Source organism: Antennarius striatus, chromosome 18, assembly GCF_040054535.1.
Source record: "Antennarius striatus isolate MH-2024 chromosome 18, ASM4005453v1, whole genome shotgun sequence".
NCBI classification, from domain to species: domain Eukaryota; kingdom Metazoa; phylum Chordata; class Actinopteri; order Lophiiformes; family Antennariidae; genus Antennarius; species Antennarius striatus.
In genome coordinates, this window is record NC_090793.1 from 13,691,353 (window position 1) to 13,832,364 (window position 141,012).

General features: G+C 39.4%; 1 protein-coding gene across 1 annotated transcript; it reads left to right on the forward strand.

Annotated features, from left to right (window-relative positions):
- Nucleotides 1-375: 375 nt before the first annotated feature.
- Nucleotides 376-62,969, forward strand: cdh2 (cadherin 2, type 1, N-cadherin (neuronal)). Its single transcript, XM_068339898.1, has 16 exons — nt 376-627; nt 2,260-2,368; nt 35,380-35,600; nt 39,848-40,009; nt 41,452-41,607; nt 42,074-42,218; nt 42,558-42,730; nt 46,701-46,838; nt 47,320-47,505; nt 50,128-50,381; nt 51,023-51,165; nt 52,227-52,460; nt 53,218-53,451; nt 53,675-53,814; nt 58,666-58,830; nt 61,334-62,969. Exons 1-16 carry the CDS (start codon nt 568-570, stop codon nt 61,538-61,540), a joined length of 2,727 nt encoding a protein of 908 aa, XP_068195999.1. The 5' UTR covers nt 376-567; the 3' UTR covers nt 61,541-62,969.
- Nucleotides 62,970-141,012: the final 78,043 nt, after the last annotated feature.

Below are 141,012 nucleotides of genomic sequence, written 5' to 3' on the forward strand. Positions count from 1 at the left end.
GCTTTATGAAGCTTCGTAAAGGAATTTATTTTATTTTTTTTTAACTTTACATTTCCTTTCTCCTCCGTAGTGGAAAGAAGTATTTTTTCCAACACTGATGGACTAAAAGTAGAAAACATGAACAAAAGACCGTCATGAACTTGGCACCATTAATCCAACGTCCAAGTGAACCAGGGATGGTGCAGGACGTCTAAAAACTGCGGGTTGTTGTCCTGGTGGTGAAGTTGTTAGTGCGACCAGTAGGGAGAGACAGTGAGATGGTCGGCTTATAGACAAGCGGCTGGGGCTGCTTTTGTTTTTGAGTTGGACTGGATGGGAGGGAGCAGCAGCCTCAGTACCAGGCACCGCTCTCCCTCTGAACTGACTGGTTAGACAGAGGAGGAGGCTGCTGCAAGCTGCCGCCGCCACCGCCGCTCCTGTCATTGTGTGAACGGATTTTTTTTATATTTTTTTTTTCCTCCACCGCGGCCGCACTTCAGCCATACGGATATTCTTTCTTATTTATTTTATTTTATTTTTTTTTACACGGATTCCGAACGGGAGCATTAAGTGTTTGCTGGCGTACCAATGTACTCACTACACGAGGGCAGCGGGTTGTTCCTGCTGGCGGTCTTTGCTGGATTGCAGGTAAAGGCAGTTCCCCGGTGGTTTTCTCGCTGAGTTACAACCGGACAGTTTTGGTGCTTGTTGCCCGGTAGCGATGATGTTTTGTTGAGTTACGAGTCCGATCGAGCTGCCAAGCAGCATAACCGGAACTACACATGGCATCCAGTTCGGGTAATAGTCCCCTGAACGCACCTCAAATTCATCACGAAGTGGGTCTGAAACGCGTAGCTAGCTGTTCATTTTATTGTGTCCTTACTTGTAAAAACTACTCAGTCAAGTTTAATTTAATTCTTGAAAAGAATTTGAAATTGCACTCTCGCAGCAAAATATAAAATATTCAAATATCTGGGTCTTTTTATTGTCTGGAAGTTGGGTAGTACTGACCCACATAAACCTATTTCTCATCTGATAGCGTTTAGTTTAGCGTTCGTGGTTTTTAAATTGCTGCGGCTTGTGTTTGTTTAACTCCGGTAAGAAGAAGAAAAAAAATGTTTCTTGCAGCAATTTAAGAGTAAAATCTGTCAGTACAGACAATGTGTATTCCAGTTAGGGGTTAATGATTGTTATCCGACCAACCGATGATATAAAAAAATGTGTTTATATGGGAATTAATGTCTTGATTGTGGTCAACATGTTGCTAACATTACATAAATGACAATAGAATGACAGCCACGCAGTCGGAATAATGGAGTTTAACAGAGGATAATTGCGTTCAAGGACCGGCGGACGTGTTAACACTCATTTGTGGAAACGTCCGTCCGGGTGGGTTTGCAGTAACGGACGAGAATTCCTGCTCTCCCCCCCCCATCCCCACCCCCACCACCACCACTGTCTGCAAGCATTTCCCATTTAAATTCCTCTGATTAAGAATGGCAAGTGGCACGGATACCCCACAATGCTCTTTTTCAGCGGGGCTCCTCTCGTTTTACATTCTTTTCAGAGTGCATGCGGTAAATAGGGCTGCTCGGTCCCAGGAGCTCAGTCAAAGCTGGGGGGGGGGGTTGTGTGTTATCTATTTTTTGATAGAGCATTTTCAATAGTTTGCTTTGTTAATTCTAATTGTTGATTGTCAAGTTTTTATTTATTTATTTATTTATTTTATTATTTATATGTGCATGTCTCCATCCTTAAGCCCATAATCTTTCATGCTGCCACACTAAAGACACAGTTTTCATTTTCAGAATGAGGGTGGAAAGCACCGTATTGATCGCTGTTGTAGCTGTGTGGTGTCTGTAGACAGCAGTAGTAGTTATATTTTTTTTCTAGACATTTACAAGTAAACGTTTATTCCCACTGCAATGATTTGTTAGCATTTATTTTTTTAATATTTCCTTGTTCCTCTACTTCAAAAGCAGAGTGTTTGCACAGAGTAGTCTGTTGATCACAGGGGCCAACTGAGAGAGTTGGTAGTAACCCTTCGCTGTGCCTGGGCCCCTCTGGGGGACAAATGGAGCTTGTTCTTGCCTAGCCATGCTTTCTGGCTAATGCTTAACCCTTTTGGCCTCATTATCCTAATTGCGGTCCCTGCTATAAAAACAACAGATGCTTTTGTACAACTGTAGGGGCTGCAGAACGTGACCAAGAGGTTTTTGCAGGCAACAAAGTGTAATTTGAAGGTTGATTTATGACTCATTGCCCCCCCCCCCCTCACAGATTGCAACAGAGGGCAGGGGCATCCTACCATGCAAGCCAGGCTTCTCTGAAGATGCATACAAGGTTGTGGTGCCAGATATCATAGAGGAAGGACAGCCTCTCTTCAGCGGTGAGTGTTGAAATTTTTCTAGTTCTAGTTCGGGCTGGATGCTTGTTATGTCTGCGTTGGTGTGTGTGTGTGTGTGTGTGTGTGTGTGTGTGTGTGTGTGTGTGTGTCTGTGTGTGTGTGTGTTGGCATGCCTATCAGTTGTGCGAGCTTGCCTCAATGTGTGACATATTTAAACAATTAGCTCCAGTGTTGTGCGGTATTGCAAGTCTTGTAGTTTGCCTTGTAAAAGCACAGAAATGTGGTTCAACTTTATATAGCTCCTACTCATTCTGCTTCCACGCTGTCTTTTCCAACAAAGCAGAGACAGACATTAGCAGATTCAACACCTGAACATACTGTATGTTGTGGCTCAACAATTAATGATATACACTTAAGTAAAGGCAGATTAAAAGTAGGGAGACTTTTGATTGCACTAGGCTGCTTTTAAATGCAGTGGATGAAAATCAATTAATGGAGATTTGAATACATATGTAAGCTTAATCACCAGATAGCTTAGCTACTAAACATTCAATGTATATTGCTACTGGTGCATTTACTCATTTCCAAATTAATTATTTCATGTGCCCTGGGTCTCACCCTTCACTGCAGATGTAAACCAACGCACGACTGCTTTCTCTGTTGTTTACTTTTGCTAAAAGGTTCCCACTGGAATAATAATAATGCAGTTTTTCATCCAATTGCAGTGTTCCAGTGCTTAGCCTACTCAATGGCAGGAATGACAGCTATTTAAGAATATTTCAAAATGTTTGCTACAGGAATTGTCCCTCTGTGTAAAACCCAATAATAGTATGCTTGTATTTTTTTCCTAATCTGTAACCTGCTGCAAACAAGAAAATGAAAAATAATGATTTTTTTTTTTCCTTAGAAGTCCATTACATTGCAATAGGAATGACCAATGCTCTCTTGTTGGAGTTAATATACTCGTAAAATGATGCACCTACTGCGAAACTGTGCACAGTCCTTTGGATGGTAATAAAAGCTGGAATATATCACCCATGTGCCATCAGACATGATAGAGCCTTGAGGTCATTCGGACCGGTAAACACTGTTGCTTGTGTTGGATTTCACAGTGTGTGCCTAAAACTTACACACTGCCGTTGGTGTGAGTCAGGGTGGGGTGGGGATAGCAATGACGAAAAACAAGGGAGAGGGAAAAGAGTGTTAAGTTGGGTGAATATGGCTTTCACTGAACTTTACCTCATGCACTAGTTTCCCTTTGATCCTGCAGTTGATGGATTTCTCTCTGTTGGCTTGTGGATGAGCCATGACCAAGGGTGGGGGGTAATCAGGTTCCCTTTTGTATGGCTCCTCCTTTTTACTACCCCCTCTCTTCTTTTCTCTACCAACCCCTCCCCCAGTGAGCTGTTGTTCTGTTGAGATTTCCTTGACCAAGAGGGGCACTCCACTGTCATTGTAATGCAGCAGGGCTCAACAGCATGGGCTGATGTTAATGAAATGACATTCTTTAATGAAAAACTCCTGGGGTTTGTTTGGACCGATGAATCCCTCCCAAATGTGGAAACGAAAGTCTTCAACTTTAACCACGGATTTCTGGTATATTTTTGTCACTTAAAGATTTTTCTTTTTTTCCGAGTTGGTGCATTTAGAACTACAGTGTGCATTTGCGCATCAATGCTCGCGACCTAACCTCATCATGGATTTTTGGTAGGCAGTCACGTTCTACCGTACGCACATTATATTGGCTGATGGCATCCGGAAGTATGCTATGTTCCATAAGACACAAAAGTGCTTTAAACAGTCGATAAGTGTGTGGGAAAATGTAATACAGGTAGAAGGTAGTTTAATATCAGTATGGGAAGGATTCATAAACGTTTAAATTACCGTAAATAATAAGATAAATAATTTGTCGTCCGATCGCGGAATTCGTTAATCGCATGTGGCTCCTGGAATGCATTAACCACGAGGAACGAGGGCACACTGTACATTTAGGACTACTGAAAATGTAATTTCGCAAATTTCATTAAGTTTTCTCTATAATTTTCTATGTAAAACATCTGTATCTCTTGTAATTGACTCTGATAATGCTAATGCTGCCATTACAATGGAAATGTCCCCACTGTGGAACTAATAAAAGAATATCTTATCTTACATGTTCCAAGCAAAGGAACTTATAACGTGAGTTAAGTTACTGAAACCTGTTCTGATGATGGCAATATGCAAAAAGTTAACATTTTATGTTTTTTTTTACATTTTTTAAATTTATTTGTTTGTAGGCAGGTCATCACGAGTAACATTTGAATATAGGTCAATGTTACACTACCAGTTCTTTGAGTGAGGTGTTAATGACATTGAGGTGTCGGTGATAGCAGCTCTCTGCTCGTATTGTGTTACTTTAGACTCAAGTGTGTGCAAAAAAAGCACACATGTGGTGAGCTGATACCTTTGTCCCAACAGTCTCCTTTTTGTTAGTGTGTTAAAGAATACACAACCTGATGTAAATCCTGGAAATGGCAGTTCGCATGGAAATGGTTTTGTAACTTCTGAATTGAGGACTTCCTGTGGATTTGTTGATGGCCAAACAGTTGTTTATTTATTGGGTTCAGTCACATACCTAGGCATTAACTAGTCTTCAACAGTTAGATGGCCGGGTTGATGCCCCATTGATTTTCAATAGATTTTGTGAAATTGCATTAATTTAAATTTGTTTGGCAGGAAGGACAAGTTTTGTTCTTCAAGAACTCCTCTCCAATGATCCATTAAAGGTGTGGGGGTTATGCTCATTGTTTGCAGATTTCAAACCAAATTAAACTTGGCAGGCTAACGAACACAAACTCCTGCAGCCTGTGTGACTTAAAATATTTGGTTTAGCAGCCTAAACCTGGAAATTAATCATGAAACCATACATACACGAGCAGACACAGCCTTTAAACATTGCTCTGTTTTGTCTTATCTTGTTAAGATGCTTGATGAAATGACTTGCTTTATGAAATTCCATTTAATTTTAGGTAGACTGCAGGTGGTTTGCCCCTGGGTGTCTAATGCAGTTCTGGCAGCCTTGGAGAGCTAACAAATATTGTACATGTTTTTTCCCAAATGAGACTTTTAAAGCAGCCTCACAAAATGACTCATTCGAAATATTATTCAGCAGAGGTTTCCCTCCCTAAAAACTGGGTTAATGAAAAGCCCAAAAGCCTAATTGAGTTTAATACAACCTCTTACACTTGGGCGCTGCCATCTCTACCCCTAACCATCTATTCAGCTTTCATTTCCTTTCTTGCTACGGCACAACCCTGTGTTTTTCTACCTTTCCTTGACAATTATGTAAGTTCTAAATGAAAGAGAAGTGCGGCTGTAGTCTACTTTATCCTCAGTTCAAGTGCTTGGAAATTGTGAGCCTGTCCAGAGGGTTCAGTGAGGCAGATGCAAAAATGAGTACAAGTGATTGAACCAATTAATGCCATCATTAGTAATGAGTGCGTGAGTTGTTCATATATACATCATGGGGTTTTCAGTTAAGAAGTCATTAAGTATAATTACCTGTCTTTGCTGTGTTTGCTTGAAACATACCCTTTAACCAAAATTTCACCCTTTTGACAAGAAAAACAATGTATTAACAAAATCCTGAACATTGCAATGTTGTTCCAGATCTCTGAGCCCAATCCAGATACTGGTGGCCTTGGATACAGCTGGGATTGCTCAGATGTATTTAATGGGCCCCAGTGTTTGGCGAGACGTGACCCCATTCGCCCACTCCTGTAAACATGGCCAAGTGCTCAGCAACATGTTTTTTTTCCCATCCGAAAATTTGAGTTGGGGGGGGGGGGTGTTCCCCGGTGATTTATAGATGAATGAAAGAACAGCCTAAGAGGTCATGACCCATCACCTGGGAGGCTGCTAATATACTGCACCCCTACCTGATGTTATTATAACCTATGGAGTTACTGGGAGAAGCATATTTGAAAAAGGTTTTAGGATGTCTGCCTAAAAAAACTGTGTTTTTCATCCCACAGTATGATAGAGAATATGGAATTATAAAGGCCTTTGTGGTTTGGTTCAAATAGTGTTGTGTTGTTCTATTGTTTATTTAAATATTCACTATAGGTTGATGACTGCTTTGAAGAACACCCTGGATCAGAATACCAGCTGAAGCCCACAGTGTCTGAAAGAGCATTTGCTGTTTAGATCATACTTTTGAGGTGTATGGGGTCTGAATTTATGTCTGCAGCAGTTCTGAATAATTCAACAGCCAAAAAAGACTTTCTTAATATTCAGAACTCTGTTCAGGATTGGCTCCTTGAGTAGAGAGGAGCCATCACACAGCAAATGAGAAAAATGAAAAGCCACATGAGACCCTGTGAAGCTCTCCCTTTCTAATTGTACAGCACTGCTGCTTGTTTCACACGTCTTTGTCATTCTGGTGCTTCAAAAACAACTGCTCCTCTGGAGTTTCAAACTCCAGCTTTGTTCATGTTTAGAGGCTGTAGCAGCAGTTTCACAGTTTGTTTGGAAGAGTATCTGACTGCCCCCACTTTTTTTTCTGGAAGGGTGGATCATTAAGTCCAGGGTCTTTGGTCATAGTGATCAATATGATGTAATGGAGGCTGTGTTCCAAAGTCCCAGCTAAAAGATCACTGTCTTGTTGGGGTTGAATTCGTGAGAATCGTTTTTGTTATCAGCCTGCATACATTTGCATCTCGCATCGCTGTCCCTACTTACTTTTGGATGCCATGCTCTAGATAAATCATAAAATATTGTAAAAATCACCTTACACTGTTAGTGTATTAAAGCAAATGCCCCCATCTACAGCTAATTTGTTTGTGCTCTGCTGACCTGCTGGGTGGCAAGACAGGATAGAGCATATTTTATTTATACCTGACCTTTTTAGGCTACACATTCTTGACCGAGCCAGTCAGGCAGTCTGAAAATAATTTCCTACGTACTTGAAGGTGGGCAGGTACTTGAAAAATGCCTAAATGTAGATAAAAACATTTTGTAGAGGCTGACACTATCCATGTGGCTTCTCATCGCCCTGTTCATATCATCCTGATCAACTGCAGACCCTGGCCTTTGCTATTGGCACCTAACTGCATGTGACATTGGGCAGTAGGTAAGGTGTCGCTGTCTTGTGCATACGGCTATGGGGAATTTGTCCTTGCCTTGTAATTAACTTTGTGTGGAGGCAGCTCCTGGTAGCATAGATTTCCAGAACTAGCTGTTGGTGAATGGTAATTCACCTAGCTGACCGCTGTCAATGACAGATTTGACCAGGAATGAGCAGTCACATGTTGTGCAAGCTGATTGTGTTGAATGGACTTTCATTTGTTTACTTCAAGGTTGCATCTAAGGACTTTTGCTAAATAAAAATGCCATGTCTGTCATGATCTACCAGCAATGGATACATATCTGAATGGCAAACCCTTTACTGTGTCACTTCCTTGCAGTCATGTGAAGGTTAAAAGGCTTTTATGTTATGTTGTACCAGATCACACCTGGGTCCCTCCATCTGTGATGCCGTATAACAAAGGTTCAAAATCAATACGAGTGCTTCCATTTAAGAAGCTCTCAAAAGCAAAAAGATTTACTTGCACTTTTAAACAACCCTCTGCTGTTGGCATTGAATGTGAGAGAGCTGGGATCAAGTTAAGTGATTGCATAGCTGACACACTAGTTGTGATGTTTTATCTAATGTGAAGAACACAGAGTGCATAAGTTGACCCCACTGTTTAATGAGGCCATGTATAAATAGCTGTATTGACCTGACTTTCTGCATATATTCCTCCTTATATCTAGGCTCGTGTTGTTTTTCACAAGTGAAATGCTAGCAGCAGTGTGGAAGAGAACATGCCAGCTTGCACCTAGAAGACAATATATCAGCACTATAGAGTCAGTCGTTTACTTTTCCAGGGAGTGATTTGTTTCCTCTTTTTGCTGGTAGCACACAACTCCATAACTCTTTCACAACTCCTGTCTCTACAAAGAAACTTTTGTTTGCAGCGTTGCTCCAGCTTTTAACTTTGTAACAGCACTGTTTTTTTCCCCTCAGTTTTTCTTTCTGCCTTGCTTATTTGGTGGACCTAATAACGAATGAATGGACGAACACACAAACACTGACAATTACCATACATCACTGTTTTTAAGCGAGATGTAACGATAGAGAAATCTGAAGCAGAGACATAGGCTGATGCTTCCCCTTTTATCCATCTTTCTGTCATTCATTACTCCCTTCCCTCGATCAGATGGAAGCCGCAAGTTGGAGTACAGTGTGCCCTCGTACTTTGCGGTTAATGCGTTCCAGGAAGCACACACGAATCAGCACTTGAGATTGCGATCTATTCATCTTATTATTTACGGTTATTTAAACGTTTATGAACCCTCCCCATACTGATATTAAACCACCTTCTATCTGTATTACCTTTTCCCACACTCTTATCAACTGTTTAAAGCACTTTTTTGTCTCACGAAAGTCCGAGACTGACGGAACAGAGTGCACATCCAGATGCACATACGGAATCATGTGACTGCCTACCAAAAATCTGTGACGAAGTGGAGTCGCAAGCGTTGATGCGCGAATGCAGGAAGGCGCACTGTACTTCGATTCCATGAGGTTCATTGAGTGATATTGACTTAATTGAATACCACAAAGAGATAACAGCAGCATCTAGTCCTTGACTGTACAGCTGACTTTGTTTCTTGGCAGTGACCTTTTTTTACTTCATAATTTATATTGTGGATGATCTGTACATTTATTTCTTTAATTTTCTCTGTGCTTTTACTTGGTGTGTCAGTGGAGAGATGGGATATAAAAACTGTCCAATTCTCTATCGATTGTAGCCTGCCTCATGATTGGTTGCTGGGAAGTCTTCCCCCTCTGCACCACAGATTGTTGGCTCACCAAAAGAGCATATGTAGCGCACCATATTGCTTGTCTCAAGTGATCTACGTCACCAGGCTGTGCTGACACCAGGGCCTGCGATCACCATACAGATACTATGATTGACCTGCAGCATTTTCTTGCCTCCATTTGAACTCGCCTTACAGCGGTGAGAAACGTATCGTTCCGCAGCCTGCACTGTCTGAGTTTATATTATCTGTCGATTTTTACTGAGGCATTAAAGAGCATGCAGCATGTTGCCATTTTATTTCCTGTAGCACTGCCTGCTCAGCAGGACTGGTGCTGGAGGGAGTTAGTCTTACTAAAGGGTGTAGCTGCTGCTACAAGATAACTTTCTGCTAATTTCTCTGAGCAAATTAAGTGTAGCTTGCATAAAGTAACATCGTGTGTATGGTGGAAATAAGCAGCAGTGTGTTGACTGAGGCAAATTCATATTACACAAGTTTGGATTTGATTAGAATTTTTTGTGGTGTGAATTGCTTTCTTCTTAAAGTTGCAAACTCAGTGAATAAATTACTATTCTATTAATTCTAAATTAAACTAAATTCTTAATCTACATCCACGTTGTCTATTTCAAGCATCAGCAAGTCTCCAAACTTTGCAACAGGCTCTATGCTATGCTATATCAGTGTACGTTTTCATTTATCCAAATCATGGTTATCCAAAGCTGTATAAACAGCTTTTGATATGCTAAGCTATGCTCTACTCTACTCTACTATACTATACTATACTCTGCTGTAATATACAGTATTCCCTCGCTTATTTGCGCTTCAAGATGTGCAGCCTCACTACATAACAGATTTTTAAATTGATATATGGAGTGGTATGAAAAAGTCTGAGCACCCCTGATAATTTTCCTTTATAAATCACTGGTGGTTTGGATCAACAATTTCAGTTAAATATATCATATAGCAGATGAACACAGTGGTGTTTGAGAAGTGAGTTTATAGGATTTACAAAAACAGTGCAATAATTATTTAAACAAAAGTAGGCAGGTGCATTGATTTGGACACCCCAACACAGAAATTACTGTACAGTATTTAGTAGAGCCTGTTTTTGCAAAACTAACAGCCTCTAAATAGTTTTATAGCTTCCACTGAGGGTCTGGATTTTGGTTGGTTATTTTTGACTATTTGTCTTCACAACACCTCTCCAGTTCGGTTGCTAGCATGGTCAGCCAATTGTCATGGACAATGAGAGATTGTGGATAACACGGGAGCTAAGCTGACGCAAACTAATGAAACATGGGATTTTACCAGTAAGAATAAGTTTTTCTTGTTCTTACCGGTCATTGCCACACACTGCTTGCGTAGCAGGACCACGACCCCCCCCCCCCCACACACACACACACACGCAGACACACCTGACTGGAGCGGGCCTAACTAGTTATCCAAATGCTAGCTGACTTTAACAGTTTGTGAGGAACTTTCAGTGTGTAGCTCTGAGCCAAATAAGCTAAATGCTCACCTTCATCCCACCTACCTTCCATCTGATTCCAGCAGAGAGATACACAATCTTTAATCGGTGTGGTGTTATCCCTTCACTCTCCCACTAAGTATTCTGAGCATGGTGACCTTTGTAGAAGATAAGCTTCCTTAGATTGACTTGAAGAGTTAGGAATAACTGCCCCAACCATTAATTTATGGTGTTGCTAACCATACGACGGCTATGAGCCAAGGTTATTGACCTTTCACGCCAGTCAGTCGTGATAAAGGGAGCTGTACCCATGAGGAAAAAGGATGGGCTTATTAAAAAGCTCTCCTTTGAATCAAACCTAGGGGCAACTTAATCCTCCAGTTTTCCCTTTCATTTAAATCATTACTTCTTTACACTCTTTGACCAATTGTCTTCTGCCTAGCTAGAAATTGAGAATATGGCAGACATGCAGCGGAACTTAAAAAAATTATCATAAAGCTTCCTTCAATGCGTCTGGGAGAAGATGCGGTGCGTGAAAGACTAACACTTCGTGTACAAAACCCATTATAAAAGCATATCTTGAACTGAACTGAATTCATTATTGTCAACTGAAAAATTCTGTAAAATCAACCAATTTCTTGACGAAGTTAATTTCAACTTATGACACAATGTTAAATTCATTCACAATTTTTTTTCATTTTGAGTGTGCAATTGTGATTTACATATTCTTTTGTAAATTTAAGAGAAGCAGAAAAGCTAGACAAGAAGGAACCCACTGTAATAAAGTGAAACACACAAAGAATTGTTGTCTGGGCTGCACAGAAACAGAGCTGTGGACCGAGAAGATTGAGCACGTGTTATTTTTGTCCAGTTCTCTCCAGTCTGCAAAACCTGTTGGGAGGCAAGGGAGGCATGCATTTGGATTGGATTAACATGTCTTGATTTTATTTTTCCAACCCCACTACCTGCGTTTATAATCAGACCTGGATCCTTATGGAGTACAACTAAAACCATTTTTATTGACTCGGGAGGAGCATATCTCTGTCTGATGTGTTGTTTGTTCATAGGACCGAAATCTCATCCTGCTGGAAATGAGCAATATATGAAAACAGAGACTTGCACCACAAATGTTTTTTTGTTATTAGAGGGCATCACAGTCGAAGTCTAACTTTTTAATATTGTACATTTGTTTTGTTCATATGTACACCTCAAATACTTCAGGTTGGCTTCACTCCGAAATCAATAAGACAGCAAGAACTATGACAAAAACAAGGCTGATCTCATTGATAATTCTAATTTATAGGAACCTGTCTCAAGTGTTTGTTTCTATGTAATGAGTCAATAAAAGAAGAACAGAAAACTGAAGTATTTTCTTTGAAATTGTGAAGACATTCTCTAGTCACATGGCATCAAAACAATCTTCGTACTCTTTGATCCGCAGAAACGATGTTGTGCACATGCTGAAGGGCTAGCTGGTGGAGTAACTTGTGCAAAGTTGTGGCTGCGTTGTCATCCTTCAAGTAGATTTCCCATTGCCTGTTAAGGCGACATTTAAGCGACTTTTCATCGACATTTCATCAGTTTATCATTCTCATGTAAACTGATTGCCAAAACACACCAAAAGGGTTCTTATTTGGGGCAATGGCACTTTATAGACTCCTTGTTTTAATGACCTTTATTTTATTAAAAACTTTGTTGCATACTTTGGACACACAGATGAGACCTATACTTCCAGATGCTGGTTTTGCGCTGGTTTTGCTCCCATTACAGGTCGTTTTGTGGACGTGGACAAAATGCTGCACTTAAGAACCGAGTGCTTTCCTTCATGGTACTAAAGATGATGGACAAAACGACACCTTTGGTTGTTTTACCAATCAAAGCAAGCTGAAAAGGCCCTTTATGAAGCTAGTGACGGCTCCATTTCTGGTCTGCGCAAGTGTTAATGTGGTGATAGATGTTATTAATGGATAATGGCATGGATTCCATTTAATCTGTTTATACTCGTCTTGCTTTGATGCAGTGCATAACTCAAAATCCCTGTCAGCTGTTGATAAATCTGTCAAACAAAATTTTTAGTGTGAACAACATGGAGGCTCCATGTCGTCCGTTAATCATTAGAGCGTTAGAATTCTTTCTTCTGTATGAAGGAAGAGCTTTTCTACATTAATCCCAGAACATGCTGAAACGTTTTTAGTGACAGAAATGTGAGGGAAAACATTTTGACAGATTTTTCATTTAACTCGGCTAATAAATATATGAAGGAATCCTCACACCCTTCAATAAAGAATGTCAGTCCTAAATAAAGTATGGGCTGCCGAGAACATAAACCATCAGGTTATCCTATTATTGCGTCTGTATTTATTTGTTTGTTTAGAGCGACCTCTTCCACCACACAGACACGCACACAAACACACAGTTGGACTCCAAAGTTATTGGACAAATAACTTAAAAAAACGACTGCAATGAACTTGTTTCCTTTCTGTTTTACCAAGAATGTGTTGTCCGGGTGAGCAGAGGTCAAAAGACACAAACTGTGCATTGTTTTGCACTTAGACTTTAACTTTGCAGAGTCCCTATTGTGGTTCACAATGTTTTTGGGTTGGTTTTTTTTTACACTTTGAACGATTGGTTTTAGGTAATAGAAAGATATTTATTCAAGAGCTGTAATGCTTTTTTTTTTTACCTCTCAACTGCAAAAGTAGTTGCACCTTCTTGTCTAAAGAATAAACTAAAGTTGCATTTGTGTCTTTTCCTTGACATGAAACAATCTAAAGATGAATGATTCATGACACCCAGGAGGTTAAATGTGTGGAACTGATCTGCGGCTTTCCTTTAATGGATATTTCATAATACAAGATGAAATACAATAAAATCCACTTTTCTTTTTGAAACTTGAAACCTTAGATATAGTGCATGCGAACATGCTACGCTGCATTTTTATGACGTAAGACTTGAATATTACTGGTTATTCATAGCACTGAATCCTTGGCCCAGGAACTAAAGAACAATGACTGGATTTGATATCCTGAGCTTTCCGTTATATTTGTGGTTCTTAACATATTTTATGTCAACTGACAAGTCCCTTTCATATGATTTTACCCCAGGGCCCCACTTCTAATAAGACCTTTGCAGTTGGATTATTTATTAAAGAAAGTGTACAGAACCAATGACATACATTCTGCATTTGTCATACTTATGGATTGAATTATAGCCAAACTAAACAATTCCATTTGCTTCCTGTGTCCCCTCTTGAACCCACTCCTTGGGCACCCTGGACGCTTGGAATAATACTGCCTCAGACAAATCATCCCATTACGAAGATGAGGGGAGTTATCCACATTTTTCTGCCACTTACGGCACAATTGTGGCTATTGTTTCTTTTAGCGGTAGACAAACTAACAATCAGAGCACAATCACACTGAGCACCTCTGTAGCAGCAGTAGGTGTTAGATCCTGCTGACACCTGGAACTGCATTTTAACAACCAATGTGGTGTCAAGCATCTTCTCCGCCTCGAATCCCCAGCCTTCATACTTTGCTCCATCCTAAGTGTGCTTTGAAAATGCAATTTCACTACCATTGATTTGCATCTGTTAGAAATAAGGTGATCCAGATACAGAAACCATGTACAAGTGGGTGTTTTTTTTCTTCTCCCCCTCTTCTTTTCATGCTTTTATCCTGTCTTCCTTGTTCATACATCTCTCCCTTTCCTCCTCCTCTTGTAAATCCATTCTCAGCACGAAGTGAGATGGTGTTTCCTTAGCTGCTTATCATGCCTTCCACCAGACCACCAAGAGGACTAAGCATGTGCACACAGGCAGCTGTGCACCACTGTTGAACTCTATTTTGTGCAGGATAAGTGGGGTTTAGCATGTTCTCTGCCCATCAGCGTGGTTTTCATCTACTGAAAAATATGACAGCTGTATAAAGCTTTTTTTCTCTCCTCCTACACAACAACGCCAGAGATGAGATGTAGACAGAACTACAGGAGGGACAAAGAGAGTGTGGGGGGTGCCACACCTTAATGACTGCTGCTTAGAGCGGAGCAAATGTTAGCACACATGTTACGAGTTAGTGCCGACATGGCTGTTTTTAAGAGCGGCCTAACACATTAAAGATGTGTGGCTGACTCCTACCTTCCTTCGTTACTATTTATGCCATAAACACTGAGTGGTAATGGGAGGAAGGGCAGAAGAAGAGTAATTTATGTGCGGAGGAGAAGCCCGAGATGAGCCCTCCCTCTGGGATTAATGGGAGTCTCTGTCTCTGTTCACAGGAAATATGAAAGGCCCTTTGTTGGTAAAGGGCTTGGTACTGCCAGCAAATAACTACCCCCTGTCATATCGAAAATCCCCCAACCTCTAAATTCATTGCCTCCTCTGCTGCTCATCCTTCAACCCCCCACCCCCACCCCCCCATAAGCCGATGTGTTTTCTGTCAAAGTCACTCATTTGTGATTCTACCCCTTGCCTGCTGTACAGAAACCCATGAGACACAGGCTCGTGTTGTTAGTATTCACTGTTCACTTCTGGCCATTGAGTTGGCAGAAGGAGTGGAGGAAATGGTACAGTGCAGGTTGTGATTCATACTTTGATGCCATGTTCGCTTGTCTTTCGTCTTTCCTTCTTGATGTGCTTAAGACTCCATCACATATTAGGCAGGGAATGACTCGTTTTCTGTGGTTAATGTGTGACCAGCGGACTGTGCTGGTGGTGATGATTTATTTTTAGTGTTGTACCGGTGTGTACATCTGTGTGTCAGCTAAGCATACCTCCTTAGGCTATGCTAAATAAAGAATGGCCTATCAGTGAGGGGAAATGGCTGTTTGGCACTAAGCTGGCAGTATGTCTCTCATCTGGTCACACCATCGGCTCAGAACAGGAGGGTGAAAAACTGTTGCTAGGTGCTAATTGCGAAACAAAAAAAAGGCTGTAGAAAAAAAAAAAAGATATTACATTTCTGCAGCATTTTTTTTTTGCTCTCTCAGATGACATTTCAGGCAGCTATTTTTGCACCCAAACCAGGATGGGAAAGAATAAAGTGTTTCACGGCTAATTGTTGAAGTCGTTATCTGCCTTGTATTTTTTAATTTTCCCTTAGCTCAAGTGCTTCAATAAAGCACACACAATTAATGTATTTCTGCAAAAACAGTCTGTTTTTCTGTGCCATTAAGTTTACCAAAAGAATGACCTTCTTTTCTCCCACACGTCTAGCTTTTCATTTCATGATGGGAGCTTTAAAATCTTACTGGAGCACATCTGCCACACCTTGATAAATCTTGACTAAATAAATGCAGGAGAAAATAGCATTATAAAAAACTGTCTATAAACAACTTCTCCCCTAAAAATATCTTCTTGCCCTGCTTTTTTTTTTTTTTTTAACATTGGTATAGTTGCTTTGAGCTGTTGCCACCCCCGCTTCAGAAGCGGCAAGATGGAAGCAAAGAATCTATTGGCTCCGTATTGACTACCTTGAGTTGGTCTCCAATGGATTTGTCAAGAATAACATGGTTGTGTTTGCAACAACATGGGGAAGAGACTTAATAACAGGAGACCCCGTCTGAAAAAAAAGAGGGAAGGAGAATGAAGTGGAAAGGAAGTTAAAGAAGAGAGGTCAACATGGCCAATGCTATGAGTTGTCAGGAGCAACGAAAAGTCCAGTGTGTAACCTGCCTCCCTTTCACCCATTCTTGAAGAACCCTCAGACGCTGGAATATAGCAGGGGTGAATGTGAGCCTAACATTGAAAGGGTGAAACAAAATACACACATTGAATGTCTGCCTTATAAATGATTTATAATTGAGTTTCTCCTGGTTTGGCATAGAGTGTAAATGGAGTAGACCTTTAATGAGCTTCATAGTTTGATGTTATTCTAAGTTCTAATTTTAATACTGAGGATGCCATTCATTTGTTTAATTTACTAGACTTGGAGCTGATGGCTGAGCCGGCATGGTGGGGGGGAGTTTAATGGCCATCCTCTGGAAGGGATAAGGCTTATTAGGTCTGATGGGCCTCCTGTCTCATATAACCTAATGTGGCCATGATAGGCAGAGGATTCTGGGTTTGGATACATTGGAACTATAAATTGAAGCATATTCCCAGACCCCTGGACTTAGTAATTGCCCATTAGGGGCCATGTTTGAAGATGACGGGGCCAGATGTCCACGATGTGACTGAGGGTCCAAAATGGACTTTGAGTCACGATGCACTTCAAATGAGGAGGAGCATGGGTTGGATTTGCCGTTCATTAATATGACTTGCTCTCATCTCACAGACCTATAAAGCCCCTTTAATGTTCTTACCAGAGAAGCCGCACAGTTTGCTCACAATTCTATTGCTGTAAGAGAAAGGAATTGAATTAATATGAATTCTTTGCTCATGACACCAGCTGTCTGTCCATGTTCAAGTCTAACCCTTGGGCGCCACTCCCTCTGTTTGCTGTGTTCCATATGTTACATTGATCTTTGATGCTTGGCTCCCACTGGTCTATTTGAGCAGAAGACCTTAGCATGATTGAGTGGGACATATGCAAGGACAACATCAAACATTTGAGTGGTTGGTGTAAGATGAACCCGGTGATGTTATTCTGATTGATTTATGATACAAATGGATTATCTCTTATAACCACACGCCTCATTTCTCATTGTTCTACCCTCTTAGAAAATGTGGTCTGCATTTCAAGGAATTGGGTTGTCATGATATGGTTTCACCATGCTTAATGTCAGAAATAGTTCTGTTGCAATGGTTTGCACTCACTCTTCTATGAACACCCTATCTCTTGTTTGTTTTTGGACTCTAAAGTCCCATGAACAGCTGTCACCACGCCGTGTCTGAGGTTTCTGTAATGCCGATGACCTCCTAATGTGGATTCCAGTGAGGCAGAAAGGCAAATGTTGGTGCTTCCAGGTCTTCCTTGTATCCTGGGTCGCTACAGCTGTCACGTTGTTCCCTTCCTGCCCGAGCTCCTCTGCTCTGAACGCAACACAATATCTGCTAGCATCCCAGCTGCAGACACTTAAGATATATGCAGTTTCTTTTTTTGACAGACGGCTGCATGCGTAATTATTAGGGCCTCTGGCACAGTACCCCTCATTGAGACTCAAGTCCCAGCCGGAAAATAACTATGGTTTGCAAGGAATGGAATCTGATTTAATGTCCTCATGATGCCATGCTCTCCTGCTAATGCTGAAAGAACTATACATGAGCTGCAAATTTTTGTTAATGTACACTCGGGGTAGTAAACTCTGCTTAGCTACGCTTTGTGAGTGTGCAAAAATCCAGTCTCCCACCAAGTCTTTAAAGTCTTTGTTTTCTATTCCGTGGAATGTTGTGGTCTTGTTTGCATGCTGGTTATAATGAGCGCTAGTGGAAATCTTATTTACACTAGCTTGGTTTAGGAGCATTGGCCAGCACAGTGGAAAGTGTCCCCACTTTCTGCCAGTCTACATTGGGCTTTGTTTCTGATGGATGGGTCTTTAAAGTGACAGTTAAAAGAATCCCCACCGTTTCTGCCATGGACCAAGAGCCAATAAAAGAGTTAGTATAACTCTGCCTGTACCCCTCCCCCCTTTCTTTTTGTTAATATTTTTCCCCTGCCTTATTTAGTTTCCTCTCCCGTTGTCTACATCTCGTCTTACTCACGGTCGAAAACTGATATGCAAACTGCTTCAGGTTACAGTGCAGCCTGTGAACAATTGGATGTAGCAGGGATGCAGGCATGGGGATGGGGGGTATGCTGCACCATGGGAGGGGCCACTCTGCTCTGTGCTGCTAGGCTAAAAGCATTCAGCTCCTGCCCACTGTGAGACCTCACTCAAAGGGTTTGTGATGGGGCTGATCTTTGACCCCTATACGCCCACATTATGTAAATGAATGTACAAAAAGAAAGGGATACCAGTTATTTTTGGACACATTTGTTTTGTATATAACATTTGTTTTTGTTTTCTTAATATATATTTTGAACAGATAAATGGTGGGAGGTAATTTGGCACACACGCTAGCACAGCATAGGGAGAAGGACCTGTTGTCACATGACCGTGCTTTCTCCATATGTTGTTATGGTGATGCTGGGGAAGGTAACCAGATTCCCCAACATCCACCCCCCTTCTCGTCCCGAATGCTGTTATTGTCCATGTGCACAAAGGATGGGGTAGTGAAACACAAGATTGAACGGCGCAGTGAGACTTGACAACACCCTTTCCCACACGGAGTGCAATGACCGACTGGTTATAGAAGTTTTACATTTCAGTCCAAGGGAAAAAAAATCTGGAAAAATACATGTTTAAATTGACCTGATTAACATGTTTTTGACACATTTCTACACATTTTGATTGGAACAGTGGAAATATTATTTCCTCATAAAATTGCAGTGTCATGACTGAATTCACCATAAGCTACTCAAGCCTGATCATTCAACCTGATTCATTGTTAGTATACACAGGTGTGGTCTTCTTTTTTAATGTCAGCAATAAACTCACATCATGAAAAAACAGATGTGGAAAATGTGTTGAACAGGACAGGACACAACACAAAATGCTGTGTATAGTTAAGAACTGCTGTGAGACCAGATGTGACCCAAGTTCGTCTCCACTACTGGATTAGATAAGAGTTGAACTTGTGTTCAGCATCTGCTTCATGTTCTGGTATTGAGTGTGACAACACACACCAATCAGTGACTCATTATTTTTAACATGTGCTCAAGAAATGAAGATAACAATTGTCTGGCATTTTGCTGCGTTTTTAAAAACACACTGATAACAAGCCTCCTCCTGTAGGGTGAATGGGTAGAACCGTATCCGGTCTGACACTTCAGCAGTGGAAATTACACAGCTGAAATAAATGACTGGTAGTGCTCACTATTCAGTCCCCCCCCCCCACATATTCTGCATCTTTTCTGAGCTTTTATGTTGATTTTCCTCAGTAAAGCAATGTCCTTTGTAACAGAATAATGAATTTGAAAGAAAGATGACCTTCTGACTCCACAAACTGAAGATGCGTTTGAGATTTGCCGACAAGAGTGTGGTGGGAAAAGAAGAAAATGTGATTTAGTAGTTGTATTTAATTTAAGATTTGAATTTTTCTCACTTGAATATTTTTTGTAGAAGTGGAAAGTGTGTCTGGAAACCTCAGCCACTGCATAATAAAGTGGAATCTTTTTAATTTTTAAAAGCAGGAGATTGTGCTGTTACGCTGAACTTGCTGTCAAGGGCAATTTAATTTAAACAAGCTGAAGAAGTCAGCTAAATATGTAGTTATGCTTTTTAAATATCGGCTTGTCTCAGTACAAAGTTTTCTACATGACAAGTTGCTTGTCATTATGTATTTTTATTAGTCCAGCATTTGCAAATACATGACTCCAGCATTTGCAAATACTAAACATGACTCCTCAGCTTGTTTTTAAAACTCGGCATGACTGATGTTCTAGACTCAAACCACATGTTGAAGAGACTTGAAAGGGTTTCTGAGGCATCAACAGACACAGCTGGCCAGAAGTCTGTGATCTCATAGCATGCTATGTTTGCCATATTTTGCTGCACTCATCAGCCTTGCCAAAGTCCAGCCCCCCTCAAGTAATTATTTGCCCTCGGATTTCCAAACCACATGCTCAATAACCTTCAAAAATGGTCGGTGTCAAGCTGAAAATAATTAGGATGTTGTATCAAGTGGTGTCATGAGATTTAGGAATCTGCATATTTACTGTTGACATCACAGACCTGGTGACCTTCTAAATGCACCCAATGCTTCTTATTTATAGTGTGGCAATTCTTCAACGACGTACAGTTGTGTTAGCATGAGATGGGATGTTTCCATTGATGGTGAGGTGGCTGTAGATGATGAGTTAAGTCTAACTGCTCTCAGCACTGATCATTAACAGTTCTAACACACTGGGTTGTTAAAATCTGTTTTACTGCTCCCATCAACAACTATGCAGGGCTATAGACATGTGTTATTGAATTCATATAGAGGAGTTATTAGGCCCTACATCTTGCGTTCATGTATATTGCTGGATCTGTCCAGTGCGGTCCTGGAGGACATAGAGACACAGAGGGGATCAGTTATTAAGCAGCTGGGCCATTACTAACAACAGAAGTTTTTTTTTTTTTAAAAAAGGTCATTAGTTTTGTTCTTCACCCATCATTCATCATCCATGGACTGCTGGTTTAAAGCCCTGTACCACTAGGATTGTTGGAACAAGTTTAAAGAATTGAATATAATTTTTTTTTTTAAAGAAAAATCAATACTGTCAAGCTATTAGAATCAGATTTTCAGATTTTTTTTGATATATGTGCAAGCTAACATGAGCTATCCTCACCTCTCTGGCTTTCTGCCCAGCATATAATGTCCTCTGCCAGAAGGGTGCTTGTTGGGTGCTGGGATGAAGAGCTCGTTCCAAGAAAGAAAAAGATGCTGAAAGTGGACTTTCTCTAACATTTACCATGTTGCTCACTTGACACTCCCGTAACAAATAGATTGCTACAGTTAACAATTTTTAATTACCAATTTTTTTTTTGACGCCTACTTACTTACGGTCAGTTAGCGAACTTGACCACTTAAAAAAAAAAATCAGAAAATGAATTTCCTCATTTCACCATGCCCTCTAGTGGTTGAACATATACTAACAAGCATAAGCTTGTACTTTATATACAGCGTGTAGCTGTATATATCCTAACGGGATTGTAGAGGACAAAGGGTAGTACTGGTGCTGATGGACTGATGGATGTAAAAGAAAAAAAACAATCATTTTTACCTCAAGGTTTCAGCACATGAACGCAGGTCTTGCGAATCAGAGAGGCATGTGAAGTGAACAGTCGAAGACGAGGAGCCATGTAAGCAATAAAACAAACCCCAGTCCGAGTGAGAACCTCCATTATTCCTGTTGATCTGTTCATGTGCTACAAAAATGGGATCAATTCCAGTCCAGGGAATTGCCATTCTCATACCTGCAGGCCTAGCACAGGAGATTTAAAAGAAAATAGCACCCCACCTGAAAAAATTTAACCTTCCAGTTTGACCAACAAAAAAAGAAGTCTGACTCATGTGCCTGCCGGCCAGTCATTGCCGACTCAAAAAATATATAAGAAAAATCCCCCAACTTTTTAAGCTATTGAATGCTGTCGACAATCTGTTCATCTCTACTTATGTACACATGAAGGGGAAAAAGCGAGGCAAACAGGGTGGTACATCAGGAATTCAGTGGTGGATTAGGGCGCAACAGAGAGTTTTGATGTTTAATCACTCCTTAAGCGTAAGCTGTTCTAAGGGGGATAGAAAGGCTTTCCAGTAAGCCCTAGTGGTAGAGGAATGTCTTCTATACTGCCTTCTCTGGCGTAACACACTTCCCTGCTTTTTTTAAAGAGTTTGAGTGTTTCTGCTGGAACAGCTAACTCTTCGTCTCATCCACCTCTTTCTTTGACTCTTCTGGTAGAGCTCAGGTGGAGACACTAAGATCACATTTTTCTGAAAGCCTGTTTCACAACTTGGCCAATGCACTTTCGGGTCTCGCTGGAAAGCCTCTTGTAATTTAACAGCAGCTACAATGCCTGATAGATTAAACTGTCATAGGGACAGTTTAAAACAAACAAATAAACAAGTGGAAAGACAGTCTAGTTTGCTGTAAAGCTAAGTTGATGATTTGTTTTGCGACAGCCTCATTGCACCAGAAGCCGTTCGGGCCGGCAGCGACACATATTTTGCCACCTGCCCCCTTTTCATGTCGCCACCATCGATGTTGGTGTGACCCTGACGAACATTGCTATCACAGTGAGCCGCCAGACTGTTCCCACGAGTCCACCAGTTAAAAACACAAGGTCTGGAAACATTTCCGCTGGCGGCCTTTTCAAGCAGAGACAGATTTGTACATGGCCATGCTTGCGGTTTTGGTGTTATAGCTGCATACAAACTGAGGACAGATGTGTTTGGAGTCCCTTCCACCCCCCACCCCCCCACACACACTCCCTCCTCTTTCTTCGTGATCCTCCTCCATTCCCTCCCTTCTTCCAGTTCCCTAATCTGGGACTCATTGTGCCTGTAATAAAGCACAGCTGCACAGATGCTTCTCTGAACCCCCTCAGTTCAGATGATTACATGGGGGTAAGAGGGCTCTCCTGTTAGTCCGGTCACACAGCCAGGCTCCCCGCATGGTAATGCTTTAGCGGTCCCTTAACACAGATAATGGGAAAGAAGATGCTTCCTCATGCGGAGCTCATGCCTGGGCTAACTGCTCACACCTGATGCTGCATTTGCATCCTGCTACGTACAGGGAACGTCATATCCTTGAGCTATTTGTAACGTCCGGCACAGATTTTCACTCGCATAATAAAAACAAACAGTATTGTCGTTTTTAATCACGACGAATTGCTAAAAAACACGCAAAAATATTTCCAGATTGCTGAATTCTATTAGTCTTCTAAAAATATCAAATAGATTTGTATAATGAAGAAAAATATGTGTGCCTTGAATTCCGCTCACGTTGCTTTATATGAATCCAAGGGCTTGGTTTTTGTTAAAACACCCAGCAGTGAAAAAGATGTTGTATATTTAAAAAGATATATATTAAAAAAAACATTCCAAATCAATGCCACATTGAGCATCTACTACATCTAAGCCAGAAACGGTAAGATGAATCAATACCAGCTTTGACTTGTGCACAAGATGTTTGTATCACAAGACATTCCAACTTTATATCCAGCTCAGATGAGCTAATCCCGTCCTCAATCTGCTTGCAGTCAAAAATAGCTTTTAAATTGATTTTGTTGTTTGATGAAAATGTAGAGGTTTTACGCTATCACTTCATCCTTGAGACAAACATTAATTGCCTTACCTAGATGGATCTAACACTCCCATCAATCTATAGAATAACCTGCCGTGTCCCTTTGATCACATTTTATGTGTGGGGGAGGGTCAGACAGGTCAAAGAAAGGTTTTTAGGGAGCTGTTGTTGTTGTTGTTGTTGTCGCTCGATATCTGCAGGAACCAGCACGGTGCAGAAGGATAAGCTCGGCTGACAACGTTAAAACCACGCTTGTAAATTCATAAAAATGCATGCTTTCCTCTGTGTTTTCTTTCTTCAACAGTAGCAGCACAGAACAAGCTGTCATGCTCCTGAAAGCTGTGTATGTGTTGGACGTGAAAGCTTTTGAGGACAACATTGAGCTTGTCTTTAATCTTCTCTGTGTGTATTTTTCGTCTCTTTTTAAGCACGGGCTAATTGTGTTTCAAGCAGAATTTGACACGTATTGATTCAAACGTGCAATGGTAAATGCACACACCCTGTTTATTGGCAGCTGCCCTAATCTCTCTCTCTCTCTCTCTCTCTCTCTCTCTCTCTCTCTCTCTCTCTCTCTCTCTCTCTCTCTCTCTCTCTCTCTCTCTCTCTCTCTCTCTCTCTCTCTCTCTCTCTCTCTCTCTCTCTCTCTCTCTCTCTTTTAGATGCTTTTCCCTTGCTGTCATTGTTTTGAGGAAGGGGTTTCTTTTATTTTTTCTAAATGCATTTTCTTTCCTCCCCAACCATTCACAGAAGACAGGTTTCAGAACCCACCAACTCTAACTATTCAGCCTTTTGGTTTTCCAAATGATGGTTTGATCTCATGAAGGGATTTGGGGGAGAAGTAGAGGGGTTGACAGAGAGAGAGAAAGAGTGAGAGCCAGGGAGGGATGTGGTATAGGGCAAGTGAGTAAAATGAGGATAATGGTGGGTGACTGTGGCAGTAATAGTCGCCCACCATGATGACTCATTTGTTTTGTTTGGCTTGGAAAAAAATTTAAAATGTCGGCTGCTTTAGCGAAAGTGTCATTTTCTTTATTAGATGTTTTGTTGTTAAATTAAATATAAATCTGTTTTTAAATATTTCTGTGAATATTTCAACTAATTTCTTTCTTCTTGGGCTATATACAATAACAGCAGTTATTAGCAGTCAGATTGAAAATACTCTATTCCTTTTGTTTGCGACTCAGGAAATCATTTTTATTTTGAGTGCGATGCAGAAGCAGCCCTTATCTTACAGTATAATGGTTCTCTCCTGAGGCTGTCAGCTTCATCTTCCTTTGTCTGCTGCTTTGTTTCCCAACCAAAGAGGATTCACATGCCTTCTCCCCGTTTCTGCCGTCCCTGACTTCTCCAGAGGGGGGAAAAAAATCAGAACGAGGGAATCCATTAGCTTTGTTCTCCAAATCTCCACAGGAACTTGTGGCAGTGTTGCACATGACATAATGGCCTTGAAAAACCAGTCCCAGATTATCATGAATTCTCTGAAGCCTTTAATTTACATCGTGCATTGTAGACATACATCACAAATGTTCTTTTTTTTTTCTTTTTTTTTTTAAGGGAGGGGGATTAACAGACATTTTTGTTTAAAATACCTCATCAAATTGCAGCACTGTTCTGTTTCAAACAACAGAGGCATAGAGGGAAACTTTGTGCACACATTCACATGCACACTCTGAAAAGAACAGAAAGTGTGTGTGTGTGTGTGTGTGTGTGTGTGTGTGTGTGTGTGTGTGTGTGTGTGTGTGTGTGTTAGGTTTGTAATTGGATGCAGTGGACCACATCAGTCCTACCTGCGCTACTCATTTGCATGGGTCTTATTAACAACAGAGTTGCACAAAGCAGGCACAGTGAAAGTAGAGGGGATTCACAAACCTTACCTGTTTCATCAACTGTCACTTTCTTGTTAGCATTAGTTGTTATTACTTTAAAAAAATGTTTGACGTTATATTTTGCATAAATGCATGTCAAGTCAAACCAGTCACGGCGGAGTGTTGGCTTTTAATTTTGCAGATTGCATCTCGGTTTAGGTTACACATAGAGAGCCATTTCTATAAATGCGTAAAGCATCATACTTGACATTCCCACAAGGAACGTATGAGAACACGTACAAAACCATAAAAATTTCTGTATCTAGTGGTGTGTACAGAGCTATTAAACACAAAGGAAATGTCCTTCCTTGTGCTCTGCTTTTGTCTCGATATGCATCGCTTGAATGTACAGGATGTTTTCATACGTATTGACAAATGGCCTCGACTTGTACTGAATGTGTGAATATTACTCTTTAAACACGAAGCAGGAAGGTTAATTTTATTACTGCCCTCGACTAACTTGAATGTCACATTATGCCCCTGCAGTTTTGTTTGCTTAGACTGGTCATGTTCACAACCGTGTAATGAAAGTTTGAATATATTTGAATGTGGCCATCGAGTTAGTTGCATTTATTACTAGGAAGGAAGCCCTTGAAGACATCGGGATTATCATTAAACACGTGTTCCGGTATAGCAATGCACAGGATGTATCCCGCATGGAGAACGGGTGCCCACCCCTGTTGTGCATGATGGTTATTATTTACTGTGGCTGGATCCGCCTCCTTCCAGCAGTTAATTGGCTTCGCATCAACTTGTAAGCCATGACACAGAAGGTTAGGCAATTAATGGAATGTAATCACGCCCTCATATACATGTTAATTTTATCCAATTTGATAGCATACAAATAGCTTCCTGGGTGATTGATCCCTGGAGAAATGACTGAGGCTTTTGAAAATTCATTTACACAACCATTGCCTAGATATGTTTGGTTTGTTGATTTTGTCTGTCTCACAAATGACTTGGAACATATCCAGTTGGGATCTAATATTTTAAAAATGCACACTTCAGTATCTGAATTTATTCTCAAGCTCAATTGCAATGAAAAGTAGAATCTCATTCTATATAGCACATATCTAGTGCTCCAGTAGTTTTTGCGTACTGCTCTATTTTTTACGAACTTTGAACAATAATTATTTGGTCTGTAACTTTGTGTGATCTTCACCAAATTCAATGATGCTTTTACAGCTGCCCCCCCCCCCCATTTTACAGTCAAGTTTTATGAATATCCACCCACTGGTTTTTGTCTAACCATACCCTGCTGGTGAAAAGACGAACTAACCCACAATTACAGATGAAAACATAAGAAGTGAGATGTGAACTGCTCCAAATTTAAAAAAAAAAAAAAAAAGCTTCAAAATGTCCTCAGAATACTCCATAGCAATATTTTGTTTGCTGTCAGTCTGTAACTCAAATGATGTCACACCATAAGATGTGGCTAAACACAAGTTCCTATGGGTACTCATTTACCACACAAACACAAAAAAATGTGCTTTGTCAGGATTTGATTGATGCATATGTATGTTTCTCGGTTTGACTAAAAAACACTAATTTGCACAGTCTGGTGCATTTAACCTTTTCGCAGCAACCATCTTGAACCACAGAGGCACCAATTTTTTTTTTATTACGCACTACTGCTAATACTATTAATGTTTTTCTAAAATTATCTGGCTTCTTTTAATGGTTTGTTGGTACATCTAACTTCCGTAATCTTGTACCCCAGGCACGGTTAAGATGGTAGTGCTTGCAGTCCCAATACTTAACCATAGAATTGTTTCACGAATGATATTTTCCACAGGAGAGACAGTGAAGCTGGAGCTTATGTCTTTACAATGTACATTTTAGCACTTTGCTTTTCATACTTGTTGAAAGCAAAATGAGATATTCAACATTCAACAGTAACTTAACATAAATTTCTTTGCAGAGTGACATATTTCTGTTTAATTCAGGACCCATTCTTATGCTACGATTACCTAGTCTTACGAGAACCAGTGAACATGCCAATAGAGGTTACCTCATCACTGGTCACTGCCTCCTTCTTTGTCTCTGATTTTTATGATGGTGTTTTGACAGAAATGATCAAGGGAAGAACTAAATGGCTTTGAGTCTCTGCAGAGATCAAAAGGACCTAATAAAGTCACATTGCAGGTTGCACCAAGGCAGTTTTAGTGCCCGGCCTCTCATGACCAGCCTTTTTAGAAAATATCAACTCTTCTTTGAAACCAGGAGCATAAAAGCTTAATTTTAATGAAAGTTTTTTTTTCTCTTGATCCTTTAAAAAAAAGAACTCTAAATATAAATAATTGTTCGGAATTTAATCTGTGTTCTTATCTATCTATAGGCAATCTTTTAGACAGTGGTATATTACTGTTTTGTAACTGCTTTGCAAATCAAAAAGACTTTTGATTCAGTTTTATTTTCCACAGGAAAAAGCCACATTTATTGCATGATAAATTGCATTTCATATATTGTATTTTCATTCTTGCTTTAATAAGATTGTATGTTGACAATTTTCCCGGCTAACATCGGGTGACTGGATTACTACCAACATAACACCTAAGCCATCCAACAAATCAAACGAGATGCAGATGGTTTTCTTTGATGATACACATTCGGTATAGTTTATAGCGGGTTTAACTCTCAGGATCAATTTACTTGAATATGAAGTCAAGTCAACTGCAAATGTGGGTGGGAAGATAATCTTGCTGCACAGTGATTACAAAGCCACACAATATACGTAGTCCGGTCAGACTAGAGGTGAATTACTGTGATGAATAGGAATAAAAACTGCTAAAAGAAACACGAGGATCTTATGTCCAGTCTCGGTTATTAGATTAGCTGTGTAACAAATGAAAACAACCAATATTCAGTGCTAAATATTTACAGCTATTTCTCATTCGTTGTGAGGCTCAGAAATGATTTAACGTTCCATCCGGCAGAAAAAGCCCGAGGAGCTGCGGCACTGTAACAGCACCATGGCTCCGCAGAGATGGATGGTGCTGTGCACTGGAGCGTCCCCTAAAATGTGTATTGCTGTGATGTATGGTCACAACAGATTGACCTCTGTAAGTGATGTATATAGATACCTTAAATGTATTATTATTCAAAGCGCGGTTTCGAAGACATCTCACTGTTTGAGCCTGACTCGGGCTTACATCCTCACACAGATTGCTTGAACGTACAGCTCCCTGCTTTGCTTTCTACAATCTTGTCTTCGTCACGGTGTTGATCATTAAAGTCTTTAACAAAGAAACCAGTGCCAGTGGTTATAGGATTAATTAGTGTATAGAGAACAATTAAAACCTTTTGTGAGAGCACAGATAGATTTTTTTTTTTAAAAGCTGCTGTTATGACATTGAATGCCTCATGTCATAGAACTCTGCTCTAGAAGAACTTGATGTCAGAATTTGGCTTCTTAGAGGCTGTAGTTACATAATACCTTGTCGCATTTATCTAACACATCACAGTCTGCAGTAATTATAAGTTTCGTTCTGTGGTATCAATTATTCCCCTTTAAACCCGGACAAAGGAAAGTGAAATATACTGCAAAGCACACTTTCTGGTCATCTATCACGCTTTCTTGATTTTCAGTTTGATTTATCAACATATTAATATTTTTCACAATGTTCACCACCTGTAATCAGTCACAGTGGTCAAAGAGCTTAGAATAAAGATGCCATAAAGAGTTAAGAGTTTGACAATCTGCTAATGCAGTCAGTTTAATAACCCACTAAAGCCTCTGTATATCAAGCCTCTCTTCTCAATAACTCACAGGACAAAATCCCAGTAGCTATGCACCGATAACTGCAGAAGGATGTAGCTTAGTCTTATCAGCTCTTGGCTCCGGTGACACCATAATCCACACAATGCTTGGCTGTCATTGTACTGGAAAACACAGAATCATTTCATTTACCAAACAAAGCCCCAAGAAAAATTGGGATGTCTTGCCAACGCTCTCCCTTCGCAGCTAGCTGATTGAGATTACTAATTTTTCAAAGGTTAAATATTCCGCCTTTGTGTCATTTGAGGAAAAATCTGTCTTTGCAACTGCGTTAAGAGGCTCTAACTGAAAGTCATGTCATGATTGTATACGGTTGGCTTTTCAGCTCAGCAGGTATCCGCTAAAAATGTTCCGAAAATGTTACCACGGGACAGTCAGTGGACAAGGTAATGGTAGTTTCCTTAATAATAGTCAGTACTGAGAAGCTTCAGAGAACCTTTGTACCAAACAGGATCAGGAGAATCTTTGGCAGTCTGAAGGAAATAGAGGCTATGTTTAGTGGGCTTTCTTATTTTTGCTTTTTATTCTTTTAATACTTATGTTCGACTAATAGAATCGTTCTTGCTTTGGAGACCAGCAAAGCAAATAGTTTCCCCTTCCTTTGAACCCGTTTGTTTCATAAATGGAACGTAATTTTTTTTTTTTAAATTGAGCAGACGCATATGGCTACAGCTACTCAGATGTCTGTGCTACTTAAATTTCTCAGCGTGTGCATCAGTGTGAGCTTGTGTGATAAGGAAAGTAACATCAATACATTTCTTGAGGGCCTCTCCATAACTCTCTAATTGTGGCAGCAGTTTAGGGAAGGAAAAAGAGCTCCAGCAATATTCATAAACTACACAAATGAAGTGGAGGGGAATGGTCACTGCATTCAAACTGAATATGAGCCAGGTACTTGTTAAATGCGTTTATGTTCTGATGCAATTCCTCTTTAGTTTCCTTCATTGCCTGAGACACAGAACAGAGAACAAACACTGCATGTTTTTTTCATGCAAATCCCTTTCATATTTTAGGCCCAGCTATAAGCATGGAATGCTTTGCGCGTTTGAAGTGCAGTGCATTAGTAAAACGCCTTCCAGGGCTTAGTCTGGCAAAAGGCAGTATCATCAGCGCTAGATCCAAGCTTCAGCTTCAGCTAACAGTTTACTTTCTCTGAAGAATACCCTAGTTTCTGAAAACAGAAATATCTCATTTCTGTGTCTCAGCATCTATGAATGAATTAAAAATGTGTTGATTCACAATTGAAATGTAATATCACCTCAAGTCAAAGGGTTGATGGTGTTTTCACAACCCCAGATTTATTCATTTAATTTTCTAAACTCGAAATTATCCATTTAAATGTGTCTCATTTCAAAGTCTGTATAAATATATAAATGCATCTTCAGTAATTTCATCAGTTCAAAGAAAAAAAAACAGTCTTCATTGAAAGCCTTGAAAAAATAATACATTCTTATTTGGATACAGCCATAATTGTGATGAATAGAATGTAATAAGTTGTACTGCAGTGCTTGTGTACTCACCAGCCTCCAGGCTGTAGAATTCCCGTCCACAATAGCCGAATTTGGAAAAAAAAACACCCGAAAAACAGTGCAGTTAGAGAGACAAAATAACACAAGCATGCACAATTACGCTCAGCTAGCAGCCGTCTTCATGTAAAAGACATTCGCTTGTTCTGCTTTTAACATTCCGTCTAATAATTGGGGTGATTACAAATATTTGCTGTGAATGATAGTTTTGTGGTCGGGGCACGAAGTATAAATGCTGACTTCCATTCGAAATTTTTGGAGTGGATTAGAATTTCGAGTCGCAGCAGTTTGAATTGATGCATAAGAATGGAAGTTCCAGCAGGGCTTACTGCGTCTAATAAACAGTGATCCCAGCATGCATTCCTCCGCTCCATATCGTTGTCTCATCGTTTACACAGGCCACTCTACACCTGCATACATTTATATGTGAGTAATACATTTTATCAGAGGGGTTGTAGATTTTTGGAGGGCGAGGGTGGGAGTGTTGACATCGGGGACACAAAGTACGGATGAAACACCTATGCTGAGTATTTCTCAACCAGCAATGATCTCACTTCCCAGAAATGACTGATGTTGTGCTGCAGTGATCTCACATGATCATTTTTTGTTGTTGTTGTTGTTGTGTTTACAGTTCATTAGAGAAACCAGTGCTATTTGGCAGGTAGGCATAAAAAGTTCAAACTGTGCCTGCACTGGGGCCTGCCTTCCGTGGCGTGTTCCATATTAAATGTGTCTCTCTTCCTCCCTCTATCTCTCTCCAGCTATTTATGTCTATCTAACTAAAAGTTATCACATGATGGAGCAGACAATAGAGAGGCACTCTGGCGGTACAGGGAGGTTAGCTGGGTTTTTGTGTAGCTTGTCTGTGGCGGAGGTGGTAGTTGGGGTGGGGGGTAGCAGTAGCTGCTAACATGTGAATAGGATCATTGAGTTGGAGGTAATTTTGGGCCCCGGTGCAGGGCATTAATGGGACAGTCATTTTTTGCTGACACGCCTGCTCCATCCCTCCCCTTCTCTCTCAACCTTTTTTTTTTTTTCAACTCCCCCAACCCCCAGTCCCCTCTGCTGCATCAGCATTTCTGCCCAAAGCAGAGGCCCTTATTGTTGCGCCCAATGACGACACGTCTGATGGGGCAGGGCAGCCAATATCTCTTTTGGCCGTTTACCTCGGGGAGCCAATGCATCTAGATATACATAAGTCGCAGCAGCTTGGGATTAAGCAGCGCTGCGCTACACATTGCTGTGTTTTTGCAAGCCACCAGAGTGCTTCTGATAAATGAATAGACACATCGGACATTCTCATTCATTATCATTGGAAAATGGCTGTGCCTGCTGGGAGCTTGTGTAGTGATTGCCATGGGGACTGACTGTTGAATGGCCTCTCAAAAGGTTTCCTGATGGCTAAATTTCAAGAGACGCTGAAGAGCTAGAGCTTGGCTCAGCAAGAGGCTTCAGATACAATATTTGGGGGAACACTGATGTCAAGTGCCCTGCTGCATATGTTTGTAAAAATGTATCGTCTAAATTGCTGGATCGAAAAATGAAAACACAATAAACACATGTGACTTAACAGTATAAAGCTACTCTTTGGGGGTAACTAGATCTGATTGAAATTTAGAAACTATGAATTGGTCTTTTTAAGGTCTGTTTCTTCATCAATTTATCATAATACACAAGAGAGAAAAGCAGCAAATGTTCAGATTATAGACATTGAAAGGAATGTCATTGCTGCATTTCCAATGTTCTAATAGATAATTTGCATGTCTAATTCTAATAAATTACACCTCAGAATAGTGAGAGTGAGGCAGTACTCACTACAGGTAAAAATTTAAACTTGTGTGCTGCACTCTGCTGTATTTTGAGTTATTTTGACAGTCTCTTACTCTGTATTCTACCACTGTCAGAGCGTCTGCTGACTCGGGATGGCTGGTGATGAAGGCTCTGAGTTTACAGGTATCTGGCTTTAAGGCAAAACCTTCAGAGAAAGAAGGTCATCCATCTGCTGTCAGCTTTACCAGTTTCAAATAGAGAAAAAATAATAATTGGTCAAGGGTAATTTAACAAAGGCATCCACAAAGGAGATGGTCAATATCCAGTGTATTTCAGTATAGAAGAAAGATCTTGTCATCCTCCATCTTCATTATTGGGGCTGCAGTTGAGATTCTTCAGATGAAAAGCCCTATTTGAAATGCAATTTTTATTTAATTAGTGCATAAAAGCAAAGCAGCAGCTGTAATAAAATGCACGAGCACATGATTCGAGAATTTTTTTTCTTCCACGTGTTGTTTTTGATGGGTAAACACAAGCAAGATTCTCTCATCATTTAACAGTTTTAGTTTTTATTTTTAAAATAACTTTTCCTTTGCCACTGCTGTGTTACTTAAAGCCACTCTTTCGCTGACTCTGAAACACCTTTGTTAGTTGAGGGACCATGGACATCTGCCTGAAAACATCTGCCCTGTCTGCTGTTATAAGTAAGAAAATGGGTGTTAAATTCATCCCTGTCATCACAGAGGGATGTATCAGGAAACAGGCGTCTGCTAGGAGAATTGATTGCATGTTTTTGGATGACGCTATTAAATTAAGCCTTCGGGTTAAACTTATGGCTTCCTTTAGACCCTGAACTGATCCACTGCATCCTCTGCCAAAGCCCAGAGGAACTCTGTGCAACTGCAGATGATACTCCAAAGACATCAGCGGGTCCCTGTGGTAGCAGCACAAAGGAAGATTAGGCACCCTCCTTCAAGGCTTTTGTTCAGTAATTCCACATCTCCTTTAATAATTCAAAATGGCAGTAGAGCCTCCACACCAACAATATATGGTAATGCTGTGATCTCTGTGGCCAGAAGGACTTTTATTCTCTCTCTTTATGCGGTTTTGTGTGTTATAAACATAAAGGGAAGGGGGCTAGGTAACACATTCAGCAATCACACAATGAAACGACTTTTAGGTTTTGAGGTGTATGTTAGTGCAGAGCCACATGTATGTGGCCTGTGTTATATTGCCACTGGTAACATGAAGGAACTGGTGTATCATTGCCACTGAGGCATTTGTGAGACTTGCTGCCCCCATGAGTCACCTGTGGTGTCACATATACAGTAGATCGATATGAGACACACGCACACATATAACCAGCAGAGGTAGTTAGATTACTGTATTTTATTGTGTTGTTTTTACATCTTATAAGTGTTTCTGGTAAGTTTTAGGCAACAGTACTTTTGTGTTTAGGGTAGTAATGGCGATTATAGATTGAAACTTAGTAGATAGTGACTCACAAACAATTCAGCTTACAATACAACCTCTCCAAACCAATTGTGATTGCATGTTGACGCGTATCTGTACATGCATCTGAATGTTGGTGAGCCGTCTACGAACATGCTGATGAAATAAACATCACACGCACAAACACGCACGCACACACACACGCGCACACACACACACACACACACACACACACACACACACACACACACACACACACACACACACACACACACACACAGCTGATACGCAGTAGTCAACCACCATGAAAGCATCCATTTATTTATTGACACGTGAAGCTACTTAGACATAAAATGAGTTATGTAGCAGAATTTTATACTGTATATAATATGGCCTCATTTACATTCAGTTTTAAATGCAATAGTTTGGGGTCTTCAACAGCCCTAATAGAAAACACCCCCACACACACACATTTTCCCTCCCTCCAACTCTCCTCCAATGGACCTGTTTTGAGCACTACCTTTGGCGAGCAGCTTGAAGTAAATAATGTATGAGCAAGAAGAAGAATCAGAAAACCTTTGTGGACCGTCTGTTTGCATGTCTGTTTATCTGTCTGTCCTTCACCTCTCCAGTCTCCATCTGTTTTTTTCCTTGGCTCTTCCACTCAGTCTTGCTATTTTGTGTTTTTTTTTAACTCAACTTTAGAAGACCCCTGAAGGTGCATTTTAAGATTGGTGACCAATGGATCAGCCTTATTATGGCAGGTCTTTACAGATCGTACCAGCAGGCGAGGGATGACAATAGCTAATCACTAATGATAAATATTTTTGGTAGAAATGAAGAAAACATATAGCTCACAAATTGTAATTCCCTCAATGGATACATTTGGAACAACATACTTAATCAGGCACTCAAGAAATGATCACCCTGAAGAACGTATTTGATTAGCTAACTATAGCAGCCAAGCTCATGATGGAAAGAGCACAGCTTACTGTGATCTGTCATAAGAAAATAAAATGCCTACAAGTATTAACAATGAGTGCTTTTAGCTTGGCTTTATGCGTGGTAGATGGGAAAATAAATCAACTATCTCTGACCTGTAGGCGGTTCTATTGCTTTACTATTACTATTTGTGGGAGGGATATTAGTAACTTTACATTTTGAAGGGTTTTGCTGCTTTAAAGGTTTTAGATTTTTGTTTAACCAGCAAAACTGGTTAAAAAAAACAACAGTTGGATATTAGACATTGTATCATTTTCAGATTAATTTTATTTGTGCATAAAAGCTGTCCAGTAACCTGAAGGTCTTTATTTTGAACTTAGTTTGAAGATTTGTTTGAGTACAACAAGGTCCTACCTTGCTGAAGTGGTTTGGGGTTTTTTTTAACGCTGGGAACAAAAATATACATGGATTTTCAGTTAAAAAAAGTCCAAAAAATGTGTGGCTGTCAGTTGTAGCTTTGGATGTTTATGTAAAAATAAATCTTTCATCTGGTTAGACTTCATAAAAATCTTCAATTGTGCTTGGCCAGGGAAGTTACACCAATGAACATATCTTCAAATCTGACTCTTGTCTTTGTTTCAGTGAGGTTTGACACCTGCGGTGGAACTGGTCAGCTGCAGTTTGAATGCAGCAACCCATCCGACTTCTGGATAGATTCCGATGGAGTGGTCTATGCTGCCAGGAGAATTCAGCACTCCACCCCCCCATCATTACTGTTGATGATCAAGGCCAGTGACACCACCACTCAGCAGCAATGGATGACTCAAGTCAACCTGACACCCTCCACACACTCCAGCCAACAGGTGAATAAGCCTTAACCATCTCTGTAACATTTCAGACTTCTTTTTCCATTGTTTGACTACCAATATATACCAAATTAACGGAATGGTCAACTATTACCTCCCAGCAAGACTTTGCACATATCAACCATACAATTCTCTCACAGATGACTATTTCCCTAAATTGTAGCAGGTGTTCCAAGAGACTGAATGGATGCTTAGTACTTAAAATTAATGTGTCATTTAATGAGAAGGACAAACATACACTCAACACGGTCAGTGGGCATCAAACGCAGATGCAAAAACAGCTCACCATAAAAAGGATTTCACTGAACACACCTCGTGACTGTGAGGTAATTGTCTTATCATCCAAAAGGTGACATACCTCTTTCACCGCTTTGGAAGACAGAAACCATCTGCCTGAGCTTAAGAGAACTGTGTTAGCCATTCCATTAGACGTGCTGCGCAGTCATCTGTAATTAGTTAAAATGACCGTGTGCTCATATTTCAACATTGCGGTTGGCCGAGGATCAGAGAACATGCATTGAAAAAAAAAAAAAAAGCGTCTAACATGTCTCGTCTGTCTGCATTGTAACCAAAACATGAAAAGAAGTTGTAAATGATGTGTTATGCAAGTTTTAACTTCATCGCTGTCGGGTAATGTCATCCTGCTCAGTTTGATAATATCTGTTGCTTTTAATTTACAGGACTACACACACACACACACTCATGCTTGGCTCAACTCTTTGAGCTACATTCCCCACTGACCCATTACATGGGGTTACATGTTGGCCTTTTTATGCATTTTTTAATAATCACTGCTGTCAAATCTGCAGCCATCAGCCTTGTGGTGTTTTAATGAACATCCTCAAATGCAATAATGGTGTTTATGTTCCAAAGACCAGTGTACAGTCCTTTTTATGAACTGGCGCCAACACTCATGAGTGGCGATGCAAAGCTGTGCAGCTCAGCAGATAATTCCAGCAAAGTTGGCTATCGTGTTTTATGTTGGTGCAGAGTAAAATTTATTGTCGACAGTTATGTGTATGTGATTTAAATAATTCCATTAGTCACAGGTAAACTATTTTTTAGTCTTGACGTAAAGGTCAGTGGTTCACATTGGCTATGCATGTATAAAAATAATCAGCATTGCGATCGGTAGCCATATTCCGATATGTATCTGCGGAGAGCTTTTTGGTTTGCCCTGATTTGCGTTTAATGAAAGATGGGATTGAGTTTCCCTTATTGTGCACATTTATGAGTTTGTGTGTAGTTGTCTCCCCCACAGCATAATTATTGTCATGAATCATCACGCATTTATTAATCACATCAGCGGATACATTTTTTATTAGTCGATGAATGTGACAGCCTTAGGGAACTATTTTAATCAGTGACAACCAAACAATATCCTCATTAACACAAGTGGGTCTTTGACCGCTGTTCTCACCTCCATTTAAACCTCAGTTTCACCACAGATGGTGAGGAGAAAATGTTTGAGTATCTGAGAGGATCTTTCTCAAAGAGCAAATACGCCTAATCCTTCCCACACACTCCTGAACACTCACGCCATCACTCAAAAAGCACTCTCCCAGCCTCTGAAGTACAACCCTACTCTGAAGATGGAAGAGATCCGGAGACCGTGGATAGGTGTTGACCTTCAGTGCATCGAAGATGGATGCATGTAAAATAGGGCTGACGCAGATTATTTTGTTAGTCGACTAAATACCAATTATTTTTTTCGATTGACTAATCGGATCATAGGTAAATTGATTGTAAAACATACACCTTACGGCACCAGTATGAAGCTGCTCTTATGTAACCATCATTAGTTTTCAGCTTGAAGTATTTAAGGTATTTGCTAACTTAAATTACAGACAACAAGATGATAGCTCAATAAGCCTATAGCGAAATATGCCTGTAGCAACAAGTAATGTTAATGTTTGAGTAAGTAGTAAGTTGGCTCTCTTTTTTTCACAGTAATATTAGCAGCTAAATAGCCAGCGAGCTTATGAGACAGCAGTCCCTCTTCCTCGTTGTCACAAGCCACACCGTGCTTCCTTTTCAGCTGCTCGTGCATTGCACTTCTGCTGCTGTGAAAGCCATTTTCTGTCTTGCAGATATTGCATTGCTCACTTTTCTCGTGTTTTCTTAAAATGCTTCCACACATTTGAGCTCCGTTGGTAGCCATGATACCAGAGCCCGTCTGGTAGAATGTGGGGTGACATAACGGCTGACCCCGATTACCACTACTGTGTGTGTGTCAAGGACAGGTATAAGCGGCAGTGGAAGGTGCAGGAGCAATCTTGAGAGAATTTTTTTATTTATTTTTTTAAAAGACTCGTTGACAATTTTAATAGTCAACGTAATCGTGACTGGTCGACTAATCGTGGCGGCCTAATGCTAGGCTGAACAGCCCACATTTCCATTTATCATTCCAGGCATAGGTTGCAAATGATTTCACTCGTACTCATAATAGATATACAGTGCACCCTCACACATTCGCGCACCAATGCTCACGATTTCACCTCATTGCAGATTTTTGGTAGACAGTCACGTGATACCCTGTGCGCATTCTTTTGGCTGATGGCATGCGGAAGTGAGCGACGTTCCGTGAGTTTCAGACTTCCGTAAGACTCAAATGTGCTTTAAACAGTTGATAAGAGTGTGGGAAAAGGTAATACATGGGGAAGATTCATTAACGTTTAAGTAAAGATAAGATAAATACTTTGTCGCTCTATCGCAGAGTTTGTTAATCGAGTGTGGTTCCTGGAACACATTAACTGCGAGTAAGGAGGGCGCACTGTGTATATATACACTATATATATATTTCTGAAGTACGTTCCTCTGCTCTACGTCTGCTTGCCTCTGCATTTCCAGTGTGCCTCTGAATTTCCAATGTGTGAAAGCAGTACACAGGTACACAGATAACATGTTGAGTTATTACAGTTGGGTAGTTTGACATGTTATAAGGTGGAAAAGTGATATTTAATTTCCGTTTGCATTAGACACATTGTTACAGTTTACTGTGCCCAACTAACTTACAACCAATGCTCAGATGCTCACAGGCAAGTGTAAGGAAAAATACTTCAAGGACATGACCATTCCAATGAATTCCTGACTATCATTCATTGACATTGAGATTTCACATATTGTTTTTCTCCTTTCATTCCTGCCTTGTTTTGTTCAAGGTTATTTTAACTTTCTCTGGCACTGCTTCATCCTCCCCAGTCTCTGAAGCAGCATAGGCAATTTGAGCCATCTGTGTGTTTAGTGTCTGCTTGCAGGTACCATCCTCCTTTGTTTCAAATCTCATTCATTACAGACGAGGGAGGATGGCAGATCCATTATAGGAGCTGGGCTGTCTGTGTGGGTGCATTTTATCAGGACATAAGAAGAGGTCTGCCATTTAAAGCAAACCAGAGATGGTGGTATACAGCTGCTGCAGTAGCCACGTAAAGGCGTGTTCATGTGCATCATCTCTGTAGATATTTTACTCTAGGAGTGAATTTCTATGGGATTGAAAACACATTCTGAAGGGTATTAGATGGTATTTTGAAAAGCTTTTCGGGTCTTATGGAAAATGGCACCCTTTTTAGTTTTATCGCCACATCAGTTTGCTTTTTAACAACCAGACACAGTCATTGGTTAGCCCTAAAATGCTAGTCTTTACAGTAGGTGTCAATTCAGTGTGTGAGGTGGTATATGCTGCTGTTGATTGTAGCTTAGTGACTTTTAAGCCAGGTTTAATGCTTCTATCCCCATACGACAAATAGTCAGCAACCAGTTTAGTCACAGTGGTGCAGTAAGCTAAAGGATGTCACCATGTATACATTCTTACATTGCTACCATTTTGTTAATTAATTCCATGGACACCATTTTAGATTGTACGTTTGAAAAAATTAATTTAGCAAAATCATTAAAAAAAACAAAAAAAACTGGTCTATCTATAGCCATTCCTTCTCGAGGAGAAATCAGGACGGTAAATGTGTTATGTTCTTATGCATTAATTATAAAATAATAATTCAAGAGTTGTGAAGAGATTTTGCTCAAACAGACATAAAATTCATAGTTAGGACTTGCGAAGTCGTAGTACTTATCTGGGAACCATGAATTTGATTATAATTAAATGCCAATCCGTCTAAAAAGAGTAATGTTTCAATACAATCTCCTATGCTTGCTAACATGAGAAAAATGTTCATACTGAAGTCATATTTAATAGCATAGATCTGATCATTACCCAGCTCTTAAACTAAATCTTTTCTTTTTCACAGGTCCAGGAAGTCCCCCCAGTCATGTCTAAGGATTTGAAGGAAATAGCATTTCCATCACGAAACTCACACAGCCAACTGAAGCGCATGAAGAGAGACTGGGTCATCCCCCCAATCAATGTCCCAGAGAACTCACGAGGCCCCTTTCCTCAAGAGCTTGTGCGGGTAATGTAACTCATTGAAACACATACCTGCACACTTACACACATGCACAGTCACACACCTTAGTCTCACAGCTTCGAGGAAGGTGCATTTTTTTTGTTGAAATGGCAACCCTGTAGGTCCCTTCGCGTCATATGTGCATCTCAATTCTGAAGGTCTGTCTTTTAATTTATTTTTTTTTCATTTTAACCCTAAAGCAGTGATGTATTGTGATCGTCTGTGTTCATCCGTTCATCCGTTTGTTAGTCCACCAAATATCTTGGCAACCGTTGCAGATAGAAAGATGAAACGAAAAGCGCATTACTCAGGCAGCAAAGGGGATGACAATGAGATGATGACCTTGACCTTGAGAAAACAAGATCAAAATCAAATTTCAACATTTGTATTCCGAGGAACCGGATAAGATAGAAAGACGAGGGAGAAGGCCAGAGTGAGTAAGACCATAAATCAAAGCTAGTGCTTTGATCTACCTATGCACTAGCTTTGGTCTATGGTCAAAGCTAGTGCATAGCTTTGACCTACCCCGAAAGGTCAAAGCTATGCACTTGTCGGGTACTACTTTCAGGGTACCCTGACCTACCCTGGAAGTAGGTCAGGGTAAGTAACAGGATGTTACAGTCTCTGACTGCATTAGTTCTTGTTATTATTTATTTTTGTTTCAGGGATGTTTCTAACTTTGTAACCCGCCATTTTTATCTCCTTGACCAAAAAAGAAAACATGATAGGAGTTATAGCCATTGGTGTGTTTTTTAGAGGTAGAGAGTTATGCTGTGCTCACTATCTCCACTGTTCCTTGCTTTCCTGTTGAGATATTTTCCCCTCTTTTATCTTGGCCTTCAAGGACACACACAAACTAATTCATTTGCATCAATTCTCTGGTCATTGCTGAGTGTGGGTGGCTGAGGGGAGGGCAAGCAATACTTGTGACACCTGAGAAGTAGATCCTTTTTCAGCAATTTAAGCCAAATCCCTTGCCAAGATATGAATCTTGCACATGCCATTTGTATACTATATTTAATATGTCCATATTAGAAGTGATGTTTCTGGGTTTGAGTGGATGACATCAAGATGAGAAATGCTCTGTATGCTCAGCATGAATCTAATGAGTAGGCACAGAGAGTCTCGGCTTACTCAACAGCTGAGCCAAAGCAGAACTTAAATACTTCACAGACACACACTTTCTATACCAGCTGTAGTTGTTGCTGTTGTGTAGTTTATTACTAACAGTAATTGATTACTTTTGGGTTTAGATTTTTCTAGAAAATGCATGATAAACATTTTTATTTTTTACACAACACTATTTCTAATCAAGCAACAAAGTTGTACACTTATATACATAAATCACCAAATTTAAGTGATCCTTAAACAGATATGCCACTAAGTAATGATATCTATTGTCAAAGTGTAGTTGTTTTTTTCACGTACAAAATTGTTTGCACTTGTAGATCCGGTCAGACCACGACAAGAATCGATCCCTCAGATACAGTGTGACTGGCCCTGGTGCCGACCAGCCACCCACTGGAATCTTCATTATCGACCCCATCTCTGGAGAGTTGTCTGTTAACAAGCCCCTGGATCGAGAGCACATCTCCAACTTCCATGTAAGCCCAACACATTCAAAAACCAATGACAATCTGTAAATGTTTTATCCCAGCCATGTCGCCAAGTTAAATGTGTACCGTTGCGCTGTGCTGTACATTCTTTCCAGTTGGCACGTGCCCAGTGGTCAACATTAAAACATCTTCAGATGTGAAGAAGCAAAACATCTAAGAGATTTTCTTATGTCCAATTGACTTTATTTGGCAGAGATCTAGCATATGTTTGTTTTTTGCTCTGCATATGCAATGAGTTAGTTGTTAGTTCCAAAAAAAAAAAAAAAACCCCAAAAAAACAAACAACAGAATTCATCTTTTTTCTTTTTATTGTTCGACATAAAGCAAAGCCCATTTTCAGTGATGGTTACTCGAGGCAATAATCTCAGCAGTTCAAAGGGTGACATTGACTATTGTTGACAGCGATTTGCTAGTGCTCAGTTCTACAGTCCAGATGTGTTTGTGTTGCTTTCAGCTGAGAGCTCATGCAGTGGACCTGAACGGCAACCAGGTAGAAAATCCCATTGACATTGTGATCAATGTGATTGACATGAATGACAACAGACCAGAATTCAGTCATCAGATCTGGAATGGCACTGTTCCGGAAGGTTCCAAACCAGGTAATATACCACATGCACTTTATGTGCAAGCAAGCGTTTGCAATTGGAGCCTGCGGCTTCGCATGCTGGCATAATGTTAGAAGATCAAACGACATTGATGGCATTCCTCAGGCAACGGCATTACTAACTTTTTTCCAGCTAGATTAACACTGTTGGTGGTATTTTAAGATCACAAGAAAGAAAATTCTGTGACTCTATCACAGGGCTATAAATCTGCTAGTATTCAGTGTAGTGCTCTGGTCTTACTCCTAGTATCTTTTAATTGCAAATAAGAGACGAAATAAACGGGGAAATTACACAAATGTAATTATATTTTGTGTTTGTCTTTCTCTCCGGTAGGAACATTTGTTATGACAGTAACATCTGTCGACAAAGATGACCCCAAAACAGCCAATGGGATGTTGCGTTACAAGATCCTCTCTCAGACCCCTGAAAGTCCGACCACCAACATGTTCACCATCAATAACAAAACAGGAGGCATCATTACGGTGGCAGCAGGCCTGGACAGAGAGGTATTTGATCTGTTATTTCTTTCCTTGTATGTACAGTAGTTTTATTATTTTAAAGCTTTGTTGGTTTTTTTTAGTTCCTTTACCTCAATGTTGGTGACAAATCAAATATTTCCGTCATATATTCCTATTTAAGACTTTTCATTAGCAAGTCCTTCCGCTATGCTAAATAATAGCATTTGCATCGATTGCCCTTCCGTAGACGTGTAGCATCACATTAATTTTCAATGTTTATATAAATGTATTAAGTTTTTAAAATCCCAGTTTGGCTATACAGTAATCCCTCGCATATTCGCGCTTCAAGACGCCCGGCGTCACTACATCGCAGATTTTTAGTAGGTAGTCATGTGATACCGTACGCACATGCTATTGGCTGACAACATCTGGAGGTGCACTGTGTTCCAATACTCATAGAACGCAGCGCACTTCCGTATATTAAAGAAACTTAAAAGCGCTTTAAACCATCTGTAAGAATGTGGGAAAATGTAATACAGATGGAAGGTGGTTTAGTATCGGTGTGGGGAGGGTTTATACATTACATGTAATTACATGTAAACTGCTGTATATAATAAATAGTTTGGCGCTATAAGGCAGAATTTTATTTTTTTTGTGGGCGGTCCTGGAATGCATTAACCACGAGTAACGAGGGATTACTGTATTTGCGAATATTCTGGCTTCCTGAAAAACAAATGAGCTGCAGTGACTTCTGCTGATAACCAGCTAAATGACAAAAACAGAACTGGACTTTGCCATGTCAAACTTACCGTATTTACCATTATAAAGAGGCACCATGTATCACTAAGCAGATAAATCTCCCTTAATTTTCACCATCTCTCTTCCTTTTTGCTCTAAAATAGAAGCTCTACTTGCATTTCCCCATGCTTTGAACTCTTCCACTATGTTATTTAATTGGATCTCATAGCTGATGGAGAAAATAAATAAAATAATATAGAAAGCAGGAGACAGTTGGTGGAATTCTAGTGAGAGCAATCTGGCTAGGTGGCTGTTCAATCACTTCCTCCCTGGGGCTGCCATTTTATGACCGCCACTTGCCACCATGCAAGTAATTTGCCCGATTCTCATTACCTTGCAACTGGTCTGTCACCTGAGTGGCTTTTAATATGGAAAAAGTCATCTGTTAGCTTCATGGTGTTAGAAAGTTGAGGGGCAACTTTCACACAGGCATGTGTAAGCTCATGTCTCACTGATAGAATAAATCAGATTCATGTAACATATACCGTTACACATTTAATTAAGAAGATTTTATAGATGATCACACCTCTCTCATATATATACTGCTCAAAAAAATAAAGGGAACACTAAAGTAAAAAGTTGTAAATCTGAATGATTTTTTTAAATTGAATTTTTTGTTCTTTTGATAGTTGAATGTGCTGACAGCAAAACACACAAAAATTATCAATGAAAATCAAATGTATCAACCAATGGAGGTCTGGATTTGGAGTTATACTCAAAATTAAAGTGGAAAAACAAAATACAGGCTGATCCAACTTTGATTAATTTCCTTTAACAAGTCAAAATGAGGCTCAGTAGTGTGTGTGGCCTCCATGTGCCTGTATGACTTCCCCACAACGCCTGGGCATGCTCCGGATGAGGCGGCGGATGTTCTCCTGAGGGATGTCCTCCCAGAGCTGGACTAAAGCCTGCGCCAACTCCTGGACAGTCTGTGGTGTAACTTGGCGATGGTGGATGGAGCGAGACATGATGTCCCAAATGTGCTCAGTTGGATTCAGGTCCAGGGAACAGGCGGGCCAGTCCATAAAATCAATGCCTTTGTGTAGCAGGAACTGCTGACACACTACAGCCACATGAGGTCAAGTATTGTCTTGCAATAGAAAGAACCCAGCGCCAACCGCACCAGCATATGGTCTCACAAGGGGTCTGAGGATCTCATCTCGGTACCTAATGGCAGTCAGGCTACCTCTGGTGAGCAAATGGAGGGCTGTGCGGCCCTCCAAAGAAATGCCACCCCACACATTTACTGACCCACTGCCAAACGGGTTATGGTGGAGGATGTTGCAGGCAGCAGAACATTCTCCATGGCGTCTCCAGACTCTGTCACGTCCGTCACAGGTGGTCAGTGTGAACCTGCTTTCATCTGTGAAGAGCACAGTGGCGAATTTGCCAATCTTGGTGTTCTCTGGCAAATGCCAAACGTCCTGCACGGTGTTGAGCCGTAAGCACAACCCCCACCTGTGGATGTCGGGCCCTCATACCACCTTCATGGAGTCTGATTGTTTGAGCACACTTGTGGCCTGCTGGAGCTCATTTGGCAGTGCTCCTCCTGTTCCTTCTTGCACAAAGTAGGAGGTAACGGTCCTGCTGCTGGGTTGTTGCCCTCCCACGGCCTCCTCCACGTCTCCTAATGTACTGGCCTGTCTCTTGGTAGCGCCTCCATGCTTTGTATACTCAGCTAAGAGACACAGCAAACCTTCTTGCCACAGCCCACATTGATGGCACATTGATGGTACCACTAGAGCAGTAGTTCTTAACCTTGTTGGAGGTACCGAACACTGCCGGTTTCATATAGTCACTCACCGAACCCTTCTTTAGTAAAAAAATGTTTTGTTTTGTTTTCAAATTTAAGACATAAGTATATGTTTTACTGGTGTATTTAATGAATTGTGCATTAATGTCACAAAACCAAGACAGTACATGAACTCACATGAAATGACCTACCTGCAAATCAGTATGACTTCTGCCGTAGTTATTGAGAGACCAGTTCAGATATGCGTGGCTCCACCTTGGCAAGTGATACTCTTATGCCATTTTCACAGCAAAGTCTGTTTCTTTTGTTTTTCACGCAGCTTAAGGAAGTGTTCCTTTATTTTTGCCAGTGCGAGACTTGAGTTGCTCAACTTGACATTGCAAATCATGGAGAACGCTGACTCCCATCATGTTCCGTTATACAGTACATGTAAATTCATGTTGCACATATTCGTCCGACCACTTTATTTTTTTGCTCAACATAGTTACTATGAGTTACAATATTAAGAAAGCAATCAGATGAAGTACCATCATGACAGGCATAAATCGACAACTGAGTGCACAAAATCCCCTGTAGCACAGGTAGGCTAATCCGATGTAGCGTGATCACCTGCAGCCAGTGATGGCTAAGGGGGCATGTCATCATGGATTGACACAATGTGTCAAACGTACACAGTGATTTGTGTATGTTCGGCAAAAACACCCGACACGTATCAGGTGTTTTGTCTTAACCTCCGACTCCGCCGAACCCTGAGACCAACTCACCGAACCCCTAGGGTTGGGTCGAACCACTGCACTGGAGTGTTTATTAACATCAGCCAGAAAGCATCAGAACTGGGAAGTGGTCAGTGGTCACCACCTGCAGAACCACTCTTTTATTGGGTGTGTCCTGTCAATTGCCTATAATTTCCACCTGTCGTCTATTCCATTTGCACAACAGCATGTGGAATTGATTGTCAATCAGTGGTGTTTCCTACGTGGACAGTTCGATTTCACAGACGTGTGGTTTACTTGGAGTTAAATTGTGTTGTTTAAGTATTCCTCCTTTTTTTTTTGGAGCAGTGGTAATACATATAGTTCATATTACCTCAAGAAAGTAGTGCATCCCTGGGATGCGTTTTAAGAAACATTTGTGCATCCCAACATGACGTGTATGCATACATTACGTCACCACGTTAGTTTGAGCTAAGTTGGGTGCGCTTGGTTTATAATACCAATACATTTGTTTTCATATCTTTAGTATGAAGTCTGGTATTATTCTTTTATCGTGGAATTTCCACGGGTTCCTGCTAGTAATATACTGTGTATGTGTGTGTGTGTGTGTATATATATATATATATATATATATATATATATATATATATATAATATTATACTGTATATGTATTATATATTATATGTGTATTATATATAAAATGTGATGAATGACGTGATTTAATCCTGATGTTTTCTTTCTTCCCATCACCAGAAAGTACATCAGTACACGCTTATCATCCAGGCCACTGACATGGAAGGCAACCCTATGTACGGCCTCTCCAACACAGCCACTGCTATCATCAGGGTGACGGACATCAATGACAATCCACCGGAGTTTACTGCTGAGATGGTAAGAAGAAGTGTCTGAGTCATCAGCACCGCAATCTTAGTAGCAAAAAAATGCATCACACAAATCCCCATTTCACCCCATTGTGAATATATGCACTCAACCGTCTGGTCTGCTCGCTTACCAGTTGTGCTTGCACAGCATTTCCCTCGCCATACAGATATACAAGTAGTCAGCCATGTGTAAAGTGTTATATCCCCCTCCAAATGTTGACACATGCAGCTACCGTAGCGTCTGCTGAAGTGAAAGAGGCACTTGCTGTGCTGGTGAATCACTGAAATTTGTATTACTACTGCTGTGCTATCAGGAAAGGACAGGGAATAAGATGACCATGACAACATGATAAGTTACCTTAAATATCTATGTACAGAGGATTGGTCCTGCTGTGCTGTGCTGTGCAAGACAGGCCTTAGTGTATTTTCTGCTGTCACAGCAGTGTTACTAACTGCTCGCTGCTTTGTCCATTAATGGTTTATTCATGCAGTTTTTCGGCGAGGTGCCTGAAAACCGTGTGAATGTCATCGTGACCAATCTGACAGTGAATGACAAGGACCAACCCAACACACCGGCCTGGAACGCAGTCTACAAAATCACTGGGGGCGATTCTACAGGCAGATTCTCCGTGCCCACTGATCCAACCACTAACGAAGGTCTGGTGACTGTTGTCAAGGTAAGACTTCCTGCACCCTTTCAATCCCTTGGAGAAGCATAGAGGATGTGCGTGTTATACACTGCGAGGTTTATAGTTGGCATTTATAGTAATAAGTTATAACTACATTATGTTAATATGTGGACATTTAAATATGCTGACGTTTAGGTTTATGCAGTTGTTTGACTGCTCCCTCTGGGATGGATGTGAGTTGATGCCTCAAGCAAAGGAGTTCAAATATCTTGTGGTCTTGTCCACAAGTGATAGGAAAATTAATTGTAAGGTGGACAGGATGTTTGGTGCAGCATCAGCAGTAATGCACCCATTGTATCAGACCATGGTAGTGGAGAGAGAACTGAGTTTGAAGGAAAAGCACTCAATTTATCAGTCAATCTATGTTTATAGAATCAAAATAGTTAGATCAAATACAAGTGGCAAAATTGAGCTTCCACCATATTCTGGTATGGCTTGGCCAGGGGTGCCCAATACGTTGATCACAGAAGCAGTGTGGGTAAATTGCATTGCAGTTAAAAAAAAAAATCCTAGCAAATCGTCCATCCTCATTATGGCATTGTCCTGTGATGGATATACAGTGCAGCCAGTCTGAGATCTCATTTTCTCAAACATATTGTCATCACGGTTATTTCTGTTAAAGAAAGGATATGTAATGTGTGCGTGAGCTAGACCAAATAAGAAGCCAAACGCTTACCAATTCCATATGGAATGGGTTAATGTTTCTTTCGCAATGTCATATTTTGAAGTGTATTTGTCTGATCTGGCTGCCTAGCATCTTTATCCCAACATTAGATACGTGGAGCGTTGCTTTTGGACTGTTTATAAAAAGTAAAATACTGGCTTCCCTCCAAAAAACCAGCCCAGAAACAGAAACGTGAGGGTACTTAAATCACAGTTGTCCAGGCAGCAGTCATGCGGAATACAACCAACTATAGTAGCGATCAGTGGCTGCTAGACACATTTTTAACCAACCGGACCAACATATTGAATGAGCTGCTACATGTTTTAGAGCTGCAAAGAGAAGAGAAAACCGTTGTCAATATGATCAGCTCAGTCAATAATTTCAAGCTAAAAATGCAAACATCCATCCTCAAAGCTGTAGCAGTAGGATTTTGGGAACTTCCAAATCCTCAAGTCAGAGCTAAAGATACAACAGAAGGTGTTTGCGCAACTTGACAGTGCATGCTACAAAGAGCAGATTGGCAAGTGTCTGCCAGACTTTGCTTGACTTGACTCGAGCCAGTCGCCACACATATGTACTAACTATTTCGGGAAGATGTTGAGGTTGATTCAGTCGCATGAGAAATTGCCACCTGAACTCTTCTTGAGTGGAGAATGAAAACTAATTTACATAATATTTATATAATATGTGCTTTTAACGGTTTACTGGTGATTTTACTATTCCAATATTTGTGGTGGACAAACGTTAAGTCAAATAAAATAAACTTCATTTTTATATTTCCACTTATTTTTTTGAAAACTGATGTATAATCAAGAGTGACATAACTCGAAACGACCAAAGCGTAGGTATACCTGTAGCTCGCAAGCCAAAAACGTGTGGGCACCCCTAGGCTAGGCCTTAGTAATTGGTTGAAGAGTGCAGAAATCCAGAGGGAATTTGGTCAGGACACCTCCTGGGAACTTGCCTTTTGGAGGATTTTTAGCCATGTCCAACTGAGAGGAGACCCCAAGGTAGACCCACAATTTTCTGAAGGGATTATATATATTTCATTTATATTGGGAAAGCCTCCAGATCCCCCTGAAACTGTTGCTGGGGGAACGCACTGTTCAGCTCACTGCCACTGTGACCCAAGTGTGGATGAGTGGAATAAAATGTATGGGAAATAGATCTGTGCTAATTGAAGTTGTCTTAAATGTGCTGTATTTTAATGAAGAAAGTGAGTTAATAATCCCTTCTTTCAATTTAATTGACTCAAGAACGGAAGCACTTAAAATAAAGCAACTCATAGGAGACTCACAGTTTTACCATGAAGATTTTTCAATTTTTTTAATACAGTTTGTTGGGTGGGCGGCACAGTGGGTAGCACTGTCGCTGCACAGCAAGGCGATTTCCGGGTTCGAGTCCCGCTCTGTGCGGAGTTTGCATGTTCTCCCCGTGTCTGCGTGGGTTCTCTCAGGGTTCCCAGGCTTCCTCCCACCTCCAAAAACATGCACTTCAGGGTAATTGGCTGGTCCCTAATTGCCCGGAGGTGTGAGTGTGTGAATGAATGAATGAACTAGTTGGGTTTCAGAGCTTTTCTACTTAGCTTCTTAACTCAAATTATCTAAACATTAAAATTCATATTGCTAATTTGAAAAAAAGTATTTGAACTCCAGAAGATCCAAATTAAATTGGATGGTTGCTTAACTCTGATGCTGCTCTTTTGCTGTTTTGTATTTTTCAACCCATAGCGAAAGCATGCAGTCGTGTTGTCATCTCATCTTGCTGTCTATTTTGAGCTTTCACAGTAAGGTTGTTTTTTTTAGGGAAGAGGAAAAAACACTTAAATATATTTAGTTGCTCTCTCTCCAGTCTCAGATTGTGAAGACACAAAAATGTGATGTGATTTTCTTATGTTGATTTAATGAGTGACTTACTGAATATATACACCCTCTGACTGTTCCCAGCCTATCGATTATGAAGCCGGTAGGACATATGTGCTGACAGTGGAAGCCAGGAATGAGGTTCCCTTGGCCAGAGGCATCCACTCTCCACGCCAGTCCACTGCCACAGTCTCTATCAGAGTGATTGATGTCAACGAGAGTCCTTACTTTGAGCCCAACCCCAAACTCATTAAACTGGAAGAGGGAATGTTAGCTGAGTCAACGCTGACCACTTTCACTGCACAGGACCCTGATCGCTACATGCAGCAAAACATCAGGTACACCTAACAGTTGAGGTGGAGTTCTGTTTGATTTGAATGTGTAAAGCAAAAAAAAATAAAGTACTGAACAGCTATGATATTGTTTGTATCACTTACTATGTGGTACTTTGTGTCAAACAGGAGTATCATAAAAGGTGAAGGTGATTTAACACAATGGCTGCTTTTTGTATCACTTCTGCTGAAATAACACAATAAAGCCAGCATGTCTCCACCTTATTCTTGCTAAAAAGTCTTTTTTCTGTCTTTTCATCATCAAACATTTTGCTTCACAGCTGCATGACCGTGGAAGTGTTTATCTCCCGGAAAATAGTTCATATGAAATAAGCTAGCTTTGTAATTCCACGGTTTGTCCTACAAATTAGTTGGAGCTTCTGATAACAAGCCAGTTTTGGGTTCCCTTGTGAGTCCGCTCTCAAGTGTTGGAATAATTATTTAAATGCAGGATGCCTAAAATATTTATTCTGTGCAAACAAATAAAAGCAACAGTATTTATAGAAGAAAGAAACCAAAAACTTGAAATAGAGACTAAAATTTAGTTCCACACTTTTTTTTTTTTTAACCTGCTTTATACTTTCCAAACTTCAATGCAGTTGTAAGAACCTGGAATCACTATGTAAATCTCTTTTTTTCACCCACAGATACTCCAAACTCTCAGATCCAGCCAACTGGCTAAGGATTGACCCAAACACTGGCCGTATTACAACAATTGCCATTTTGGACCGGGAGTCTACCTTTGTCAAGAACAGTTTGTACAATGCAACGTTCCTGGCTTCTGACAATGGTATGTGACTATTGAAGTGGGTTTGCATGCTCCCCTCTTAAAAAGAAATGCCTTTTGAGCTGCCATAAAGTAACATGTCCATGACGGAAGAATTCTAGCCAGGCTGTTGGACAAGCACCACATTCAAGCCTTTCTTGTCAGAACATTGGGAGAACAGAGGAGATAATGCTATGCTTTCACAGATAAATCCAGTGGATGTTATATACTGTACCTCTCAAAGGTCATATTATTTTTCCATCAAGCATCACTTTGAGTCTCACTGTGATGTTTTTTTACCTGGAGCTAGTGCACAAATACGCTGCATTTGTAAGAAAAAATATACCTCAGTGACAGCCACTAACGCACACTCCATGCTTGAAGGTCAGCATTGCAGTAAGCACTTGACATGTCCGGTTGGATGACCATATTTGTTGGAGGTTAATGTGTTGGCAATCCCAGACCCATCCAATGTGTGGATATATTTACCTTTTCCTCCTACTGGCGGGATTTACCTCTGTTCAGGTTTACCCTGTCCTGTGAAGCATCGCTTAGTCCAATAAGCTTAAAAACTCCACCAATAAAGAGGTTTCTCAGCATTAATGGGTCAGGATTGGATGACTAGCTCCTTTGAGCGTGGCCTGAATTATAAAAAAGCCTCTTAGCTGAGTGAATACATAGAGAAGGCTGAGAGGAGCGACAGTGTTTGTCCGCTTTAGTATTCCTATCCTGTGTCCTTCGTCAGGAAGACATTCTCCGTGCACAGATGCAAACACATGACCAAAATATTCTAATATTTCCTTTTCTGTCCTCTTACTTACTTGAGATTAAATTTTCAGATCAGTATGCATTTTGGTTGGAACTTTTTTCTACTTGAATAAGTGGCTGTTCTGAGTGTCTTATTACTGGATGGGACCCAAAGAATAAATTCACCACTTTACTTTTGTCAGTCAACTGCATAATGACTTAAAATGAGAGGTGGCATTTCAATAATGTACATACAATGTGTATGTAAATTTGCAAATAAATAACACTGCCCATAAATATGTATGTGCTGAGTGTGTATCGTTTTATCATTCATGTAGGTGTGCCTCCAGCTAGCGGCACGGGCACGCTCCAGATCCAGCTGCTGGATATTAACGACAACGCTCCCAAGGTTTTCCCTCAAGAGGTGGAGATTTGTGAGAAGCCAGAACCAAATGCTATCAACATCACTGCGCTTGATGGCGACCTGAACCCCAACGCTGGGCCTTTTGCCTTTGAGTTATCCCACCGACCGTCTGATGTTCGGAGAAACTGGACCATCACAAGAATCAGTGGTAAAATAGATGAACAGTCATATCATAAATACACTCATGTATAGTCTGATTTATACTGTTGCAGCCTTTCAGCCAACATTTATATTTGGAGACTGACAAGGAAAGAAAAATCACACCTTTTAAATTTTACAAGTAATAGAATTCATTACTTAGAAAATGACTACAAACTATCATCTGTTGTTTGCAATTAAAGCTTGAGACTGTGATCTGTGATCCCTCTTAACAACTCATTGGGTATTTGAAAATGGCTCACTGCAGAGAGGTCAGGCAGAGACGATGTAACATCTTAACATTACTAAGCAGTGATTAATTGTTTATGCTAATCTGAGCTACAAACCTGAGTGGTAGAGCTAATTTGTTGTGTTCTTTTAATTTTATTTTTGTATTTGTATTTATTTTTTTTAGCCAATAGATGTCAGGAGTTGAAAAGCAGTGAATTTTTCTTAATAGGATAATGACACTTGGATTATTGCTACTGGGAATTTAGCCTAAGCAGTATTATCAGAAGGTATTGAGTAAATTTATGAGCTCCAAATCTAAATCCTGAACATGTTGTGGATTAGAAATGCTGATGCAACTTCAAGGTATGAATGTGTGATGCATATTTGTGATCACATGGTCTATTACAAAACAGCTACTTGGAGATTTATTTTTTTGTGAAAGGCCGTCTGCTGAAGATGACAACAATGATGGTAATTTATTTTTAAACATATTTTACTAACCTCACTTTCCATTTTTCTGTATGTTCTGCTCTCAGGTGATTATGCTCAGGTGAGCCTGAAGATCGGCTATCTTGAAAGCGGCATCTATGAGGTCCCTATCATAATTACAGACTCGGGAAATCTGCCGATGTCCAACACCTCTTATCTGCGGGTCAAAGTATGCCAGTGTGACGTCAATGGAGACTGCACTGACCAGCAGCACATCATGGCTGCTGGTTTGGGCACTGGCGCCATCATCGCCATCCTCCTCTGCATCATTATCCTCCTCAGTGAGTATCTTAATGTCTCTGTCTAGCAGCGCACTGCATGAACAGACGCAGGGATTATAAAGACAGATAAACATCATCCGAGATATTGCTAGATTACTGTTGGATTACCTGAACGATAGCCTTGATCAGGCCGCTTTCCAGGCTCTAGAACATCAGATCCGATTACACTTGTGAAAATTTTTTAGTATTTTTGTAATACGGAATATCTCTCTTTCCCTGTCAGTTCTCGTGCTGCTGTTCGTAGTGTGGATGAAGCGTCGTGATAAAGAACGCCAGGCCAAGCAGCTTCTCATCGATCCAGAGGATGACGTGAGGGACAACATTCTCAAGTATGATGAGGAAGGTGGAGGAGAAGAGGATCAGGTAAAAATGATGTGGAAAGTGCATACTATTATAGATTTTACTAGAACTACTCCCAAACGAGACACCGAACCTTGTGCTTCCTACTACCACTATTAGTTTAATATTGAATAATCAGGTTCAGTTTCTTCATAAACACTTACTACTCTCATAAATGCTCCTAAATTCTTATGAAATATGAAGTTATGTACATTTTTGATTGTGAAAAGAGAGTTCACCTCTTAGTCTTTTGGAGGGGATGAAGGTGCCAAATCAGGTGAATGAACCTAGTGTTTGATGAGCTCAGTCATTACATATTTGTGAACTGGAGCATTATTCTGACAGAAGACCACACCTCCTGTCAGCTTCTTACAGTGGATGTTCCTGATGTTTTCCTTTAGCTGTCTCAAGAGATCAGTGTAGTTTTCATCTCTGGTTGAAAATGGTGGACTCAAGTCTGATCCATGGTTTTGAACTGCTGGAGAAATCTCTCGAGATGCACCTCAACAATGGCAAAAATGATACCTTAACGCATGCTGAATTCACTTCACACCAGCTAGTCATTTAAGTCATCAGACGTTTGTTGATGATAACTGTAGGGATCCAGCTCTGTGCACCATTGTGTTCTCCATTGATGTATCCATGTAGTGGATGTGGTTTTCTGTTTCGTGGCAGTCACTGGCTTTCCACAGCAAGCCTTGTCTGCCAGTCTCTCTCTTCCATTGGTCGAATTCAGTCTCGTATTTCTTCACCACACAGTTAAAGAGGACATTCTCATTGGTGTTTTCATACCATTTATGTGGAATTGTGGGAAAATTCCACGTAAAAAGTTTGCCCTTCATGCATCACGTTTGGCTGCTGAAAAACATATGCAGGTCATTTGTACGTTCATGAATTCAAACTATCACTGTTGCACATCCAGTAAATAATTTCTTCTGAGGATGCACGTGTGCAACTTACCAATGGCAGTGCAGCGTCTATTCTCAGTTTTTTTAAGATTGTGGAATACAGATAAAAAACATGATGAATGAATTCAATCTGATTGCAATATGTAAGGAGATTGTGTTCTGCATCAAAATGAGTTTTACCAAATTTAAGAAAAGAAGGTTATTTTTCTCTGTCTGTGGGCCTCTCATTGGTTACAAGTTCACATAGGTGTGAGCATCAAACAGGATATTAAAACATTTGAATCAGAACTTCAGAACAGAATTGGAGGTGTTTGATTATCTTGGCCACAATCAAAACCTTCCAGTCTTGATGAAGCATTTCGACTCTGCATTTAGAAATAAAAATAAAAAAAACTCTTATGAACTTAACGTATATTTGAGGCCATACGGATGGTCGGAATATGAATTTGTCCTTGGACTATTTTGTTCTGATTGCTTTTAAAAACAACTTTTCCTTAAATGTATTATTATGGAGTAAATGTTGTGTTTAGAACCTCACATTCACTTAGTAATTTTTCCATCAGTAGCCTCAACGTACCGGGAAAATGAAAGCTGACTAACAGCCACATTATACAGCAGCAATCTTTGTATAACTGTGGCAATGTGAGGACAAAGAACTGCTTAAAATCTTTTTGCAAGCAGACAAACACCTACACTATCTTCTTTCTGACGATGGGTCTGTTCATTACAGTTTGCCGTCATTCACAACAAGGAGAAAGGCCATTTTTATTGCAAACTGAAAATTATGACTTCCTTTATAAGGAGATGGGAATTGAAATCTGAAATCAATAAGGCAAATTCATTCAGTCCAATTAGTTATGGGAATATTGGACGTGTTTCCTCAACTAGAACTGGTTTTGCTTCACATCTCTAAAATTAGACGCAGGCACACACATATGATACAAATGTGGTGCCTCAGGCATCAATAAAACCACATCTATTTATCCCACTGTGCTGATTATGAACACACAGACACAAATTCAATTGTCCTGATGACCCCTTGTTAGCAGATCGGAACCATTTTGTAAAAAAAAGAAAAAGGCAGCGTTATCCCAGATAGGCTGTTTTCTTGCTACTGGCTCAAATACTCCAATGGCTTGGGTACAGCAGAAACGAGCAGTAGACCCCAGCATGACCCCTTGCAGGGCCACATTATCCCCGGAGACTTGTAATTGGTAAGCTGATGTTATTTGGAGATAGACATCTTCTGTTGTACAATAATGAAGCTCTGTCTAAGGTAACAACATAACTGGAAAGCCATTACACCAGCCAGCGATTAGGCAGGGAGTGAGAGCACTCACTTGTGTATACTCTTCCTCACTTTCACAACAAAAATGCACAAACTCGCCTACCACAACCTTTTGAAAAAGAACCCTATAACGAACAGCCCTTAAAGGCAAACGAGCGACTGTGTGAAATTGGTTGAAGGAGAAATGAGTTTCTGTTTTGAGTGGCACTGAGGAGGGCTGGGCAAGAGGAGAAAATGTTCTTGTCTAGTGAATCGTCAGTATGGGGTAAAAAATGGCCCCTACTTTCCCCAGCAATGTGGTCTTTATTATACCCACCTCTGTTCTCTCTATTTCCCACTGGGAGGAAATTGAAGTGTCAAACCATTGAGCGTTCTCAGAGTATATGACTTTGGTTGCTCCTGCCATTGTCTGGTTTGTATTGGTTTCTCCTGGCTGGTGAAACATTCGTTTCATCAAAGACAAGATAACTGATCGCATCCCTGGATGTGGAAATACCATTTATAATATCAGCTTGTGAAGTTGTCTTGTTCTGGTTACTATTTAGTACGACCCATCCGCTTCTGCAAAATGGATCCAAAATAATTTGACACTTGCTCCGTTTTTGTTTGTTCTTTTCCAGAGAATGAAAGTTTTCACTCAGCACGATTACATGCCGAGTCAGTGCACCACCACCAGTGGATAGGACTTTGAACACGAATTTCAAAATTTAACTATTTTGCTTTTTGATGCTAACAGGAGGAAACAGTACAAATGAATATTGTTGGTTTTTGGGGAAATTTGTCCCGCAAAACTCAAATGATCCTAGAATATCAAGTACAGTGCGCCCTCATTACTTGCGGTTATTGCATTCCAGGAACCACACGCGAAAAACAAATTCCGCGATATAGCGATGAACTATTTATCTTATTATTTACAGTAATTTAAACATTTATGAATCCTCCCCACACCAAAATTAAGCCACCTTCTATCTGTATTACCTTTTCCCACACTCTGACTGTTTAAAGAGCTTTCTTGTCTCATGGAACTACGAACTTCCAAATGCTGTCAGCCAATAGAATGCACATACGGTATCACGTGACTACCTACCAAATATCCGCGATTAGGTGAAGTCGTGAGTGTTGATGCGCGGGAGTGAACAGTTTTGTGAAATAGAGTTTGGAGACAGACGATTGGCTCCACCCAATGTATTAAAGACACGTTAAAGTTAAACCAGATTGTGCGATAAGCTAAATGTTGAGGGAAAGCTGAACTTGGTATTTATTTCTCTGAGTTTGGGTAATATTTGGAGTCTCTAAATAAGTTAATCTACCCTGGTCTTTATTTGAAACCTGCACCATCATCTTGATTGCTTTTGCTTCTTTCCCTGCTGAATTATTTTCAGATGTTTCCAGATTCAAAAAGTAAATCAAGTTTGTACAATCTTCTTACTACCACCAGGAATTAGGCAATAATAAAAACAAAAAGTAGTTAGATTTGAAATTGTTCATTGATGTTCATTGCACCATATGTGAATGTGGGTCATGTGGAACATCGGACCGGTGTTCGTGTGAAGAGTCTATTCCCGAGAGGGAGCTGGTATGTCATTAGACCTTCCTGCTTAGTTCAGCTGTTATGCTGCTCTATTGCACCTCCTGTCATCAACTCCTAACCTGTGACCTCCGAGAAGGTCAAAGAAGAGTCAAACTCAACTGGACCGAGAATGATGAATGGCGTTATTGTATGGTTTTTGTTGGCTATCATTGTTCTCCCACTAGCTCCAGAGTTATCACCACTCTTTATGAAATCAGAATACAATGTGTAGCTTAATTTGATATTATATTTCTCAGTGTAAAATGCTTGAGTTGTGTTTGTATATATATGTGTTTGCTCCATCACCATAGGGTTTAGATTTATTCCTGTGTTTGTTTTTTTATTGGAACATCTGCAGCTGCGGTACTTTTTCTCTCAGAGTAAGCGTATATGCATCTCTGTGCGTGAGTACATATGCAACTGAGCAAAGATAATTTTGAAAGGGGGATATTAGAGATGGATGGATTACTGAAAATCTAAAGAGGGACAATCCATCATGCACGCTTATTAGACACACACCCTGATTTTCAAATGTCGGTTTTTTTTCCTATCATATCTGCTGTCACCGTGATACCATCCAGTCACTCAGCTCTGCTCTTCACCACAGAATCTTTTTTTTTTTCTTTTCTGTCTTCACTCAGTTTCCCCCTCCCTCCTTGCCCATGACTTTGCACAAACTGCGAGCCATTCAGGTTGCCTTGGTAATGTTAATAGGATTAGCAATGGCTTATGTATATCCACCATCCCATGTCTGGGCATTGATTAGAGCAAAACAGTCGCCTGCACATCCTTGCTGCAGCACACCGCACAAAAACACACAGTCTTTGCAGCCTATGATGTGGTCCTCAGCTTGGACCCCCTCAGTGCCAGCTCCTTTAATGTGTCAAATTGTCCCTGGGCTTGTGCTTCACAGACAAGAAGATTAAAGTTTCCCTTACGTTCCCCCAACTCTTCCCCGTTGCATTCTAACTTTAAAATCTCCTCCACTCAGTTGAACTTCTTTTCCTCTTTGCAGCACAGGATGTGTTTACCTATTTAAATAATCATGCCCAGCTTGCGGCCTCTTCAGCCCTGCATAGCTAACTCCCATCTGTTTATGTGTTCTGCAGGATTATGACCTGAGTCAACTCCAGCAGCCGGACACGTTAGAACCCGATGCCATCAAGCCTGTGGGAATCCGCCGTCTAGACGAGAGACCCCTCCACCCTGAGCCGCAGTACCCCATGAGGTCAGCAGCACCCCACCCTGGAGACATTGGAGACTTCATCAATGAGGTAAACGCACCATCCGGCAACAGTATGACGAGAAGTTGCCGCAAAAGGGGAAAAAAAAAAAAAAAAGGATTGTTGTGTTTCGTGATTAAATCAAGTGCTGAAGTGACGGGATCAGTGTTGGAAAAAGCGTATATTCAATTTTCAGGCTGAATGATTTTCTTAAAATCAACTTGTATCGAAATAAACAATTTCATCAGCATCACTCGAGCGGTTGTGTACTGCCTGGTAGCGAAAGAAAAATAATCTATTATTATTAGTATTGTTCTCATATTTTCCTTTCAGAAGGTTGAAATTCTTCTCATCTCACACACATCTACTCAGACTTGCATAAAGCCCCAAAAACACACGACGCTGCCTCACTTAGATGTAATTGTTTTTCTCCTCACTTTCTGCCAGTATCGACTTAGATGTGTATCCATAGAAATGGGAGATGAGAGAGGCAATATACAGGCTTTCTATCACGGTGCACTGTTCACTGCCCTCGTTTGCCTGAGGCCATCATTGACTCCAGCATGTAGGGAGAATGTAAAATGAAAAGAACAGTCATGTATTTTTCACAAGCTCCAACAGACCAGAGTTTCACAGCATTACAAATGGCGCTCTCTTCTTACTTTCTGGATGGCATCCATGTTTTTAGATTTAGAACTTGCTCTTTCAGTTCAATCTCTCAGATCCTTTAACCCGGGTGCCTCTCCTTTTCAATCTTGCAGCGTCTCATTAATACACCTTCTACATGTGTCGTAACAGCTGATATTAAGGGGGGATTTAATGTTCTACATTGCTCAGTGAAGAGTGGCTTCACATTGCGCACCATCCTTCATCAGACTTGTCATTTTAATATTCTCAGAAGACCTTTGAGGCGTTTCAACTCGGAGCATCCTGACCCAGAAAACAGTCGCTGCATCCGGGCATCGCTGATCTGTTTTCAGTTCCACATTTCTCGGTGAAGCTCATTCGTGCTCGCTGCAGCACTCACTCTGAGCTAGGAATTTGACCTAACTGATGGGACTAGCTGCCAGAGGAGCAGGGAGGCGAGGATGGGTGGGGGGAAGGGAAACAGTTTGATCTCCCTTCTGTGATGTGCACATGCCCCAGGAATGTGTGTCTCTTAATTAAATTAAGAGCGACATAAAAATGAAGTTTTACCATAAGGATTTTACCCTCATACTGGCCCAATAGGTTCTTCCCACAGAGGGATAACATTAGAAGAATAGAAACACCAGTGGGGTTGTATTATATATCCTTTGTGTGGGACAGACTGAAAACATGGGGAGACTTCACTACTTCATTGAGAGTTGTGATTGTCTCCCACAGAGAGCTGCCTCGCTTACAATTAAATGACGAGATTGAGTTCTGTGATTGACGAAATTTATGAAACCGCCGGTGGAGTTTCGTTTTTTTTTAGACGAAACCGGGGGGAGGGTGTACAACCAGCAGAGCAATTATGGTTTTAATTGTAATGAATACTCCATTTGTCATATTGCCCACCAAATTATGACCACCATGGCTTTGAGCATATACTTGATGAAAGCCAACAAGTTGAAAATAATCACTTAGTGCCTAGCCTCTCTATTCAATCCATCTTTTTTATTTTGAGAGCATTTCAGTTCTATAATGGCAGCGCAGAGGAAACTAAAAGTTACCAATGAACTGAGGTCTCATTTCTGTATGTTATGTTTCTTTACTTCTGATAATTCATTTATTATTTGTTGGGTTCTACAGAGAGGAAACCCAGGCTTTGATCCAATGTGGTTCATGGCCAAAGTACATCTCAAGTCATAGATTAGCAATCCATCAAGTCTCCCAAGTGCCGTTAGGGGCTGGACTTGGAAATAAATTACAATCCACGAGGACCATTTTGTGGCACCGTGAGGATTTCAGGGAATTTTGAAGAAAATCTAGCAAAAAGAAACACCTTTTCTCAGCAACACAAGCATCAAGACAAGAGAGAGACATGTATGTGTTCATTCTCTCTCTCTTGCCTCTCATCTCCCCCTCACTGAAGCTCAGTGCCTACCTCTAATGTATAAGCATGAGTTTGATGAATAGAAAATATTAAAGAAACTACAATCTGGATCATGGCTAACAAAGTGGCAGAGATGTACTGGCTGTCAAGGACCCTTGAAGACAGTGGGGGGCTTGCACAGAGGTCACAAGGGGAAGTGGAGATAATTCTAATCATCAGTCAGGCTGCTGGTCATGCTCCATCCTGCCTTTTGATCAAGCAGCAGATAATCCTACATCACAGAAACATCAGGATGGTTCTGGCCAAAGCACAGATCCCAGAAACACTGGAGCCTGATTAATCTTATTTCCTGAAGCCGAGATTCAAACACTGACTTGTTTCAAGATAGATTAGCCTGTTTGTGTGCAACGATGGGGAGGTAAGAGGGGAGTTTGTGTCGATATGGGCTCCGTCTTTATTGCAGTCTGTGTCTGTAGATGTACAGACGTATTTTAATCTTTTCATTTCTCATCTCTGCTTTTATTTCCTTCTGTTCAGGGACTGAAGGCAGCAGACAACGATCCCACCGCTCCTCCATACGACTCCCTGCTAGTATTCGACTACGAGGGCAGCGGCTCCACAGCTGGCTCCCTAAGCTCCCTCAACTCCTCCAGCAGCGGGGGTGACCAGGACTACGATTACCTCAACGACTGGGGCCCTCGCTTTAGAAAACTGGCAGACATGTATGGTGGAAATGATGACTAGGGCACACACTCCTTCAAGGATGAAAAGATGAAAAAAAATGAAGAAAAGGAAAGATTTCCTGATGATGGACATGGACAGCTTCTGATATTTTCTGAGATGGAACTGTGACAGCAAAGAAACAAAAAATAAACACTGATTCAGATTAAAAAAAAAAAAAAAAATCACAAACAACCAACCTAGGCTTATTGTTGTAGTCTACGCATACATATGCTTGTTGAAAGCTTAGGCATAGGTTGTGGTCCCAGAATGACGGAAGTGGGAGGGGACTGGGACACTGGTGCACTGTCACTATGTGGATTGTTGGTAATGAATGCGCTCGATTACACTTGAATTTTACAGTACAGAAGCACTGGGATATAATGTGCCTTTTTGTACATTTTTTTGGATCTAAATGATTAGTTTTATGTTCAAGGCTTTAATGGTACTGACATTTGGAGTGATTACAAACAGTATGTTACACTCTGGTATGCTTCTACATGCTTTTTTTCTTTTTGGTTACACAATGCTCCTGTTTTGTTGAAGATTATTTAAATAAATGACCAAGAAATGAAGGCTTATTTGTTAGTTTTGATGGAAAGGAAAAACAATTAAGAGCAGCACTGTACAGTATGCTAAACTTCTAGACTTTTTCACTAAAAATTCAAATTATGCAGCTGCTTGCAAATAAAGGGAGTTATGAATCATACTTTTGTAGCAGATTTATTTTCTTTTTTTCTGAAGTGATGTAGTATTTTACAAAAACAACAAAAAAATGTTTGCCTTAGACATCATCTGATATACACTATATTGCGAAAAGTATTCGCTCACCTGCCTTCACACTTGCATGCTTAGGTTGGTTTTGTTCACATGTGGCCATGGAAGGGATTTAAACACCTAAATTTGAATGGTTTATTTAGCTGAGCAAATACATTTGGCAATATAGTGTGTAAGTTTGACCACTGTAAAAAGTTTTGTGTGTACATAATGTTTCCTTTCCTTTACTCTTTCTTTTTGATGTAGTACATGAAAAATGCAAATGGTTCCAAACTTGTAAATGTATGATTTGGACAAGAAATTCAGTTTTTTGCATGTTTTTATCTTTTCATGACAACAAAAATGGTTAAAAAAATGTTGTTTCCCAAATTTATTTACGAAATAAAAAAATAAAAATCTGGGTGACTGTAAATGTGTAGAAGTTAAGAGAGTTTTTATAATAAAAAAAAAAAATTAAAAGTGGGTAAAAAAATAAAAAGTGGTGTTCTTGTCAGCACAACTGTTGAATTTGTACCAAAGGGCAGGTTTGGGTGGGCTAGGCTCTGATTACTGAAAAAGCTTTAAGACAGGAAACAGTTTTAGATTTAAGCCTTGTGGATAAATATATGTACTGGAAAACAAATTATACATCTCTGACCCCAACCATCAAAATAAAATGCTAATTTTGGAGCTAAAACCCGCCTCTCTATTTATTTGTTTTACTTGAATGCAACATTGGTGCAGAGGCTTAATTAGGTTTTGAATCGTACAATCTATCTTAAAGGAAAATAGCTTTAAACAAAAAAAATAGTTCATTAAACACTCTTACCAGAGGGGAGAATATATCATTTATACTTGTATTTACCCATTTTTCACTTACATCGTGTTCGTGCCAATAGCTTTCGGCTCATATAGGTCCAAAGAAGATCTGTCATGTGACTCAGAGGTCTTAGCCTGCAAACAATGAGCTCATTCTGAAATACTGTGTTTTCCAACTACGTCAAGGTGAAAAGCCAAACCTATGCAGCGCCTGTCACAGGACTTTACTGAAGGTCAGATTGGACTTGACCTGAAATGGAAGAACTCTTCCCCCCTAAAAATGACTTTGTGTCAAGAGTGCAGTACAGATATCCCAGGAGCATCTGTACTCCTGGGACATCTGGAAGGGTGAGAATGACTTTATGTGGCAACGGTTGCTGCTGTAATGATCTATTTTGCTGTCACATGCACAGTGAATCGGATGATGGAAATCACAAGACGTCGGTCGTTTAGCCTTCACCTGCCCTTCCCTTCCCCTCTCTCTTCTATTATTGGTGGACCTGGAATTTGCAGAGCCACCACTTGCACCCAGTTGAATAGACGTGGCCACGGCTTATTAATTCAGCCAAATAGACAGGAGCTTGGTTTTCTAGTCCTCACACAAAGCACAATGAATGTCTATCAGAGAATATCCAGTGAACCATGTGTTCCTATTGTTTTTCTGCTTGTGTAATCAGTGTAGCTGCTCCATGTTAATCAGTTCCACATCCTGTACCTCTTAAGAACACTGGTAGTCTTCATGCATCGTCCTGCATGAGGCGACAATTTATTTTTAGAGTTGTTTTTACATGACCTTGTCTGCTGCAGATCATATCATCATCACATATGCCCACACGTACACTGTTTGCCAGAAACCGCTCAAAATGTTATAGCTGATAAAATGTTAAACATCAAACTGTCTGACCTCCAGCTTTTGTTTCATCTTCATTTGATCCAGATTTGTTTTGTCAAATCATTTGCTTTACCTTTAACACAAGTGGGTTTAATATATTTTCTTATTTTGTGCTCTCTTAATGTAGTTGTAACACTATCTAAACCTAGATCTACCTAATGCCTTTGCTTCAATCTGGGCCAGTCACAGATGTGACTCAATGTTCTAGGAGGCCTTCATCAAATCATTTTAATTGCTTAAACATGCCCAAAGTAACCACAACTGCACAGCCAAGCCAGACACACTTTCGGACGATTATTTAGCACCCTCAAAGTAATAGCGGCAATTTTTTGGTTTCTGGCATAGAGTTAAAAAAAGATCAATACCACTCACATATCTGAGAATTACATGAAGGGTTTTTAGCTCAGCGTAGAGCAAAGACACAACAGGAAACAGATAAAATAGATAACTTCAACAATACACAAACACATTTCTGGACATTGGGTAAGAGGTGAGGAATGTCCTGAACAGGTCACCAGTTCATTACAGGGACGCAATGCAAGCAGAAAATTTAATTTACCTATATTTTTTTTATGGCTTTTGTGAGGAAGCTGAGCCACATGGAGAAATCTGATGTAACCATGTGTAACCATGGTGACATGTTAAGGTCATCATAAAGAAAATTATACATATACAGTATATGGAGGGAGGAGCAAGTGAAAGAGAGAGAGAGAGAGAGAGAGAGAGAGAGAGAGAGAGAGAGAGAGAGAGAGAGAGAGAGAGAGAGAGAGAGAGAGAGAGAGAGAGAGAGAGATGAAGGCCTCATTCTAAGGTGATGAACACATGGATTCCTCCTTTTAGGTGATTATACAAGAATTAAAACATAATTATGAAGTCTATACTCCACTTCTGCCTATGGATTCCACTAAATCGTGTGCAGCGCCTCTGTAAAGGACAATGTATTTCAGGGATTAGAGTCACTGACTGAGCAGTAATTAAAAAGTCTATTGAGAGAAGTGAATTTTCATCATGTATTTACCATGAGGTTAGACCACGGATGGTTAAAATAACTGCTCAAAATCGTATCTCATTTACACATTTAGGTAGCTGACAAAGAATAAAAATAGTCAAACGAGGGAATTTAAATATGCAGGAAGTTTCATTCAAGCTAATTAACTTGGATAGGGATCACGTTGGTTTCATGTGCCAAATCATGCGAATAATGCACAATTTAAAAATAAGGCAGACACTAGAGTAATACAAAACTGTAAATAGAAAATGTGCTGTCATTTGTTGGTAAGCATTCAGGGCTTTGTTGTCTGTCCTGGAGTGAGTTCTGGCTCTCATTAGTATATTGCGTTCCAGCAACTCCATATCTTTCTCCCATTAGATACTGCAATATGTGCTGGCCACATTATTGTTTTAGTTTTTATTTGAAATATTAACTCCAAATAGTTGGGAGAGCTCAACTTATAACCCTGGAGTACTCCCTGGATGTTCTCCTCGGAAAATGTCTGCAGATTGCTGTTCGTACAAACACCACAGGGCCCCTTTTACTGACTGTGAAACAATGCTTCCACCAACACTCCCTCACCATCCTAGATTTACAAGACAGCCATCCTCCGCTCGTCTGTGTCTGTATGGATGGCTGAGCGAGTGTCACAGGGGGAACCAGCCTCCGTAGGGGGGTTGCCAGTAAGCATGCTGCATACAGACTAGAAGCCCATGCAAACCTTATTTCTAAGTTATGCTGCTCCTGACCTTTGGTGGACTTGGAAAAGAACGGATGCAACCACGCTACTGATGGCTCCCAGCTTCTGACACTCCTTATGGTTTCCTAGTTCTATGCATGCTACCCTCCAATGAATAAGTAAGGAGGTGTGATGACTGTGCATACGCACACCGCACATGATGGCATTAATGTTGGAGTCACAAGTGTAGAATCAATCACTTTAATTTCCACTCCGTTGCCTTCTAAGGGTGATATCAGATCAATTTATTTGCATTCTTCAGCTGCAATGAATGGAAATGACCTGTTCTTGAGTCAATGCTTTCTACGCCAGTCTGACACCGGCATCCAGCCTTGATCTACGGCTTGCTGTGTACTAACTCGTTTCAATGGGTTTCCCTCTGTTTCAGCAGATATTGTTCTGCCTCTGTTTGCAATACTGATTTATCAGCCTGAATTTATCAGGCCGCATCACACCATTATTCTCTGTCCACACAGTGCTGTGACACTGGTCTGAGACCAGGGGACGGGGGGGGGTGGGAAGGTGCTGCGCACTGAGATGAAAACAATGAACACTGATTCTTTCATAAAATGCATATCGGCTGGGCGTAAGATTTTCAGCTTGTATACGCGTGTTTGATGTCACTTTCTGCTGTCTGCTAGTGTGCAGAAGGAATTTCTCATTTCGCCGTAGTTTCCCCTGCATGAGTGGTTGATGTGCTCCATAGAGGACACACAATCATAAGCCAAGCATACACACTCACAGCCACACAGGCCATCACTTCCTGTTGCTATCTCCCTCTCTCACGCACCCACATACACTGTTATCACAACCTGAAAATAACTGGAAAAGAAACAATTACATTAAGCAAATGACAATCGTGCACTCTAGAGATTTTTTCTTTTTTTAAATTTGTCCCGTGAAATAAAATATGCAGAAATGAAGTGCAGAAAAATGAACAGCGATGGAATAAAAGAAAGGAAATAACGACTCCCTGGAGAGGCTTTAGATTTATTCATGCTTTTTAACTCTTGACATTCTGTCACCCTCTTGTCGTTAAGGGTTTACGTCTCTTGGCCAAATCCGTGCCATAACAAGATAATTCCCTTCAATGATAACAAATACATTCCTATTCTCACGGTCTCGTTGCTGACTCGTGAGGGACTTCCATGATCAGCGGCTAATAAATGTGCTGAAGGCTATGTAGCCCCCAGATCAATGTGCAGCTGATTGTACAACTGGGTTGTTATATTATTGTCTATACAGAGGAAAAAAGAGGCCACTGGGTAGTACTGTCCTTCCTGTCTACTGACTCTATTGTAGTCACCCATTCGTACTTATAGCCAAGGGCTAGAGTGACGAGCCATCAGCCGAGCAGGAAGGAAACTCTAGAGCACTTCAGCTTCCTTCACACATTGTCAGAGAGCTCCATGTGATCATTTCACTTTTAATTAGCCTGTTATGTGGATGACAGCTGTAAAATGTTAACAAAAATGTTACATGATATTAAACTCATGACTGTAAATTATTTGTCAACCATGATGTACACGTCAACCTATGTACGCGGCTGCTTAGTGGAAAACACAGTGATTATAGACTGTCTTTAATCTTTTTTATACCTACAATTCAATTGAGAAAATAAGAAAGTAAATAAATAAATAAATAGGTAGCTCAGACCAATATTTCATACTCATGCAACATCACCACAGCCACTCTGAAAAGGTGTAAAAACAGATTTACACGGTAAATGGATGATGTTAAATGAGTTTTCACCCTGCGCTGACTAATCTCTCCTCAGGCCATCGTTTCCACAAATTCCGTCTTCTCTTGATTTGAACCCTTGCCCCCAATTCTAAGTGGAGATGAGCTTCAAAAGCAGAGTGGATTATTCTGGAAGCATCTCTGCTCCCTGTAACAGGACATTTTTACATGCCATATCCTTTGGAAGTCCAAGTTCAAGTACACATTTTGCTCAGTAGAGATTTAAGTGTCACATTGGGCCTCACTGCAACAAAGTCCTTGACACATGTACATGTCTGCTGAGATAAATAGAAATAAATAAATAAATAAAACACCCACTCATTGTTGCAGTGGACACAATCTTCAAAGAGTCTGAATTATGTCATTATACAGTTGGCACATTATGGGGATGGATTACTTTTCAGGGTGCATCTCTGAAATACTTTTCTTTATACTCCTCAGCAAAACAATGAGGCAAACACAACTTTTCATTTTATCTACAGGACTCTTTTATTTGAACAAAGGGGCTGAATAAGCAAAAGGATTTCTTGTGGTTTCTTCAGAATCAGAATACTTTATTGATTCCTAGAAGAAAATCTATGTTTGTTAAGGTTATTTTTATATTGGACAACGCTTCCCTTAGTTTTCTGGAGAGAACTGAAAGTTGTTTTTTTAGTTTGCTGCTTTCATGCTGTTCAATTCAACTCTTATCGTTTCCCACAACTGGTCAGTGGCTGTGAATGCTCTACCATCAAGTTTGGTTTTGATATGTAACCGTTAGCTTCTTTTGACTCCTGAAACATCACTGACGGCGATGTTTCAGGAGTCAACAGGTCAAACTCTTACTGTGTTGATTTTGCCATGTGTGCTGCAGCGCGAGCTTGTTAAAAAAATTCCCTCTTGTGTTTCACTCCCTCTACACAACTTGGACCCAAACTTTTAATTATAAGGTTTATAATCTGGTTCTCCTTCACGTTAATAGATTTTTTTTTTTACATCACACATGCTCACGTGCTGGATGCAGAAAATGTCTCATGAATTGAAATTGCATCTCCTCAGTGATGGAAGGGAATTTTGGGTTAAATTATTTTATGTGACAGATAAAGACCAACTCCTGAGTCAGAGAAACATGGCTCAAAATGTGAATCATTCCTCTGGAGTGATCATAATTTGAACAGGCACCTGAAATTTTGTGATTTTGAGGACCATTTGAAACAAAGAAAAAAACAACTTTCACTTTTCTGGTGGGGAACACAGAGACAAATTATGTTTTGTGTTGAGGTCTGGATTAGGACTCAGTCAGAGTATTTGCCAATGATTCTGACCGCTTTCTTAGTTTATCCATTTAAAATCCACATAGACACATTATTAGGTTTAAGTAAGAATTCAAAAAACCTCAACTGAGGAGGGGTTAGACAATAATGAACAATAAAGCTTATTTTATTCCATTTTCAAACATGCTTACTCAGCCATGCATCACATTTGGTTTTTTTTGCATTTCACTACCAAATTATTTCCCTTCCATTAAAAAAGGAACTATTGCACAAAATATGCTCAGAAATATATAACACCTTATTAGCTCAAACACCAAGGGGAGAATAAGAATGGAAAATGATGCTGTGAATTTCAGAACTTTTCTTGGAAGCCTCACATCTTGCAGCAGAATATGTAATTCACTCTCCCTCTAACTCTTTGCTTTTGTTTTCCTTTGTCCACAAATATTTTTAGCACTGAAAAATGAACTGTCTTGACGAGCAGCACAAAGAAGCATCCACAACCAATGCAGCGAGAGGACTGTCTCTCTCAACTTGTTTAGAACAAGAGAGTTGTATTATGACCAAATAGATCCACAGACCTGGACCAGATGTGACCCAGTTCCACTGAGCTGAGGCAGGTGGGCAATACAATACTCAAACTGCAATTATTACAGCACAGGAAATTTAAGGCTGCCACAATATATTTAGCAATATACCCCAGTTTATTGTCAATTACATGCATTACTTTCTGTCAGGTTGTTCATTTTTAAGGGCTTTAAAAAGCCACCGCTCAAAACTTCTACGTTCAGCAAGGATTTTCAAGCTTGACTTTTCCAGTCAAGCTTCCAGTCAACCATGATGCCTTTCTCCAATAATCCCAAATGACCACTCCTTTAAACTACCTCATGCTTACTAAAAGGCGACGGGAGTATTATGTGACATCTGTAAGATTGCCCCACCCGAGGTGGGAGAGTCCACCATATGAATCCAGAGGAACAACAAACAGCCCGCACCCTGACCGGCTATTTATAACGACCCACTGTCAGGACTGATGTATGCACTGACTGCACCTCAGAGGTGGTGTATTTTTTGGGAAATGGGTAGCATTCAAAAGACCCCCAACCTAAATCCCTGCTTATTTCACAAAACTCACCAGCAGCTCCAGGCAGGAGCGGGGCACCATCCCAGGATGACATCATGTGGAGGTTGTGTCAGTCCATGAGGAGGAGGATTGCTGCTTTGATAAGTGTTGACGGAGAAAAAAATAATTGCTGATTGCGTAAAATGTCATCTTCCCCAGTTGTTGCCACCTGGCAAACTTATAGAAGTTAGATTTTTGTTGTTTTCTGTTATATGTTGTTTTTTTAAAATTAATAATGAGTATTAAAAATTTAAGAGGTAATAAATTACAGACTAGTCAAGCAAATTTTAAAAAAAAACTGTAATTCTTAAATCCCTTAATTCCTTATGTTTACAGTTTATTTTGTATTTTATGATTGGTATTATTTTTATACACAATATCTAGATTTTTTTTCTTCTTGCAGAGACAATTTTTTCTGTAAAAGAAAAGTAGTGGAAAAAGACAGACATCTGTGCCAAAGCAAGGAACCATAAACCCTTCAGTTTATAAACAAGAAGAAATACATCCTCGCCAAGATGGATAAATCACCTTCACGCCTTTAAAGCCTCAAACACAGAGTGCAGAACGACTTTACTATCAGTATGTAAACTGGTGGTGGTTCTAGTCAGGGGCACAAACACCAACAGTGCACAAAACAAAGAAACAACGATGTTGGCATGCCTTTTCATATTGCTGTTTGGATATTGTTTTTGGCAGCAGCAAGCACTGCCGTCCAGCCGGGACATAAAAATAAATATAAAACTAAGTATATACAACACATTAAAGAATGTGAAGAGTCAGCTCCAGAGGAAGTTGCTCAAACATTGAATACACAACATTAAGCCTTTTAATATTAATCTAATCCTGACCTCATGACCTCTTGCATCTACAATTTCTTGTTTAATAATGCAGATAATATAATTTATTATAATTAAATGTAAAATATAGCAGATATGATACCTACCGTTAATACAGACATAACAAGGCAGTCAGAGACTGCAACATCCCGCGACACCCATGCATTCAAAATTTGACCTTGACCTACTGTCATAATGGTTGCAGCAATGAATTCTATATCGTACTATCAAGTATTTGGCTTTTCATTTCATATTTGTAAGTTGACAACTGTGATTATATCTCATATGGTTTCAGAGATGCGTACCTAAAAAGGTATAAAACTGAAAATGTGACCTTCACATAGTTTTTTAAGGTCAAGGTTGTGATCTAATTTTCATCCCCTTGCCTCCCTGAATATAACGCCAGACAGACAGACGAACACACAAACACTGACAATTACAATACATCATCAGCTTTGCGGAATGTAATAATTTGATTTCATTAACCTCACATATCGGCTCCACAGAAGAGCTGCTAATTGTAAATAAAGCATTCTGCGTATATTCCCTTTCAATACAGAATACAAATTTCATTATTGCAGCTGAATATCTGCACACGTGTGTCAGCTTCAACCCCCACAGCCTGATGCATTGTGGTTCCATACATGTGTAACTTCCTCAGTGAAGACGCATCAATACAGAAGGTATCCAAGGACCGAGATCTCAACTGCATAAGAGGCTGAAATCAATAATTAATCTAATATAACACACCACGGTTTGAGAACCGTTACTTCACATTAGTGTCCTAAATAGGAGTCAGAAATGTCATTAAGACACATTAGTCATGAAATGACCATGCAAAGCCTGTAAATACAATAAGTGTCTCTTGAAACATTCAGACACTAAAGTGTCTTTCAAAAGAATTTGATCTTTACAAAGCAGAAACTACAAATTTCTACTAATAGCATCACATGTCAGCCTTCAGATCCTGAAGCATGAGTCATGGAGCATCACTGCGCCATAATATATGTCACATGACCTTTTCATCAGGGTGTCTTGGTGTGAGCTTCAACACCATTAATTGCATGATTCTGTGATCATTTACACCTTTTGATAAGAAAAAGGTAGATCTCTCAGTTCTTCCAGCTGCATACACAGCATGTTCTACTCTAGATGTCTGATTTGTGATACACAAGTCACAAGGTTTCACGCTTTCAATGAAATAATGGGGTTATGGTGAAAGCTCGAGCAGAAATATACGCAAAACCTTACATGATTAGATGAAGAATGAGTATTCTGAAATATTAAAAAGGGGGCTGTCATTTTATCAGATCAGATTAATTAATTTCGCTGCAAATTAACGCGCTATAAAAAATTAACGCAATTAATCGGGACTGGCAGGTCAATGCGCAAGCATTTTAAATTTGGCCCACTGAGTGACCCGTAGGCTGCAGTGACATCACTTCGTATCTGCGACACTAGTCAAAAGCAGGGTGACTGACAACAGAGATGGACGCGATACAGGAGAGCGAGGCAAGCCCATTTGGACCTTTGGGCGGAAAGTTTATTTATACAAAGAACAAAGACGGAACTATCAACAAAAACGCAGTGATTTGTACCTTTTGTAAAATAGAATTTTCATATCACCGAATCAGCTCCAGCTTAACGTATCATTTAAATGCAAAACATGTCAAGGACACGGAGTTGTCTGTTGTCAGTTCCTGTAACGTTAGCTTACCCTTTATGCCTGTTGGCATCTTGCTGTTTAGTTGCCTTATTTAGAGGCATGTTATTCTATTCATTTTGATTTGCTGTATTGAGTCAGCTTTAGTGTTAATTTTGATTGAGAGTCTGCCTATTTGAGACTCAGCCTTATTTTATTTCTGAATTTTATTTATTTTATTTAACTGTATTTGTATTGCATTTTTGAGAAATGCACCTGGTCTAATTGGTTTTCTGATGTACTTGGCCGTTTTTCTTTTGAATTTCATTTATAAAGCACACTTAACCAATAAAAATGTGGATTTAAAATCTTCTATTCTTGGTGTATTCTATTGATTAGTCATGCACTACAATTTTGTAATGTCCTAGAATTCAAATTCTTTATTTGGGGGCCTTTAGCAGGTATGAGATTAAAATGCAATTAATTAGATTATTTTTCTTAATCGCCTGACAACACTGATTAAATCATACTTTCAAAGGTGAGGTATTGTTAATGCAATGAATTCCTCCTCTAACATGCGTTTGTGATTAAATTTAAATTTCAGAATCAAACTAATGCTAACTGATCCTGGCTATTCCACATTTAGCGCTCACAAATTTACACTGCAGATAGACAGAAAGAGGTTTGTTTATATAAAAAAGACTCATATCATTTTAAAGCACTTCTACAGGTAATCACATATCCAACCAAATACAAACACAAAAATTATCTTAAGTACTGAAATCATTTGAATTAATAAAGCACCTTGTATGCATGAGGGATCTTGAAATAACAGGTAAGCATGTCTCTTCATTTATTTGCTTGCTGGCTTGTTTGCATTTGTATTTACTATTTTGCAGCGCCTCTTCTCTCTGTCCTAGCAGGCAGAGGGAAGACCTGAGCAGAATGGTAATCGCCGGAGGTAATCAGCACGTTCGAAGGAGCGTTGAATAACACGCGGGCGGATCATTGGTCATCTGTCATCATTGCTGGACTATTGGGCACAACCTTATCAAGGAGGACATCTATGTTTACACATTTGGAATTACCTCAGATGAATGTCTGAGATGGCTTTCTGTGGTGTATTACTCTACACACTCCGCTGATTATAAAGTATCACGCTGTGGATTACATCAGACAAAACATTGTCTTAAACCCTAACAAAATGTCATGAGGACAAAGGAGTACCATGAATTATGAAAATACATCTCACACACACACACAATGAACTGCAGAGGTGCTGCAGTTCAATCCTATGTGATAGGAAAGTATACCTTCTACTACTTTTCAGTATAGAAGCCCTAACGAGTTGAAAACATTATTATTATCTATAAATAATACAGACACTGCATAATAAACACAGACACAGCATCACACTGAAGACCTTTCTCTGTACTACCTTTGTATATTTATGCTAAAGTAACCAAGTGACCATAGCATTTTAAGGGTGCTTTTAGATAGCATGCAGGCATTTTGCAAGAACATTTAAGATCTGCTGCTCAGACTGTAAGGTGGTTCCTTCCTACCCACCCCTATCTCTTTGCTGCCCCTGCTCAGACTTTGAAAAACAATATGACACCCCATTACGCTGTGTATGTCTCAAAAGAGAAGTGAGGCGCAGTCAAGGCTGTAAAGTTTCACCTTAAGCTAGTTGCATATTTCTGGAGCTTGGTGGGCAGTTAATAGTGTCAGGCAGCTGCTGTTGGGGTGACCAGACAGAATGTGTCTGTTTATCACAGAGCGTTATCTTATCATCCATCTATTCCAATAGTTATGTCTAAATCTCATGCATTTGATTTTTATACTGAATAAAAACTGCAGGTTGTCACTGTGCCAGTTTTTGTGTATTTATAGCTGCAGTGTCTGGATGGTAGTTGTTGTTGAGCGTGGTTGTCTGAGTTAGACGAGGCCGTCTGGACTAAAAAGTGAGGCGGTGGTGACAGGGCTGCTGTCTTAAAAGTAAGATTATGAAATGAAAAGTGGTGTTAATAAATAAAATCTGTAGTTCATTCTTTATTCATGTGATAAATATGGATTTTTTTTCTGTTAATTTACTATCTGCAAACACTCAAGGACATCAGAAGTAAAAACTGTGATTGGACATCAAGCTCTGGTCTATTATCCAAATAGTTTAATTGATGTGAGATTATGGCTGAATTCCACCAGTAATCTGCAGTGCTTGGCAGGAAAAAGCCATTGTCTTCAAAGCGTTCGACTTGAGTCTTCCTCTGAGGTTTGATCATCCACCCTGTGAAGGAAAGAAGCACTATTCTCTCTCTGGCAACACCAGCCTTCTGTGTCTCTCTGCACTCAGGGATAGTATTAAAGTGGATGCGTTTGTTTTGTGTTTCAGACACAGTGATGGCTGCCAGGACTTTCAGGGACTGAGTTGGGAACCTTTGGATGTGTGTGGGTAAGGATGCAGTCAGAAAACCAATAGGAGCGTCTTCTACTCGAGAGGAAACCCACAGATTCCAGTGGGAGATTTTCTGACAGTGCTGCCTGCAAACCTGGAGGTGGAGAAAAGGAAAAAAGCAAAAGGAAAAAATGTAAATAATTTGCCCAATCTACAGAGGACAAACTGTGGAATTGTTGTTTTTAAAAAATCTCTTTATTCCTGTTTAGCTTTCTCGAAATAACAGACAAAGTTTTAAAGCTCAGGGGAGCTGGCCATTCCTGGGAACTTGCGAGCAGATTATTGGGACATTTGAATCAGCATGGTAATGCTTTCAGGAATACTTTACAGTATTCCAAGTGCAGGGAAGGACGTGAAATAAGTTAAAACTTTTTAAAGTTAAATTTGTGACTTTGGCATGATTACCAGTTTTTACACTTTGACACCGCTTTCTCCACAATTTGTAGAAGAGATAAAAGCATTTCTTCCCTTAACCTGATTTAGTATAAGTATATATTTTCTGCACGTTTGTGTATAGCAGTATGACATGTTTTTTGAAGCAGTGGTGTAAAAATTGCAATTAATATTTAAACCTGGAAACAATCCAACAATGTTGCTAAGACCTTGTTTACAGACACACAGAACAAATAACCAGGATTTTTATGGTACTGGTTTCCAGCAGAGGGGAAAAAAAAAAACCCCAAACATAATCCTTTATTTACGGTAGGGTATAGCTACTATGAAGGTCATCTCTCCTTTATGGGGACATTAATATTTCAGTTTTCTCTAAACCCACATGTTTTTCTACAGGTGAGCTGAGAGGTGAGGAGGCGCTGACCTACTTCGATAATGAGGAACAATGAGATCCATCCAAAAGCAAGCGAGGAAAGGAGTTTGACCGTCTTGTGTGCAGTTTATATTTTATGCATGTGAATATTATCGCCGTGCCGAAGTGGGGACACATTCTGTGATTAATATCAATATCTTGACAAAGCAAGTGTCTCCAAAACGGTTGGCTAATTTGCGTCTTCAGAATCACTTTTGTGGAAAAGACAAAAAGCTGGGTAATTAGTGAGGGCTCATTGGCCTCAGAGCCTGACAACAAATGAGTAAAGCTTTATACACCCTTTGTGCTGGTAAGCCCCCCCCCCCCACACACACACACACACACCATAGTCCCACCAAGGAACTGTACCAGCAATTAGAACGTCATTAGTTGAGGCACAAGGGAGGTTCAGCTCTGGACCGCACCAAATTTATTAAGACGGCGACCCACGCATCAGTGACCCTCTCCAACCGGCCCCTTTGTAAGGTTCCACCATTCATACAGTTCAGTTAATGGATGCCAACAAAGGGCCTCAATGGCCCTGCTGTGACGGATCTGGGGCATTATGAGAAGCTCCACTGACAAGCCAGGTATCTCAAATGCCTGTCATCCAAAATCAGAGGAAGGAGGAGTGAGAGAGGAGGACACGGTACAGAAATGTTGCTGGGAACATTTGGAAATATATAAATGGGTGGCAGCTCATGGACCCATGTTTGAATTGTACATGGAAAGAAATATATGGACTCTTGACCCAACGGATTTGAGCTTATACACATGTAGGTCAAGACGTGTACACATTTATACACATCTACACACAAACACACATTACTGTAATAAAAGGACTAAGCACTATCTCCTCAATTCAACCTTGGATCATCAACCAAATAAATAACACACAATCAAGCAAGTCAGTTGAATTAATTTACTATTATTAATTTTATCACGACCTCATATTCAGAACATTTCTTGAATAACTGTCATTGACCCTGGGAATAACAGAATATATAGAATGACATTAAGTAATTAGGAAATTATACCACGTTCCTTGCAATATCTGTGAGAATTAAAGAGAAAAAATATCTAACAACACTTGAAATTTAACTCTCCGGAACAAGATCCACAAACAAACAAAAGTTAATCAAAATCTATATGTAAATTTTAGAGATTTTAGGAAAAGCTGAATATTACCTTTTTAAAATTATTATAGTTGAAGGTGACTAATGTAATTCATTCAAAGATCAAACATATGTTGTGTCATTAATCATATCGCACTGGAAAATAAGAACATATTATAATAAAGGCATTCAAATAAACCTATTGCCAGATAAGAAATTGTCACCTTTTACTAAATCTGATTTATGCCACCATGAAAACAATCCCTTCTGCTAACCTCAGATGTTCAAGTAAGAAGAAAAGGATGACGTCACACCTCAAACCATTAACCATCATTTACAGAGCACATCTAATTTGCTGACTCTAAATCACACCCAGTTAACTACACCTTTAATTCCATTATGTGATGTTGCTCACCCATCAGCTCCGTTCCCTGATGTTCAACCATTACGCTTGACGGAGGAGAGGCTCTGGTGAACTTTGCCTCCAATCAGTGTGTAATGACAGTGGGGAATGTGTGGGGAGGATGCAGCTCCTTCTGACCATCCATAGTGGAGGAGAGAAATGTGGTAATTACCTACAAATAGCAGATTGTGAACGTCCTACCAAGTCAAAGTTTTTTACCTCTTCCGTTTGAATATGATGTACAGCGATTGACCAGACCTCCCACTCTTACATCTGTTTGCTTGTTAGAGTTGCTGCCTGCCGTCACACCCTGGGCGCAGTTCAACAGAAATGAATGAAAGCTCATATTTAATTGTGATGTCGTTGCAGTTGGGCCACAAACCTCTTGCTTGACATAAGTATATGACCTTTGCGATTAATGGTTTGTAACTGTACCCCCTGAATCCCAGCCTATGAACTGCAGTGTCAGACAAACTTTGCGTCGAGGTGATCCGTTTCACTACGGTGCCCTCATCCCGCCCCTCTCCAATCATCGCACACAGTGTTCTCTTCCACTCAGCAGCTTTGATCATGCTGAGATTGTTTGTTGGAGCCTGCCAGTGCTTTCCTTTCTTCCCTCCAATCATTCTTAATGCCAACAGTGTTGTTCTGAACTCTGGTGACATGGAGAAAAGAGGAAAACAACAATGGGCCTCATTTGCCAATGCAGAAAAACAGAAATATGTACTGAGAGCCCTACTGATAATGCGCAATCAAAAATAATTAAACTGCCAGTTATGCTGTGGCAAGTCTTTCCAAACATTTGGTGAGAACATTTTGTGTGTCTGTTTTGGTTTCCAGTTCTTATCCCTGTCAGAAATTGAGCAAATGTTTGCTTTCAGAATCTTCCCAAACATCATCATCATCATTTGCGTGCTTCCATGCATCTTTGACGCACATTTTTTGACGGGGACGCATGATTGTCAGACAGTGGAGAAGGCTAGGAGAATATATGAAATAAAGGCAAAGAAAACTAATGAGTGAAAAGCAAAAGTTAAAAAAAAAAGTATTACATTTTCTTTATTTCTAAAAGTTTTTTTTTAAATGACTACCAGGCTTTAACATTTTGATAAAACTAATATATAATTGTAATTTTTTTTTTTCTTTTTACTTAAACAGATATGGTGTTATTGTTTAGTTTTTATATTGTATTGAAAAAACTCGATCTTTGTGTGCCCTTCTACCGTATATTTTGTTATTACTTTTCAGATGCATTTCCGTCATGTCGGGATACATGAATTATTCTTGAAGCGCAATCCAGGGATGCACTACTTTCTTGAGGTAAAATGAACTCTGCATCATGTTAAAATGGATAAAATGGGTGCAATAACATTGTCATTACATTACCCTGGCAATTATATTATTTATCTTTGTCTATTTCCTTTCACTGAAATCTCTCAAGGGAATTAATTTATTTTTTGAATGTCATATTTTCATGAACAGCTGGCCAAAGTAAACAGATATAACAAGAGCAAAATTCATGTTTTCCAAATCGTAACTACTTTGATATGTTCGTGCAATGATGAGTGTAGTTTTTAATCGCACTAAGTAAACATCAACAGCAATCATTTTGCTTCCTCAAGGCATTCAGCAAATGTTCTGGGCTCAGGTGTTGGATCGAGCAGGGCTCTCTTGACATTGGTCTTTGTCATTGACACTGTCAAGGAACTTCCACAATTCTAGTTCCTTTTTCTCGTTTGAGAAAAAACACCTACAGTCTGCAAAAGACAGTGACAGTGAAAGAAGAATAAAGTACGTTAAGGTCACACTGGTTCCACAGAAAATCTCCATCCACTACAGTCAAGAATTCTTCTTGATGGAGAAATCAACTTGTCTCCTATACACGATAAATAAATCCTTCATCAAGCAGCTCAATTTGATGCTTGGGAATCGCAGTAACATCACACAATAATGTCTGTCCTCTGGTTTCCCCCGATGGACAATCTTCCATTACCCTGTGATTGGGAGTCTGATGAGTCTATAACAGGTGACAGTGACAAGGAGGTCTCTTTTTGTACTTCATATGAACACAGCTGTACACTTCAAAAGAATTCCTGGATGTCCTCTTTTTTTTTGCTGCTTTTCGTCACTATCATTGTGACACAATGACGCTGCACATCCAAAAATTACACGCCACGGCCAATACCAAAGGGGCACCTCATGAATTATTCGTCGTGACGTGTCAGAAGAAGAGAAATTGTTCCATTTAACAATGAAAATATTCTCTTATCCTGCAGACCGAGGTGACTGCCCACGGGAAACCAGTCAACAAAGACACAATTTGTACATAAAAACAGAACAAACAACTGAAAAATAGTTTCACAGGCTACTCATCTTAACATAAATAACTCAATGACCATTGAAAGGATATCATGCCACGTTAACTGTGTGGAAAAGCAACTCAGAGACCAACATTTATACTGTATGTGTTTCATTCCACACCAAGCTGTGGGATTGATTAAAACTGGAATGGCATATGAAGGGATGTCAAGCTCGAAATTCAAGACACAGCCTATGTTGCAGTTCAAATAGCCATTACATTTATTGTTCCTGCAATATTTGTACCCGAGAAAGTAAATTTGAGAGATTATAACTGCTTTTCTCTCAATAAAATACATATTCAGCTGGGCCATGAGTTGACACATGTGTCATAAGGAAATAGTAATTCTCCTTTGTGTGTGTGTGTGTGTGTGTGTGTGTGTGTGTGTGTGTGTGTGTGTGTGTGTGTGTGTGTGTGTGTGTGTGTGTGTGTGTGTGTGTGTGTGTGTGTGTCTGTGTGTGTGTGCGTGTGCGTGTGTGTGTGAGAGAGAGTGTTTGTGAAAATTAGGATCTGGCACAGAGCATATGGTTGCTCTGCCAGACCTACTTTCACAGATTGCCAGGTGCCAGAGTCGTCAAACTGATTTCTAATACACCATGTGTTCCAATTGTTCTCAATCTGTAGCTACTGAATCACAAAGAGGAAAATAAAAAGGTGCAAAAAAAAAACTTGAGGACGGCACATTATCCTGTTCGTCTACTTTTGCTCCACTCCTCATTTGTTTAGTTAAGCAGCTTAAATATCTCGCAGGGAAAAACGTGTCCTCTAATATGAGCCATTTGGTCGCGAGGTATTCCGACAATCCATCTATCTGTGTCTCTCTATCTTAGCTGCAGTGTTGTGCTGACCTCATCCTTCTTCCCACCACTAGAAACCCAGTGGAGATGATCAGTAATCCTCCCCCAGTTCACTGGACCTTAAACAGCAAATGTTTAAAGGAACTCAGCGGACTTTCTGGTCAGCAGCGATCCCAAGAAATTCTCAGGTCCAACTTCAGTCTTGTCAGGGCTTTTTCTTCTTTTCTTTTTTTTTTCTTGTCTTTTTTTTTCTCAGATCGATTTTTGCAGAAGTGAGACTCAGCTTCTGGCCTTTGCTCTGGGTGACATACAGTTCATTTCTGTTTGAGACATATGTGTGTTTGTGCATGTGACAAAGAATTTTGTGTTAATGTTCTTTTCTTAAAAAGCTGTCTTCAATCAAGAAGTGTCACTGTGCCAAAGCTGCATGACAAAAACTGTCACAAAAACCATGTCTGCATTTACATCACCCTCCTCAAATATCCACATGCTAAGTACCTGTAAAAATCTGTCCATATAAATCTGCATTGCGCTGATTTGTAAACGCTGTTGAGATATTACTATTGAACAAATAGGTTTTTTAACTCAAGTAGGCGGCTTGAGTAAAAAATGCTCCAACTTGAAGGTGACCACATTTACGTTTGATTGAGTTCGGCCTAACTGTTTTATTTTGTCTTCAGCTTTGGTGCTCGGGAAGGTTAGCTGGGTAGTGTAGCTTTTTTTTTTTTTTATCCAATGGGCTAACTGGGACTGAGGGGTATTTCGTACTTTCTCATGTAAAAATGTGTGTCAGCATGACAAATAAAGATTCTGATTCTGATTAATCAGTAGAAAGGCGATTTTCCCAGAATTTGGAACTGAAACACAACAACCCAACTCAATCAGTTTCATCATACAGTGTGTTTACACACGTTTCTGTCTATATACGTTTATATACATTTCTGCAGCTTTGTAAAACTTTCCTGGTGTTTTTGGAGCTGTGTGAGGAGCGACCACACAATAATGTTACTGTCTCCTTCTAAAGGGGTTGTGTTTGCACAGACTGAAATCATCCTGAAAAGTAATTGTCTATGGAGAAGTACAGTCGGGCAGTGTGAGAGTAAGGATTGGATGTTTGGGTGTGAATGTGTAACTTTATGTGCCTCTATAGGTGTCTAGGTGTAGCAGTCTATACATAATGATTCACTCCCAAGCTGCTCAGTGGGATCAGCAGAATGACACAGGGGAAATAAACAGCAGCAGCAGCAGCTCAGCAGGATGAACCTAATTAAACACAGTGCCTCAGTGCTGCATCCAGCAGACTGCCTCAGCCTGAACCAGTCTAGACTTGATTGGCCCTGCCAAAGACCCGCCGTTGCCATGAACACCAACTACAACCCCAAATGAATGCTGGGAGGAAGAGGACGAGGGGGAACTGGACATCACCCGTAGTAGCTCATCCCTGCTCTGTGTAGACCTAATGCAGAGAAGGGCAGGGCAGCACTCAGCCCAATAATGAGGCAGTCCTGAGACTGAAAACTTGGCTTCTTCCTTTTCTGACACTGAAAGAATCACTTGAGGCAGATTGATTTTGGGGTCAGGGAACCTGTAGTGCAACTAGAAAGGCAGAAGAAGAAGAGGATGTCCCAGTTTTGGCTAACATTTAGCTGCAGCTTCATGTTTTTCTAAGACAAAGAATATCTAAAAATCCAGATACTTCATTTAAATTATTAACTCATGCAGCTGCAAATTGTTCAACCTCACAGCTCCCTAGTGTAAATGCTACGGAGTTAGAAACACGAAGTGTGTCAGCCTCACAGTGTGGAAACATGCAATAAACCTTTAGATATCTCAATCTGTGTCAGTGTGTGATACTTTCACTTTGTTATAAGATGATTACTGTAACCATGAAGTGACCTAAGGGGATAAAAATGAAAATGACAAATTATTGGTTCATTAAAGATTATAGTGAATAAGTAGTTATTTCTTTTAATATGTGCAGCAAAATGCATTGAAGTATCACATTTATTCAACAAAAATGCATATTAGGCTAATCGATGCAATAACTTGTAAGTCGCATTTAGGTGTTAAAGATGACAATATCCTTTATATATATGCTTTCATCAAATGTTCTCTCTTTGACAGTACAGTAGTATGTTTAACAATATAGTGTTCTACGTAAAAATATTTTTAAAATTCTCTGGAAATACAGTGGAATATTTGTATTTAACAGAACATTAGTATTGCGTCATTATTAGATTTTCACTACTTAAATAAGTAAAAAGATGTTAACCTCGGACAAAATGTTACATGCTGTAAATCCCACATGCAGTACAGCAGTATGTGTGTGTGTGTGTGTGAGTGTGTGAGTGTGTGTCTGTGTGTGTGTGTGTGTGTGTGTGTGTGTCTGACTGTGTTTGTGTCTAACGCATCAGAGCTGGAGGAGATGTTTCACAGGCTACTGTCTCCCAGCGGTCGATGAGCAGCGAAATGTTTGGTAAAAAATGAAGTATCTGAGTGGCCCTTGTGTGATTTACAGCAGCAGCCTGCAGTGCTGCCTGCAGAGCTCTTCCTGACTCTGTTTCTTAAGGTCTCACAGGAAATTACAAAAAGCTTTTGTGAAAGTGTGAATTGAGATGGTTGCAAGAAAGCCAGGCCTCAGCTCGCAGTGTTTCTGCAGCAGAATTGTAAGCACTCAGATTTTAGCTCCTTTTTTGTTTCCCACTGACTCCCCTCCTTTATTTTACAACATATAATAGAGCATGACAGCAGAGATGTTGGCTAGATTGAATAACATGCAGCATTACATTTGAATTAGGGCAAAACCCCAAACGTGCCCTGACATATTCGTCAGTCATCTATTCCACTCAGTGCTGCGCTTGCCTGTTCAAACCTTGTGTATTTTGTTTGACCTTTTGCCTCTCGTGGTGTCACCTCAAATAAGCAGCTCCATCTATAGTGTTATTCTTAAACCACTTATACTGTCAGACAGAGAGAGAGAGAGGGGAAGGAAGGTTGTTGTCAGTATGATGCTTATCTAAAATTTTCCACTGGCTCGTGACTCGGTGGGTTGTGATTGCTTGCAGAACACACTGGAGTCTAAAAGAGGCCCTCTCAGCATCAACGATAGGACGACACTCGCTGGACGCTGCATTCCCGCATCCTTGCTCATGCAATAGCCATGAGTGGCAAAACAGGAGTCTCGGCAGCATTAGGGCGACACATTTGGGTTCATTCAGTGCTCATTTGCAGCATCTGTATATTGTTTATTTGATTTGAATGTATCCACATGCATCTGTGCTTTTATATTCCTAGAAAGAGCAAAGTGGATTCTGTCTCAAATGAGGCCAGAACAATTGTTTTCCTGGCATTAATGATAACATCATTTATACTGATATTTATACCATCAATTGATCTCAGACAGTAAAAAAAGTGTTGCACATTGTAGCTGTCTCCTGTGTGCTAAGCTGCCCCATGAACAGATCTTCACAAGCCTGAGCTTCTTCTGAAGAAATATCGGAGAATGCTAATTATTTCAGGATTTTTGTCCTCATTCTCTTTTGATCCCCTCACTGCTCGCCTTGTTTAAGGATGGGCAGTGAAGGCTGTAAAATCCCACGGGATGAAATTCTAATCGAACAGATATGTATAAAATCTATTTCCTTTTTTAAAATTATTATTTTCAGCAGCTGGCTCATGTCTCACTTCTCTCAATGCTGTATAATGGATTTAGAAAGATATGCTCTTTATAGTTCAAACCATTACATTTCATCATCTGTAAGATGGGTGACAAGCTGTACTATACTGGATTAGATAAAAGCCTCTGTGATCATAAATGCTAAATGAAGACATGCGGCCTGAATACACTGGTACTGTACAGAACCAGCACTGAAAGGAACTTGTCTGAGTGGCTGGTATTTGGCTGCATAATGTCCAGGTGTCCCAAAAAAACAGCAGGTGAATATTTTACATTCAGTCCTGTTTCACAGAGTGATAGACATCAGCATCAAGTCATTTAGACATATCCATATTTATAATGTTGGATAAATGACTTTATTCAGGATTTTAGAATAGGCAGCACTGGGAAGCAAAAATAAACACTGAGAAAGATGTTTCCTCTTTCCTGATTTAGAACAGGTTTTGAGCAGTAACGATTGTCGCTTTTTAAAAACCACATGGCCTCTTCATAATCAGAGCCACATGTGGACACGGGGCCAGAGTCTGGTCACCAAAAGTATTACCCTCGACACTTTCCGAGTTAGTTTGTCTGCTTTTAATTGAATAACAATGACTGATAATTTTTCACAACAAACTCCCGCATAGAGCGGGACTTGAACCCGGAACTGCTTTGCTGTGCGGCGACAGCGCCCCGGATAAACGCAGCTAGAGGATGAATGAATGAATTTCACTACAATTAACTGATAAAAAACTAAACCCTTGCTTGCATGCAAATTACTGGACCACGTACAAATGAAAGAAGTCAAAGATGGGAAATTAATGTAAGTAAAAACAGTTAAAAATCTATAATTGTAACAACTGATTTCACTTTGTGTATAAATCAATTGTATTTAAATAATGAAAAGCAGGAGTTCTTAGTTTGAAGACAAAAATAAAACCTGCAGAATAATAATACCTTGTCAGCTACATTAATTACTATTAATAGAATCATTAATCATGGTAAAGTTCTGTATTCATATTTAATCATTGTATATCTTATCCTCTATTTTATTTTAATCTTCACTTCACTTGCAACTTATTTTTTGGGTATTTGAATGCAAATTTATAATCAAACTTAAACTGTTTTCCACCATTACCTTGAGTAGTTAGAATAAAATATATAAGAAAAATTCTAAATGAAACTCCAGTGAAGTCATTGTAGTCCTGTTCATGAGGAAAAACTCCTTAATATTATTGTGAATTTATTTATGATCCAAAGGGCAGGATGCGATATGTGTTGAAAAATATTTAATCAACCGGACTTATACAGTATGTCACAGCAGTAAAAAATTGTTTTTCACAGATTTAGTACATAAATCAATGGTAGCAAAAACACAGATGCTGAGAACAGAAATAAATATTCAATCATTTATTCAGTATCAATTGCAGATTTATCAGAAAAAGTAAGCACCACCATTTTTATTGATCTTGTCTTGACATTAGTATACTATGCAAGTGAAGCCTGTAACATTTTAAGCTAATTGTGCTGCTTGGGTTTACTGTATATATAAACAGGTGTTCTACTACAGCAGACTATTCCTAGATTTGACTTCATGTAATGGTTCCTTGCTGAAAACTTTAGCATCATTCAGATCTACTGATTTTTGTGCTGCATGTTAAGAAACAAACTAGTCTGACAGCAGAGGTCAAATGTTACCCAAACCGAGATGCTGTCTCTCATATCCTTCATATTTGAGATCTTCATCGACAGCAAAGCCCCGATGGAGGACGATAGGCCAACAAAAGTCCTGCTTGCCTACATGTCAGTCATTGACTTGGTATATTGATTCAACCACAAAGAAAGAATATGTTGTGGGTTTCAAAACTCACTTGCCTTTTGAGTTATGAGTTCTGGCAGATTCTAAACAAGGGCAACACATTCATGGATGAAATGAAGAAGAGATAGAGACTTTTGCATCAATTATATGGAATCTGTGACAAAAATGCCCTGGATAGAGAAGTCATTTTTTGTGCACCTAATATAGAGTGGAGCTGCTTCCTTGGACAGGATGCTAACGAAGTTGTGTATGTTGCCAATATGGATAAGATATGAATTATAAGAATGATAATATGTATAATAATATTTTCAATTGATTTATTATCCTTAATAGAGAATAAAACATTATTGATTTCACAAAAAATCGATTTGCAGAAATGTTTGGACCTTTTCATGAGGGCACGTTTTTATCATAGGCTCAGTATTTACAGCAAGAATCAAAACAACAACAACAACAACAACAATGATGATAATAATAATAATAATAATAATAATAATAATAATAATAATAATAATAATAATAATAATAATAATAATAATAATAATAATAATAATTGGTAAAGGCGGTACATGTAAAGGCAATTTTACCAGGGTGTCAAGAAATTTGAAATGAATGCAGGTTTTGCAGACACGTTGAAAATCAAAAAGTCTTTTGTTTTATTTACAGTGGCCACCATTGTACAAATATCTTAAGCACAACATAAGGGGAAAAAGAACCTTCTTAAATTATACCAATTTTCAACTAGGTACTAGGGCACATATTTACCTTATCCTCTCTTCCAAAGGTCTGCACAAAAGAACAAGCAATTATAAGTATGAATAAAAAGACAAAATGACCCACTTCATCATAAATAATTGTAATAACAATTATTATCACAGTCCTGATCCTTTTTCTGTTTGCATATTTCTATTGTGTATCCTCTTAAATCTCACGTTTACGTCTGGTTTGCAATGCACGACATCAAACATGTTGATTACATGTCATGTTTGTACTTTGGCTTGGTTGCAGTACTAGGAGGAACTTTTTCTCTTGGGACATGCGCTAATGGACAGACATACAATTTTTGACTGTTTACTTGGCAGACACTGAGCTGTTTTATTGGTGAGTTGTCAGGCTATATGGAGATTTATGACAATGGTTATAGATTTTTGTATGTAACAGGCAGGAGAAGATCAACATGGACCATGAATATTCCATCAATAAAAAGATGCCAAACTCTGACACTAATAATACGGTGCTACAGTGTTATTAGCCTGAGGATTCACCCCAGAGACTTTATGTTTTAGGCTTGGCTCATTTAAATTACAAACTGACATACTTTGAATTAACATGTCATGTTTTTGTTGTTTGGAATGGAATTGATGCTATGAGCAACAACTTTAGAGATATTCTAAAGACTAGTGTGAGCTGGAATTTTAGTTTGAACATAACAAAAATAAGACATTATCTCTCTACTGAGGAGAGATCTTCAGCATATAATCATACATTAAATATCCGAATACACATCATGCACAACATATTGGCACTGGATGTTTTATGCAGCTAGCTAATGCATGTTTTTTACATTGCTTACCCTTTTTCTTTGTTTAATTTAGAAGCAACATGGTTGTCTTTTGCCTTCAGCCACTGCTGAACCTCCACCTTTACTATTGGTGGTGAATTTCGTTTATTAATCATCTGCAATAGAAACATCCACAACTCAGACAACAGCCTCTAAGAAGTTCCATTTGTGAATCTCCTAAAGATAATATTCAATATTTTAAACTGCAATATTTTTTGTTCAAACAATAGCTGTTTAAATGGATCTATACTGTTGTAATAAATGAAAAAAATGATGTGTCATGTTTGGGGTTTTTATTTTTGTGAAGTGCATCCACACAATCCTGACAAAAAGGATTAAAGTGTTCGATCCTTACAGGAAGCGCTAACCATTTAAGCTATGTTCGCTTCAACACTGTTAGTCAATTGACTGAAGATACCATGAAGTCCTAAGAGAGCTGTTCATCCCACCAGATTCTAGCCTCTTCCTTCATTTGTTGCTTAATGGTGCTTGTAGTTTTGAATATTTTCATCTTGAGATTTATTGATTTATGCAATAAACCTCATGGTCTGATGTGAAAAAAAAAAAAATCGCAGGGAAGCCTTGGCACCAGCAATATTAATTACCGTGCTGAGGAAGGCTTTTTGAATTGCCTTTCTGGTGTGAAATCAAAGTGTCAGGCCTTGTTGTGCTCACATTAATGCTGACAACCGCTGGACACATTATTGTTCTCATTACAGAGTTTTATTTTGCACCTCTGATGATAATTTCCCTCTGTTGGATGGAGTTGTGGGCATTTAAAAATAATAAACACATAAACACAATAAAAAGGGAATACAAGCATAGGTACTTTTAATCAATTTTACAAATACAAAATGAACATCAACAATATTACATCTTCCATACAGTAACATTTTAGCAACAAAATCTTCCGGAATCACCTAAATCACAATTTCCTGTATGGGGATGATTTTTTCTGCGTTGGCGGCATGAAGTTAAATAAATGCCTCATGGAGAATAAATATTAGTAAATATAAATTCATATAAATGTTCATTCAGCCAATGAAAATTGGTCAGTTTCCAAATCAGAACAGGGCAACTAGCATAACACTACCGCACTTCCACATGATGATTTCTACTGGCTGAAATATAGAGTACATAAAGGTAGCCACAGCTTGGTCTACGAGACTTTCATGTATTGCCCGGCTCGTGAGGTAACATGCTGAAACACTTCACTGCAGCTCCTGATGGTTTGCATTATGAAGCCTACCTGTTATGATTCCAATCATGTCATGCTTAGGAAGAAATAATTCCATATTGTTTCAGCTTTCCTGCCATTGCTGTTGCTTGGAGATCCTCTGCTGTGTTTGCTAATGGTTCTGTAGCATTTAAGATGTACTTTGGTTCAGTCAATGCAGAGTTTTGTAGTAAACAAGTAAACAAGGCCTGTGGCTAAGTCTGGACCATCTGTAGCTATGTCTGTGTGCCAGGCCTCGTCTACTTGTTCTACCTGGAACATGACTAAATGTAATTTAGTTTTATTGCATTTTATGTTCTCATAATTTTTTTTTGAACGCTAAAGCTGAGATAGTCATTCATAATGAACATCTGCAGGCAGAGATTACAAACCTGTGGCACAAGCGTTTGGCCTGCTTTAATTTTTCCTTCTGTTTTTGGTATTCTTCTGAGTCATAGTCCAACCCAGCCGTAAAGACTTTGGTGATTTGCAGATAAACAAAGATGTCTAGGTTTTAACTGACAATCCATTCAGTCTGTATTGAGTCATAAACTATATTTAACCTGGTTTTGGAATCATCCTGACTCAGATATGGAGCCCTGTAAATATCCACAATGCCAGGACGTTGGAGATGACAAGGCTCATTAGGAAGAAGTTGTTGCCCAGTCCAGCTCCCTCCCTCAGCCTACGGACTACAACTGGTTCAGCCTACTCACCAGTGGAGGAGGCTGGTCCATTCTGACAAAGTGACAGAAAGCCCCAGATTCAAATATCATTATTTGCCACCAACTTATAGGATTTTAAAACAGAAAACAGCCAGGCACTGATGGGACTTTGAACCTGTTGGACAATCACTATGCCTGTCTGACAGCCATTCCCTGAGTTCATTTTTTTACTGACCAACTGTTGTATTGAAGTAATATATTTGTTAACTCCCTCAGATCCCAAATTGGAGTGTTTTATATTCAGATTCAGCACGATTGATTCGTAGCTGAAATTTGATTGCCTCCTTTGTGAGGGATTGAGAGCGTTCTCAAGTTAAGTGTCTCGTTATTGTTATGGATTTTGTTTTTTAGAGGCTGTTAATACAGATGTGGGCTAATGAATTTTACAATCATTCTGTATCTGAATGTCATCTCCAAAAAAACCCCACAAAACAAACAACAACAACAAAAAAGTAATTTCCTCATTGGGATCAATAAAGTATAATATCTCTCTCTCTCTCTCTCTCTCTCTCTCTCTCTCTCTCTCTCTAACAAAGTGAAAATATTAAACACTGATAAGCTACATCTAATTAGAACGTATTCTGACTTTGGACTGGTATATATCTACAGTTGTGATGTGCAGAGAGAAGTAAATACATCTCATTATGGAATACACAGCATCTTAACTTCATTGATTATTTAAATCTCCTAACACACCCTCAGGATTGAGTAGTATCTAATTTTATGTTCACATTCAAATATTCATGATAAATGAATAAATATCAACATATTTCAGATAAAAAAAGACTCATACATAAAAGACATATTGAATAAAATTACATTCATGGCTTCTGTTAATTACGATCATTTAAAAAGCTGCATAGTTTGCAAAGAGGTGAAGGTGCTAATGGGGTTGTGGGTGGATTAATGTGCACAGATGCAAATTTGGACACATTCACAGCCTCCAACAATGACTGGAGTGGTCAAAAATTAAAAGATTTACATTTCATCAAGATTATAGATATTTTCCTCCATCTGAAAGACCCTAGGCAGGTCAAAAACATTCCTGGCTAGAGGTCTGATGACACATGCTCTGTGGTTTGAGGTCAATCCAGCTATCGGATTGTTCCGCAGAGATGCCAGGAATCTCTACATCAGGGTCATGGACATCAATCCATCATAATGCTGTACAAAACTATCACAACTGAGATACAAAGATAGAGTTACAACCTGTGTAAGACTCATATCACACTCTATTTTGATACTTATACAGGGAGTTTTTAGTAATAAATGACAAAGACAGTGCAGATTTTGACAATGATTGCACCTTTCTATAGAAGTTGTACAACAGCCCCTGCTGTTGTAACCGTGAATGGTTGTCATAACACAGCTTTTTTTATTTCGGATCTACTTTGTGGAAATGTTTTCAGGGGAGTTTGAAGCATGCGTGAATACTCAGGAGGGGAATTTTCCATTGTTTTACACAATTACCACCCTGTTTCACATATCCAAGAACCCTTTGCCAAACTTTTTTTCTGTTTGCGCTGAAACATACATATCATATATATCATTGTCTTGGGTCTGTACTTACCAGGTTTCAGAATGTTGTGCCACTTATAAATTTCTTATGGCTGTTAATTCAAGCTGTCGCATTGTTGCACTGTTGTGCTAACTGCTACAAAGGCCAGTCAAGCTCACTCCTTTCTCTTATCCATGTTGTTGCATAGAAATATTTTTTAAAAATTCTTTCTTTTCTTCCTTGGCATTAGCAAACATATTTGCAAACCCACTCAATGATAGTAGCTGTACTTTAGTGCACTTACCTTTGCAATGTATATTATAATGACATGGAAATTTCACACAGTCATTGTTAAGACTGAGTAGAAAGCAATATTCAATTCAGCTCAATTCATTTTTATTTGTGTAGCGCCACATTGTAATAAAAAGTTATCTCAAGGCACTTTCCAGGTGGAGCAGGGAAAGACCGACAGGAAAAGATGAGCAAGGAAAAAGGCAAGGAAAAACGTCCCTTTCACAGGCAGAAACAGTGAGAAGAACCCAAGACTCATAGTGGGCAGCCATCTGCCTTGACCAGGTGAGTGGAGAAAGAGAGAGAGAGACAGGCAGAGGTAATAAGACAGCGAGGCAATGACAGAACCAAGGACAGAAAGAGAAGAAGACAAAAACAGAGAGAGACAGAGAGACGATGACAGAGCAGGAGGAAGGCAAGACAAGACAGAGAGAACAGGAACAGACAGAACATAACGTGTTTACAACTATACAGTATATCCAGTCGTTCATAATACTGTATGTAGAGGAAGCTGCTGAACAAACTACTGATTAGAGAGCTGCTTTCGAGGAACTACTCAAACTAAAACTACAGATGCTAACGCTAACAGTGATAGTAGCAGTTGGACAGTCAAGAGTTGCAGACTGAGAAAAAATGGAAGGACAACAGAAGGAGAAAAAGCAGACATTTACAAAGAAGAAAAGAAATTAGTAACATGTCTTGATGGAAGTACAGACTATTAAAAAGGAAACAGTTATTCAGGAAATGATACATTGGAGTTTAAAGTTTAAGAAAACAGTCTGTAAACTTTCCTTACACTTTCACATCCTACTCTGAAACACAAGTCGACAGTTTTCCATATGGAAATCGATGAGTGAATCTATAGATTTAATACACACAGTTAAAATAGAAGAGTCATGCCTTTGCTGACTGGCGTGTGAAGGAATGTGACCAATTAAATAGAGAAAGGTTTTTTTTTTCTTTTTACTGTTCATTGTTTACAGAAATGCCACACGTCCTCCTAGAGGCATTGTCACATAAACAATTATTTTAGATACATGGGAGTTGTTTTTTTTATTTTATTTTATTTATTTTTACATCATTAAATGCACCATATGCTCACAGAGTCCCACTAGAAGAAAGCTGATGGCTCCCAATACTTACTGTATTGGGAGCCAGAATCACATTCTGTGATCACATTCTGTGATTCTGACCTCTACCTCTTTCCTCCCTTCTCATTCCTTCTCCCTACATCACTTCTTTCCATTTCTATTCTCTCAGTGTTGGTGAAGACTTTAAGAACACATATATGTCTGACTAATGACTCTGTGCTTACATATGAGGATATGCAATCACTCAAGTTGTGCTTCCGGTCTTACTAATACTGCCATTAAGGGAAGTTATTGTGACCACATGGAAGCATAATGAGTTGGAGGCAATGCAAATACTGAGAAATTGGTTAGAATAGCAACCCAGCTTCATTGTGATAATGAGAGAGAAAAAGTATCTCAGATACATACAGAGTAAAGCAGAAAGATGGATTTAGAAATTAGGATCAGCTTTGAAATTCAGGAAAATAACATCAAGAACTTACAAGAATTCAATAACAAGTGATGAAACATTATCAACAAATAAAATGTCCTTGAAGCGAAAATTTTAATGATGGTAAAACAAAAAAAGAGATTTCCAGTAATAACAAGTTTTGACTTTTCATATGATTCACTTTAAAGATATAATTCTCAAGTATGTCATGCAATAAACACCAGTTTTGATACAATTTCTTTCACTATGTAGATTAGGGTTAGGTTTTCTGTTATTGAACTTAATAGAGGGTGTAGTATGCACTGTAGAAAAACCTATTAAAAATTGGAGCTGATCCAAATAATGAAGCAGATACCCTAATTATTCTCTACTTTCAGTAAGCAAGATTTAATTGAAAGTTGGTCTCTCCTCACACATTAAACGGGAAATAGAGTACTCTGTAAGCTGGTCATTTTTTACTGAGTGAGAACTATAAACCCATCAAATAACAAGATGATTTCCCCAAGAGACATTTCCCCAATATAGCAAGAAAATCTGGTACACAAATGTCTGTGCAGATAAACCCCAATATGGTGTGTCTGAAGAAGTGATGATTGAGAGGAATTGGTGGTGTTTTTGTTGTACACAATCATATAATAATATAATTACAGTAGTTTGGAAATATCCACCCACTGATGTGAATGTTTAATATCATAAAGGAGCGGACTGTTCACCTTTTAGTGGTCAAGCAGTCTTCTGATTTCTGATCTGTTTTTTTTTCTATCAAAAGCTTTCAATACATAGACGAATGGTTGAAGTAAGTTTTTTTTTTTTACATCAAATGATATGTGAACACCAGAAAGTCAGAAAATATTCAGGGATAGTGAGTTCAAAGGGCATTGACAAGAACAGCAAGATGTGTTGTATATCCAGCCCTTTGGAGTCCAGACCCTGCTGAACCTGATAGTGAATCTGTGAGAGCTGGACGATGAGCGGGGTGTGTGTGTGAATGTAAAACAGCAACATGGAGAGAATGGAAAGATTCATATTTAAAAAGACTGTAGTGAGATGGCAGATTGACAGTGAAGGTGTGTTGCTATCAGGTAGATGTGAGCGGTTGATGTGAGCAGCTGAACTCAACTGATAGCCTCAGACAGTAAAACAGGGAAATAAGATTGAACATGCATGAGAGGTATGAATAAAAGGATATTGTGAGAAATAAGATTTAATCAAAGTGTGCAAAGGTTTGGTGTTTCTGACTGAACCTTAACTAGGGCTCCATTTGTAGGTTGTATTGATATATTTTCTAATTCTATCTCCTAAAATTGTTTGTGAAGGATGCAGAAGAAATACTGCATTATATAATTTGACGTAATTTTACCTTGTCACTAACAGTCTCACCATTTACCAGTGCTCTTTATATTTAAAGGCAATTCTGTTTTCATCAGGGTTCACATGAAGTTGCTGTTAATGAAAGTCGTACATTTTCAAATGCTGCTGATTCACTTTAGAGCCATGGAACCGAAATGAGCCAAACTTATCCAGCAGTCAGAGGAAATGCAGCATATCTGTCACAGCTGTCAACTCAAACCACAACCGCTCAATAACAATATTTCTTCAAGAAAAGACAGTGTCAATATATTTTTTTTTGCATGAGCAAAGATTGTTAGCAAGGTAACCAGCTTCATTGTGCACCACTGTTTTGTGGGAAATGACTTGCCCAGTGTGAAGAAAACAGATCAATAACTGCAATTATATGGGTGTTATTTGCAATGTTTCAGCTCTAAGTTACTTTCAGTTAATTTACATCTAAGAGTCAGGCAAACAAATCGTAAGTGTAGATTAACCAAACCACGGCTGAAATGTCAGCAAATATCAGACTTGCATTTGACAAATAGACAGAATAAAAAGCGTGAAGGCCATGTTTCTTTCGTCCGTTGGTTGCGTGAGCAGCCAATCGTCTTTTAATATTTAAGCCTCAGGCAGCTTGATAAGCTGATTGTACATCAGGACTATGTGAACGTATCTTCATTCTCTCCTGTGGTAAACACTTGATGCAGGGTTAAGAGACATTCATTAGTGCATGACTGCACATGGCACACTTTCCTGAGGGACATATTATTTGTACTTTTAAATTTCATGTTTAATTCATCATTAGACTGGAGGCTTTTTGCCATAGCACTCCTGTCAACAGAAGGCAGAAACTATTTACAGACTAAATTGGAAACAACATTGATTCTGATATGTTCCTCAGAGCACTGCAAAAACAAAAAAATGGAAAAATGAAAACCCACCTTTTATAAAGTGCTCAAAAACTTCATGTGTCAGAACACTTATGATTTATGAAGCCTTCCCCGCATTGGTCCAGTATAGTTCATGACAGCTGGAAAATCCATTAATCATGTAATGTGTATCTTGCACTTCCCAAGGGGTTGATCCCCTGTCATTGATCATTTTCATGTCAACAGCATCAGCCCACTACACAGCCTGGAGATATTAAACTTTAAATAAAGATGAAAAGGGACATTTCCTAATATATCTTAGTGGGACTGATTCTCATGGCTCATTGTTGCTCGGTAACTCCACATGCCCTCTGAAACAGAGTCACCTTACCTGAGTTTATTATAGGGGTGGTCAGTCTCCATCAGCAGAGATAATCCCTGCTGAGATTAAACTGGATGCTCACTGATGTAGCAAATACAAAAAAGCCATCAGTTGGTGCTTTCATCTTAATTAAAGATGGGGGCTCCGATTTCAGGCAGATTAGGTGGAGTTGACTGTTTGCTACACATCATATTTGTCATGACCTTTTCCTGTGATAACTTATGGAAAATCAATGACACTGAAAAGCGCATTTGGACAAATGCACAGACAAAATAACCTTATGCCATTTAGATAGATAGATATATTTTATTGATCCATAGTTGGGACATTCATTGGTGTGTCCTCGTTGGTCTGCAAAAAATAAATATCGAACACATTGTTCTTACTACAAGATTTTTATTTCATTATTTTTGTTTCTGTGTAAAAGAGAGGCTGTAATTTTAATTGTGTTCTTTAAAGTTGCAAGGCTCCCTGTTATTTACTTTGTGAAGAAACTTAGCACAACTTTTGTAGAAATTAAATACTTACTTGTTCAGCAGATCTTTATCCACTCACTGTTTAAATTATAGAAGGTAACCAAGACATTAGTATCACTAAAGAACCTGATTTTGGTCCTCTGTATAACCAGGGTGGTTTTGTTTGGGCTACACATGTAAGATCTAACAGCTGAAATGGACAAAACAACTGCCTGTCGACTAGGAACCTCTATTTATTTATACTGTTTATCATCACCAACCTCGTTATTTGTAGAAATCATTGTTAATGTCAGAGTAAGGCTGTCATCACACAGACTCAACTGCACAGGTGTAACCTCTACAAACATGCCTTGGAAAAGCAGCACCACAGCGGCACAGCCTGTGAAGCAACAAAAAAAAAATGTAATTAATGGAAAAGTCACTTTGTGCTGAATTAATTCTGGCACTTTGCGCTGAAGAGTTCAGAATGTGTGATGTTTATCAGCTTGAAATCCAGCAGGAAAACTGTCACAAAAGGAGCACACACAAGGCAAGTCGTACAATGGAAAACAATGTTTCAGCTGGAGATGCACGCCTAATGTCTGTGAGTGGGGGATTGGCCCCTCCAGGCACTTTCTCATTGGATTTAAATTGCCTTCAATTGTAAAAAAGATTCACAGGAAATGATGTAGCATCTACAATGGAATGATCCTATCATGAAACCACACTGTCCAACGATCCGTTAGCTGACGAATCTTATTATGGATGTATTTCATTTGGGTATCCCAGCATACAGATGATGATGCATTAAAATTCATTTCTATGTTACAGTAAAGCGAGATAATTGTACCAGGACCTATAATTAAATCATCATTAACTTCTATTTTGCGCTGTTCATTTGCTTATAGAGCCTGACAGTGACAGAGCTGATCACTGAGAAGTGAAGCTGTTGCCATGCTGTTGCGAAAACAACCGAAGAATATCAATAACTCATAGAAACATGGAAATCAAGTTTCACACTGTACACAGCGTAGACTGCAGCCAATTTTCAGAGAAGATTGTGAGTAAAGCCTTCAGCGCTCAATGATGTTTTAATCACTCTGTCACAGACTTGCGGCGAGCTTTAAGAGCACAGTAAGAGATGATGGATGATGGCTGAGGCTCAGCACAACTGGAGTAGACTACAGCATAGCTCGGGCTGATTAGTGGCATCTGGGGAGATGATTAATTGATGGAAACACATTTCAATTTAATGGCTCTTTGATCAATTATTTAACAACACATTCCCGCACCTTCTGCTTTGACCTATCACTGCCCTTTCCAAATTCTAAACACGGGAACTACGCCTGGATACCAGAACAGCCAAGAACTTCACGCAGACTGTCATACACATTGCTTTGTCTATTAGTAGAAATCGTAATAAATGTGAAAGTGCAAATCAAGAAAACATGCACAGAAGATAAGAGACTGATTGTTTCATTCGTTAATGGCAATATTCCTTCGGTGAGATGTAACACTGTAACAGACAGCTTGATTCCTCATGTCACAACAGTTCTTTGTTACATTATTGTGTAAATTGGAGAGACAATTTCTCGCAGGATCTTCAGGTGAGATTTCTCATGAATCCGCTGCCTATGAGTGAGAAATTGTTCCCCTCAAGGCATCACCAGTTTCATTCTTGTAATCTTGCTTCTCTTGCGGACGGTTGGACAAAACAACAACACCACATCAAATAAAGAAAAGAAAAGAAAAAGAAAAACCTTTTGAAAATTGTATGAAACCATGTCGCAACAATTCCTCGGCAATTTAGTAGGCTGTCATTTTTTTTGTGTCTCTGATTGGTAGTCGTGTGTAATATTTCTGGTGTTAAAATTGGGAGGATTCTATAACAGGAGGACCAATGCAATTACAGTACTGTGTTTGTCTTTACTCCGCCAGGAGGTCACGCTGCATTAGAAAATGCAATATTCAAGATTTAATAGATTTTTTTTCCCATCAGGTGGAATTATTTCAGTTTTTATCAACTGTTGGTTCATCCCAAATTAATCACGTGTATATAATAACAATTTATGCATTTTCACTCAAACCACATATGTTTCTCTAACATCATGTTGCTAAAGACATGGTTGTTGTTTTTTTATAAGTCCAAACAGGGTGCAAAGCCTGTAATACTTTTAAAACCCATTTTACTAAAAGGCCAAATGACGCCTTCCATATAATTTTATTGCAGTCATATCTTCTTTTATTGGTATGTTTACTCTGAGGAAAATGATCTCTACCCCTTCACTCTCCCCCCGCTATAAATAATTCATTAACCAGCCAGGGATAACAAGGATATAAAGAAAAATATATGCATTGCTAGTGATCTGGGAGAGAAGCCAAAGGATATGTCAGACACAGTTATGGGGATAGAGGAGAATAATTCCTCTTATGTACTGCTTTGGCCCTACTTGTCCCTTTGGCTGTGTTCTCAACTCATCTAGGCAGTGTGGATGGGTGTATTAAGACACACAGGTGGACTGATAGGGGTTGAAAGTGACCCTCTGCTCACAGTACTGGCACAGAGCTGAGAGCATCAGGCTAAGCCACTTTGACTCTCTCAGCCCTCTTAATTGCTCAGTGAACCTGGCTGAAGCATCGAGCTGCCTGACTTACCGGTCCCCAGAGAGTGTATTACAAGCGCTCTGTCCAACTAATCGCCTCCTTTGTCCCCCATCATCACTACACAGTTTGTCCACAGGTGCTGACAGGCCAGTTATGATGATAGGAGCACCATCTCCGCTACCTCCTGCTCCTCAAACACCCAATTACTCATTTCCTTCATACACCACCACAAATACACAAAAATAGCAGAGTGAAAATGCTGAAAAAGAATTGTATTTTCACTTTTCAAAAATAATAACACTCACTGTGGATTTCTCCTGCAAGCAAACCCGCAAATGAGGGTTGCAAGAATAGATACTGGGAGTTCTTCATTTATTTTACATTCCTTCTGTAAATTTAGAAAGACCTCTGCTGGTCAAAGTGCTCTTGTAAAATATAGAGGTCTCCCGCTAAAAGGTGCACTAAAAATACTTCTGTGTGTAAATGCACGCTTGGAAAAGAGATGTCCAAACACAGGACACAGACATGGGGTTAAGACGGAGGATGCGCTGCAGGAAATCGGGGAACTGAGGTGAAGAGGAGAGAAGAAGTAGGTTGGCAGAAAAATAGAGGCAGTCTGGACGGCAGCCCAAATGGATTCTGTCCTATCGCACTTGTTTTCTACATCAGTGAGGGAGCTGAGGGCAGTTTCCAAACAACTCAAAGATTACATGTAAGCTTAATTCGCCAGATAGTGATCAAAAATTGTTGTTTTAACTGCGAAAAAGTTTTATTTTTTTAATGATTAGCATAACAATATCAACTAATGGGGTGGGGCTTGGTGAGTTTGTCTCACTGGAACATCTCAGCAGGTGACACATTGGCTGATTCTTTGATTCCTTGTGATCCTCATGTACTGGCATGCGATTTTACGGACTTGTCAGGTGCTTGAGTTGGTTGTGTCTCTTTTATTTCAAACTAAAGAATTTCTTGTTTGATATTTCTTTCTCCTGGATCTGGACTGATGTGGCCGTTTGAACCTGACAGTAAACCTCAGTCAAATGCTCAAATTAGCAGACATCTCCAATGTCAGTTTAAGCCTTGACTGAACAGGCCGTGCTACATGTTGTCGTGAAATTTTGGCCTCAGGTACCAGAAAACTTGGCGAGACTTGCCTGCTCTCGTACAGTGAACTTTCACGTTCGTCAGCTGCAAACTGATGCATCCAATTCACCGTTTGCCAAAAACAAGAGTTTGGAAAATGAATTCTTTCAGTGTTCTTGCCCAACACTGTGTGTAGATGTAGATCACTCTGCAAACGACCTTAGCTCTGGCTTCATTTAACAACATCTGTTCTTTTTACATGAGCCGTTATTCAGTATTTATGACGTGACCTTTAAAAAAAAGAGAGATATTTACCCAAAGGAAGGTGTTGCCCTGTTATAAATGGTGAGAAAATGAAAATATCTACATACAGCACAAGACTGGGTGGGATTGTGTGGAGAATAATTGCAATGTAAAGCCCATCAAATGCCTCATCTGCCCACTTTTCATCCTTTCTCTACAGGATCAGTACCTACCCATATTATATATTTCTGTACCCACGTTCTCTGATGTATATAGGCATATAATTTATTCAGCCATTTTAAAAATGATCCCTCCCCCGCTATGATGAACACCCATTACAGATACCACATTCTCTGCATGCAGAAATATGCAGAAATCTAGCTTTTAATTGAAGTTGTGTCAATGGGGGACAGAGAGAAAATTAGCGGATGGTGACGGGTAGCTTTTATTCTACAATACAAAGGTGCCTCATTTCAGTCTTTCTTGAGCTAAGAGCAATGTTGATTATGTCTTCCAGTGCAAAGTGCTCTTTGTACTTTTGAATGAGTCTATGCTCTGTACTGGGGTATTAATGGAGACTCTTTCCTACTGATTGCCACACATCAGTAAAACATGGTTATGAGGGATTTACCGCTCCCTTCCCTGCATAGCTTTATGACTGTCTCTTTGTATTTCTTTCTTTCCTCTTGTTCCCCTCTCCTCCTCCTCTTCATCTCTTTTCCACTGCATCTTCGTCTCTCGGTCTCCCTCCCCACTGGCATCAAAGCGGCGCACAACCTGAAATTAATGCATGTGTTAATCACCATCTCCTAAGAATTAAATGATCTCCAGCCACTCTGACAATCCCGTGTGCAAAAGACAGCTCTCAGTATTCATGAGCACCGTGTTGAACATTTACATGGATAACAGTGTCAAAACATTAAGTGGGAGGTTCAGAGAAAATGGCTCTTGCAGGAGATCAAACCCTTCTGATTCTGTGTGAATTGCGTTCCCCTAACGTCTCTGTCGCAATCAAGAAAGTCATTTTGTAACCTGGAAGCATTCTTTAGAATGCACTGTTTACATGATCTTCTTCCTTTATCACTTCGCATGGGCTACCTTTAATGTATGGAAAATAAGCAAATGGAAACTACAGTAGGCTACTCCACTCATAATAAGCTACAGTAGCATACAATAGCTGAAGATGAAGGTGAAAATACTTCTACAATTACATTTAATTTAATGTGTAAACCTGTAATTACAATTTTGTGGTCACTTCAGACAGCATGCAGGAAACATATTCTAAATACTGTATTATGGGTCAAATTATTATTACAATAAAGTATTATAATTGGAGTGTTACCTATTTTTAAAGTGGAGTTGAATTCAAACACTGACTGCTTTGAGCTCCATTTTTGGCTTCAAGAAACTGTCAAAACGAATTGGCTCTTTACCACCTAAATGTTTCACCAGCTGAGACTTTACAGTTTCCTGTTGGACTGACATCTTTTTTTCAGCAAAGAGAATGAATGAAACAATTAACTTGCTGCGCTTAAAAGATCATTGAGTCCAAGATTAGACTAGCTACAGAGCCGGGTGATGTTTTTCTGACCAACAAGCACTTAATGCATTGAATATATGCATACATGATTTGCTCAACAAGATATATTTATTTGTACATGATTTTTTAAAAACTCTGATTATTATTATTATTATTATTATTATTATTATTATTATTATTATTATTATTATTATTATTATTATTATTATTATTATTATTATTATTATTATTATTATTATTAAAGGAGTAGTAGGCAGCATGCTGGCTCAGTGGGTAGCACTGTTGCCGCACAGCAAGGCGTTTCCGGGTTCAAGTCCCGCTCTGTGCGGAGTTTGCAAGTTCTCCCTGTGTCTGCATGGGTTCTCTCTGGGTTCTCCGGCTTCCTCCCAACTCCAAAAACATGCACTTCAGGTTAATCAGCCGTTCCAAATTGCCCGTAGTATGTGAGTGTGAGCACGCATGGTTGTCTGTCTTTGTGTTGCTCCGCAGCACACTGGCGTCGCGCCTGGAGTTTGCCCTGCCTCATGCCCTAAGACAGCTGGGATAGGCTCCAGCTCCCCGTGACCTGCTATGGCGGATAAAGCGGTTCGGAAAATGAATGAATGAATGAATGAATGAATGAATGAATGAATGAATGAATGAATGAATGAATGAATGAATGAATGAATGAGTAGTAGTAAATGATGGCGTCCTAGCATTTAACGTGAGGGTATTAGAACTATTCAAACTGCAGCCTTTCTAATCCAACTGGCTAGAGGATTTATCCTATTTATTATCCTGTGATCTGTAAAACAAAGAAAGGCCACCGACTGCCACCTTGCTGTGTGCAAAGTTACAGGAACAAGAAGTCGTTGATGTCTTTTTCAGTCCTTCTTACTCGTAGGGGATCAGGGTAGGATTCCCAATAGAGGACTCAAATTGTGATCATAGAGTTATGATGTGAAGCTATAAAACACACTTTAAAGCAGGTAGGGAGTATAAAATGGGTCACATGGAGGGTTTTGCTTCTGGGTTTACATTGTTAGACAGACAGCCATCATTTCATCATAGCAGCAGGAAATGGATATAAAAAAAATGTGCTTTACGGATTTATATAAATGGCTGTTGTATATAAATTGCTATTGTACACATTAGTGAAATTTTTTATAATGAATGCAAATAGAATACTGAACCCAAGAAAGCTCCAAACTAATGTCTGTTACGTTAAGTTTTTCACAGCACTTGAAAATATTGTCAGTTCATGATAGAATATTAAGCCACCCTCTATCTAGAATTTTGAAGTGGTTTCATTTAGTCAAGACAGGGATTATTGTTGTTGATAATTCTGAGAAAAAGAATCAAGTGAACTCAAGCGAGTGCTGTCAAAGAAATCAAGCAACACTTCAAAACTGAGAAGAGACGCTGAAGAAGTGCTGCGATAGAAAAACAACTCTACAGTTTAGATAAATGTAAATACTGTATGATGGAAGTTAAATCTATTGGAAAGGCAAAGCTGGGAGGGAAAGCGGAAACCATTTGGTCGATTGTAAATCTTTATTTGCATGTAAAGGATATTTTTACTTTAAAACATGTTTATATGGTTTCTCACACAGCTACTAGAAAAATAAAATGGCAGTGAGAGTCAGGGTTAAAGTCAACAAGAACCAAGGCAGTCAGAGACTGCAACATCCCTAAAAGGGTAGGTCAGGGTACCCTGAAAGTAGTACCTGACAAGTGCATAGCTTTGACCTTTCAGGGTAGGTCAAAGCTATGTACTAGCTTTGACCTACCCTGAAAGGTCAAAGCTATAGATAAAGCTAGTGCATAGGTAGATCGAAGCATTAGCTTTGATCTATGGTCTTACTCTCTCTATCTTATCTGGTTCCTGAGTGTACAAAAGTTGAAATTTGACCTTGAACTAGTTTTCTCAAGGTCATCATCTCATTTTCAGCCTGAGTAATGCGCTTTTTGTCTCATCTTTCTATCTGCAACGGTTGTGAAGATATTTGGTGGACATACAAACGGACGAATACACAAACGCTGACAATTCCAATACATCACCGCTTCGAAGCAGGATGTAATAAAGCTGAATGATGAAAATATGAGGTCTTAGTTTCAGAGGTCCAGGAGACAACACTTCTTCATACCCAGATGAGATACCAGTTGAAATTAATTTGGTCTATAACTGCAACTCCATCAAGAGAGGCTTCAGTCAGCGAGGTGAATCCTTCATCATTTCATAGTGAAAGTACAGATGATTTGATCCAAACCTTTTTTATTTTAAATTATCTAAAATTGACATCAATAGTTAGTGTATAGATTATCATTTGAAACAAGTTAAATGGAGACGAAGATAAAAGACACCAAAAAAGAAACTGAATTCAAGCGGAGATGCAATCAGTTCAGTTGGACGTTGAAGACGGTAGAGGATTTGTTAATATAGGTAGTGATATTCCAAGAAAAAGAACAGTGACATACTTACAAAATATATTTTATAATATTTATATTTTATGTATCGTTTGTCTTATAGAATGTCTTATTTCTCTCGAGCTCTGAGAGTTTTTCAATGACAACAATGTCCTACAATTTGATTCTCCTGTCAGGCTAATCTGAAGAATCACGGTTCACTAACTTAAGGAATGCAGAGGAGTCCTTAATAAATTGCATATAAAGGCATCTCTTTGTTGAATACAGTTGGGAAATGATGTAATTTGGACTCATAGTGTGTAAGGAAATTAAGATATCAGTGGAGTGTAACGGTGACCACCACCTACCACAGGGCTCAAACAAGCAGAAAATAGAAAATCTAACAAAGTTTTCTCAAGGTTTATGGAAAACACGGTCTCCATACTAGGAATTAAAGTAGGGTATAGTTGGAAAATGATGAAACTCTGGCAGAGAAAATGTGCCTTTGTTGTCAAACCAACACTGTTGTTTTTTGAGATTATCTGCATAAAGCAGCACTCCAAGGAAAAAAAAAAGAAAGAATTTATGAGCAACAATTATCCTATTCTTTGTGCAACACATTGTTTGCGCTTAAATTTTACTTTTGCACTACAGAATTCTCTCTGTTCACACCACATTACTGAAGTTTGGTATTTCTCTCAAAGTTCTACCAAATTAAAATAAATAAGAGGCTATTGGAAGGCTCCTCTGGTAGAGTCTGTTTATTTCCCAGAGTGCAGTTTGCAAAGGAAATTGGTTTATACTTATGAGTCACTGATCCACAGAGGGCAGTCCAGTTTGTCATTGAATGGGACTCCAAGACAGTGGATGGAGAGATAGGGGATAGTCCGGCAAGAAGCACATCCAGATAAGTTACATCCGCCATTGCTATCAGTGCAGTCTGAGAGCAGATGTTAAAGATATGGATAGTTCACTGCTAAAAACACTTACACTTACTCATTTGATACATTGGTTTGGATAGATGTGACCCTGATGTTTGACCATGTTCCACTGTTGGGTCTAAATCTCGAACATTCACTCAAAAACTGTTCTAAGCTAGACCAGGGTCATCAGACAAAGGCACCCAGAGAGGTTTTTAAGTTTTACCAGCTGCAGCAGGGAGAGACACAGAAGAGATGCACTTGACTTGGTGCAATTCAAAGTAGACTCTGACTCTGTCCCACCCGGCTGCTTTCTTTTATTAAAAAATGGATAGAGCAGGGTTAGATAAAGACGCGCGCAGGCGTCGTAACAGTTTAGATCACACACAAGGTCGAGAACAATAAGACGTTTTTCTACATGTTGGGAGTTAACTTGTGGTTATCTATGTTGGAACATTCTAATCGTCATCAAGGTTGTAGCTGTCTGCAGTAGGTGATTAACTGGAACAGGATGTGTTTGTTAGTACATTCGGGTGCAGCACTTCTAAATGTAGATTATGATATTTTAGAAACACACATATACTTCATCTAAGTTTTAGCTTATCTTACATCCACTAATTCAGTTTGCTGGCTATTGAACATTTAAACTGCTTTATCTTTCGTTTGCATGGAGAAGGCTCGTGTCCAAAATCTATTACTTAACAATGAGTGGATCTTGTTCCATCTATTTGCAACTTGCAAATATAAATGCCAATAACAGTTATTGTAAATTTGATTTGTATAATAAAATATCTCCAGATGAATAGAAGGGTTCACTACTCACTAAACTCACCAAAATACTTTAGGAATTTGGAAGCAATTGAGTTTTGAGCCTTGAGAAAAACTGAGGTGTGTAGTTATAATCCCAGTTCATTTTTATTGATATGTAAATTGTTCAAATTCCAAAAGATATATATATCAATGAAGTGAGTAAAAGAAACACACCTTTGGTTTTAAATAGTTTTTTTTTTAATGAATATCTTTCAAGAGCACAGAATTGGACAGACCCACGCAGAGCGAGTCTCAATGACATCCTGACATTGGACAAAGATTAAACGCTAACAGCAAAGCGAATTCACAAAAATATGAATCCCAGTGGAAGCACAACATTATGGCTATATTTTACGTCAGGAATTCAAATGTAGCATCAATGTCAGTGTCTTTTTATACTTGTAGAAGAAGCAGCTGTTTTATCCACATCAGGTTGAATTCTACCCAAAAGAATTAAATCAGACATATATTCATTGCATGTGCTGTGATACTGATGATTCAACTCAATAAATGCCTTACTGTGAAGGACAAGATTGTAGAGCTTGTGATGCCCTTGGTCCGCTATCTGCATTCTCAAAATGTCATTATACACTCAGTCTTCATAAGAGCAATTCATGCTAAGGGAAGTAATTACGCAAAAACTGCAACCTGTCTGAGCAAAAGATTACAAATGATCAGAAATGTTTCTGAAAGCGATGTTTCTCACACCACCAACACCTCTGTGTGTGTGTGGTATTCTCACGGAGCTTGAACAGTTTGTTTCCTTCATGTTAGAAGACAGATTTGAATATACGACTAGTCTAAATTTAAGAAGACACTGAGCATTATATAACCTATATCGTCATAAAAATATTGATAAGACTAAGATTTAAACATTAAACCTACTGTTGAAACATTAATTTACCACTGCTGGGGATGAACAGGAGCTGAGAGGCAGTCAGAGAATTTGGCGTGACAAACTTTCTTTCAGTGAAAGAAAGTTAAAACTAAAAATAATCTTTTTCTTTTTAGCAGTGATGACTCACAGATGCCAGAGCCAGTACAACACCAGCAGCGTGTGTCCACCAGAACAAGAACCACATCAGACATGATCATTATATTGTTATTCTAAATGGTGTGAACTTTATTTAGGAAATGAATAGCTCATTTTCCATTTGCACACATTCACTAAAATTTCATTTGTGTTATGAAGTAATTGAGCCTATAAAAACTGTTCTCTATTCTTTCTTTTATTTGTAACTGATTGTTTGACTTTAGTTAACACATTGAAGTCATCAAAATGATTCAGGCGCATGAGTAAAAGTATAAAGAAAATCACAGTTTGGGAGTGAAATGGTATCTTTCCATGTTTCTTATAGGAAAAAATTGAAGCCTTACTTCACAAAAAGCTGAGAGCATGCTTTATTCCTTTGTTTGTTCACTCACTTGTTCCTTCCTTCCTTTTTTCATCTTCTTAAAACAACTGATTCAAACACTACCTTGTTGCCCATTACAGTAAACTCTATTTTCTTTTTCTTTCTTTTTTATAAAAGCACTTGTGTTACATGTAAGTAACTTAAAATGATGAATTTAATCAGATGTGTAAAAATTTACAGAAAATCCACAGACCCCAGGATGTTAATGCCACTGAAGGGCTGCACAGACAAACTAATAATTGATGTGTTCACAGCAGCGTGGCTTATTAGTGTCTGGGTAAAACAGAGTGACAGAGAGAATGACTGAGTGACTTTTAGTCTTTGATTAAATTTTTATCACTCGCTGCTCATGTTCTTTCACGTGTTACATGTTGTCACCTGCTGGACCAGTATGGTGTGGCGCTTGAGGAAAGGCCGCTATGTGTACCTTAGTAGAATACTAAAATGTTTAACTAGCTCTTCTGGTGTAGACAGTTAACCAACACCTGCCTTTAGAGAACCATTGCCCCCTGTGGAGATGTGGGTAGAGTAGAAAACTGCACTCAAGTAAATCTATCTTTACATTGCAGAAAAACGTTTGGTAAAATTTTTCTTATACTTTTTAAACAGTATGAAACAAGTCCCTGAGGTTGATTGTCTGTCTTTGTATGGTTATATCTATATAGACGGTAGTTTGGCATTATGATGTTCTTCATCACATTTACACATTATGTCTGTATCATTGAAATGATCAGCATTGCCAGATCACCTCAGCATCAGCATGTTTCTCTGACTAACATCACATCCGTTGCTCATGGGTAACTGTAGCTGCTAACACTAGTGCTATACGGGAGCTATATGACTAAATGACTAATTCATGTCATATCCAAATATAAGCAGCTTGGTGAATGTATCAAATGTAACAGAGAAAAATCTGCTCAAGTAAGAGCAAAGGTACAATTAAAAAAAGAGACAGTTACAAAGTAAATGTAACTGAAGAGTCGAGAGGAAGAGAACAGACTGACATTTCCATAATCTTACATGAAAACTGAATTTGACCTTGTGTTACTTAATACCCAGCACAGCTCAGCACTTGAAAGAACTCTTATCTTCATTTTGATGAAGTTCGAGGGTGAGTGGGGGAGTGGATCCATCCACTTTCCCTGTGGAAATCCTGAAGGTTAAAATCCACTCACTCGATATTTAATGTATGATAGTCAATTTGATGTTGCTGATGATAAAGCTTTACTTTTGGTTGTATTCCTGAGTTCAGATCACATCTAGAGTAATTGCATTGAGACTAGTAATATATTTAAGGGGGTGGAATAACTCAGAACATTTTTTTATTTTAAATCTTTGGCTGAAATTTCACTGTAACTGAGTAAACCTTAATATCATCCGGGACTATCTCTGCAGCACATGAGCTGGCATTGACTGAAAATTTACAGTACGGAATGAGAAGAAAAGACAAGTTTTATAAAAGGTGAAAGCAAGCTCAAGAAACTGTCACATTTTTGGGAGCATTGTCTTTTAAAAGCAGCTGTGGGTGAGGTGCTCTACTTTTTCCTTCAATAGACACTACCAGCCAAGTTTGGACTCAAGAAGTTTGTGCCCAATCATTTCAATCTCGTCTATCACTTAAATGGTGTCATTAGTGTACAGATATTACTTTTTAAATTTATTCCCATAGCTGATTGTTCACATTTGGCTTCATGTGTGACCAAAAAGTACTTTACACAAATGGACCCGCTCATTAAAGCTGTTATTTACATCTAAACACAATGAAATGAATGTTTAATGTACATAATGGAGGATAAACACGTTTTACAGATGATCACCCTTTTAATATAGGTTTGACATGGAAATATGTGAACTTTGAGTTTTCATTTTAACATATCTACCTAATTGGTATAATTAGGTAGATATAAAAGGATTTACAAAGTCATGACTGCAAATGTGCATAATGTAGTGTCGATGCTGAATCAATATATTGTGGCCTGAATGTGAGTTCCCCTAGGGGTAGAAGGGGCTACATAGGACCATCATTTTCAGAAAGAATGAGTTGATCTACCAGATAGATAAAGTTGCATGTAGACTTTTGTAATCTTGTTTTGTAATATCGGAAAAGACATTAAAGTGCGACTCCAAAGACCCTTTTGCCCAGACTAAATTAAGTCTAGTACATCTTTCATTAACGTTTAGTACTCTTTTTTTGATGATGAAAACATCTAGTCCTTTTAAATTAAAAGCAAAAATTTATCATTTTGTAGTGATTTTATTATTCTCTATTCAAAACAAAAAATGAAAATTCTTTTTAGAGTTCGTCCCTGTCTTTTGGACCATGAAAAGAGAAGCATTGATATAAATTTTTGCAATCATTCTTTTAAAGTTGTAGGATCAATATAATTACTCTTATTTAGTCATGGGGGAATTTAGAAATAGTTAAGCTTCATAGCTGCATCCAGCTTACACAAACATATATGCACACACCCATAAAGCACTTTAGTCACATCGTAATACATACAGTAACTACTGTTACCATACAAAGACATACATAGAGACACTGATACATAATAGGATGTTCCTCTCCTGTGAGGGTGGGAGCAAGTTCCTATAAAACTACAACACGTCCTTGGTTCTGGGTTCTTCAGAAAATTACTCTTAATGTCCCTGTCAGAATAAACCAGCACTGAAATCATTTGTGTGACTATCACATATTAACAAGCAATTAAGTGTTCGAAGAGATATTTCTTTTAGTGAGGTAATTCTTCATAACGCAGTCTTCAGCATAAAAGCTCTGGGGAAATAAAATGACCAAAATATGTATTTGTTTATGTTTTGGTATATAAAACAGCCATAGCTATCAAATCTTTCCAAAGTATGTAAAAAAAAATATTCATCTTAATGATTAAAAAATTAAACGTTGACATCATTGGCCAGGATCTTACAAAATGTTTGCAATATGTTTTATTTGATTATTTTCTAATCAGTCACATTTGTGGTCAAGAAGCTGCTGAGGTTGTGGACAAATATGACTTTGTGAATGTTAACAATTGTTACCTGATTATATCAGTTATTTTCAAAGTAACAATGTCACAATAAAATGTCATAGGCAACAAAGGAACAACAAAGATCTTCTTGAAGTAAAAAAGAAAAAAAAAAGTATGAAGTCATTATGAAGTACCGCTGACTGCACAGAAGTGGATCTGGTGCCATCCTCATTTCTTCTTTTTACTCCTTGATTTATTACTGATTTAGGTCACTGGACATTTTAATATTATAATGAGCAAAGAAGTCATACATTCATGTGGGATTTACTCATTCATGAAGTTCATTATAAGACAGAAAAATGCTCTCAGTTCACTGTATATATCATGGCTAATTGGCAATGAAGATGCCTTTGCTGTCAGTGGTCTGAACTGCGACCCCGGCATTTTCAGAGAGAACAATCTCTCAACCTGAACCTGGACCCTCTTGGTGGGGTTATGCAGTGATTTTAAAGAGATTCATAATGATTGGTTGGGTTTAAAAGCTGAGGGACCAGGGTACCAATGAACCCCCCCAACCCTGATTGATATAACACAGTTAAATTATTCATTTGAAGTAATAGACTTGGTGATGAAATATTCATCATTCTGTAATGAGGTATGTATTGATTTAAATAGCAGTACTTTGTTTAAAGTGCCAGATTTAGCAAGTGCAAAAAGCAGAAAAAATGAAAGGTATTCTGCAGATCATCAGTTTTTATCATATCAGCACTTGTACTGATTCTTAATTAGGTACGCTTGTATGGAAACAATTTGTAGGAAATCACAGTAGCTTCATACAGTAGATTAAAAATCAGCAGTTACTGATAATGAAAACATTCTTTCTCTTTATTGCATCATTTCATTGTGAATTTTTGCCTGAAGCACACAATTGTGCAGATTTCTTAATGACCATTTGTTACATTGAGTCTGTGTTATATTTTAGAATTAAGATATTTTATGTCTGACTTTCTGTCTGAATGGCAACTCTGATCCTAGCTTGGAAGGCATTGCAAAACCTAAAGTAAAACAGACTAAAACATCTACAACATTCTTTTTGATCCATGATTAGTTGCGTGTGGCATAAAGAAAAGATATTTAACATTTAAGCCAATAAACTTTAATGTACTATGATGATGATTAAGATTATTTACAGACAGTAAATAATCTGAATTTGATGCATGGAACACATTCCAAAATAAATTGGTATGAGCAGGGAGCGACTTGTCATTAAAAAAAAAAAACAACAACAACAGGCTGAACATTCATGTTTAACAAACTTAAAAAGACATGAAACATTTAATTTTCTTTGCCAAAGAGGACCTAATTAGAGTTAAGGACTATGGATAGGGGCTGATCATGCAAACATGGCAAGAGGATTTGGCCTAATGCCAATGGTCTGTAAATCGTAACATTAACCAGATGAAAATTTCACATCATGTCACAATAAATAGCATATATCAGACTAAGTGAACAGTTTGCTCTGATGTCAGACTTCATGTCGCTTTTTCAGCTTTCCTGTCAGCATGTCATCTGCAACATTTCGTCCTTTTATCCTCATTTCTACAAACTTCTGAGCATGGAACAAACACACAATGTATTCATGTGCATTGGGACGTTCACGAACACCGAGACTGCAGACCAAATGGGTCAGGTTGAAAGTTTTACCAGCAAAGTAGACTATAATCTTCATGCAAGAAAACTGTTATTACCTACCTGTTATTCTTTTTTTTTTAATTTCATCCCCCAACAAATTGCACCCTAGGTATGGGCCTGTTGTCCACTGTTGTTCCACATCTTTATCTGCATAAATCATAGAACTGAAACTGAAATCTTACATGTAGTACAACTTCAGAAAATGACAAATTGTCATTTGACATTTCATATGATTATGCCAAAAAATGTATTTGTTTATGTTATGGCTCATACATTGAAGTGCAGTAGTTATATTTTTCCAGATAATGTTACTATGTGTAACAACAGGATTGTTTGGTTTATGTTCCTACATGGATGTATGTCTGAGTGAGCATTTGATGAGGCTGTGGTGTACTTGTCAGAAGAATATGGCTGTAACGTTAAACTCACTGAATAAAGTTTACCTGGGTGAAAGAGTAATGTGCACAGTTTGTAAAGTCTAGAAAGACGGCTCCACCTGGAACACTCTTGAACTTTCGTTTCATTACCAGGGACTCACTGTCATAACTTTGTCTTCTCTCACCAAAATCTTGACGCGTATAAAAAAAAAAAAAATGCTGCATCCTTGTTAGTGTTCTGCTCTGATAGTACACACTTCGCCAAACAATGTGAGGAGATGCTCCTGGCCTTGTGTTCAAAAACTGACACAATACACTGTTTGAGTCAATGAATCCAAAGAATTCAAGCCAGGTTTGGATGTGTGAAAGGTTTCATCCAGTCCTTTATGGCTAAATCCGGACATCAACTGCCATTCAAGGGAATTTAGTGTAGATGTAGTGTGAAAGAGGGAACATTCTGATCCCGGTATGAGGGTACCCCAGCCAGAGAGAGCAAGCCAGAACAGCAGCGTGGCCCAGGGAGTGGTGGCCGGTGGCACCAAACAATGTCACCACGATGTAAAAGCAGAAAATCTGAGTTTAACAAAGGAATGGAAACTAAACCTTAACCGAGAACTCAATTTAGTACCTACCTGGTGCAGCCAACTCTAGGCCGCCGGAGGACGAGTGGCTCCAGACACTGCTCGAGAGCACAGCCTGAAAATTATGCACTGATATCAATCAGACAGGTCAAATGGAGAGCACAGACAACCCACGGACTAACATCATAGTGCCGGCAGATCGCAACACCCAAGCGGGGCTCCAGTAGGTCACCCAGTGCTGCCCAGTCGTAGACAGCCAGCCACACTGCAGGAAGGGGAGATCGTGTCACGAGGTGCACTTTATCGGTGCCTCGCCAAACAATTGCCACTGCACTAAACCACAGCCACCACAGGAGCGAGCAAAAGGAGGGACATGCGCAAACACATGATTTGATACAAAGGTGCATGTAGCACCGCCCAAGAATGAGCTCCCAGCAGGCACAGTGGCCATAGCGGTAGAGAGGAAGCCCCCCACCCCCCACCCTTCACATTAGGAACATGGCCAATTAATACTACAGCAAACAAAAATCAATCAATCACTTGAAGCTCAATTGAAAAGCTGAAAATATAAAATGCAATCAACCAGGCTGTCCTATCGCACCAACCCACATTATTTTATTTGAACTTTCTATTTAATGTTACTTCTAAATCATCTTCAAGTATCAGTCAACACAATGTTCTCCTGTTGGTACAATACTTCACAACAAAAGATGCTTCTGTCTAATCGAACAACAGTTTCAAGCACTAAATTGATAGATCATTTCATAAATGTACTGTTATTTACAAATTTACACGTTCTGAAGAGTTTACACTTTCAAAAAAAAGCTGTTTGTAACAAGACTGCAAGCCAGTCAGAATACTGCATCGATACACAAGTTGCAGGAGGAGAACACAAGGTTGAGGACTAAATATGATAGCACATTGGATTTCATACTTACAGTAATTCTAGCATTACTCAACAATTTCTGCATTAACCCTCCCCCACAGCTTGAATATATTTTGTGAAAACAGAACTGAAAAAGACACCATTTTCCAGTTTAAACACTTCTGGGGAGATCGATTAACATCATCTGATAAGCTATAATTAATTTAGAGAAGACTATTTTACTGAGCTATAGGGAAATCCGTCGAGTTCCAACGTGGACACTTTTGTTTGCAGTTAATGTAGTATATTCTGGAGATGGGGTGGTCATACATGTCAAAAACAAACATTCAAATTTGGCCACTTTTTTGTTTGTTCAAGTGTTTGGAAGGACCAAATTAGCAGTTTGCTGTCATAAATAGTGTCATCTACAACATGCACATTCAGAATTGTGGAAAAAAAAGAAAACTAAAACAATGTCAGATGTGATGCCTTATAAACTACAAACATCAGCACATTTAATTTCAAACACACAGGCATTCTTTGAAGCACGCTCTGGTGGCGGGGTTAGAAGCTTTGCTGGAATATTAATAAAACAACCGAGCAAGCGACCACGCAAGTTTGGATCCCACGTTAAAAAAAAAATTTGGCCTACATCCCAGACAATCTTTAACATCTTTTGGATGACACAGGAGGTTTTGTCCGTCAGAAAGCGGTCCTCCTGTCCTGCCAAAAGAACTCACGTCGTATGTGAAGCTCAGGCCGATGTTAGCTTGAGTGTCGAGACACGACGAGGACACACACACACACACACACACACACACACACACACACACACACACACACACACACATTCAGGTGTTCTGGTAACTCTGTTCAAACCTTTTTTTAAGTAAATAGAATGTGATTCCTGGGCCATTAAAATTAATTAACTGTAGCCCGCAATGCATAATATGTTCTCAAAACAACAGCCTTCATGTTCCAGTGGCCAAAGGTTTGACTCAGAAAGTTAGATTCTATTCCTATATTTTAAACTTTTAAATATTTTATGTCTTAAGATTCTCATTTTTACATGCATATCTTCTTGTTATTCTTGGAGTACTGCTGGAAGGAACCTAGAAATAATTGAATTTTTTCCCATGTCTGCCTCACTTAACAAAAGAGAAACAATCTCCAAGAGTCAATAAAACATTTGTAAGAACTCAACCGAATGTACATAAAGGTGCTTTTCTGCTGGAAATTGTCTGAAGGTCATTAAAGAAAGAACTGAAAGACAATCAGAGTGTGGGTGAATTGAAATTGAAGCCCATTTCACTGATTCGATTATTCTGTTTAATAGAATCACCTTTAAAGCAGCAAACATGAACAATGAAGCTGTGACAACTATTGGTTACTTGAAGCTCCAGCTTAGTGGAGTTTTTTTTTTTGTGGTTGAGATATTCAGAAGCATAAACACTTCATCTTTTACAGATATTCCGACGTTAGCTTCGATCTTCACGCGGTATAGCTGTCATCGAAAGCAAACCCTGTTAAGAAATTGCTGTTTGTGTGAAACATGATATCAGACAGATTGTCAGACACGTTATGGCAGTGAACAAATGCCTTAGGATAATTTTGTTTACAGCAGCGAAGACGATGCAACAGCAGTCTCACGTGCCAAACTTAGAGGATGTAAGTTAAAAAGATGTAAAGAGGAACCATTTGTCTTAGGTAAGCACCAGCCTACATCTTTTCTTGGCATGATTAAACATGACATATTGTGGGGGTTGAACAGGGCCTTTGAGAATTATGGCACAATCATAAACAAGTAAAAATGTGTCCCTGCTGGCTAGAATTAATTAAAGTGCAATGCTGCTGCATTTCTTTATTCAGCTGAATCATTCACGGTATGCAAATTTAATGAAGCATTATTAGTATTGGTATTTAGAGTACTGGGGCCTCATTACAGAAACATTCGAAGTCTGAAATTCCATCTTAACTCAATTTATGATTTTTAGTGTTACGGAAAAGTGTTTCTTAATTGCATTTAGGGAGAAAACTTATCACACAATAGGATCCAGCTGATGTAGCGTCAGGAATACTAATGCGACATGGCCTAACGTCAAATAGGCCAGGTCGAAATTGGCTGCCCTGCTCTTGTCAGAGGTGTATGGTAATACCAGTGAAGGTAGGAAAAAATTTGACCATTGATATATGAAGAATGAAAGGCTACTCAAACTTTAACTTTTGGAGAAACGACATTAGTTGTTGGCAGAGCTGCTAACTCCAAGACATACAGTATATTTTCCTGTACAATATAAAGAATGCCTCCAACTCATAGAAGCTAGACTACAGATGTATTATATAGATCTGAATAAAAGATTCATGAGGAGACAGCTGTTGTCAAGGATACAGGCGGTCTCATCTACATGAAACACAGCTGCAGGCCTGACAGGATGTCGATCAAATTTACAAATAGAAAAGATAAGTTAAAGCCATACGTTTAGGACTTTTGACTGTGATAGGAAGTTAGGAATTAAATAAAAAGCTGAATTAAAAGATGTTTGGAATTTTCTTCTGTAACAAGGTCCTTTGATTCAACTGTAAATAAATTACACTTATTAAAGTGCAATTTATTCAGAAGCATCCACAAATTTAAAAGGAAAAAGGAATGACATTGATAACTCATTCAAACATTTGTAGAGGTGAGGCTGAATGGAAATGCACTGCGCAAGAATAAAGATGGTTTACTTATTTTATAAGTAAAATAAAAGACATGTTACACAAGCCTTTTTTTCTGTAATTGAAGGCCATGCAGATGTGATCTTAATTTAGACATTTACATAATTATTGTACATACTATCTAAATACTAAATTGTAATCATTTAAAATATCTCATGTGAATTCTATGCACCCACATGTATTCCTTTGCCTATTCTAAATTCCCTCCTGTAATGTTTGTGGTGCAGTCTGAGTTGCCTCAGACGTAGGAATAATGAAGGGATATTAAACAGACAACAATCAGCCAGAATATTACCACTAAGGTGAATGCAGACCAGTAAAATACAATGTCGGTCGAACCATGGGGAAGCATGAGTCCTGGCCTACATGCAATGGAATGTTCTAAAAGGGGTGACCAATCTGTGTGTGTTATTAATTCTGCCACACAGCCACATCTTTTAGATTTGACACTACTCTATGTAGCATCATAGTTAAACTATTTACATTAATAACACTACGAGGGTAAAGAGACCACCATTACACTTTTACAATACTTGACTGGCTGATATAATGTTCAGGATGCTCCCTGATGTGTCAACATAGGAAAGCAGTGTAGGGGAGAAACCAGAATAAACTGGATGCAAACAATCCCCAAATGGGAATAAACATACCAATAAAGAGACACCAGCGTGCACAGGCCAGGATGGAAGAGGCATTTCCCTCAGCAGGAAGTGTTTCTTACTTCTGAACAGATGCACCTTTTACATTAACAGCTTGTCAGGAACTGTGTTGATGACCAGAGGTATAGGTGTGTAGTTGTTGTTTTCTCGCAAAGTTGTTAGCTCTGTGTGGTAGTAATGCCGTGGCTGTGGGATGCTTGCTGGTATTCTGTTTGCTAATTTGGTTGACATTTCAACCGACTGCTTGACTGAAAGTCAGGGAGGAGGCTAAGTGTAAGGGCTAAATAATGAAGTGCGCTACAGCCAAATTGATTGAGGAAACATGGGGAGAGAGGAAGAAGGTCCCCTCGAGAGTTGAACCGTGTTATGTCAGTGTTTCCCGTTAATTATCAAGATGTTTCAGCATCTTCCAAAGAAATTATAACAGTTCTTATAATAACATAAAACAGTGAAAGTATTTTAGCAAAGCATCTGCCCTACTTGGCCCCACCTTGACTTCCTAATGGCTAATTTTATACAGACTTTTTTTTTTCATAGATTGTGTACACATCCAGTGCTTTGCATCTCCAAAAGTTGAAAACTTAACAAGGTTCACAAAGGGAATGCCTCATATAAATTGTCCCATTGTTATAGCAAGCCACAATATTTCTTGTCCTCCTGCCACCTCACTGCCCAACTTCTTTTTGGCAAAGGTTGAGACTGCTTGCATTATTTCATTCTTCTCTTTTTTGCTCACTCTAGCCATTTCTAAAATATAATATTCCTCAAATTGAAATGTCTATCACAGCTAGACCACTACCTACCAAAGAGGAATATACGTACATTACCTACTTTAAATACACAAAGGATGTTGTAGAACTTGTCATTGTTGTAAGATATTTGAAATTAATAAATATCAGAAATATCAGAAAAGTAAAACAAAAAAACAGTCATGCTCATTAATTCAGTCCTAAATAAAAATTAATCCTCCCCCTGAAAAAATTCCAGATATTTTATAGCCCTTGACTGTCATAAATTATTTTTAAGAATTAGGATAGGATAAATACCTTATGACTGTAATTCTATTGGTTTATTATCTGAAAACCTTCGTTTCAGTACTACGAACTGTACAGTGTGTTTGGTAAGAACATGGTGCAGGAATATGTGTTCTATGTACAATTCAGTCTAGCATATTCTCTTTCTACAGCAAGAATGTGTGCCACCGTCATCTGTGGGAACCATAATAATTCATGTAGAGACAGGAGGAGCTGCAGACCATGGCATTAAAGTCCTCTAACTAACATTCAAAACAAGACTTTTTTTTTTCTTCATATTTTTGGCATGACATTTTCTTGGAAGCAGCTTTGTGTGGGCAGAGGACATAGCAAAAGTGCAAAATAGCATTTTATCTTTTTAACTGCTTGTGAAAAGCGAGGCGTTATCTAATGAAATCTAATGAAATGAGAAACACTATTCCCCCTGCAGAGTCTCTGCCAGAAGAATGTCAGAATAGCTCAGCTCTTGCCCCCACAGTTGCTCCTGCTTCCTTCTTTCATAATGAATTTAACAGGCTTCCATAACGAGGCTATTATAGACTCCAGCCTCCCAGCCGAACAGAGAATTAGATAAGAGGGCACCTGGACACTTCAGCAGCCATCAAAATAGATGCCAATCAAATTAATCAAAGTCTGTACTTCTCTGCTGTTTTTCTCCTGGAAGAACAGACCATAAAATCATCCCCAGAGGGCATCTTCACTCTCTGATTTACTGTTTTCATTTTCTTCAAACAATATGCTGTCATTAAAGCTGGCCTATGAAATATTCAAATGTAGATCAACAATTTTTGAAAAAAGAAAAAACAAAACAAAAACAACCTAACAGGCCTTACAGATATATTGCAGAGTGACAAGATATCTCTCAAAGAGCATGAGCTCAACAGCCGCAACAGCAACGACTGATAACCTGAGGGAAATTTAATGAAGGAAATACCCCCAGGATTTGCATCAGCAGTCGGTTTGTTTTTGTTTTTTCCTGGAACCTTGAACATAATGAAATCATAATAGAAGACTAAGATTGTGCAGACACGCTTGTGTCGATATGAGGTATTGTTTTGAAATTGAGCTTTGAGTCGAACGGGTAATGGTAATGGTACCACAGCAATAAGCTAACAATGCATTGGGAAAATGTTGATTTAAAGTTATTTAAGCCGAAATCTTACTAGATGCGGTCAATGGTCTAGCAAAAAAAACCCTGCAGAATCCCATTCACAGCAGGGCTGCTGAGAGAGAATGATTTTTTTTTCCATTTCATGCATTAATACAACAAAATATCAGCCAAACTGAAAGTGGCCTTTCACAGCGAGCAGCCAAAGGCGCACCTGTTCGCTGATGATGCTGTTTAATTCGTTCTTAATGAGCCAATCCTGCCATTCGGTTCAAGGGCATCGGTGTGTCGAAGAGAGGCGCCGACACAACCTTTACGTTGTGATACATGTGTGGCTTTTGTTAAAACTGCACACTTTATTGTGACACAATCTCATCCCAACTCACTCTGCACAGTTAATGTTGCTATTCGTTCCGCATGTTGCTATGCTACAAACGCCTTTTGTATGCATGATGCAAAAACACAAATGCATCATTATGTGTGTGTATATATGTGTGTTTGTGCATGTATAGACTCCACAGACAAGGCATACATTTTATAGAGAGCTAGCTCAATCTGATGCAAAAGGCATAGCAGGGGAACAATGGCAGATTGGGGACACGCCCACTGTACTTGCAGAGCCTGCATGTCATTCACTGGCAGCAAACTCTTATTTCTCTATTTCGAATCAGACAGTCTTGCCTTGCAAATTAGTCATGGAAAATAAGAACCACGCTTTTCCATTTTTTATTGCAGGCTAAAAAAAGTTGAAGCATGACACATTTGACTTCATTTGTCCTACGAGGTGATGTGCACACATTCAATGCTGATACAATACATCATGCAGCCCTATTTAATGGCCATCATCTGTCAGGACATTGCAGTGAGAGCCACATATGGTGACAGTAGTGGCAAAGTCAAGTGATCATTTAAAGGCATTTGGATGAATCCTCAGAAGACCTTTAACATCTATAAACAATTTCATGGAAATCCAATGGATAATGGTGAATCAGTTTACCAACACCGCCATACCTAATGTCTGGCCTTTGGCATAACTAAAGAGAATGTGAAGTGCATCTCGTGCTCTTCATTAAATCATTCTTTATATACTTGTGAAAGAAGAGGATGCAGAGGACAGGGTTAGATGGAGGCAACTGATTCGCTGTGGTGACCCCTGAAGGGAAAAGCAGAAAGTAAAAGAAGAAGATGATATACTTCTGCAGCAACAAGTTCAAAAAACTGTGAGAAGGAAGAGAAAGAAGAAGAGGAGGTAAATGAAGATTTGACTTCTCATCTAGCGGTTTTGAGGCTATTGTTGGAAGGTGGGAGGAAGCAGGAAGGAGCTTAAAGATATAGTGTCTTGTCTGTAATGAATAACTCTGCAGTCTCATCAATACTACTGACATGTTTTCAGGGTTTTTTAATTGGAGAAAAAGAAAAAAGAAACAAGTAAACGTCTTTGATAGTGTATGACACTGTTTATCATTAAACTGGTGTGATTCAATATATCAGAAAGTAAAGAGTCAAGTCCAGCATTGGTTAAATGGTGTTTCAAGCCTCCAACTCTGACAGTATCTTATAGGGGATTGTTTCCTAAAGTTTTCAACCTGGATATGGCATTAAATGGGTTTTATCCAAAGGTCACTGCCTCAGTGATTGCCCATTATGTTGTCCGTATTGATCTTGAATTTAAACTCCTCTTTCGTGGTCCTTTGCCATTTGTCCTCAGCAGCCCTGTAGCTTTGGAGGCCACCGCCCACAGCTTACTCAGAGCCTCTGCAGCTTCGGTCGTTTTTCTGTGTTGGGGGACTTGATTTCCTTCCTTAATGCTTTATAACCCTAACGTTGTCTCCAGGCAACTCAAAGGCTGTTGAGCTTGTTAAGTCTCTATCCCCTGAAGAGCCGAGAGTTCCTTTTAGATTTTATGCACTTCCAGATCCTCTGTGAGTTTCTGTTGAAGATCAGATCATATTCAGACACCAAGCACTTTGAGAATATTTAGAGCAGTAATGGTGTCAGGCGGTCCAACTCGTGATTAAATTGTCATTAATGCGGGTTTTTTCTCAAACAGTTGGGGATTTTTTTTTTTCATTATTGCTGTGATGTTGAAGAAGCAAGAAAGGCACCAATAAGTGTGTGTGGCACTGAAACACCATCCACACCACACTCATGTTACATTCAACTGTTTCCAACAGAATAGATTTTAAAGGGGCCATAGAGCTACTTGTGATGCATGTTTCTCCTACATAAAACATCATGTAAGGATTGGATCTGCACAATGTTTGCTGCCACAATTTTTCATATTGTTTTTTGCACTGTTAGGCACTCACATTGTATTATTAACAACCTAGGATGAAGGATGAAGTTTAATTGTGACAACTTACATAATTTGCAATTCGTTTTCATGATTCTATTGCAGAGATTTATAAAAACTGAACTCAGAACTTGAATTAAAAGTTAGTTGCATACTGTAACTGTAGTAACCAAAGAACAATGTCTCCTTTAGTGGTATGAGGTCACAAGTCTGGAATGTTTTGTGACTCCAAGCCTTTGTAAAGTCAACAGTATAACAGCAGTGTTTGTCAGCTGAAATCCATCTAAAGCAGCGTGACTGAATATGTTCTTTAACCTTTGAACCCAGTGTCAAACTTCTGCTTCTCTGCTTTCTAGTTGATAATGGAGTCATGATTGACTTCTTATGGAACCAAAACAAAATATTCCGTGGAACCATTGAGGTTTTAGTTCCCATATATTTTCAATAAACTCCAAACAAACTGAAAATTTGCTCCAAAATATCTTTTAAAGCAAGCCAGAGGCTTTGATTACTTTCTCGAAATGAATTGAAATGTTTACTCCTGTATTTAACATTTATAGAATTTTCTGCTTTAACATTCTGCATATTAATGGGGGTTTTTTTTTCATTATCTTATGTTGTTTATACTCTGACTCATGTCACTTTTATAAGTTGAATAAGCTTTTGGTCCAGTAAGTTTTGGTGTCACTTAATTTCTTATGTTTCTTTGATTCTTTTTTCTTTTCTTTTTTGATGGAAACCTACTGCAACTTCTAATAAAAGTACAAACTCTCAAAAAAAGACCTTTCATGCTGTAATCGAACCATGAACCATAAACCACAAACTGAACCAAGGTCCAGTTGGGTCAAGGTACGCATTTTTTGTTAGACCAAATATCAGAATTTTGGTCCATGGAATATTTTAAACCTCTAATTTTGATCTAAATCAAACTAAAAGTCTTAAAATCCAGACCAGACCAAACTAGGTAGGTGTGAAAATGGCCTTAATGTGATCATTTATGTGCGTGTGTGTGTGTGTGTGTGTGTGTGTGTGTGTGTGTGTGTGTGTGTGTGTGTGTGTGTGTGTGTGTGTGTGTGTGTGTGTGTGTGTGTGTGTGTGTGTGTGTATACATACATATACAGTATATATATATATATATATACACACACACACACACACACACAGAGAGAGAGAGAGGAGTTGGGGAATTTTTACTATGAGTGATTAGGAGCAAACCAAAGTAATGTTGTTATAAGATATACTTTTACTTAGGAACAACACGTTTTAAGAAAGGTATCCATGTTATCATTTTAACACAAATTACGTGTTTATTAAACCACAAACCAGATCCACCCTATTATTGTTTCCTCAACGATTTTGCTTTTCAAATCTTATGGCAGATTTGTGGAAATAATGAAACTATTTACATCAGCCTTGTCACATCAGAAGGTAATCTGATTGTGTGAAACACGTTGTAGTGCAATTTAGCAATATTTTAATGCAAGTCGAACATATATACTGTCAAAAACAATTACCAGTTTTTAAAGTCAGCCTCGAAAAATGGTGTGATCTTTACAGTTTCTGTCTTCGTACTCACCAACAAGGTATTCAGATGTTGTCTGCCATAGCACTTCCTTTAATCTCACACAACAGCAACAACAAAGACAGCTCTATGCTTAGGCAAACATACTGTATATTTTCATAGGTGCTATCTTTGAAGTTTGTCTGATGTCTGCTGTTCTGTTCGTGAATTGCTCTGCAAACATTATATAGAGCTTCACATGCTTTAGTGATGTCTGTGGCCCACATTTATTTACACGTCTGCAATCACAGCTTTGTAAAGTCTCCAGAATCTTCTGAAAGATACAAAAATGCAAGTTCATCCTTTGTAATGTATATTAGAGACATGTGAATGATATTGCTGTGAAGAAAATGTATAATTTCATATAAAATTATTTCCCGAGCTAGGCAACTGCATCTGTTTCCCCAGAAGTGGTTCCATGTTGTTTCGCATTTCAATATCAGAATACAAACCGTTAGACAGGGACAATTGCGTGGAGTTGTCAAACCCAGGAAGATCTATGATGTTGATGAAGATATAAAGCATTGGGCTATTCCCAAAAGATGTAACAGAGGATGGGATGTAATCTGCATCCCGCTTTGCCCTACAGCCTGATGGTACGCTATTTTACAAGAATTCAATGTGATGACAGAAAAGTACATTTATTGTTACCTGAGTTTATATCTTCCTCTACCATCACTAACAAACGACACCAGCGAGGAAAAATTTAAAAAAGAAAACAAAGGGACCCAAGAAAGTATTTGTGATCATATCTCAGTTACCAAATAATCAAATGATGTGGAATACACCAAAGGAGGTCTGGAGATTTAGTACCGATTGTGACCATTATGGAGATAACAAGCAATCATTGTTGCTGCATTATCAGGGGACTGCTGGCATGTAGCTTTTGTGACATCACCAATGCAATTCAGTTGATTGCTTTCTATTCACATTTTAATTGTGCCCATTCAAATCCAGTGCTGAAATGCATCTATTATGATGAAATTGAAGATGATGAAGAACTCACCATGAACAACGGTTGATTGTAGCTTTGATTATCATGCCTAATTACATCATTTAATTCCTTTGACAGGCACAGAAAGATTGCAAGTGAATATTTCCACTGCTCCAAAAATTGTTTGAATGCTTTGTCTGTTTCCGGAAACCTGTGTAGTTTTGCAGCAAACCTCTACAGTGTGAGACATGTTTCTTAATAAAAAGCAAACTGTCCCACACCTTTCCCAGGGCTGTGCACTCTGTCACCCAAACGGAGCGTGTCGATCTGTCCCTTTCCGTTTATGCTCCGTTGTTCTTACCACGGCTGCGCCTGTCATGTAACATGGGGATGGTTGACAGCTGTTTGTTGATTCAATGCCACGGCTTATTTCCTCTGTTTGTCTTGATGTCAGCATTCGGTGAGATCAGAGGGTGAGTCCTACATCACAACACAGATGCTACAAAATAGCTTGTCTTTTCCTGGGAATTCCAGCCTGGGTTTCAGGTAACGGAGACATCTTGTAGGACTGCTTGGATGATGTCATCAGAGTACATAATCCAGGGATTTTTTTTTTTTTAAAATTAGTGCTGACAGTATTTGCATCAAATGTTGGTTCGCAGAGAACCTAGTGTCAAGCGTACCTTGAGATTTAATCCAGACTTTAAAGCATCTCTGTGATGTTGTACTTAACTGGGTAGCTATCATTAATATGCTGTAACTCACAATGACAATATTAAGTAAGAACTATTTGCAATGGTGTGGTTAAAGATGAACTACTTTTGGCATTAGATGCAAAGTCGGGCATTCTTCCAAGCTATTAAGATACCATGGGGACTGTGAATGTCAGGACAGCTCATCCGACTGTTTATTTTAGATGCAACTGGTGGAGTACGTATTATTTTGCCCTTTGCACTGACAGTTTTCTGTACCGTTTTGTAGTTGCTACTCTGCTGTGTTGGGGTGCGGCAGGAGGAGAGGCCGAACTTTTGGTCAGAGTCTCGTCTCCACACCTGTCCCTCATCTCAACACCTCGACTTGATCAGGCTGATTAGCCTGTGGCTTTTTAAGCCTGACTCTTTTGGTTCTTTGCCAGATTGTTTTGTACCCTTGCCCGCATGTCTAGTTTGCTGGACTTCATGAGTTTTCTTGTTTCCTTGATTTTTGGTTGAATTAAATAAACTATGGACAAGAATTCTGTACCGGTGGTCTGCTCGTGGGTCCAAATCCTGCCTTCTGTGACAGTTTTCTATGCTTACTTTGAACTTAAAAGTGCAATGTTATACGACTTTTTCCTAATTTTTCAATTTCATTATATGCCATCGCTGACATCCAGTTTGAAGAAGTATTTAAACATGAACAGGTAAGGCCCAAGGCAATATTTAAAACTGCATGTGACTGGAATTTGTTTTTATGACTGTTGTTCTCACCGAAGTACACTACACTTCCTCCCCACTTTATTAAACACACATTCTCATTTACACAAGCAGTGAGCTCCTCCAGACAGTGAGTCACACTTAATATAAATAAAACATGAGTGTAAAGTATGCAAACAGAGTTGAGGCAGTTACTCTTTGCCAAAATGGAAGAAGGGGTAAGATGTGATAGACACAATGATGGTGGTGTGATGTAACAGTCCCAGACATGTAAAATCCAATAAACACATGTATTCTGAGATGTTCACACACTACACTGCCTTCATTTTATTCAGAACTGTGCCATAAGTAAAAGATATGAGGATATAAAAAAAATCTTCCGGCCAGTGACAGGTACTGTAATGACTACCACAGTGTTGTGCAGGAGGACCTCCTAAATCAAGCACCTAGTCGTACCTTAAAAAGAGAAAGACCACAGCAGTAAAACAGCACGCAATGTTCCACTTTGTGGCTCTAAACGAATGTGAAGAAACCATCATGGGGAGGTCATCACCGTTGCGCAACAGGGAATAGGGTATGTGCTGCAGCAGCGTAACAGTTAACAAAATTCATGAATCTGTGGGGCAATCCTGCAGGGGGGCTTTTTTATATTCCTGGTACACATTAGTCCTTGTGGTGCTAACCATGCATCATTCTAAAGACACAGTGTACCTGATTAAATGCAGTATGTCGTCATCCTACCCTTGTTTAAAGTATTTTTTCCAGGGGCACTGCGCATCTTAAGACAGTTGCAAAAACATCACAGTGTTTCCTGTTTGCTTCCCAACATCACAACCCAATAAATCGCCTTTGGTGCAAAGTGAATCTAAATGTTCACACACCAGTGAGCTGAAGTGTCTCCTGAACAAGAAAGAGGCCTTCAGGAGATACTACAGCTGAAGGGTATCCAAACATAGCTGAAAGACAGAACATTGATTTAAGGAACGAGCCCATCGCAATGCTTACAGCCGAAATACAAAAGAATTTTTGAAGATACAGTTTCCTTTGGCGACAGGGTTAGGTAAGTAGGAAAGTAGGTAACTTTATTAAACCCTTAAGGAGGTTCCCCCAGGGAAATTGTAATCTCTGTTACACTACACACAGTACAGTAAGCACACAAAAAGAAGTACCCAACACCATTGAAGATATAGAAAGTGGACACACCATAGAATATTTCACAAATTTTTCAAATATTTCACAAATTTCCCCACTGTGGGACAATAAAGGTTTATTATTATTGTTTATTATTATTAAACTAGGCAGTCGGAAACTGCAACATTCTGCGACATGATCACATTTTTGTGCCTCTGGCTTCCTGAAAATGTTTTTTGTTTTGTGATTATATCAGGTTACCGAGATGTGTACCTAAAAAGCTCTAAAAGTGAAAATTTGACCTTGACCTAGTTTTTCAAGGTCAAGGGTGTGATCTAATTTTCATCCCCTTGCCTCCCTGAATATAACACCTTTTGTTTTGTCTTCATTTCTTATCTGGTTCCTGAGATATATTCAAAAAAGACCATAGATCAAAACACTAGCTATCCGGTTCATAGATCAAAGCAGTGACTACCCGTTCCTGAGATATGTGCAAAAAAATGTACAAAACTTGAAATATGACCTTGACCTAGGTTTCCCAAGGTCAAGGTCATCTCATTTTCAACCCCTTTGCTGACTGAATAATGTGCTTTTTGCTTCATCTTTCTATCTGCAACGATTGTGAAGATATTTGGTGGACGGACAGATGGACACACAAACACTGACAATTACAATACATCACTGCTTCGCGGGATGCAATATCAACACAAGCAAACTTTGGTTTTCGAACGCTTTGGACATCGAACAAATCGGAATTCGACGAAAAAATTCACAATTTTTTTGTGTTAGAAGTCAAACAAAATTTGGAAGTCGAACGCAACGTACAAATCGGTATTCGAACAGCCTTCCAGAACAAATTGTGGTCAGAAACCGAGGTTTGCCTCTATATCGCTTCGCAGGATGTAAAAAGGCATAAATAAGCATAAACGGATGTGCAATGCAAAATAGTAAAAGTGTTTATAGTGTCACAACACAGTGGTATTGTGTGTGTCAGTCAGTCCTCTTCTTCGTCACCCCCAGTGAGGAGTTGAACAGTTTGAGGGCTTGGGGTATGAAGGAGTTCTTCAGTCTGCTGGTCCTGCATGTTGGGAGGTGCAGTTTCTGGCTGGTCAGGCTTCTCAGGCTTCTTTGGTTGTTGGCAACAGTGTGCAGAGGGTGGCTAACATCGTTCATGATATCCAGCAGTTTGTCCAGAGTTCTACTCTCTGCCACCTTTGCCAGAGGATCCAGCTTCCTCCCGACCACTGAGCTGGCTCGCCTGATCAGCTTCTCCAGCCTGGAGAGGTCTGCCTTTGTCACCCTCCCTCCCCAACACACCACAGCGTACGACAGGTTTATAGGCTAGAAGGTTTGCTGGGTTATTGAAGAAATAAACAGCCAACCATGCAACCAAGGGACGAAGGTTTCAGACTATCTTCTACACCACAGCCAGCAACACTCTTTCTCCAAAAGACTCTTGCAGCTCCGCTGTCACAAGGGACGTTGCAACAAGTCTTTTCTGTCCTACATCATCACATAACCGATCGTCATACTGGATTCAATATGACAACGCCACACGTTGTCCCGTATTGGAGCATGCACTCCACTGTACTCCACTGACTATACATTACTCGTTATTCACTTTTTTGCCCTACCCAGGTAGTACACAAAAAGCTAACACAATTCGTCATGTGGGCTATGTGCTGCACAGATTGCATTCACAGTACATGAGATTTACAAGTGTTACTTCAAAAGAAATTAATTGCAACACAATAAATTATTATTTCTTCATTTCCTGGCCTTTAATTTGACATGACTGTCAAATAACTTATAATAACTCTAACCCTCGCTACAAAAGCTTTTACTAGCCCATTTGTTCTAGATCTTGTCATCGCCACGGTGGCGCAGTGGTTAGAGCTGTCGCCTCACAACACGGCGGGTTCGGGTTCGAGTCCTGCTGTGTGCGGAGTTTGCATGTGTCTGTGTGGGTTCTCTCCGGGTTCTCCAGCTTCCTCCCACCTCCAAAACTATGCGCTTCAGGTTGATTGGCTGGTCCCAAATTGCCCGTAGGAGTGAGTGTGTGTGTTCGTGTTTGTATGTCTTTGTATGTGGCTCTGCGGTGCACTGGCGTCGTGCCAGGAGTGTACGCCCTATGCCAGCTGGGATGGGCTCCCATGCTGTATGCCCTATGCCAGCTGGGATAGGCTCCAGCTCCCCTTGACCCGCTACGGCGGATACAGCGGCGGTCCATGAAAATGAATGAATGAAGAGGATGTGGCTTTTGAGGTGCTATCTTTGAAGAAAATTCAAAAATATTACTGAATGAAAAATGTCTCGCATTGAGTGATGTATTTTCTGTTATTCTCACAGAATTTGATGACACCTGACATTCATTGAAAAGAATACAAACAAAGGTGGGTGATATTCACAGCTCACTGAAGGTTATTCAATGAAGACAATTATGACGGATGACAGAATTATGACAGATAATACTGCAGTGGTGAAATTCATTAAAAGAGGATTCTGTCATCAACCTGCTGATGATCACTCTTTTCTCTCTCTGTGTAAGGAATATGTCTTTGGAGTCTTGTTGACAAAAGACTCCAAAGAGTCTTTTGTTAAGTAGGTCTCAATTAATGAATTTTGCCGTGAAAATGGAGAAGAAAGAAAGTAGACTGTTTAGGTTCTACTGCTGCATCTTGACAAAGACTCAAGGAGATTCAAATGAATACCATTTGTCTTCCCCAATCAGCACCGCTAGTTCATCTTACACGTCGAGGCTTTATTCAAGTCACAAGGAGGAGCCACAACCTACCTAGCTGCACGTCAGATTCATTGTGACTGACATCCACTGCCTTTAGAGACACATCCAATCTATTATGTGATGGAAGTGCATTCATTAATGCCCATTTTTCTATTTGTGCACTTGTTTAATCGTGCAGAAGAAATGAAAATCACACCCCTCCACTCTACCTCAGCTGAATCAAAGGATTTTAAGAAAACCTAAAAAAAAAAAGTCACATTTTTCATAGTGTTGAAATTTTTCAACTTGTAACACTCCACAGTCCCAAATCCAGTATTCACATCACATTTTTTCATTTTGTGTTGTTGTTGGGGGGTTTTTGTTTTGTTTTTTTGGACTCCTAGGTATAAATCAACAAGAGCTGAACAAAGCATGGTCTGTCTGGCCTCCCATGCTGTACTGTGATTGGCATAATTCGATGAGCATTGAGGCAATAATTGGAGAAAAAACTCTCATAGGGTTGAAGACATAAATGCAGAATAATAGTAAAGTGGAATTAATAATAAAATTGTAGAAAAAAAGTAGAATAAAATTTCCTGACATCTGTGATTTTTTTGGTTAGCAGCCCCCTCTTCTCATTCCTTGCAAACCTTGTTCCCTCATCTTTACTCTCTCAAGACAGGAGGAACTAATTCATAAACTAATTCACAGACAATCCTTTTCTCAATTTGCAATATATATCAATCTTCTGATGTAATATTTAATATGGGTTTTCATCCCATGCGACTTTCCATTAAAGTTTATAACAGTCCCAGTTTCCTTGTAACCCATCTGATACACATTCCAACAACCAAAATCATGAACTTTTTGGCAAAGGGAATAACCCATACTTACATTTCTACAGTAAAAGCCAACCTAAACTTGTCCTCCTTTTCACCTACACATTTTTCCACCTAACAACTTTTTCATCCTTTGTTATGCTTCTCCTAAAGAAACTCACCACCACCTCTTCTCCTAACCTCCTCGAAACATTTCAAGTCACTGCAGGGGACCCTAATGCCCTCCTGCAATGTGTCAGCCAAGATATACGCCACCCTTTGACCACACAGGATTTAGAGTTTGCATTTTGATGACTGCATGAAAATTTTTGTTTTTTAAACAAGCTGTTCCATTATTAATGTACAATTTCTCAGGATGAAGCTCACATGGGTTGTATTTCAGGGCGATGTCTTATTCAGGCTAGTATAGTTCTGTTGTGTTAAATTATTTTGCAGTAGTACCATCACCATTTAAAGTGTACGTTTAAACTTTACAATCAAACTCAAAATGCTGGCCTGACTAAGACCTCATTTAAGTGAAAATAATAAAAGTGTTTTACAGCTTCGTTATTACAGCACTCTAAATCATCAACTGGAAGAGTTAGGTCAGCTGCACCTGCAGTATCGTCGACTGATAAAGTGCAAAGTGATGTAATGAAGTCGTTACTTATCCTTATGCTTCAAAACCATTTTACTTTCTTGCAATATCACTATGGACTTTACTAATGTTCCTCGGTTGCACTGTCACTATATCCTAGTACTGTGTCCTTGTCTTTTTGATTAAAACTGGACAAAAACCTTCACAACCCAAATCCCAGTGAGCCTACACAGAGTCGGTTGTACAAAATTCATGCTAATGACATTCAAGTCATTACAGTGCAAGCAAAAATGTATGTTGCTCGCATAAAATGTAACTCTAGCATGAAAGGCATGAGCCAATAATGCTGTTTATTAATATTTCATAAAACAAAACAATACAAATGAAATCTAAGAGAAATAAAGTTGGGTTTCCTATGTGTACGTGGCCATGTTGAGTATAAGCAGCAGTAACTTCCAGAAAAGCATTTTATTGCATGGGAATCAAACAATTTGGAAAATATTGTAGTAAACTACAATGATACCAGTTTTATGAGAACAAGAACTGCCTTGTAATAGACTAGTTATGGCCACAATCACAGGCTGAAGTGCCCGAGGATGCATGTTGGAGCTCTGATCTGCGAATGCAAAATTGTCTCTCAGTGAGTGTAAGGAGAATAGATTAGATGGAATGAAAAGGAGGTGCTGCCTGTGTCTGAGCTATATTTTGTTTTGAACTGCATTTGTAGCACTTCTTTTGTTCCAGTCAGCGCGATATTTAAATTGCTATAAAGCAGCGGGTGAATGTACCACCACCGTAGCTCATCGACTGGTTCAAAGGAGCCATCTCTCACTTATGTCTTTGCTTACCATTTAAGCTATAGCAATGAATATAAAGCACAAAAGCATGCCGGTGCCATTTCACAATTCACTGGGACTGCCTTTTTGCATTAAATCTGAGCACGTACTGCAAGGCTGCGATAAACTGTTGACTAATCCAGGGATTAGCCACTCCTCACCTGTAGTCAGCTGGGATAGGCTCCGATGTAACCCGGATATGGATAGTCATCTGGGATTAAACAATTTTAGCAGTTGATATTTATGAGTCCTGCAGTAAATTACCTATATTTGAATTTAGGGCGGCAGTGGCTCAGCGGTAGAGCAACTTCTTGAAGACAGGATCACCCAGCCATAGGGGGTTTGAATCCCGCTCCCGCCAGAACATCCTTCGGAGTGTGAACTGACAGTGGGAGGCGTCGGCTCACCTCCCAGCCACTGCCCTTGACGGCGCCCTTGAGCAAGGCGCCATCCTCCATACAAGATGCTCATTGGGGCGCGACCTTCGTGCGCGACCCGTCACTCCGCCTCCTTTGTACCTCTGTATGTCCTCTCTATACTAATTGCATGCCTACAGGCCCCTAGTGTGTGCTGTGTTCAGGGGCCTGTAACCTGTAGCCCCACTGTGTGTAATTAACGCATTATTATTATTATTATTATTATTATTATTATTATTATTATTATTATTATTATTAATTTGGCGGCAGCATGTACCCAAAAAGCATTTGACTCAAAGCACAGTTAAATTGTCTATTATGGATTATCTATATACACCATACTAACAAAAGTATTCGCTCTCCTGCCTTGACTTGCATATAAACCTAACTGACATCCCATCCCTAATCCATAGGATTCAATACGGTGTCGGTCCACCATTTGCAGCTAGAACACTTTCAACTCTTCTGGGACTTCTGTCCAACAACATTTAGGAGTGTGTTTACGGGAATTTTTGACCATTCTTCTAGAAGCACATTTGTTAGGTTACACACTGATGTTGAATGAGGAGAATTGTCCAAAATGTCTTGGTATGCTGAAGCATTCAGTTTCTTTCACTGGAACAAAGAGGCCAATCCCAGCTCCTGAAAAACATCCCCACACCATAATAACAGTAAAAAACTTATCTATCATAACTTGTCTGTCAGATTTCCAGATGGAGAAGCGCGATTCATCACTCCAGAGAACACGTCACTACTGCTCTAGAGTCCACTGACGACGTGCTTTACACCACTGCATCCGACACTTTGCATTGCACTTGGTGACGTATGGCTTGGATGCAGCTGCTTGGCCATAGAAACCCATTCCATGAAACTCTCTGAAGTTTGGAGGTCTGTAATGATTGAATGTGCAGAAAGTTGGTGACCTCTTCACATTATGCTCCTCAGCATCCACTGATTCTATAATACAGCTGACAGTTGACTGTGGAATATTAAGGAGCGAGGAAATGTCACAATTGGATTAGTAGCACAGGTGGTATCCTACCACAGTCCCACGCTGGAATTCACTGATCTTGTGAGAGCGACCAATTCTTTCACGAATGTTGGTAAAAGCAGTCTCTATGCCTAGGTGCTTGATGTTATATACCTGTGGCCATGGAAGTGATTGGAACACCTCATTTTGATTATTTGGTTGAGTGAGTGAATACTTTTGGCAATAGTTTAATGTCGGTTTAAGCGGTTCTACTATTCCTCAATGTGTGTGTTAGATTTCTTAATCAATGTTGCAGTATTACATAATGAAAATATCTCAACAAATAAATCAAATGTAGTGGGTAGTATGCCTAGAGAATTGGGTACCCACTGGCCATGTGGTGGACAAACAGCAAAGATCATTATGATGCAAGTATTGATTTTTTTGGATGAAGTGAAGCATATACTCAGAGGGAGTATTCAAGCTAAAAGGTCAAGAAATATGATACAAAACTTTGTTATTATAATGCTGACATACCTCGTGGGATTTAAAATCATGAAATTTATCCTCAGTCAGGTGCTGCTCAAGGACACTCCATTTAACTTAGAGCTATAGTTACATTTGATGCACGATGTTGGGTCAAAACCTAAGGAAAAAGAAGGATTTTTGTTGCCCCCTCAGTGAAACTAGTTTTTGAAACAAACACAGAATAGGCTCCGGCTTTGATGAAACTGTTTTTTGGTTCAATCAGCTCTGCATTGAGCCCAGGTGTCTAGAGTTTCTACAGTGTTCTACATGCTATCAAAAGAATGACATACATATTTAACTCAGATCAAAAGCATCGCCGTGAACAACCCAAAAGCCGGACGCCGACGGTGCAGCAGCTTTCTCATGTTGTTTTCCTGAATTGACAGTATCCCACTCAAACCATTATGCGCCATGGCAACAAATCCATTTCCTTCATCCATGATCCTGCTTGTTCTGCCCTCACCCTGCCTCCAATTTCGCTCAACAAGTTGTCAAGTTGAGTGAGTTTAGACAATCTATCACCAACAAAAAAGGAACATGGTAAATCTACAGCATATCTGCATGAAAGTACTCTATTTACTGTTGACATAAAAGCAAAAGCATCTTAATAATGGCAAATCAGATTTGTGACAGTAATTAGCCCTTAAGCTTAATCTAAGATCATTTCAGCAGGCCAATAACATTTAATATAAGAACAAGAAAGCCCTTGATTTTATAATGATACACAAAATTAAAATGGGATTGAACGTAATTAGATGGATGAAATGTTGGCAATAAAACAAACATTAGTAAAAATCAATAGTGGCAATAAATCCATGTGCTAGAATTAATGACAGGGTTTTTTTTATTATTATTTAATATATGTTGGTTTTATAAGAAGTGATTTTAAAGATACTACTGACTCTACAGTGTTCACATCCTGGGGCTTGGAGTTCCAGAGCTGAGGGCTTTGGCTGCAAATACTCATTCATCTCTTGTCTTGAGTCAGGGCTCTGGGTCATCCTGCAGACATTTGACGGAGGATAAGGGGCTGCGCCCCAGCTCATAGGGGAGCAGCAGTTACACTGCATAGCTGGAAGTCATGACTTATAAACCACCCAACCGTGAAGTGCTTTCAAGGTGATGAAGAAATCTTAAAAACGGCTTGCAATTTACAGGTAGAGCTAAAACTAGGCATGGTAAAAAAAAAAAAAAAAAAATTATAGCTGAGATTGGCAGAGAACTTTAGCAACATAGCTAACTAGCATGAGCCTGCCATTGCAGACATTTCACTCTCCAGATGCAGATTGTTGTTACAAATCTGGCATTGGTGCTCTTTTCCCTGTCGCTACTTGTGTGCAACCATTTTTAATATCATCTTCAATAAGGAAACAGTAAAGGTTATTGTGATAAGTTTAAAGGAATACAAAATAGGCCAGAGCATTTCAACTCATAATACAGTAACAATGGGTGCAGGCAGACCCTTCAGCAGCGCTGACAGTTCAGTGTAGGTAAACAGTATAGGGGGGAAAAAAAACTGCACCATGGAAAACAGCAATAGAAATGACCTATTTGAGCTATTTTCATTACTTTATTGGTTTTAAATTAAACATATTATTAACACAATAAATGCATTAATTATATTGGACCTTTTAAATAAAACATAGGGGGCGGCAGTGGCTCAGTGGTAGAGCAGGCAGTAGAGCAGGTTGTCCAATGTTCTGAGATCGGCAGTTCGATTCCCGCTCCCGCCCAAAAAAAATAACACCCAGAGGTGAGCTCAACTCCAGATGTCATCTCACCTTAGGAGCACTGCCGAGGCGCCCTTGAGCAAGGCGCCATTCCCCTTCACAAGCTGCTCATTTGGGCGTTCCACAAAGAGGCTGCCCGCCACTCTACCTCCCATTGCAAGACCATAAAAATATTAGGATTGTTCCTGAGGCAAAAATTAGCTTTTTTTATTCATTATTTTTGAAAGCAATGCTGTCATTAGAAATGAAACAAATTCAAGGCATTTGTGTGATGACTTCACTTTTTCAACCTATAAGCACTCAAGCATTCAATCCTCATTCCATTCCAGAATACAAAAATAGAGAGCTGAGTTAAAAATTCAGAAATCACAATCAAATGCATTTATTGATATTCTCAACTACCATGAACTATGACGACAACAAGGATGTCACAGCCATGTGCATTATTTTTATTAACCTTTGCAACAGTTTGTGTTCCCTTATTGGTTTCTGGGAAGAAATTCAATCGTCCAGGTGTAGCAGGTTAAGGTAAACTCTCCTCCTTCTCCACAATACCTGTGCAGAGTTACCTCAGCTGAGTTAGGTCAGCCAGGACTATGATTGTGGAGTGGAGCTGGCAGCACTCTATCTGTGCTGGAAGCTGCTCTACGTTCTCTTGTCTGGAGCCAGCTGTGTGCACAGTGTGTCCCCAATCAGGCTGACTGTGTTGTGTGGAGTGAGTTGTCCGTGTGAAACATCTTCATTCCTAACGGTAGGCGTTATTACAAATTGAATCCTTTACTGGCGTGATTTGTCCCGATGGTACATGTACAGGTAGTCCTCAGCATACAAACACAATTGGTTCTGAGAGGTTGTTTGTAGGTTGAATGGTTTGTAAGTTAATAGTTATTGAATTTATATCTATAGCTGTTATTTGAATTTTTGATAATTTAAATGCCATTACTACTCTAAATACAATATTACTATTCCTAAGACTTATCAGAAACAATTACAAGACATGAAAACAACTCGTAATAAAATAAAATACAGGTACAGGTCATTTTGAGTTGTTATTCTTGATAATAAATGACTTGGTTTAAAAAAAAACATGTAAAAATAAAAATCAGGTTTACATCATTTCACTAGAATTTACGTCTTTCCACCACAAATATCGGACCCTTAAAATCACTAGAAAACCATCAAAAGCACATAGGGGGCAGCAGTAGCTCAGTCTTGGACTTGGGACCAGAATCGTCGGTTCAAGTGCCGGTGTGGACCAAAATCATTTGAGGTAATCAATAGAGGTAATTCCCAGTGTGAGCTGGCAGTTGGAGGTATTATTTCACTTCCAGAGCACCGCCAACGTGCCCTTGAGCAAAGCACTGCCCCCCTACAAGCTGCCCATTTGGGCGTACCTCACAGTAGTTGCCCGTCATTCTACGTCCCACTGTATTTATTTGCATGCTTACAGGCCCTGATGTGTGTGTGTATGTGTGTGTGCGTGTGTGTGTGTGTGTGTGTGTGTGTGTGTGTGTGTGTGTGTGTGTGTGTGTGTGTGTGTGTGTGTGTGTGTGTGTGTGCGCGCACGCGTGTACACATGTTAGGAATACATGGTTAAGAGTGAAAAGATAATTTCCCCAAGGAGATTATTAAAGTGTATTTCTTTTTCTTCCTCTTCTATCGTATCATGTTGCTGTACAATACGTAAGATTAAAAAACATTTATAATATAGTTTACCTTAAGAGCAGAGGCAGAGGGGAAAGAGGGGGTGTTATTGTTGGTGAGAGGCAGAGTTTTCATCAAAAAGATTATCGCCACTACCACTAACTATAATCTTATCTTTGCTTGATCATCCATGATAAACAGTAAAGCATTAGGATACGAAGCCTGATGCTCTGAGGTGCGCACAAGACGGCAGTAACTCAATCCACTCAATCTTGAGCTGGAGTCCGAAGGGTGACCAGTTCAAGATCTTCCTGTGAACCAAAAAAGTTTGTAGTGTGAATTGGTAGTTGGAAAGGTGCCAGTTCACCTCTTCAGCACTGCCGAGGTGCCCTTGAGCAAGACACCATCCCTAAATAAGTTGCTTCTTGGGGTGCGCCGTAAAGGAGCTGCCCACCACTCTACCATGCCTACATGCTCCATATGTGTGTATGTGTGTGTGCGTGTGCGTGTGCGTGTGTGTGTGTGTGTGTGTGTGTGTGTGTGTGTGTGTGTGTGTGTGTGTGTGTGTGTGTGTGTGTGTGTGTGTGTGTGTGTGTGTGTGTGTGTTGAGGACTATCTCAACCTCCTTGGGCTAGACAGCTGTGCATTCCTCTGGTCTTCTGGGCTTTGTGGAGGTCTAGTGGCTGTGGCATTAGGACTGAGTCATCAGCTTCATTCCTGAAGGTAAGCCTGCTTGTGATTTAAATCTCTGGGCAACTTTGATGTGATTTGCCACAGAACACAACTTTTTCTGGTCTCTCTATAACGAGCAACACGTAGCTCGCTTCCTTTCTCCCCCTCACTCTTTGGGCAGCTGTACTTCTGCTCTACGGTGTGCACACACCTTTTTGGGTATAGTTTAATGATCATGTCATGGAAGGCAATTTTGAGGTGTGTGTATACTTTTGCAGGAAGGTTCTGGCCCAGCAATGCACTGGGGGGGGGGGTGCCTCCCGGCACTTCTCTTGTCTTGCCTTGTGTCATCTCAATTCCTTCTCAGCTCTGGCTCTGGTCAGCAGTAGCTTCCATGTAATTTTAATTCTTCTGCTTGTTTGCTCTCTGGACCCGATGCTTATTTTTGAACATGTATTTCAATGAACATTGCCAATAGCGGGTTCCCAGCATCATGTCCCTGTACATAAATTGTAGACTGTAGACTGTACATAAATTGGTGCACGCCCTTGCTATCGAATTGATTCTTTCATCATGGTTTGCAGTGGATTAGTTTTGCTCAAAGTTTGGTTTGCTTATAGGTCATTTTCTTTGGCTTCCATTAAACAGTGTATTTTTGTTAGTTATATTTATGTTAATTGTAGCATTATTCTGTTTATTTACAGGTCTGCATAGTTTAGGTCAGTGCAATCCTTTATTGCGTCTTGAATACCCAACCAGAGTTGGATTGTAATTGTATTGTATTATACTGTATGTAAATACTTTGGATTGTCCAATTTTAAAAAAGAAATATATATTTTAATAACTTAAATTTTGTACTAATATCATGTCTGAGTGGTTTGAACCTTGGTTCCTTCCCGATAGATTTCCTGGGGTGCTTTTGTTACCCTCAGGTAGCGCTGTCGAGCAACTTGAACAATTTGGTACCAATAATTGATATTCAGTCCGACCTCTCTGCTACACAGGTCATAGTAGATCTCTTGTTGAACAAGTTCAGTTAGACTTGCAGGAAAAGTTTAAAGACATTTTGCCACTCGTTCATCAAGATCATTGTTTGGATTCTTTGGTAGTTTTTCCTACGAGTGCAGCTGACATTATTCAACACAGAGATCATGGGAGGGTGAAAATGGTTATTATATTTGCAGCATTTATATATTTTGTGCAATCACGTGGCTTTGTCTAATTGTTTGTTTTCCTTTTAGTTTCAGTGCGTTGACCTCTCGTGGCAACATAAATTTCAGTGCTGGTTGAACTTTGACTCCCATTTATGACAAAAATGATGTTTTGTCAGCTCATTACGAACATTTTATTTTAATGGGCTATTTAACATAGCATCTTAGTGTAGATGTGTACATTTTTAACTGCATGTTGTTGGTGTTGCTTTAGCAATAGAGGTAATTCCCATTGGATAATAACAACTTTAACAAGTATATTGAAGATGAAAAGAAACATCTCGAAAAGTTTTTTATTCTTGTTTAAGTTATGGACTGCATCCAGTCACATCATGCTAATGACACATCAAATAAAAATGCACAGATGACATCATGTTTGATAAAACTCCCTTGGTTTCTGTTTGAATTTTTTTTTCCACTTCATTTTCTTGTACCACACACAAAAAAAAAAAAAAAGAACACTGATTTGACATTACTATCTATAGACCTGAAGTGTTGCCTTAATGTGCTGCCGTGTGGGAAGAGTCAAGAAGCCAGGGGCGAACATCCAAGCCAGTCAAAGCCAAAGTCAGAGCCTTGTATGCCCTTCACATGCACCCTCAATACTCATATCAGCATGCCTGCAGTACATTTTCAGTCACTGATTTTCATTGCAAATGACTGTTCTGTAAATGCTTCCGGGCTGTGTGCATTCCTCACACAGAAAGGTCTTAATGATGAGTATTTTACATATTTATTAAAAGTAATGAAAGCCATGATCATCTTTCCTACCACATTTTTGCCTGTATAAATTTGATTCTATATACAGTACCATGTCCCTATGGTGCATGAAGAGCAGAGTTTAATACTAGAGGGACCGACCTTTGGCAGGTTTGCTAATGGGATATAGTCCACGGCTCCACCTGTTCCAATGAATTTCTCTCCTTGGATCAGCTAGAGAGCATCACGTGACAGTCTGCAATGGGTAGGTAATGGGGAAATGGCGGTTTGACAGATAACGGCGATCATCCCCGATTTCACGGATATTATTCCAGCAGCCATTTGAAAATCAAACATCACCATTATTCTATCCGGCAGCACAAAGCATGAATGTGAGAAACAGCAAAGGCTTCAAGGACAAGAACCCAGCTAAAGAAGTCTGACAGCTGGACTTGTTGTGGTTTTCCAGAGGAAACGACAGCCTCAAATGTGATTTTTTTTTTTTTTTCTTTTTGACCAAAACAAAATGACAGTGTGGAAAATTCCTCTGGCTCTTCTTTTCCAGAAGAATATCCCTGTATGTTGAATAACTTATGTTATGTATAAATAATTTTAACGTGTCTGACTGGATATTTTTTAAGGAAAAAAAATGCACTCAAGCTGAAAGGTCAAATCAAGCCTGCAGCATGCTTTGCACCACGCCCATTTGAAATATAGATTACTTCTATTTCACTGAACCCCACTTCTCTTTCTTAACATGCTGAATTTATGTCAGTATACACACTTTAATGCAAATCCATCTTGATTAATTTCACATGCAGAGTGGAGTGTGGGCTGGGAGAAACAAGGTCATGCCCCACCTAACACTATTAGAGAAGAAAACTTTTTTTTAATCAACATTCAGGCCCTGCACATACTGTTAATCTTTCCACATGAACATTTGCTGATAGTGTGAGCGTCACCTACAGTTGTGGCAAGCAGGACCTACTTTAAAGAATGACGATCATCAAGCTGGACCCTGATACTAAAAACATCCGTCAATCTAGTCCTGCTCTGTCCTTCAACATAGTTATTGTCTCCTTACCTCATCTCTATACATTTACAACTCCTGTCATTCACTCGCATGTTGATTTTGTGGGGGTGTGTGTGTGCGCACGCGTTACCCCGGGGTGCTTGTTCGCTAATAGAGTTCTTTAGTCACAGATCTGTGTGACAGGTAACCCTACTGGCCTCTAGTGTGTGCTCAGTACAAGCGCTCTCCTGGGTGAGAAGCTGTCACATCCACTTACACAAGGGAACAACTCCTCAACTCCCCTTCTTTTGCACATAGCTACCTTCCACCGTCCTCCAAAAGCAGACCACTTTCACATTTTCACCATTTCAATGTACAAGTCAGCCCCACTTCTCAGCAGCTGCAACACACACAATACATCCTGCTGTGTGCGCAATAATGCCAACAATATATGAATACCCTATATTATATTGTCTTCTCAGGGAGTTTCTTTAAATTTCCTGAAAAATAACTGGCACAGATGCAGGTCTTCTTGCTGGTGCCTGGAGTGTGTTGTGGCTTTCATTTTTGCACAAACACACACACACACACACACACACAAGCACCAAGTAGCCTACAAGCCGATAGAAAACTGTGCAAAGACCTTTATGTTAGAGTCTGTACTGCGAGAGCTGTCTCAGCAGGGAAAAGTTATTTTCTGCGCTTTATACTTTTGCTGTTGAACCATGCCAGGAAGAAGATGTCATTTTTGTTCTGCTTCAACTATATGTCACCATAGGGATACATTCCTCCAATACATGCTCACTGTAGGCTATCAATTATGCAGTTTGAAGTCAGGCATAAAGGAAAAATGAAAAACCTTGATTTGTAATTTACTGCAGCTTAAGTACGCAATTTAACAAACTCAAAATGTTTTATAAAATTATATTTTCGGTGAGGCTGCACATTGTCTAATAAATGACTGCTGAAGGTTTCGGGTCAAATGCACTAACCTGTGTGTTATACACTTAATTAAACTGATTCTATGGCCTGTTCATTCTCTGCTAGTGTCAAGGAGACATTATTATATCTTCTGGGACCTGATAATTTTTTGCTAATCATTATATTAGGCTAAGAGACCTGTGAAATTTTCAGGATATGTATCTTATTTACCATGAATTTGATCAGAAGATGTCACTCAAATCTGTAAATATAAAGGTGCCATTCAGCAGCTTTTTAGCTTAAGTTAAAGATCAGAAGCAGTGAGAAATGGCC

Bases quoted from the DNA above. Each gene is read 5' to 3' on its own strand.
- cdh2 (XM_068339898.1), top strand. From the start codon at position 568: ATGTACTCACTACACGAGGGCAGCGGGTTGTTCCTGCTGGCGGTCTTT. The intron at 628-2,259 runs GTAAAGGCAGTT...CCCCCCTCACAG, and splicing joins CGGTCTTTGCTGGATTGCAG to ATTGCAACAGAGGGCAGGGG. The intron at 35,601-39,847 runs GTGAATAAGCCT...TCTTTTTCACAG, and splicing joins CCACACACTCCAGCCAACAG to GTCCAGGAAGTCCCCCCAGT.